The sequence below is a fragment of the Sphaerodactylus townsendi genome, linkage group LG06 (assembly GCF_021028975.2).
Source record: "Sphaerodactylus townsendi isolate TG3544 linkage group LG06, MPM_Stown_v2.3, whole genome shotgun sequence".
NCBI lineage: Eukaryota > Metazoa > Chordata > Lepidosauria > Squamata > Sphaerodactylidae > Sphaerodactylus > Sphaerodactylus townsendi.
Window position 1 is genome coordinate 16927725 of NC_059430.1, and position 138136 is coordinate 17065860.

A 138136-nucleotide genomic window follows, 5' to 3' on the forward strand; every position below is an offset into this window, starting at 1 on the left:
ATGGTACCCCAGGGTACCACGGAACCCTGGTTGAGAATCACTGCTATGAGCCATAGTGAGGACATCTCTACACTGCAACGGTCATATTAGTGACATAACATGGTTTTGCTTTCTGAGAACAGTTGTGTTGATTTGCGCTAGAATAACTAGATATGGATCCTTTAAAAGAGTAAAAAAAAATCATCCACTTTGCCAGCACCAGGTTATTATTGGCCCATGGGATGACATCACATTATGTTTATTAGGCAGATTTTGTTTGTGGGTTGGTTTGCCGTTGCCTTCCACAGTCATCTGTGCTTTACCCCCCAGCAAACGGGGTACTCATTTTACCGATCTTGGAAAGATGCGAGGCTGAGTCAATTTTGAGGCCTGAGACCCGAAACCAACTTCCAAAATTTTAAAAGAAAATTTTATTGGATTTATATCCCACCCTACCCCAGCCATTTTCTACCCCATGCATAATTTTATAGACCAATCATATCCCCCCTCAGCCGTCTCCTCTCCAAACTAAAGAGTTCCAAACGCTGCAGCCTCTCCTCATAAGGAAGGTGCTCCAGTCCCTTAATCATCTTCATTGCCCTTCTCTGCACTTTTTCTATCTCTTCAATATCCTTTTTGAGATGTGGCGACCAGAACTGAACACAGTACTCCAAGTGCGGTCGCACCACTGCTTTATATAAGGGCATGACAATCTTTGCAGTTTTATTATCAATGACATATATGATCAATATATAATACTATAAATAACACATAAATGACACATAATAACACTATAAGTAACACATAGTACAATAAGAAACATAATTTAAATCAGAAATCAGTAAATAGTTAACATTTGCAAAATATAAAAATGTAGGCACCTTTCCATTTTCCATTTCAGTCTCCAACAACAGCATAAATTTACTATAAATTACAACACTAAATCCTCCATCCCCCTCCCCTCAGTGCCAGGACCCCCTTCAGAACCTCCCCTCCCCCATCTGATCCATTCCAGCCGTCATCTCCACGAATCCACAGTGATGTTGATTTGGGTCTGCATTCACCCATCTCTATGATGTTCAAAAGAGCTTTTGGCCTCTCCGATGTTTAGAATCTCTGGCCAACCTCTATGACAGTGATGGCGAACCTTTTTGAGACCGAGTGCCCAAATTGCAACCCAAACCCCACTTATTTATCGCAAAGTGCCAACCCGGCAATTTAACCCGAATGCTGAGGTTTTAGTTTAGAAAAAACTGGTTGGCTCCCTCTTCCTCCGCCCCACCCGCTCGAGCAGGGGCCAGCCTGCTCTAGCCTCCAGCAAGTCCTGTGCGCACCGCTCTGTGCCACTCAAGCATCTCTGCCTCCTCTGCACCACCCGCCCCCCTCGGGCAACAACCACCCGGAGCACAGGCACCAGGCCTGCCAGCCAAGTCCTCCCTGCTCACCGCAGTGCGTGCACGTTGTGCTCAGTGCCCCAGGCCAGCCTATATGTGTATGTGTGTGTGTGGGGTGTGATTTTCCACCCCCACATAACGAATTCTGTGTGTGCGTGCCCACAGAGAGGGCTCCGAGTGCCATCTCTGGCACCCGTGCCATAGGTTCGCCATCACTGCTCTATGATGATTTAAAGAGTCTCTGGTCTCTATAATGGCAAGAGTCTTTGGTTTCTCAACCCACGCAAGGCCTATTTCCCTCCAAGTCACTTTGACTCGCTCTTGGGTCTCTTGTGCAAACTCAGGAAACCAAGAAGATGTTGGGAGTGTAAGCTTTCAGCAACCAAAGCTCTAACTCTGTATCTCACGAAGGGAGCTTCATACCCCTCAAAATCGTGTTGGTCTCTTAAGGGGCTCCAGCCCATGGAAGTGATAGTTCTGCATATCTTTCCACTGCCCCTCTTTACCAGAGACCATCTTTTTAATATGGATTCAGGGTGCAGGAAAAGAGATTCCACCCAAACATTAGGAAGAACTTTCTGACTGTCAGGGCTGTTCAACAGCAGAATTCACTGCCTCAGAGAGTGGTGGAGTTTTTAAACAGAGGCTGGATGAACATATGTCAGGAGTGCTTTGATTGTATATTCCTGCATGGCAGGACTTGATGGCCCTTGTGGTCTCTTCCAACTCCATGATTCTATGATTCTATATAATTACCTGTCCTGTCTAATGACTATTCCCATTTTCCCATTTGTTTTTGTGCCTTTGGGAGGTGCTTAGTTCAGTTCTGGTTGGCCTTCTGAAATTTGTTATTCTTCAGGGTTCGCTGTCTTCACGTGGTCCTTAAAAGCTCAGTCTCTAAGCAGCAAAGAGGTGCATCTTGTATATCTAGTGTGCATGCAAATCAACACCTGTGTGTGAACTCCAAAACACAGTCCAGCCTCTCACCTGCCCTTTCACATATGACAAGGGCAGGGGTAGATTTTGAACTCTTGTCCTACCTGTTGTCAGAAAAATTTTGTTTCCCTAGCATGTGATTACACTAAAGAGCAAGGAGCCCTCTGGCCTTCAAATGTGGAAGACGGGCTTTAGAAGAGTACATTAATACAGTCTGAGAAGGAGGCAAGGCGTTGCCTACAGCAATTTGCTGGGATCAGCTCAAGCAACAATGTGTGAATTGGGGGTGTTATAAACATGTCCTTATTTGTGTTTGTGAACTGCTAGAAGGTACGGGTTCTAGTAATCCAGAGCCTCCTCAACAGTTTCCCAGGGATCCGCCCTCGTCGAGCTGTCCGTTTCTAACAGCAGCCAATTAGAAGTTCCCCAGAAGATGATCAAGGGCCTGGAGACCAAACCATACAAGGAAAGGCTCAGAGAGTTGAGACTGCTCAGTCAGGAGAAGAGGAGGGGTCATATCACAAACATATACGTGGGCATGTATATGTTAATGCTACCCTGCTGATGCCTTTCATGTGCCCCAGTGTCAACTTCCCATTTTATGTGCGCTCCATACAAGGTCATAACAGTGGTGGGATCCAAAATTTTTAGTAACAGGTTCCCATGGTGGTGGGATTCAAGCTGTGGCGTAGCGTCAGTGAGGCTGGGCGGGGCACAACGGGGGCATGGCCAGGCATTCCGGGGCAGGGCATTCCTGGACAGGGCTGTGGCAAGGACGCAGCCGCTGCACCGGTCCTTGGGCGGGAAACGAATACACGCAGGCGCAGGCTGCCACGCACACCGGTGCACCTCCTGCTAGATTGCTTCAAGTTCTGCGCGCTACTGCTGAGATGAGGGGCGTAACGAAGGCAAAAATCACATGGCAAAATCACCAATTAGTAACCCCCTCTCGGCACACACAAATAATTAGTAACCTACTCTCGGGAACCTGTGAGAACCTGCTGGATCCCACCTCTGGTCATACACAATAAGCTTTTGAGTAAGAAGAAGAGTTGGGTTTTCTCTACCTTTAAAGAGTCTCAAAGTGGCTTAGAACTGCTTTTCTTTCTGCTCCATATGTAAGACACCATGTGAGGTAGGTGGGCTGAGAGACTGAACTGCGACTGATCCAAGGTCACCTGGTAGGCTTCATATGGAAGAGCAGGGAATCAAACCTGGTTCGCCAGATTAGAGAGCGCAGCTCATGTGGAGGAGCAGGGAATCAAACCTGCTTCTCCAGATCAGAGTCCCCCTCTCTTAACCACAACATCACACTGGCTCTCAGTCTGCTTTCATCTGTGCTCATCTCCACTGACACAAGATTTGAAGTGATTGTGGGTAGAAAACCCACACTGGAAGTTAAGAAGCCAAGAGCAGTCTGAAGAACGTAATCTCTTCTTGCAGCCTGATGCCCCATCAGTAGGAGAGGACATGTCAGCCAACAAAGAGACGCTTGATGTTCAAGTAGTTATTGTCCTTGGTTGATATTTGAGCAGGTGATGTCTTTTGGAACCTGTGGTATCCACTTGCTTATCAGGTGTTCCCTTACAAATACATCTGTGACTCTCACTCAGATCTTTGGATTGCCTACAACCTGGACTTGGGTGAGTTTCACTGACAGCTTGTTGATCTTTCCTTCGTTTGGGAAACGAGGAAGAAGGAATTTAATTAAAGCAGCAAGAAGAGCAGCGTGGCATTTGATTCCCATTCTAATTGATTGCACTGCCACTGAAGTTGGTTATGAACCCCTTAAGGAGACTCTTACTTTGTGAAGGCAGACTTTTGCAAGTCGCTTGCCTCTGGTGCTCAGGCAGCGATGGGATTTTTGCCTAATCCCGGTCCTGAATTTCAGCCATGGGAGTCGACGTTACTGGTATTTCTGTGTGTAGCTAAGAGGCAGCAACGTGCAGAGATGGAAGCTATGTCATCTGTAGGCCAAGGTGGTACCTTGCTACTAGGTGGTTGAATCATTACTCTATTTGATTGTATATCTTCTGTTGTGGGGGGGGGGGGAATGTAATAAATCACCCCATTTCTGTACGAGATCATTATTTCTCGGTGCTTTTCTACGCAGGCAGCGAGGGTGGCAGAGTTTATTTTCAGTTTGTTGGATCTCTCCCACCCAACCAAGTACACACAGGGAGCACCGAAGAAATGAGTTAATAAATCTAAATCAATTAAGTCCTGTTGAAAAGTTTTCAATAAAGTTTGCACCCTGGCAAGCCAAAGATGCCCGAGGTAGGGCGAAGTCATTCTCTGTCTTTTAATGAAAATGCTAATGATTTCTTCTTTTCTGGAATATATTTTGGCTTCTAGTTTGAACAAGATGCACTTCTACCGCAATCAATTCCACACACCTTTTTTTTGTTGGTGGTTTTGTGCTTATCCCTCAAGGGGGGAGCATAATGAATGATCGTTTCTACCCAACAGTTGGCACAAACAAGAATAAAGAAGCACTCTTCTCTACCACGCTGTTAACACAGGCCATCGGAACGAGGTGTCATGAATTTGGTGGGAGTTATGTTTAATTTTGAGGAGCCTCACTGTTTCAACGATGCGTTTGACTTTTGCATCTCTTAGGAAATTTTGGGTGATTTCAGCATGGTGCAGTAACTAAGAGAAGCGGACTCTAATCTGGAGGACCGGGTTTGATTCCCCACTCCCCCATATGAGTGGCGGACTATTGTCTGGCAAATTGGGTTGTTCCCCCACTCCAACACATGAAACCTGCTGAATGACGTAAACCAGTCACAGTTCTCTCTGAAATCTCCCAGTCCCACCTACCTCACAAAGTATCTGTTGTGGGGAGAGGAAGGGGAGGAGTCTGTAAGCCATTTTGAGATTTTTTTGAAGAAGAAGAAGAGGAGGAGGAGGAGGGGGAGGAGGAGGAGGAGTTTGGATTTATATCCCCCTTTCTCTCCTGCAGGAGACTCAAAGGGGCTGACAATCTCCTTGTCCTTCCCCCCTCACAACAAACACCCTGTGAGGTAGGTGGGGCTGAGAGAGCTCCGAGAAGCTGTGACTAGCCCAAGGTCACCCAGCTGGCATGTGTGGGAGTGTACAGGCTAATCTGAATTCCCCAGATAAGCCTCCACAGCTCAGGCGGCAGAGCGGGGAATCAAACCCGGTTCCTCCAGATTAGATACACGAGCTCTTAATTTCCTACGCAGGGTACAAATTCAAATTCTTCTCTTCTCCTTCACTGCCCAGTAGAAGGTCCAACTTGGTACAATTATTGGTCCACTGGCTGAATTTTTACTCAGAGGTTTCACGTTTTTTGGGTTTCACGTTGGCTTTTTGTTTTGTTTTGTTTGTCTGTTCCCAATGAAATTGCATGAAGGAAAGAGAGGTAGTGTGGGGAGGGGAGGCAAACAGTTCTAGAACAGAACAACCAGTTTATCCTGTCTTCCCCCCCCCCCCCAAGTTAATGGCTGTCATTTTAATATCTGGCACTTCCTCTTTCTCCCTTGACAGTCTGTGCTGGTGTTTTGCCCATAACAATAAGTCAATTCAACAGGACGCCGACAGATTTGCATGCCGTGGCTCCCCTCTGCCCAAATCCTTTTATTATATTTGTATAAGTCTAAGCCTGTAACAACAGCCAAGCATTTTCTCTTTTCTGTCCACTGCATCTGTTTAAGAAACTTCCGAGCAGGTTTTGAACACAGACAACCAATTGAACGTAGACAACGGGTGCAGAATTCTTAGACAGTTGGCTGAAGAAGATGAGCACATGGAACATGATACAGGAGACGAGTGAGAGCCCTTTGGGGGTGGGCGGTCTCTTAAATTTAATAAATAATAATATCTAGGTCTGAGAGGTGAGAGTCCTTCAGAAAGGTGGTCTCCATCAGATGTGTTGCTTTAAAAAAGGCCTATGGTTTTTTTGTGTTTGGTTCCTCAGTCATGTGAACTGGCTTAGCAGCGCCAGCGCCGGAGTGAGGGGGAACTGCGCCAGGAGCACATGTGCACCCTACACCCCCACCACACTCCCACCTGCCCCCCCCCCCACACCCCAGAACAGCCACACCATGCCCCAGAATGCCCCCGCACTGGCATGTGTAACCCCCATGGTCAGAATGGGTTGACCCAGAAAGGGGTGGAGACTCAAAGCAGCAGAAGGCTGCAGAGCTCATGTAGTTTGGAGGAGACAAGGCTACCAGACTCGGACCTTGATTTATATAAGCCCTTAACACCTTGTTAAGAGTTTTTTATGTTTGTAATGGGTGAGAGTTCTCCTGGAAACCTTCATCGTGTTGAATCCTGTTCATCCAGCCCTTGGAGTCTTCAGGAGCCAACCCACTTGCAAAGAAGAATTGGACTTGGCAGTATCAGTAGACTGTAACTAGAAGGATTTGAAAATGCAACCTGAACAGGACCTTGAAGTGTGATGTTAAATGTTGATGTTATATGTTAGGAAAGTAAACCATTTTGTTTTTAAAATTTGTTGTTGCAAACTCATTCCAAGTTCTGCCCCACAGAACCTACAGTTAGAGGATACATTGCGCACCTTCCTATCCCCTTGGCGCTACTCCACTGGCCAGCGCTACCAGCTTTGTGTTAAAACATTCCTGGAGATTTTGTGGGTGGAGCCCGGAGACATTGGGGTTTTGGGAGAGAAGTGACCTCAGGGGTGGGGGGATGAATTTACAGGCAGCAAACCTCTGTCACCACCAGCGATGCATTGACACCACTTTCAGAGCATACGGACAATGACATCGTCACACTGCTGGCGACACGGGGTCGCTCTGATATTTGGCCAAAGACTCTATGCCAGGAGCTGTTTTTACCATAGAGATTTTGCCCAAATACCAGAGTGTCTCCAACTTCAACTGACAATGTCACTTCCCAAAAGTGCTAGAACTGGCATCAATGCATCCCTAGCAAGAGAGGCCTAGGCCTCAGTTTACTGCGGGTCAGACCCCTGCTGTCTGGCTGAACTGTATCGGGGGCAAAACCCCAAAGAGGGATCCTCTCGCCTAGCAAGGGTTTGGCAAAATAGCAGTTTTTCTTTGGGGATCTGGTCTCTGTCATTCGGAGATCAGCTGTAATTATGGGAGATCTCCAGGCCACACCTGAAGGCTGGCAACACTAAAGAAGCGGAGCAAACTCACCTGGGCCGCCATTGCCGCATTGCCTTCCTTCCCCTTTTCCGGCGGGCTGCGGCGTCGCTGTGCTGCTCTGCGCAGGCGCCCGATGGCACAGCCCATTGGCGGTGGGGGGTTGGCCTTGGCACGTGGTGATGACGCCGAGCCCCGTCGCCTCCCACCGCCTTTAAAAGCCAGGGTGGGTCTTGAGTAGGCCCTCTTCGCCTGGCTGCCGTCCGATCGACGGGGCGTAATTAGCACCCTGTTGTTTCTCTTACAAGCAATGAGGCCTGTTCCCAACAACTCAGTTATTCTTTCAAATGAATCTGAGCTATTGTCCTCCATGGCTGGAGAACTCCAGGCTTTGAAGACCTTTATTCCCTGTTCTGTCTCCCTTGCTGTTTTCATTTTCCTATCAGCTTCCTCTTTCTAATGTCCTTTTCCACACCTTATTCCTGTGGACCTTCCCCTCTTCCAACTCTCATTTCCTTCCCCCTCCTGCTTGGGCTTGCCTGTTTTCCCTAACCCTCCATCTTTTCTAGGCCCATATGTTATCTGCCCTGTCCAATTAAAAGCCTGTTTAGAATTCCACCAAATATGCATGAAGCTACTACTGTCTTAAGGCTGGGGTTCCCTATATAAAGATGACTATCAAAGCCTACTCAAAGGGCATTACCATAAACATTAGTCTTAAATGCTGCATGTGTTACCTGTGTGGCGTTACATCATTAGCTTTTATGGAGTTCTTTTCATTCGTACATTAGTATAATATTGCTGTCTCCTGTTTTAGACCAAAATGTCAGAAGACAGAAAGGGCCATCAAGTTACAGCCAACTTGATGGAGACCCCAGTAGGGGCCGAATCCCCACCGGGATAGGCAATCTAGATCAAACCAAATTTGAAAATAAACTGCACCTTTCCATCAAGGTTTCAACCTCCCCACCGCAGCATGTTTCCAATGAAGACATCTAGGCCTATCTCGGACTCAAGAAATGTAACAATCCCCACTACCACACCATTGGCTTGGCGGGTCTCTCCTGATTGGCTGTTGTGCCATGTTGGGGCGGGACCTTTCTTTTTTCTCCCTCAAAAAAACGTGCTCGCGTTATGACGTCAGCACGTCTCCCACGCCCAAGTTTCTGGTTGCTTATCGTTCGCTCGTGCTCTTGCAAGAACAGCACCGGGCGCACTGATTGGTTGTAAGGCATTTGCGTCATGCTCCACAGTGGGAAATTTGAACCAGGATTAGACCCCCGATCCTCCCTTCCAAACTGGATCGAAGATGTGTTTTTTGAAAAAGTAGTACTTTCAAGCAGGTTCGGCAAAGAAGCGGGATAAGGGGGAGAATGAGCGCCAGAACCAGGATAAATTCGTCATTCAGGCAGTGGGGAATTCTTCCTGAATCCTTGATATTTCGCGAGAGTATCATGCGATTATCTGACGGTGGGGAATCGGCCAGGTTTTTCAAGGAACGAGCCAGAGGCAGTTTGCCATTGCCTGCACTGTTTAATGCCTCTGGACTTCTTTGGTAGTGTCCCACCCAAGTACTAACCACAGTTGACCCTGCTTAGCTTCCAGGATCTGATGAGATCGAGCTAGCCTGGGCCATCCAGGTCACGGTTTGAACTGTCAAGCACAGCCAAAGTTGCATACATTTTCATTGATTGGGATACCAAATGAAAACCACTTTGATTCCTTTGGGTCAATATTCACCAGTAGACACATGCGGAACTGCTGATCTTCCTGATCTTCTTCACTGCTAGTTGGCCACAGGACAAAACAGGATACTGGCCCAGATGAACTACTGGTCCGATTTGGCATGGCTGCTCTTTGTATGTTCTAATCTAAAATGTAGGCACTGGTACAACCAATCCACTAAACATTAACATCCCACTCCAAACATGAAACATGCTCTCAGAGACCAATCATCTATGTCTTCTTCACTAGGATACAACTACCTCTATCTCCAAGCTCAATGCGTGTCCCCAGGCACCCGTCACATGGCACTCACAAGGTCTGAAGCCTTGAAATTTGGAGTCACTGTTGATTCATTCCAGCCTTTAATGAAGTCACATTCCCATGAACTTCAAAGAGAAGTGTGGACAAGGACAAAAGGCCTACCCATTCTCTCATCTTGACTCACCTTTACCCCCACGAGCAACCCCACTAGGTTAGGCAACACCTTCCCTTAACTCAGACAAAACAAAATGAAGGTTGTTCATTCTCACCTTCTGCAAGAGCAAGAATATCAGAAACCCCAGTCTTGTTTGATGAATAGACTAGCTAGAGACTGGTCAATTTCATGGAAATGGAGAAAGAAGAGCTTCAGACATTCTACCATTCTTTTGTTTATCCACCTCCACATTTCCCATCATTGTTTCTCATTAAACTGATGTCACTGGCCCAGCAATATTTTCTGACTCATAGGCCGTTTCCGCACGGCCATGATGGGGGTTGAGTCGGCATACATGATGCTGACCCAACCCCCCGGGATCGTTCGCACGAACGGTCCCAGTTGCGGTAGGGAAGACGGTGCCGTGGAACGCCATCGCCCGGTCGACCTACTGTCTCTGCTGCCGTCCGGCATGTCGCCGAGGCCAGGGGACATGCCCCCCTGCCCTGCGCGACCGTTCCGGCGTCGCAGGGCAGGAGGGCATGTCCCCAGGCCTCAGCGACACACCGGACGTCTGCAGAGACAGTAGGTCAACCGGTCACAGGGGAGAGGGATGGCGCCTTCCAGCTGCTGCCGTTTGCACAGCAGCAGCTGGAAGCCGCTGTTTTCCATAAACCTCGCTCGGGAAGCGAGGTCAGAAAACGGCGGCTTCACGCCACTCGGGAGGTGCGAGGGCGGAGCAGCTGCACAGCAGCTGCGCTCCCTGTGTGAACAGCTCCCTGGGGACGGCCGTCCCCAGGGCGCTGTTTATGGCCCGTGCGGAAAGGGCCATAGAGAGCCCAGTTTCAGGAGGATAGCCATGTCGGTTTGCTGCAGAGATAGAATTTAGTCCAGTAGCACCTTAGAGACCAACAAGATTTTCAAGGTATAAGTTGTTGAGAGTCAAAGGCCCCTTCCACGCAGGCCAATAAATGTGGGTTAACAACAGTAAAAAAAACTGTTTTCGGGGGAACCTTTGCATGGTTCCTGCCCCTAACGTGAGTCTGCCCCATGTTTTCCCCCCTAAAACGGGTTTTACAAGAATCACGCTATCCACGATTCTTTCGTTTTAACACGGGTTGCAGCTACTCGAGAGCAAACAGCTGCCTGGGAAGTGCTTTACTCAGCCACTCTTCCCTTTATTAAAAAGTCCCTGCCTCGCAGCTGCGTAACCACGCAGGGTCACAGGGACGTCTCGTGGCTTTACAAGATGTCAGCATGGCTGTGGGGGTCCATGCCAGCCCACCCATGTAGCTACACAGCAAAGGGAGGTAAGGTGTTTTTTAAAGACGCACCTCCATACAAAGGTGTGACAGCAACCTGCATTGTTGACTAATAAAAGGAAACACTTCTTCACGCAACGTGTGATTGGTGTTTGGAATATGCTGCCACAGGAGGTGGTGATGGCCACTGACCTGGATAGCTTTAAAAGGGGCTTGGACAGATCTATGGAGGAGAAGTTGATTTATGGCTACCAATCTTGATCCTCCTTGATCTCAGATTGCAAATGCCTTAACAGACCAGGTGATTGGGAGCAACAACCGCAGAAGGCCATTGCTTTCACCTCCTGCATGTGAGCTCCCAAAGGCACCTGGTGGGCCACTGCGAGTAGCAGAGAGCTGGACTAGATGGACTCTGGTCTGATCCAGCTGGCTTGTTCTTATGTTCTTATTGTTTCTGCAGGCTCCTGTTGCTGCCTGCATGGAGGCATGCGAATGCATAAACAGGAACATGGGTTACTTTCTCCCAATTGCAATTCACTCTACCGGCGGAAGAGGCCAAAGCTCTGACCAAGGGAAAGTGCCATCCAGTCACAGCTGACTTATGGTGGCCCTGTAGGGTTTTTAGGGCAAGTGACTTTCGGAGATGGTTTGCCATTGCCTAGAGAACGGAGAGAGAACTGTGACAGGCCCAAAGTCACCCGGCACGCTTCATGCGGAGGAGTGGGGAATCGAACCTCATTTTCCAGATTAGCGTCTGCTGCTCTTAACTACCACACCACGGTGGCTCCCTTCCAAAGGTTATACCCCCCCCCCAATCCTTGCTGTTCTCTAAGATGCGACCACAATTGATTCTAACTCTTCAAGAGAACCCAGTGGAAGCTACTGAAAGCCCAGCCAATGGTTATCTGCACAGCCCTGTTCTGAATTTTGTTTCTGTTAGATTTAGTTTAGAGTCATGGATCAGCCCAGTAGTGTGTGTGAGTGCAGTTTATAGAAACTTCCCAAGAGATAAATGTAAAAGGTAAAACTTACATTTATTTATTTATTTATTTATTTATTTATTTATTTATTTATTTATTTATTTATTTATTTATTCGATTTGAGAAACCGCCCTACCCCCGAAGGGTTCAGGGCGGTGTACAACAACAAATAACAAGACAATAAAACAAATCGAATAGCCCCAATTAAAACAATACAAAACCTTAAAACTATTAAAACTATAGCAGCAGTAACCTACAAAAAATGAATGATAATAAAAGGTGTCTGGGATCCAACCCCCAGGCATCTGGGATCCAACCCCCATTTATTCAAGCATCTCCAGTTCACAGCTTTGTTCCAGGAAAAAGGTAGATAGAAAGAAACCCTAGTCTAAAGAGATTACTTTCCCTACTACAAGTGGGCACAACTAACGCGCCAGCACGTGTGTGCAGGTGAGAGGATGCTACAGTGGGAAAGGCCCCACTGTGGCAGGCTGCCATTGACCATGCGCTCAGGTCAAAGGCTAGAACAGAAGTGAAACCAGCACGGGGAAGAAAGGAAGTTAGTGAGCGGTCTCCTGGCCCAGACAAGGAGGGCAAACAAGAGAGGCAACAACACAGTTAGAGTGAGACACCCAGCACCCCCCAGTGTCCCGGCATGCAGAAGTCGCTTATTCCAACAGTTTCTTCATCACGCTATTTCTTTTATTAGATTTTTAAACCGCCTCTTCCCTGTTGGGGTCATGTGAACAAAGGTTAGTCAAGACAGGCAAGCTATTGGCAATTAGTGTGGATCTACATCAATGGGGTAAAATATATTAGGTGCTCCACAGAACAAGGGAGACCATGCCAGAGGCTTCTAATCCTAAAATACAATTCCAGAGGATTAGCCATGTTAACTTGTTGTGGCAAAGATAAGCAGGTGTCTTCTGGCGCCTTAAATAATAAGATTTTTCCCCAGCATAACCTTTTTGTATGCTACAGCCACATCTGACTAAGTTTTATCTAACACAGCGATCTTTAGTCTCGTTTCTGCTGAAATACAATCTTGTCAGTCCTTGGAACCTTGCTAGCTCTTAGAATCTTGTTAGTCCTCAAGGTGCCAGAAAACTCCTGTTTCTATGGCCCTTTCCCCACTCACTGTTTGCTGCGCACTACTCTCGCCGAGTAGCACGGGGTCCAACTGCACTCCCCACTACAGGGGCGGCTACAACGCAGCCGCCCTGACTCTGCTGCTCTTGCGCCCCCTCTGCACGGGTCATTCTGGTGCTGCTCAAAACGGCGCCTTTTGATGACCCCGCGCAGGGCGGGGAGCAGTGGGGAAGCCTGGGGAACACGGCCCTCGGGCTATAAAGGTCCTGGACCAGACGAAACGGACGTCATTTTAAAAGTGGGGAAACGGCCTCTGAGACATTTCAGTATTTTAAAGCCCAGAGTTAAAACATGCAGAAGAAAAAACATTGGATGTGCGGAGTCAAGTCAATTGACAAGTCTGCATTATAAGGCCAAACCATATACTGAAGGAGAGGTGTGCCTAATACAGTTTTTAAAAAATGTTACTTCATTTATATCCCACCTTTAAAAGGGGCTTGGAAAGATTTATGGAGAAGTCGATTTATGGCTACCAATCTTGATCCTCTTTGATCTGAGATTGCAAATGCCTTAACAGACCAGGTGCTCGGGAGCAACAGCCACAGAAGTCCATTGCTTTCACATCCTGCATGTGAGCTCCCAAAGGCACCTGGTGGGCCACTGCGAGTAGCAGAGAGCTGGACTAGATGGACTCTGGTCTGATCCAACTGGCTTGTTCATTTGTTCTTATGTTCTTATGTTCTTTCTTTCTACAGGGGCCCAAAACAACTTGCATCATTCAGCTCTCCTCCATTTTACCCTCACTGTGAGGTGAGATAGGCTGAGAGTATGGGACCAGCCCAAAGTTACCCAGCAAAACCTTCCACGGCACAGCAGGAATTCAAATCGGCTCTCCAATATTCTAGTCTGATACTCTAACCCCTACACTGGATCTCCTGTCCACGGAGTATACAAACTTGCACAGTATGTTGTCACAACAGTCTTGTGAAATCCACCCCTCAATCGTACAGTTTGTGAACTATGCAAATGTGTTTGCCAGCATAAGACCGGACTTTCATCTGCAAAGCCGTACCAATTAAATAAGGATTTCAATAAACAATAGCTGTACATCCATCTGTCGTACTGATGGGGAGAGATGATAAAACTAAATGGACAGACTTGACTACACACCCATTTCCACAATCTTTGGAATATTCACAAACATTCTAACTTCTGAAGAAGAATGAACCTATTAATTAACACTTTCCATTTTTAATCCATCCTTCAACCAAGAACCCCAAGGGGACAAACATCCAGTTAGAAGCTAGTGTTGCAGTGGAACCTTTAGAACCATGCTAAGGTTCCTAGCACTGTGTAGGCAAATGCTGGGAGATTTGGGGAAAGCAGTGCCTGGAGATTTTGGAGGAGGGTATGATGCCATTTTGGAGTGATGCTTTGAATACTTGAATACTGGGCTGGCCAGTGTAATCAAGGTTCAACTGGTGATGCCCCACTGAGCCCAGGCAATTGGGGAGCCCACTGAGAACCTAGAAAGCAAAATCTGGGTTGGCCAAGCGTATTCAAGGCATAACTGGCGATGTCCCACGGAGCCCAGGCAATTGGGGAGCCCACTGAGAACCTAGAAAGCAAAATCTGGGTTGGCCAAGCCGTGATCTCAAGGCATGGACCTCGCCATGTCCCACGGAGCTCCAGTGCAATTGGGGAGCCCACTGGAGAAACCTATGCCAAAAGCAAAATCTGGGTTGGCCGCCGTATTCAAGGCATAATCTCGAATGCGATGTCCCACCGGAGCCCAGGCAATTCGGGGAGCCCATCAGAGAACCTAGAGCAAAAATCTGGCTTACAAGCTGTGATCTGCAAGGGTAACAACCATGGGATGATGTCCCACGATTGCCCAGGCAATTGGGGAGCCCACTGAGAACCTAGAAAGCAAAATCTGGGTTGGCCAAGCGTATTCAAGGCATAACTGGCGATGTCCCACGGAGCCCAGGCAATTGGGGAGCCCACTGAGAACCTAGAAAGCAAAATCTGGGTTGGCCAAGCGTTATTCGCTACAGGCATAACCGATGCATGTCCCACGGAGCTCCAGGCAATTGTCTGGGAGCTCCACTGATGAAATCCCAGAAAGCAAAATCTGGGTTGGCCAAGCGTATTCAAGGCATAACTGGCGATGTCCCACGGAGCCCAGGCAATTGGGGAGCCCACTGAGAACCTAGAAAGCAAAATCTGGGTTGGCCAAGCGTATTCAAGGCATAACTGGCGATGTCCCACGGAGCCCAGGCAATTGGGGAGCCCACTGAGAACCTAGAAAGCAAAATCTGGGTTGGCCAAGCGTATTCAAGGCATAACTGGCGATGTCCCACGGAGCCCAGGTGGGTAAATTGGGGAGCTAACACTCGAGAACCCTTGTAGAAAGCAAAATCTACAGCCAAGCATATTCAAGGCATAACTGGCGATGTCCCACGGAGCCCAGGCAATTGGGGAGCCCACTGAGAACCTAGAAAGCAAAATCTGGGTTGGCCAAGCGTATTCAAGGCACAACTGGCGATGTCCCACGGAGCCCAGGCAATTGGGGAGCCCACTGAGAACCTAGAAAGCAAAATCTGGGTTAGCCAAGTATAATCAAGGCTCAATTGTCATTAGAAGTTGCTCTTCACTCATCGATCTACCATTTCATTTCATCTTTCATTTTCAGTGTTGCGCAGAAAGAGAATTTGGGATCTGGTGATGTTCTGTGAAGTTTCTAAGATACAGAATTCCCATTTTCAACCAACAGCACCAGAAGGAAAGTCAAGAATGAGTGGGAATGCTTCCAAAATGAGTAACAGTGGAAGAGCCGGTCTTTGTGCAAGAATGCCCAGGGTTTGTTTGTCTTGTTTCTTTTTTTTCCCAAGAGACTCTTCTCATGCTCTTTCCAAGGTACAAACCTCATCCTGCTATTATTCTTCTGGCCACCCTTAGCTGTATTCATCTAATTGAGACTCCTTGGGGCAGGGGCCCCGACATTTAATTTGCCCATAAAAGCTTGGCACACCTTGCCAAGTAGTGTTAATAATGTTAATGGCCTTGCCTCTCAGCAACTGTGACCTACCGTGGGAGAAGCACTGTGCAGACAGCAAGTGTGTGAACACGGAGAACATCCCTGCTAAGAAGCACAAGGCCTCGGAACTCTTTGCGTTCCTTGGGCGAGATTGTTAAAGAGATTGCCTATCTCGGGGCTCACGTACCTGGGGGCTATTTGACGAGCCACTCGGAGGAAGCTACCCAAGCTAATTTGCCTCTCGACGGGCTTAGCAGATTATACGTTCAACGTGAATCCATTTTCATCTTTTCAGACGGGGATTTCTGACACTTTTGTCCAGAGACAATAGAAAAAAATTAAGTAATCTCTTTAAACACAAGTTGCCTGAGGTGCTTTTCTTTAAAAAGAGAGCGAGAGAAGTAAAACAATGGAGGGAATAAATCATTTAAATAAATAAAAGGGGGAGAGAAGGTTAAAAAAAATGCAGAGAGAGTTCCCAGCACAGTGTTGGCAAATGCCAGGAGATGTTGCATATGGTGCCTAGTGGGTATGTGAGGTCCTTTCCATGTGATGCTTTGGAATGTTCCCCAATCCCTATGGTGAAGATTTCATGCCCTACGAGGAGCAACATAGGGAGCTGGGAATGTTTAGTCTGGAGAAGAGGAGGTTAAGGGGTGACATGATCGTCATGTTTACATATTTGAAGAGATGTCGTGTTGAACATGGAGCAAGCTTGTTTTCTGCCGCCTCAGAGACTAAGACAAGGAGTAATGGATTCAAAGTACAGGAAAAGAGATGCCACCTAAACATTAGGAAGAATGTTTAGGGCTGTTTGACAGTGGAATAGGCTGCCTCGGAGGGTGGTGGAGTCTCCTTCTTTGGAGGTTTTTCAACAGAGGCTGGATGGCCACCAACTGACAGGAATGCTTTGACTGCGTATTTCTGCATTGCAGAGGGTTGGACTTGATGGCCCTTGTGGTCTCTTCCAACTCTATGATTCTATGTTTCTATTCTATGAATTTCCTAGACAGTCATTAGGGAAGACATTTGCGTATCATCTACTTTCTTTCTTTTTTTCATTGCCCCACAGAACTGATCTGGAAGAAAAGAACATAAGTTGATTTTGGTGATCTGCATTTATTTATATTTTATCTGTATTAATCTTTTAGGATTGTGAAACTTCAAAATATGAATGTTCTGTGCTAAAGGACCCCCTTGACTCTCTTTCCAGTGTCAGTGTTATATTGTCAAAGGCTTTCATATTCCATTGTCGAAGGCCGGAATCAATTGGCTGTTGCGGGTTTTCTGAGCTGTCTAACTATGGTGTGGTGGTTTTTGCTCCTAATGTTCTGTCCACATCTATGGCTGACATCTTCAAAGGCAAGTCATGGTGAGTTGTGTTCTTCTCCATGACTCTGTCTCCACACTCCATGGAAAGAAACACATTTTACTGTGATGTGCCTCTGAAGATGCCAGTCATAGATGCAGGTGAAATGTTAGAAGCAAAAAATGACCATACCACTGCCACACAGCTCAGAAAACCCACAACAGCCAATATCTATATTCTTTACCAAAGGTCTCCTTTGCTTCTACCTAAAGAGGTACCACCACCACCCAAAATAATTGTGGGTCCATGCCAACTGACCCACTGGGTCCCCCTCTGTTCTAGCCTACCTGCATCAGCAGAAGTATTAGGGCTGCCTCCTCTGAGTTGGAAAATCCCTGTAGATTTGAAGGGTGGAGCCATGCAAAACTGGAGTTTGGGGATAAGGGAGAACTCACCAGGATATGATGTCCACCCTCCAAAGTAGTCACTTCCTCCAGGCCAACTGATCTCTGTAGTGTGAAGATCAGTCGTACTTCTGGAAGAAGAAGAAGAGCTTGGATTTATACGCACCTTTTCTCAACTGTAAGGAGACTCAAATAAGCTCACCATCACCTTCCTTTCTCCTCCCCAAAACAGCCACCTTGTGAGGTAGTGGGGGCTGAGAGAGTTCTGAGATAACTGTGACTGGCCAAGGTTACCCAGCAGGCTTCATGTGGAGGACCACATAGAGCAGAGGTGGGATCCAGCAGGTTCTCACAGGTTCCCGAGAGTAGGTTACTAATTATTTGTGTGTGCCGAGAGGGGGTTACTAATGGGTGATTTTTGCCTTAGTTACGCCCCTCCTCTCAGCAGTAGCGCGCAGAACTTGAAGTAGTCTCTAGCAGGAGGTGCGCCGGCATGCGTGGCAGCCTGCACCTGCGTGCATTCGTTTCCCGCCCAAGGACTGGCGCAGCGGCTGCATCCTTGCCACAGCCCCGCCCAGCAATGCCCTACCCCTGGAATGCCCTGCCACACCCCCGTCGTGCCCTGCCCAGCCCCATTGGCGCTACGCCACAGTTTGAATCCCACCACCATGGGAACCTGTTACTAAAATTTTTGGATCCCACCACTGACATAGAGGGGCAATTGCGACCGATCTTCTGGATACAGGACAGAGAAATCACTTCACCTAGAGCAGGGGTAGGGAACCTGCGGCTCTCCAGATGTTCAGGAACTACAATTCCCATCAGCCCCTACCAGCATGGCCAATTGGCCATGCTGACAGAGGCTGATGGGAATTGTAGTTCCTGAACATCTGGAGAGCCGCAGGTTCCCTACCCCTGACCTAGAGAAAAGACGGCTTTGGAAAGTGAACTCTGTTTCATTATGCCCCACCGAAGTCCCTCTGCTCCCCAAATTCGATTTTTCTCAGGCTGCACCTCCAAAATCTCCAGGTGTTTCTCAGCTCAGACTTGGCAAACCCTAATTTGACACACAAAGCGTCCTATCATTAGCAGACTCGCTCGGGTTGAATCTGACTTAAGTGCAACTTGGTCAAGCCACAAATCAATTAATTAAGTCAGGATTAATATTGATATGATATTAATATTCAGTAGTACAAAGAGTTGGTATTCGAGTTCGGATTTAATGAAGATATGAATTAATACTGGTGCTACTGAATATTCATCCTGATTTAATTAATTGATTCATGGCCTGACCAAGTTACACTTATGTCAGATCCGGACTTTACGATAAATAAGCTTGACACCCGGCCCTAAATGGTCGAGGCCAAGATAATGAAAGCAGCCCATACGCCCTTTGGAAGCCATTCTCCCGTCAAAACCTTCCTCAGAGTTTTTTTCTTTATTAGCCTCCACATCTTTGAACTTAATACTTCCCATTCCCCTAGATCCGTGGTGGCGAACCTTTGGCACTCCAGATGTTATGGACTACAATTCCCATCAGCCCCTGCCAACATGGTCAATTGGCCATGCTGGCGAGGGCTGATGGGAATTGTAGTCCATAACATCTGGAGTGCCAAAGGTTCGCCACCACTGCCCTAGATGAGTTCAGGGTAGGGTTGCCAGCACTACGTTGGAAAATACCTGGAGGTCCTGGAGGGTGGGATTTGGGGAAGGGATGAACCTTAATGGGGTTTAATGTTTTAGAGTTTATTTTCCAAAAAACAGCCATATTTTTCAAGGGGAACTGGCACCATCATGTCAGTCCCCCGCTCAGACAATAAAACACTTGCAGGGTATCAAGGATTTCATTGAAGACATATGAGACACCGAAGAAGACAGTTCTGGCAAAAAGGCGGCAAGCACTTGATAATATGGAGAGCATAGTCCCCACCCCCAGATGGGAACAGAGATGGGCAGAAGTGTCCAACCTGGAGGCCCTCCCCAGCTGAGGAACTCCAAGGCCAGAACCAGTAGATAGCAATGCACCTGCAAAAGCGGAAGCAATCCCAGATAATTCCCCCCTCCCAACAGGAGCATCCTGACACTCTGTTGCCTGCAGATCAGCTGTAATATTGGGAACCCACCCGCCACCACCTGAAGACTGACCACTCTGTTGCAGGGAATGACAAGAAGGGCCAGATTTTTGCTATTTAGAAGCTAGTGCAGATTCACTAGCCAGCTCCAGGTTGGCAATTCCTGGAGATTTGGAGGTAGCGCCTTGGAATGGCTGGTGAGGGGAATTACCTCACAATGCCATAGAATCCACCCTCCGAAGCAGCTGTTTCTCCAAGGGATCTGAGCTCTTTGGTCTGGAGATCAGTTGTAATTCCAGCAGGCCCCACCTGGAGGTTGGCAACCCTACATGTCAACTCTTAGGCCCTCACAAGTACCTAAGAGGCCTAAGAAGCCTGCTGTAAGTCCCAATGAACTCCAGGTCCTGCATGGAGATTGGCAGACTTATTGCCATGTTCTTGTCAGCCCTGCATTATTTCATCTAAGGAACCCTCAATGGTCCCACTCATAGTTATCGGTTTGCTGCCATCATTTATACTTCATTATCTTTAGTGAGTAGAGGAGGAGCAAAGGGGAGAGCACCAATGGGTGAAGGTGTGACAACATTTTTGAGGAAACCCAAAGGCGATATATCATTCTTCTCTAGGAACCACCAGAAACTCTATGGTTTTGCTTCCTGTTTTACCATAGAGTTTGTGGAGATTTCTAGAGCTACCATTTTACCATAGAGTTTCTGGCCATTCCTAGATTGGGTTGACGTCACATCTGGGAGGTTTTTCCCCACGTCTGGTAGGAACCTTGGAACCCTGCAGCCCAAAAATGTTCTGTTTCCCTTTGAACACTGTGAAGTTGTAGAAGAGAATCCAGCATTAGCTCCTATTCCTTGCTTGGCCTCTTATCACATTTGCAGTAGCCAGCAGTCTTCTACCCCCCTAAAGGCAGAAAGCAGTGGACAGCTGCATCATCTGTGTCAACAGTGCAACATTTAAGATGCAACATACTTGAACTGCAAGCTGGCAACACAATTGTTTATCCAGCCCAGGCCTTCCGGACTGGGTTGGCTCTTTATTCTAATCAATAAATAATTTACAACCCACCATTTCATTTCCATGCTTAACTTCATTTTTATAAGACTGGTTAAAAAGGGGTCGGACGAGGAAAAGAACCATTTTCTTGGCTGTAAAATAGGTCAGGTGGTGGAATCCAATTTCACACAACCTCCCCCCCCCCTTTTTTTTTAAACATAAGATAAAGATAAAGGGATCTCCACCAAAGTAAACAACCTAATCGTACGTTTCTTTTGAAAATATCCACCACTACCCAGAAAAAAAGGGGGCAAGCTCGGGGAAACAGAAAACAAGACGGCAGAATAATAGGGAGAAAAAGCGACGAAGATATAGCTGCGAATAAAGACTCCAGTCTTCTTTTAGGAAACAAAATTAAAATATTCAGCGGGCTCGGATAGCAAAGTTGCCCTGGGCACGTGCAAAAAGATGGTAACTAGGCCCAATCTGATAAAAAGCAAAGCGCAAGAGGATGGTTACCAAGCAACCAGGAAAAAGAACAAAATCAGCAGAAAAAGAAATAGAAAGAAATGACAGAAACAGAGGGCAACCAGAACAGGAAAAGGGGGATAATGTGTTTCAGTGCACAACAGGAACTAAAAACCAAGCCACCAAATTCATTAATCAAATAAATATAAATTATTTTTTCCCAGCATGCCCACAAATGAAACTGAGAAGGAGCCTGATAGAACTTGGATTCCATCTAGCCGGGCTGGTTAAACAGGCCTTGCGCTTCACCCTGTCTGTTATTCCGGGGGAAGAGGCTCATTATCATATCTTCTCCGGGTGTTCTTCCACCCTTCCTTATTTGTCGAATGGGGCGTTTGTCATTAAATTCGCAGCTTCGTCTGTCAACGAGATTCGTGTGGGCGGATCTTCGCCCCTCTGGGGATGCCAGGCGGCGGTTGGCAGAATGACTTATTTGAAGGCGGGTTCGCGTTTCTACGAGAAGTTGCTCAACGTCCCCTGCTTGCTGCTCTTGGAGCTGGGCTTGGCAGGGCTTGGGTAACTTCTGGGCATGCCAAACAAACAGCAAAAGGTGAAAAACCTTGTTATTCCTCTCCTCCAGAGACAGCAGGATGGAGAGGGCAGGGAGTGAAAATGTGGTATGTGTACAACAAGCAAAAGGGCAGAAATTGTGGGGAGGAGGGGGTTTTAGATGTTCCTCAGGCAGTGGAAGGACTGATTTGAGGAATTAGCCCTTGGAGCCGGGGAAGTGCTTTCAGGAAGAATATATGGGATCTCAGAAGCTAAGCAGGCTCAGTCCTGCCTAGTTAGTACTTGGATGGGAGACCACCAAGGAAGTCCAGGGTGGCTATGCAGATGAAGGCAATGGCAAACCACCTCTGTATGCCTTTTGCCCCAACCCAGATGGTCTAGGATATCATCAGATCTCAGAAGCTAAGCAGGCTCAGTCCTGCCTAGTTAGTACTTGGATGGGAGACCACCAAGGGTTGCTTGACAGATGAAGCCAATGGCAAACCACCTCTGTATGCCTTTTGCCCCAACCCAGATGGTCTAGGACAGTGGTGGCGAACCTATGGCACGGGTGCCAGAGGTGGCACTCAGAGCCTTCTCTGTGGGCACGCGCAGAGTCCCCCCCACACACACACACACACATCTAGGCTGGCCTGGGCCGCTGGGCTCGATTATTAGCATTAAACCTAAGACCTAATTTGGGGGAAGCAGTTTAGGTAACCTTGTTAAGCGCTGTTAAACCCCACTGATTTTCATGCGAAGAACTAAAGCATGATCCTTTACCTGGGAGTAAGCTTGGTTGCTGGCAATGGGGCTTGCTTCTGAGTAAACCCTCCTAGGGTCGTGATTCACCTGTTGCACGGTTGCTTCAAAGCAAAGCCACCTACTACCACCAAGCTTACTCCCGAGTAACGCATGCCTTGGAGCCAACCGTTTCTTCTAAACTAAAACCTCAGTATTCCGGTTAAATTGCCGGGTTGGCACTTTGCAATAAATAAGTGGGTTTTGGGTTGCAATTTGGGCACTCGGTCTCAAAAGGGTTCGCCATCACTGGTCTAGGATATCATCAGATCTCAGAAGCTAAGCAGGCTCAGTCCTGCCTAGTTAGTACTTGGATGGGAGACCACCAAGGGTTGCTATGCAGATGAAGCCAATGGCAAACCACCTCTGTATGTCTTTTGCCCCAACCCAGATGGCCTAGGATATCATCATAGAAGCTAAGCAGGCTCAGTCCTGCCTAGTTAGTACTTGGATGGGAGACCACCAAGGAAGTCCAGGGTTGCTATGCAGATGAATGGCAAACCACCTCTGTATGTCTTTTGCCCCAACCCAGATGGCCTAGGATATCATCAGATCTCAGAAGCTAAGCAGGCTCAGTCCTGCCTAGTTAGTACTTGGATGAGAGACCACCAAGGAAGCCCAAGGTTGCTATTCAGATGAAGGCAATGGCAAACCACCTCTGTATGCCTTTTGCCCCAACCCAGATGGCCTAGGATATCATCAGATCTCAGAAGCTAAGCAGGCTCAGTCCTGCCTAGTTAGTACTTGGATGGGAGATTACCAAGGAAGTCCAGGGCTGCTATGCAGATGAAGGCAATGGCAAACCACCTCTGTTTGTCTCTTGCCTTGAAAACCCTACAGGATCGCCATAAGTCGGCTGCGACTTGACGGCCCTTTAGATATATGGGAGAAGATACTTGCTCAGGTATACAGGATGCAGGCCGTTTAGGACATTGGTACCTTGGGCAGGGCCTGGGAAATCTGCTAATCAGATTCAAATGAAGGGACATCCTACAGCTGATGTGAAAGTCACCCTTTGCCAACCAAGGAACTTCCAAGACAGACGCCAGCCACGAATTGCTGAAGTAGAATTTATCAATAGGCTGAATTGTATTAACCTGGCCTTCAACAGAGTCCACACCTTTCTTTACAACCACACTTTAAATTGTTTAACATATCCAAGAAAACTATATCATCACCAGTTCACCTGTGAGGAAAACGTCACCGCATTGGTGTTCAAGACCAAGAAGGGTCCTTATGGATTTTACGGTGCTACTGGTGCTGAATCTCACTCGTCTACTGGAAACGCCTGAACCTGGTTGCTCTTGTATCTTTCGGAAGTTCATTCCATTTTAAATGTATTTATCTTTTGTTTATGTGTGACCCGACATCGTTTTCAAGGAAAGAGATAGACAGAAGGCATTTGCCATTGCCTGCCATGAGTCTAAACAATCTTGTGAAGACACAGCAATAGAAAGAAGACGGTTGTACCAGTGAAGAGATTATCTTCCCTCTCCTTACCAGGCCCAAGGGTTAAACCTGCCCATTCACAGATATTCATTTTATTTTATTTTAAATTTTATTTATTACTTCATCTGCACCAGGCCTTTCTCCCCAAAGTGGCTTATCACATTGTCCTCCCCTCCATTTTATCTTCACAACAACCTCATGAAGTAGATTCGGTTGAGACCGGGTGACAGGTTCAAGGGTCACCCAGTGAACTTACATGGCAGAGCAGAGATTTGAACCGGGCTTTCTCAAAGTGTCATAATTAGCATTCAAGTAGAAGAAGGGTTGGTTTTTACATCCTGCTTTGCTCTGCCTTTACGGAGTCTCCAAGCAGCTTACAATCACCTTCCCTTCCCCTCCGCACAACAGACACCTTGTGAGGTAGGTATGGCTGAGAGAGTTCTGAGAGAACTGTGACAGGCCTAAAGTCACCCAGTAGGTTTCATGCGGAGAAGTGAGGAATCAAACCCGGTTCTCCAGATTAGTCCACCACTCTTAAACACTATACCAAATGGAAACTTTTCTAGTCACTTCTGGGCCTTTCCCCACTTACCTTAAGCCCCACACTACTCTCCTCAAGTAGCGCGGGGTCCCGGGGCACTCCACACGACAGGGGCGGCGATAGCGCAGCCACCCCGACGCTGCCGCTGTTGCGCCCCCTCAGTGCGCGGCATCCCTGGCGCTCTTGTAAACGGCGCCTTTTGATGACCAGGGCGCACGCCAGGGATGCCGCGCGCTGAGAGCAGCACGCGGCATAGGGGGGATTGGGGTGAGTGGGGAAACTCCCTCTGCTTTTGGTTGAACTGCACTCAGTGATTTTTTCCCCCTCCTCTTTAAAACATAACTTTTTTTCCAGTGTGATATTTTCTCACTTTGCACTGCTAAAACTGAGCGAAAAAAATCACCAGTGGTGCTTAGCAGTTAGCAGTGTGTGAACGAACTGCATCGGGAAGAAAGGGGCATCTTCTATTTCGCCAATTGCTAAAATAAAAGAGCAACCCTCTTGACTGCAGCCCCACAACCGTGTAAATTCAGGGACAGGGTCCTAAGTCACTTGCAAGAGCATCCTTCACTCTGCAGGCCAGCTAGTTGGTTTGCCATCTCCGGGTTGGGGAAATCCTAGAGATTTGGAGGTGTGGCCAGGGGAGAGGAGAGATCTCAGACAGGTATCGTGTCAAAGAGTCCACCCTCCAAAGCAGCCATCTTATCCGAGGGATCTTCGTAATCCAGAGATCGATTGCAATTGCAGGAGATCTCCAGGCCCCGCCTGGAAGCTGGCAACCCCATGACCGTCTCCAAGAAGGAACACCATAATCATGTTCGTTTCAAGCCCGTCTCCAGTAGCAAATGGATGCGAGGCATCTCAGCCTTTCCCAGTGCATAATATATATCTTTCAAGTGGGTGGCATCTAAGAGTTATGCAGGGTGTGATAAAGCAAGGCCCTTTGGGCTCCGAGGCAATTTATCAGAGTGGCAATTTCACATTCTGAACCGAATCGAGACAAGGTACAACCTCTAGACATCTACCCGGCGCTAATTACGCCTTTTCTGGGCAACCTGCTCTTCCCTCCAGCCCCCTAATTGCTTTGTTACAAACACCCATCCTTCGACAAGCCCGCACAAGCGCCTATAGTTTTTCACGATAATTTAAGAGGAAAATCCACACTCCTCGTTTCATGTCGAAAGACGAAGGGGGGTTGGGAGGGTAAGGGAAGAGCCCTCCTTCTTGCCAGTGGGATAATCCTTTGCCTACAAATCAGGCTTCTGTTTTGTGGAATTAGACCTCACACGTTTCAAATAGTTGATCGAGGCAAAGTAACCCACACCTAGCAAGGGCCATATAAGTCTCCCGTTGTCTGGCAGAGACTCCCAACCCCATGTTGCTTCGGTAATAGATGAGAGGCCACAGGCTGGCTATGGCAGCTGTGGCTGTAGAGCAGTGATGGCGAACCTTTTTGAGACCGAGTGCCCAAATGGCAACCCAAAACCCATTTATTTACCACAAAGTGCTGGCAATTTAACCTGAATACTGAGGTTTAAGTTTAGAAAAAACAGTTGGCTCCAAGACGTGCGTTTCTCGGGAGTAAGCTTGGTGGTAGTCGGTGGTTTTGCTTTGAAGCAACCGTGCAATTCTTCCAACGGGTGAATCATGACCCTAGGAGGGTTTACTCAGAAGCAAGCCCCGTTGCCAGCAACCAAGCTTACTCCCAGGTAAAGGATCACGCTTTAGTTCTTCGCATGAAAATCAGTGGGGTTTGACAGTGCTAAACAGGGTTACCTACACTGCTTCCCCAAAACTAGGTCTTAGGTTTAATGCTAATAATCGAGTCCAGCAGCTCAGGCCAACCTAGATGTGTGTGGGGGGGGGCGACTCTGTTTGCACGTGCCCACAGAGAGGGCTCTGAGTGCCACCTCTGGCACACGTGCCATAGGTTCGCCACCACTGCTGTAGAGTTACTGTCCACTTAAGTTTAGGCTGAACTAGGGGCTGTGAATGTCTACTTCGAAAAAGCCCTCCGAAAAAATGTTCATTTCCCTCCCGAGTTGAGCTGAATGTTCCCATCCAGCATTTGTCAGCCTTTGCTCTGGGCAAAATAAAGCTACCACAAGTTCGTCACGCAGTGGCGTGGCTCCTGTTTTGCATGCATGAGTTCCTGATTCAAGACCTTTGAGGAACATTTCAAGCAGCCCGTGGAACGCCGCTACCGGTCTGAGAGAGAAAAATCCAGCTTGATGGTCTGAGATGGTATAAGGCCGGCTGAGATGAATTCATCAGTGTTCATAATTGAGTCTATCGCGGGGGGGGGGGGGGGGGGGGGGGAATGCTCTACACCAATCAAATCTGAATTTTGCCACCTACATAAATTATACAAAGTTGCTTACAATATTATAATTTATTCTGCTTCTCTGATTCCGAGAAAAGGCACAGCTTTGAAGCCTTACTTCCTCAGCCACAGAAATGTTTGTTGAATTTGCTACCCCCACTCTTCCCAGCCAGACAGCCGGGCTCAGAGCGACTTACACACATATTTAAATATAAGTAGTGCAATATAAAATTCAAGGATGACAAAAAAACCAAAATATCAAATATTAAAATCATATCCAGTGATGGTGTCTTGACATATATAAAGTCCCAGTGGGCTCCAACAAAGGGCCATCATAAAATCTTAGAATCATAGAGTTGGAAGAGACCAGAAGGGTCATCAAGTCCAACTCCCTGCCATGCAAGAATACACAATCAAAGCACTCTGGACAGATGGCCACGCAACTTAGGTTTAAAAGCCTCCGAAGAAGGAGACTCTGCCACACTCTTGAGGCTGCGTATTCCACTGTTGAACAGCCTTTACCGCCAGGAATGTCTTTCTGATGTTTAGGTGGAATCTCTTTTCTCCTAGTTTGAATTCATTATTTCATGTCCTAGTCCCGTGGTGGCGAACCTTTGGCACTCCAGATGTTATGGACTACAATTCCCATCAGCCCCTGCCAGCATGGCCAATTGGCCGATTGGCCATGCTGGCAGGGGCTGATGGGAATTGTAGTCCATAACATCTGGAGTGCCAAAGGTTCACCACCACTGTCTAGTCTCTACAGCACCAGAAAACAAGCTTGCTCCATGTTCAAGGTGACAACCCTTCATATATGTAAACAGGACTATAAAGTCACCCCTTAACTTTCTCTTCTCCAGACTAAACACGCCCCGCTCCCTAAGTCTCTCCTCAGGGGACATGGATTCTAGATCTCTTTTCCATTTTGGTCACCCGTCTCTGGACACGCTCCACCTCATCAACATTCTTCTTAAATGGTGGTACCCTGAACTGAACACAGTATTCCAGGTGGAAGTATTCTTGCAATATATTTACATTCTGCCTGTACATGTGTGCAAGAAAAGGGATGCACGTTTTGTAAGGAAAAGGGATGCACATTTTTGGGGATCAGTACTTGAATAAATGTACAGGTTCAATCCTTTCTTCACCTATACATGTGTTGACTATAACAGGAGAATTACTCCATGTATGTATAAAGAAAAATCAAGTCAATACTGTGCAGGAATTCCACATGTGCTAACTGTAACGTGTGGACAGGGGCAAAGAACCGGATTGTCACAATGTGTTGTGAAGTCTCAAAGACCAGCTATGGGGGAAGACTTAATATGGATTAGGGCCACGATTGATTCTTCCCATTCCCCTGATGTACCCCTGCCTCCAGTCAGAACAGGCTAGAGGGTTTTTTTTTGGGGGGGGGGGGGGCTAGGAACTAGAGACTAGGAAGAGAGAATTGAAAGAATCTTGATCAACCTAGGAACCCATGGAGCTGGTGAATTATGTGACTTTTTGTTTTCATATGATGATGGGTTGGGTTGGGTTGGCTCTCAGTGGTGGAAAGGTAGAAGGAATCTTGGATCGAGCCTCGCTGTGGCTCTCTGCAGCTCTCCCCTCAAACTGTTGTCAACCGTAGTAGGGGGCAAATCTATATTGCACCTGTACTGTGTCATCACAGATTTCCATGTTGGCCTGTGTGATCCTTACAGCTCTATGATTCTATGGCTCATTCTGCATGTGCAGAATAATGCACTTTCAAACTGCTTTCAGTGTTCTTTGAAGCTGTGCGGAATAGCAACATCCACTTGCAAACCGTTGTGAAAGTGATTTGAAAACGCATTATTTTGCATGTGCGGAAGGGGCCTATGATTCTTTGGAATTGAGTCGTAGAAAAACAGTCAGTGATTACTTCTTTCTCATTTCTCAAGATTCTCATAGGATGCTGTGGTGAACTTAGCAAAGATTAGGGTTGCCAAGTCCCTCCTGGTTACTGGCAAGGGGGTAGGGAGGGCTTACCAGGATCAAGAGGGAGACCTAGGCCTCGTTGATGGCAAAGTAGCAATGTCACATTCAGTGTACCGGAAGCGACATCATCACACTGCCATCGTTGAGGCAATGGTCTGGAATTTTGGCCAAAACTCTATGGGGGAAATGGCTTAAAAGGTTCCCAGCCTTAGTTTTAGCAGTAAATCTAGCATTACACCTGGCAATGCTCAATGATGCACAAAACCTTAGACCAGAGTTTTGGGGGGCAGGGGGCAAGACCTTCCCAGCAGCCAATGACCACCGGCTTCACCTCCCCACATCATTTTATGTACGCTTGGAAGCAGCGACCAATTCTTTTGTTCTAAGTGCCATAACTCCAAGCCCAAGATTATGCACCTCTCCAATCGTCAACGCACTATTTACTTATTCATTCATTCTAATGTATTTATGTATCCTGACAGCATGCATGCCTCTTCCCTTCCCTCCCCTCCCCCCCCCCAATGCCTTGGGAGTCTTTTTGCCTCTAGACTCTTGAGCTGGAAAGTGAGTAGGTGTACAATCCTGGATCCTTGCCACAGCTGAGTCTGTTTGACCTCAGGTTGTGTCTGGGCTTGACAGCACAACCCGCTTCTTACCTGTGTCGGACATCCATTCCATGGAGGGGCAATTGAACAAACCATGTTAGAAAAAAACCTGATAAGGGCCCAATTGACCTCAGTGTCTGCTTTACCAGGCCTCCTGGATTGTGGCCTTCGGTTCTCCCTTTCTCCCGGATTCTGATTTTTGTGGCGCCAACGTTCTGCAACGCCCTGATATTCTTTTTCAGCCAGCAGGCTCCGTGTGTGTTCCAGTTTCTGCAGCTGTGTACTGATATGGGAAGGGAAGAGACGATATTCTCAATTTTACAGTAGCAATCCACCCCCTCCCCCCACCCAAAAACAACAACCCCAAACTACATTTCTGACTTAAGGCAAGAAAAAGAATGGAATAGTGTTGATAAGCACCACGCCTTCTGTTATTGGCACGTGAGGAGCATATACTTTGGCCACCGCAATTTTAATTTATAGTATAAATTGAATCTATGAAACTGAGTGTGGGACTCAGCAACTCTGGAAGCCACCCCCCCTCTGCATACATTCGGAGCTCTCGAGGATGAAAACAGGGAGGACTCTATTTTCTTGTCAGCGTCCAGTTCCGCAGGACTAGATAAAGTAATTGATAGTGTTATGTAGTCTATATTCATATTCATATTGTCGTAAGTTAGAATGCTCTGAAACGTCAGAATTTCTAGTAGAAAACCAGGCACAGCAAATATTATACCACAGTACAAAGATTCGCTCAAACTCAATTTGGAGGAAAGCAAAGACATATTTTACTTGTTCTATATTTTTTCGTTTTCTGTTAATTCTGTTCTATTCACATACTTGTTTGCAGACTTTTTGATTGCTTTTGACTGTTGTGTTCTTTTCCGTTTTGAAATTGTATTAGAAAATTAATTTTAAAAACTATTTTTTGTAAGTTAGGGTAATTGTTACACCCCTTTGGGAAACTGAAAGAGATTTCAACACAGAACTTTGGGAAGATAAAGTTAGGGAATATATACTACAGAGGCTACATTAAATCTTGCAAACAGATGGTCAAAAGAAGAATTTAATGGGAAATGGAAACTGTATTTTTTATTTGAGGCTAAATTGATTATGTAAGAATAGTAACAATATAAATTTGTTATTGATTAAAAGTAACTGGCAATTAGATACTTACTGCTCTTTTGGAATTAAAGGTTAGAAGGTAACGAATTTTAGTTCTCTCTGAATGACATTAGTGTTGTAATTTTAAGATCCAGTGTGTTAGAGCTAAGATATGTATTGTTTATGGGTACCTGTATTTTCTTTTTTATCTTTCTGTATTTTCTGGTCTTGAATTATATTTGAGAAAACTAATAAAAATACTACTTTTAAAAAGTTCTTTTTTTCAAAAAAAAATGACATAGCAATTGTTTGCAGAGGGTTGAACTTCTAGTATGGTTAAAGATAGCAGGTTTGGTAGGAGTTTTTCAAAGTAGCGTGAAAACATTCTCATCACTTGAAGTAACATCGCAAGCGGAAGCTTTATTTATTCAGGTCATTTATAGCCCACCTTGCTTGGAGATTCAAGGTGAATTATCGAGTGTAAATTGAGTATCATCTACCAAATGGGACATCAAATGCTCAGTGCAATAGTTCTTGGACTATAGACATCAAAAACTGAGCTGAAACAAACCTGAAACAAAGCATAAACATTGAAACATGATATGTTATTAAACGGTGTAGAAACGACCGAGTCTACACCATACTGATAGGCAGCAATACAGTAGTCTGGGCCACAGTACCTAATCATTTAGCAAAGCAACTTTCTGAACCCTTCCTTGCAAAACAGTCCTATTTACATGTGTAAAAAAGCCCTCCAGAACAGATTGCCAGCTCTGGGTTGGGAAATAATTAAAGATTGGGGGAGAGAGCCTGAAGAGGGCAGGTTTTGAGACATGGAGAGCAGCAGTGGCATAGTGGTTAAGAGCAAGTGCATTCTAATCTGGAGGAACGGGGTTTGATTCCCAACTCTGCCGCCTGAGCTGTGGAGGCTTATCTGGGGAATTCAGATTAGCCTGTGCACTCCCACACATGCCAGCTGGGTGACCTTGGGCTAGTCACAGCTTTTCGGAGCTCTCTCAGCCCCACCTACCTTACAGGGTGTTTGTTGTGAGGGGAGAAGGGCAAGGAGATTGTAAACCCCTTTGAGTCTCCTGCAGGAGAGAAATGGGGGATATAAATCCAAACTCCTCCTCCTCCTCCTCCTCCTCTTCTTCTTCTTCTTCTTCAGTGGGGTAGTGCCGTATCCTCTAGATCTCCCAAATAAAGTAGACTCAATTATGAATGAAATCTCTTTTATCGATGGAGAATCTATAGAGATGTACACTTGAAAAGGATTGTTGTCCAGTCGGTGGCATAGCACCTGGGGGGGGGGGGCGTCTTGCACAGGGTGCGCGCCGGTGCGGGGACATAGCAGGGCAGATGGAGCATGGCAGGGGCGCAGGGTACAACGTACCCAGGCGCAGTTTCCCCTCGCTATGGCTCTGTGTCCAGTCTGAATTCAGGGGGGAAGATCACAACATAAATTACAGCAGCCCTTCTCTCCCCAGGCCCAGTTAGCCAGCAACAGTTCACTCACAAGCAGGTACAGGTGTGCAACAGTGTGTAACAGACTTCCCTCTGTGAGACACCTCTGAAGATGGCAGCCAGATGCAGGCGAAACGTTAGGAACAAGATCCACCAGACCACGGCCACACAGCCCGGAAAACCCACCACAACCAGTTGAATCCGGCCATGAAAGCCTTCGACAATACGCTTTCACAATTGTTTGAAAGTGGATTTTGCTATTCTGCACAGTTAAATCCAGTAAAACTGAAAGTGCATTATTCTGCATGTGCGGAAGGGGCCCCGGAGTTTCAAGTCAAGACATGTTCAGAAATAGTTCACCAATAGCTTCTGCATAGCAACCCTAAACTTCCGTGGTAAACTCCCAACCAAGGACTAACTCACCAGGGCTGAGCCTGCCTAGCTTTTGAGTTTGGACCAGCCTGGGCCACCAAGGTCAGAGCAAACTGCACAGAGCTGTGGGTAAACTCTCCCTCAATTATAGTTTAGCCATCCTTTTTTTTTCTTCTGAAAAATTTTCAGTCCTGCATTTACAGTGACGTCACTTTCCTTCACTGTTTATTGTCCTCACTTGAAGAAGAAGAAGAGTTTGGATTTATATCCCCCCTTTCTCTCCTGCAGGAGACTCAAAGGGGCTGACAATCTCCTTGCCCTTCCCGCTCACAACAAACACCCTGTGAGGTAGGTGGGGCTGAGAGAGCTCTGAGAAGCTGTGACTAGCCCAAGGTCACCCAGCTGGCATGTGTGGGAGTGTACAGGCTAATCTGAATTCCCCAGATAAGCCTCCACAGCTCAGGCGGCAGAGCGGAAAATCAAACCCGGTTCCTCCAGATTAGATACACGAGCTCTTAACCTCCTACGCCACTGCACTTGCTGTCAGTGATGACCCCGCAGAGCTGAGTTCTAACAGCAGCGTAGCATTGGGGCTTCATCCCCTTCACTGTGCGATCTAGGATTTTGTAAGATTTCTGACTAATTCGAGAAGGCAGGGAAAACATCTGTGGCCTAGGGAAACAGCACCCGAAACAGTTGGGTTCAACAATTACCGAACAAGACTGGGGGAAAGGGAATAATTGCTTGCCGGGGTGCGGCATTTCTACCCTACCCAAATTGCTAATTTCTATCTGAACATCTCGAAAAAGACAGAACATTCCCTGCAGCTCGAATACCGGGGGTCACTCCTCAAACGCTCTTGTGCGGCAAGGTGACTTTGGAGAGAAAGATAAATTATGTAGCGGGTGCAAGGTGTGTTTCTGTCAACACATTTCAATTCGGGATTTTCGGTCTGGCCGAAGACTCTCCCATGAAAGGGCTTTTCTAATACCCTGAACAGTGCGAATGCAGCTAGCTCGCGGTTACTCGCCCAGATCAAAGGGCCTCTCCAGTTTAACCTTTCTTGTAATTTGTTTAAACTTGTAGGTCTCTCGGAGGGCAGGCGTCTTTCATTTGAGGCAACCTTAGCTTGCTTTGGTGCCACATTCAATCCTGGCATAAGTGCCTTCTCGCAAATCCTGTGCCATACACTGACCTTGTTTTCTTCCTGTCACAAAGACCCCTTTATGTGACGGTTGAGCCGGGAGAGAAATTTTTGTAAAAGTTCAGCTTACTGGTTCAATAATATGTCATTTTTCTCTATGTTCCCATCACCTATAAGCCTACATTTGCGCAAATTAGGTAGGATTTGAAGGGGGTGTGATCAGAGGTGGGATCCAGCAGGTTCTCACCAGTTCCTGAGAGTGGGTTACTAATTATTTGTGCGTGCCGAGAGGGGGTTACTAATTGGGTCTGCTTTTCCGTTAGAAATTCCATTAGGTCCAAAAATCATAAAGTCCTGTTGTTTCCTATGTGGCTGTTTAATGAAGGTAGAAAACGGGATAATTCTCCCTGTTGGGCTGTTTTAAAAACATGTTTTAGAAATATGGTAAAGTTCCTTGTTTAAGGAAAGTATCCTTCTTTTGATTTCTAGAAACAAAACTAAGTATTTGGAAGTATTAAGTATTTGACAGGCAGTCAATTAGAGGAGAAGTAGTTGTTTCTGTTGGCAGTAGATGATCGGACTTGCTATAATGAGTTTAAATTATGGACAGAAAAATACCAGCTGGAAATTAGGAACTTTTTTCTTACAGTAAGAGTTTTTTACAGTAACAGAGAAATTATTAATGCCCCGCCCCTGGAATGCCCGCCCAGCCCCATTGGCGCTACGCCACTGTTTGAATCCCACCACCATGGGAACCTGTTACTAAAATTTTTGGATCCCACCACTGGGTGTGATCCCTTACACTGGGTACATCCTTAAACTCTGTTTATTGATCTGGAATAACTGTGACTCCTTGGTTACACACATAGCCACATGGTTTTAAAAGCCCTCTGCAAATCTATTTGGGGCCTAAAAATCAGCAGTGGTGTAGTGGTTAAGAGCAGTCATCTGGAGAACAAAGTTTGCTTCTCCACTCCTCCACATGACGCCTTCTTAGTGACCTCAGGCCAGACACAGTTCTCTCCGAACTGTCTCTGCCCCACCTGCCTCACAAGGTGTCTTTTGTGGGGAGGGGAACACAACTGTAAGCCACAATATCAGGTTCCTTGGAGGTGGAGTATAAAAAGTGGAGTGTAAGAAATCTCATCTGTTTGTCTATCTTTCTGTCTATCAAGTGCCAGCCTGGCGTGTAGTGGTTGAGAGCAGCAGAAGCAGCAACAGAGCAGTTTCGATTTATATTCCACCTTTCTGTCTTCTAAGGAGACTCAAAGCAGCTTACAAATTCCTTTCCCTTCCTCTCCCCACAACTGACACCTTTCGAGGTAGGTGGGGCTGAGAGAGTTTGGAGAGAATTGTGAAGAGCCCAAGGTCACCCAGCAGTTTACCAGATAAGAGTCCGCCACTCACGTGGAAGAGTGAGGAGGCTGGAAATAAAATGGAAAAAAAACCCAGAGGAAACAGAGACATTTTATTTCCTCTCTCAAAACGTTTTAAAAGGTTTGTCTGGAAAAGGTCAAACGGCAGCAAGAGGCACAAAAAGGTCAGGCAAGGACCCTCCTCAGTTTTAGGCCCCGGATAAAACTGCTTCTTTTCACCCGAGATTTCGACTAAGGGGGTTGATCTTTCCGAACGTCTTTTTTCCAGTCAGCTTGCCATCCTAGCTGGTGGACTGTGGTATGAAGAAGAAGAAGAAGAAGAAGAAGAAGAAGAAGAAGAAGAAGAAGAAGAAGAAGAAGAAGAAGAAGAAGAAGAAGAAGAAGAAGAAGAAGAAGAAGAAGAGGAGGAGGAGGAGGAGGAGGAGGAGGAGGAGGAGGAGGAGTTTGGATTTATATCCCCCCTTTCTCTCCTGCAGGAGACTCAAAGGGGCTTACAAACCCGGTTCCTCCAGATTAGATACACGAGCTCTTAACCTCCTACGCCACTGCTGCTCCAGATTGCAAAAGTCAGTTCCTCTGGATGAATTAGCTGCTTCCAAGTGACCGTCGCCATGGCTTCCAAGTGACCGTCGCCATGGTGCCACATCTCTCCAGAGCTCCCACCCTCCCCCAAACTCCACCCCCCCAGCACTGCCCCCAAATGACCAGGAATTTCCAAAGTCAATGTTGGCAACCCTAATGGGGGGTGTTACCTTCTCAGGTCAAACTCCCACCCATTGTATCCCCCCCTTTTTTCTTTTTACAAAAAATGTTATCCCCACTCTGGGTCACGAAGTTCCTGGAGATTTGGGGGCCTAGAGAATGGAGCAGGTTGGCTCAGGGAGGGACCTCAGCAGCGCATAAGGTCATACACTCCATCCCCCAAAGCCATTTTCTCTTGGGGGACTGATCTCTATGGTTTGGAGATCAATTCCAATTTCAAGAGATCTCTTGGCCCCGCCTGGAGGTTGGTAACCATACCCTGCTCCCAAATAGGGTTGCCCAACACAGTTAGTGACTGGAGTCCTCCAATCATTACAACTCATCCCCAGGCAACAGAGATCAGTTCGCCTGGACAAAATGGCGGCTTTGGAAGGTTGACTTTACTGCGTTATGCCCAATCGAAGTCCCTCGCCTCCTCAGCCTCCACAACCAAAAATCTCCGGGTACTTCTTACTCCCAAATATTTTTTATAATATTTTTTATTAATTTTCTCAATATATTTAATAAACAGAAAAAAATATGGAACAGAAAAACAAAAAAGTCAAACACAAAACAGAAAAATATTACAGCTACCCAAAAGCTGTATGAATATTACCTCTAACGCATTTGGATCATGAAATTACAAAACGAAAATTATCAGAGAGAACATTACACAGTCTAAAAATCCACGACCTTCTGTCTGCTGGCTGTACGGCCTCATTGCTAAACAATTTCTTGTATCTTGATCGTTTACAAATTACAATTCTTCCTGTTATTATTATTATTTTTACATTGTCAATTCAGCCTCAAATAACAAAAAATAAAGCATATATCATCAAATTCATGATTTGACTGTCCTGACTCAAAAATATATGTTTTGTCTTTCTTTTTTTTACAAAACTTTATTAAATTTATGTTAATACAAAGAAGGTTAAAAAAGAAAAAAGGTAGGAAGAAAAAAGAAGAGAAATAGGGTTAAGAAAAAAGAATCAAAGAATATAGAAAGAAAGTAGGAAAGAAGGAAGCGAAAGGAAAAATAAGAAGAAATAATGCTTTACATCAATCTGTACATTGTCAGTTCAATTAATAAAAAAAAAAAACCTTACTTCCAAACTAATAGTCTATTAACTGTCATATTGTCTTCTACATTTCTCCAACGCATAATGTAAATGATTAATAAACATTCATGTCGAATAAGTCCAATCCATCGTCAGATTTCCTCCATCAGATATTGTTGAAGGCCAGCCTTCTCACGCAGGTAAGTCTTCAATATTTATCCACTTTTTAAATGTTTACATTTTCTTTTAGTCTGCAAGTCAGTGAGTCCATATTCTTATATTGCAGGGCTCCAAAATATTGAACGTGTTGTTGATTCTTTGCAGAAGGCAAAACCACATCCCTGCTTCTTACTGGCCTCTAATTCTGCAAAAAGTGAAGCAAGGTATTGTTTGTTAAAAGGTGGTTTGGGGGCGGGGGGGGGGGGATGGAGATAAACAGCTATCAAACTGGGTTTCCCTTCCCCCTTAATGCAGAACTTTCAGATTTCCAGTAAAAGGAGCTGGGAGGGAGCATTCAAGGCTTGCAAAGACCAGAACGTAGCGGGGAAAAGAGAAAAAAAATTGTCTTAAGGACTCCAGCAAAGTTACTTTGCAAACTGACGTCTTCGACTTTTCGCAGCACCCTCAGGAAAACCACAAGGGGAATTTTTTCTGACGGTGTCTTTGACGCCCCAGAGAACAGCCAGACTACGCACTGAAAAAATGAAAACGAGGGAGTTTCTACACAAGATTAAATTTGACCCAGTTTCGGAGGGTATTTTTGTTATCAGTTGGCGAGATTCAAGCTGAGAAGATGGGCCGTGAATCTAATGCAGGTGTGATGGTTCTGCTTTGCAGAGGGGAACAATTTGGGAACAAGTCAATTTTATGTTTAGTAATAGGAGCGAATTTTGTCTCCAGATGATTGGGATTACCACTTCATCAGCCCCTGCTAGCATGGCCAATTGGCCATGCTGGCAGGGGCGGATGGGAATTGTGGTCCATAACATCTGGAGTGCCAAAGGTTCGCCACCACAGGCCTAGGCTGTTTCCCCCACACATTGAAGAAAACCTTCAGCTCAGGGCAGTGGTGGGATCCAAAAATTTTAGTAACAGGTTCCCATGGTGGTGGGATTCAAACTGTGGCGTAGCGCCAATGGGGCTGGGCGGGGCACGATGGGGGTGTGGCCGGGCATTCCGGGGGCGGGGCATTCCTGGGTGGGCTGTGGCAAGGACGCAGCCGCTGCGCCGATCCGTGGGCAGGAAACGAATGCACGCAGGCACAGGCTGCCACGCACGCCGGTGCACCTCCTGCTAGACTGCTTCAAGTTCTGCGCGCTACTGCTGAGAGGAGGGGCGTAACTAAGGCAAAAATCACGTGGCAAAATCACCAATTAGTAACCCCCTCTCGGCACACACAAATAATTAGTAACCTACTCTCGGGAACCTGTGAGAACCTGCTGGATCCCACCTCTGGCTCAGGGGTAGAATGCACGCTTTCCACATGCAAAGTCCTTAGGTTCAAGCCTTGTCCTTAACAATGAAAGAACACAACCAGAGAAGTTGCAAGTTCAAAAGGGTGGACGAGATTGTGGCCTGCGAAGTCAGTAACATGCTTTGCAGATGAAGGTCCCAGACTCAATCCCAAGTGAGAGGCCAAATTCATAGTGGGGGTGGGGCGTCACCCGTCAGTCCTTTTTGCCCCTGTGGCTTTGAAGAAGAGGTGACAGAATTTTTAAAAAGAAAAAAAACAAGGTTTTATCTGCTTACTGGAAATGCCTCCCTTAAAGTTCCAGGCAATTCCCAGAAGGACTTGGAAGTGAGGGGTAGATTTAGCGATCACCAACGACACTATGGAAGGAACAGCCAATTTTACCCGAGTTACCGACAGTTCTGAGAGTTACCTGTTTCACTTCCAGGTAGTTCTAAGAATCATCAAGAACTCAACGGCGAGTACAGTTGCCAGGTCCCCTCTTTCCACCAGCGGGAGATGGGAAGATAGGATTGCAGGATCCAGGTTAGGAAATTCTGGGAAATTTGAGGTGGAACCTGGAGTGACTTAATACCATAGAGCAGTGATTGCGAATCTATGGCATGAGTGCCAGAGGTGGCACTCAGAGCCCTCTCTGTGGGCACGCACAAACTGAGTGCCCGCCCCAACACATCTAAGTTGGCCTGGGCCGCTGGGCTCGATTATTAGCATTAAACCTAAGACCCAGTTTTGGGGAAGCAGTGTAGGTCACCCTGTTAAGCGCTGTTAAACCCCTCGGATTTTCATGCAAAGAACTAAAGCATGATCCTTTACCTGGAAGCAAGCTCGGTTGCTGGCAACGGGGCTTGCTTCTGAGTAAACCCTCCTAGAGTCATGATTCTCCCGTTGGAAGAGTGGCACGGTTGCTTCAAAGCAAAGCCACCGACTACCACCAAGCTTACTCCCGAGTAACGCACGCCTCGGAGCCAACCGTTTTTTCTAAACAAAAACTTCAGTATTCAGGTTAAATGACCGTGTTGGCACTTTGCGATAAATAAGTGGGTTTTGGTTTGCAATTTGGGCACTCGGTCTCGAAAAGGTTCGCCATCGCTGCCATAGAGTCCACCCACCAAAGCATACATTTTCCCCAGGGGAACCGGTCTCTGTAGTCTGGAGATGAGCTGTAATTCCAGGGGATCCCCAGATCCCACCTGGAGGCTGTCATGGATATTAGACTGGGAGCCTACCTTGCAGAATTGTTGTGCGAATAACATGAAGGAGAGGAGTCACCAGGTATGCTGCCTTGATATTCATGGGGGGAAATCAGGAGAAAAATACAGAATAAGAGACCGAAAAAAAAACAATCCCTTTAAAGCAGATTAGAATGCACTGATAAACAGAAATCAACAGGACCATACTTCATTAAAGATTCTGTGATTTGAGGGCTGGAGTTGGTCTCCAGAAACCCAGGTTCCAAATTCCATTTGCCATGAGAAGTAACTAGATTCCCTTGAGGTAGTCCATGAACATCTGGAGAGCCGGAGTGGAAGCCCTTGATCTACACCTCTTGGAGAATGGGAGACATGCTACAAGACTGGAGGAAAGCAAATGTTATCTCAGTTTTCCAAAAAAAAGGGAGGAGAGATGATGCAGGAAACTACAGGCCAGTCAGCTTGACCTCTGTCCAGGGAAGATACTAGAGAAGATTTTAAAGGGATCAATTTGTGAGCATCTGAAGGACAACTCGGGCCCTTTCCCCACTTACCTTTGTCCGAGGGTTGCTGCGCGCAATTCCCAGCGCGCGCAATTCCTGGTGCACGCCCCAGCTTCCCCATGACCCCGCGCTCTGCGCCATTTCAAAAGGCGCCAGTAATTACGCGCCAGTAATTACGCGCACTGAGGGGGGGCGAGAGAGGCAGCGTCGGGGCGGCTGCGTTCTCGCCGCCCCTGAAGTGGGGAGTGCAGCTGGACCCCGCGCTACTTGATGAGAGTAGCGCAGGGCTGAAGGTAAGTGGGGAAAGGGCCTCAGTGATCCAGGGAAATTAACTCAGATTTGTCCCCAAAATGTCCTGCCAGACCAACCTCATTTCCTTCTTCACTAGAGCGATGTGCTTATTGGATTGGGGGAACGCCGTGGATTTCAGTAAGGGTCCAAAGTCCAGCTTTAACCTATGCACGCAGTTCAATGCTGGACCCAACCAAGCCGAGCACACAGGGGGATTTTTCAGGTTCAGGTTTAACAACCCGAATTTTTTCCAAAAAAATCCCCCCACACACGAAAAGCCAATATATATCCGTTTTTTTCCAGTTTTTTGAAAACTTCTGGATCTATTAAACCCTAATGTTCGGTCTGGAGAAGTGGAGATCGGGGGGGGGGGGGCAGGATTTGAAGGGCTGTCACTTAGAGAAAAGGAGGGAGTCGGCAGCAGAGGTGAGAACTCACGATAGTGGTTTTAAATTACAGGTGGAAAGGCACCGACTGAATATTAGAAAAAGTTTTTACAGGAAAAGTTGTTCAATAGTGGAATCAGCTGTCTCGGGATGTGGTGAGCTCCCCTTCACTGGCCGTCTTTAAGCAGCAGCTGGACAAACACTTGTTAGGGTTGCTCTAGGCCCGTGGTGGTGAACCTATGGCATTCCAGATGTTCAAGGACTACAATTCCCATCAGCCCCTGCCAGCATGGCCAATTGGCCATGCTAGTGTAACCCCTATGTTCAGAATGGGTTGACCCAGAAAGGGGTGGAGACTCAAAGCAGCAGAAGGCTGCAAAAACTGGTGAAGTTGGAGGAAGCAAGGCTACCCGGCTGGGACCTTGAATTAATTCTTTATAAGCTCTTAACACCTTGTTTAAGGTAACTGCAAAGTTGTTGGGAACTAGTGGGGAGTTGTTTATTTTTGCTCTTTTTGTAAATGTTAGAATTTATTGTTTCAGGGCTTGCTTTGTATGTAGTTGATGGGAGTTCTTTTGGGGACCTTCATCATCTTGGATCCCATTCACCAAGCCTCTGAAGTCTTCATAAGCCAACCACCAGCAGGAAGAATTGGACTTGGCATTTATCAGTAGATTGTCAAGATAAGGACTTGAAATGCAACCTAGAAGGACTGTAAATTGTTAAAAGTTAAATGTTAATGTTAAAAGTGTTATTTGTTAAGGAAGTAAACCATTTTGTTTTAAAATTTAGTTCTTTGCAACTCCTTCCAAGCTCTGCCCCACAGAACCCACAGTTAGAGGTTACACTAGCAGGGGCTGAAGGGAATTGTAGTCCATGAACATCTGGAGTGCCATAGGCTCGCCACCACTGCTCTAGGCTGACCCTGCATTGAACAGAGTGACGGACTAGATGGCCCATATGGCCCCTTTCAACTCTATGATTCTGTGGTTCTACCTTAAAAAGCCACAAACATATCTTTATGTGACTGCTTCAGAAGAACGACTCCTTTCTGATTAATCAACTAATGCTTTAGTTGATTAAGTTACCAATTAACCTGATGCCAACTCGCAGCCAGCCAATGACTTTCAAATGTGTGTAAGAGAATCCAAAGGAGAGAGAGGAAACTGGAAGTCCTCCAAGATCATTTTCCCATTTGATATGGATGAAATTTTTTCTCCCTCTCCTCCAAGACACACGAGTCCAAAAGAGGGGGGGAGGGAATTAAAATGCGCTCTCTTTGTGTCTCCGTAATTCTCCTGTCAGCCAAATGGAAATGTGATGACAACAGAGGGTAAGCTTTACATCCATAAAGCATTTTTTCCATCTGGAGGCCTAAAGCCGTACAGAGCTTCAAGTTCGGCACATGACAGGCCAAGACATCCCCGAATACCAGAGATCTGATCCATGATCAACGTGGTCTGGGAGCTGAAGGAAGAACCGCACTGGACAAAATCCTTTGTGCAAAGAAAAGGAGACCTACTGCCCCACCAACCCAAGACCAGTTCCAGAGGTGGGATCCAGCAGGTTCTCACAGGTTCCCAAGAGTAGGTTACTAATTATTTGTGTGTGCCAAGAGGGGGTTACTAATTGGTGATTTTGCCACGTGATTTTTGCCTTAGTTACGCCCCTCCTCTCAGCAGTAGCGCGCAGAACTTGAAGCAGTCTAGCAGGAGGTGCACCAGCGTGCGTGGCAGCCTGCGCCTGCGTGCATTCGTTTCCCGCCCAAGGACCGGCGCAGCGGCTGCGTCCTTGCCACAGCCCCGCCCCGCAATGCCCTACCCCCAGAATGCCCGGCCACGCCCCCGTCGTACCCCGCCTAGTCCCATTAGTGCTACACCACTGTTTGAATCCCACCACCATGGGAACCTGTTACTAAAATGTTTGGATCCCACCACTGACCAGTTCCCTACCCAGACTTTTTCTTCAGACGTAGCCACACACTAGGGCTATGCTAGTTGGCAAGTTGGTTTTCATGTCAGCTGGTGTCGTGGTTAAAAGCGGCGAACGCTAATCTGGAGAAGGAAGGTTGGTTTTTAATACCTTGCTTTTCTCCTTCTTTTAAGGAGGTTCAAAACAGTTTACAATCACTTCCCCTGCCAGCAGCAGACACCTGGTGAGGTAGATGGGGCCAAGAGAGTTCTGAGAGAACTGTGACTGGCCCAAGGTCACCCAGGAGGCTTCATGTGGAGGAGCAGGGAAACAAACCCGGTTCACCAGATCAGAGTCCGCTGCTCACGTGGAGGTGTGGAGAATCAAACCTGGTTCTCCAGATTAAGTCCCTCGCTCTTACGCACTACACCACCTTCAGCCAGTCATCATTCTCTCAGAACTCTCTCAGCTGACATGGCGGCAGTTAGTGGTAAACCACCTCCATATGTTTCTTACCTTGGAAGTTCTACAGGGCCACCATAAGTCAGCTTTGACTTGACAGCACTTTCCGCCACTACATACCATAGCAGCACCCACTCTCTTCTTTGCTTCAAAATCACTTGGGGGGAAGGGAGTCTTAGGTATGCCCCTCTCTTTCCACCTCAGTCTTCTATCTGTGAACTGGGAATAATTGTACTGGTCTACTGCGACAAACAGATCAAAGTCTTGCCCTTCCTGAAAGTGGTCTGTCCCTCTTTAAAGCTGGTTGGCACGTTCACTGAGGTGGGAACAGCCAATCACTGCCCTTGGAATCTCAGGAACAAATAGGAAAGGTGAGTTAGAGAATAAAGGAGTGAGCGGCCATTTTGTCATCAGATAGGGTTTAACCACCAGTAATGCCGGTTAGGGAAGCCTTGGTCTCAAGATCAAGGGTTTATGGCTGTCTTTAAGGAAAGCAATCTGTAGGATGCGTGGTCCAACAGAGGCAGCTGGCGGGGGTTAACTGCAGAGGAAACTGAAATCATACCTTGAGAGTGCCGTGATCTGCAGAGTGTTTTCGAGGAGATTTGAGTGTGATATTCTCCCTCTCCATTGTAAGTCGGACTGTGAGATTGAATTGGGGGCTTTCCCCACTGACAGAGTTGAACTGGTTTCTACCTAGGTTCGCCTCCGTGAATCCCCACTGCCACCGAGCTCAACATTGTTTTGTCTCAGTTCCCCCCCACCCCTCAGAACTGCGACATCCTTGTCGCAGTTATGAACTACACTTTTCTGCCGGAACAAGGTCGATACCACTTCGAAGTGGGGAAGCATCGAAACGACACCTCATCCGTTCAACCAATCACAAGCCGCTTTTGTGGCATGCGCAGAACGGGAGAGTCATGGCGGGCAGAAAGCGCATGTAACTGTAAACTGTAAACTGTAAAAACTGTTTTAAAAAAGAACGCTCCCGTTTCCCGCCGTAACACAAGCGCCAATCACGATCGAGGAGTGAAACAGGCACCAAGATGATCCCACTCACTTAGCTCAGTTCCAGGGGGCCAACTCAGTTGCTGTGGGGACAGCCTGGAATCACCCTCCACTGAAAGGAACCGAGTCAACCTTAGCTCCCTCCTGTAGTGGGGAAAGCCCCTTAGTGGGGGCAGCCAAGTTCCCCAAGGGGAAGTTATATACCACAAGCCCAAGAGAGCTGGAAGCATTGTGGGAGATCACAGATATAAGTTTGAAGAAGGGGCTCGTACAACCAGCCTCATCTCCTCTGGTGGCTCTCATATTGTTCCAGAAGAAGAAAGACAGCACCCGGTGTTTATGTATGGATTGCTGGGGCTTAAATGTCATTTCTCTGACCAACCACTTCCCATAGCCACTCATTAAGGACTTGTTAGCCTGTTTGTCCAAAGGGAAAGCTTTCACGAAGCTGGACCTGAGAAACGCCTATTACAGGGTCCAGATTCATGAAGGTGATAAGTGGAAAACCATTTTCAATTCCCAGTTAGACCAGTTTGAATTTTGTGTTATGTTCTTCAGGCTGAGTGTAACTCTGGGAGTATTCATGAACCTGATCAATGAGATGCTGTATGAGCATCTCTATAAGGGCGTTGTGATTTGGTTGGATGATGTTTTGATTTGTATGGAGACCCTGGAGTAGCATGTACAGTCAGTACAGTCTGTACTGACCAAGCTGCATGACTATCCCCTAAACTTGAAGCTCTCCGAGTTCCACAAAGACAAACTGGATTTCCTGGGTTACCGGATTTTGGCAGCTGGAATTGAGATGGACCAGGGGTCAAGGTACGAGCTGTGGTGGGTTAGACAGCTCCTCGAACAAGGAAGCAGCTCCAGTCTTTCTTCAGTTTTTGTGATTTCCGTCACAAATTTGTTCCTCAGTTTGCCCAGAGAGCAGCAGTGGCGTAGGAGGTTAAGAGCTCGTGTACCTAATCTGGAGGAACCGGGTTTGATTCCCAGCTCTGCCGCCTGAGCTGTGGAGGCTTATCTGGGGGATTCAAATTAGCCTGTGCACTCCCACACACGCCAGCTGGGTGACCTTGGGGTAGTCACAGCTTCTCGGAGCTCTCTCAGTCCCACCCCCCTCACAGGGTGTTTGTTGTGAGGGGGGAAGGGCAAGGAGATTGTGAGCCCCATTGAGTCTCCTGCAGGAGAGAAAGGGGGGATATAAATCCAAACTCTTCTTCTTCCCCCTCATGGAGCTTCCCCTTAAAAGCTAAGGGGAAGGGGCCAAAAGCCAAGGCACCTGGGGGCTGCTCGGATTGGTCACCAGAGTGTCAAAGTGCTTTTGAGGCATTAAAGAAGCTGTTTACCTCACAGTCCATATTGCAGCATGCTGCCCTTTCCAAACCTTTGGTTATGCAGATAGATGTCAGTAATGTGGTCATGGGGGGTGCTCTCTTCCAGTGAGGGGAGGATGAATGGTTGTATCCATGTGTTACCTGTCCTGCAAGTTCTCTGGATGGATTTGGGCTGGGTGGGAGCAGGAGGCTGGAGCTATTAATTTGGCACTGACTGCATGGCACCATTGGCTGGAGGGAGGTTCTTGCACCTTCGAAGTGTGGACTGATTATTAGAACTTGGAGGCTTTGCGCACCCCTCAAAGGTTACTAATAAAAGGAAACACTTCTTCACGCAACGTGTGATTGGTGTTTGGAATATGCTGCCACAGGAGATGGTTATGGCCATTAACCTGGATAGCTTTAAAAAGGGCTTGGACAGATTTATGGAGGAGAAGTTGATCTATGGCTCCCAATCTTGATCCTCTTTGATCTGAGATTGCAAATGCCTTAACAGTCCAGGTGCTCGGGAGCAGCAGCCGCAGAAGGCCCTTGCTTTCACCTCCTGCATGTAAGCTCCCAAAGGCACCTGGTGGGCCACTGCGAGTAGCAGAGAGCTGGACTAGATGGACTCTGGTCTGATCCAGCTGGCTTGTTCTTATGTTCTTATGTTGACTGTGAAACAATTGCAATGGGCTGAGTTCTTTCCTAGTTTTAATTTCACTCTGAAATACCTTTTGGGGGAAAGTAACTTTCTAGGACTAGGTGATGCCGTGTCCTGCCTTCCTCAACACCCCAGCAAGCAAGGAGAGGTGGTCGATACGGTATTCACTCCAAAGCAACTAGGGTTGGGGTAGAGATCCATGGTCAATCACATGCCCACAAAGCAACTACCCAATCCCAAAGACCTGGGAGTGGGTTGATGCTTCTGACGTTCGGGCTCCCCATTTGGTGCCTAAGTTCCATCATAAATATCCTCACCATCCGGGGACCCCTATGTTATCGTTGGGGGGCAGTATGCCATGATCAGCCCATTTCTGGTTTGATCCTACTATCTCTCCTGGCTGGAACGTGGAATCATCTCTCTCTTCTCTTCCCCACTCCATTACTGTGGTTATACTGTGGGGGGAGAATTAGGACTAATAAAAGGAAACACTTCTTCACGCCACGTGTGATTGGTGTTTGGAATATGCTGCCACAGGAGGTGGTGATGGCCACTAACCTGGATAGCTTTAAAAGGGACTTGGACAGATTTATGGAGGAGAAGTCGATTTATGGCTACCAATCTTGATCCTCCTCGATCTGAGATTGCAAATGCCTTAGCAGACCAGGTGCTCGGGAGCAGCAGCAGCAGCAGGCCATTGCTTTCACATCCTGCACGTGAGCTCCCAAAGGCACCTGGTGGGCCACTGCGAGTCACAGAGTGCTGGACTAGATGGACTCTGGTCTAATCCAGCAGGCTAGTTCTTATGTTCTTATACTCTCTCACTTTCAGAACTTTTGCTTCCTAGCAATGCCTTATCAGCTCATTAGACACCTGTTGTTGTAGTTCTTGCAGTAATGTGAGGTGTTAGTTGTTTTGACCCCGGGGGAGGCTGCATTGTCTCTGGACCATGGAACTAGTGGGGTGTCATTCCCCTTTGGAAACTGGCAGTCAGGGATGGTGTTGTGTGACGTGGGGGCATGATGTGGGGTATAATGGAGAGGCATGACACAAGGTGTCTGCTGGGCAGAGAGGAAGAAGAAGAGAAGAGGAATTTGGATTTATACCCTGTCTTTCTCTCCTGTAACGAGTATCAAAGTGGCTTGGAAACTCCTTCCCTTTCTCTCACCACAACAGGCACTTTGTGACGTAGGTGGGGCTGAGAGAGTTCTGAGAGAACAGTGGCTAGCCCAAGGTCACCCAGAAGGCTTCATGGAGAGGAGTGGAGAACCAAGCCTGAATTCCCGGATTAGGGAAGGAATTTGTAAGCCACTTTGATGCTGTATGGTTGAGAAAAGTGGGGTATAAATCCAGACTCTTCTTCTTCTCAAGCTGATGTGACAACCAGCAGATACTCCATCTTTTCAGCCAATGGGCCCAAATCCAGCAACAAGCTATTTCCTAGTCCCATGAAAAAGAGGACTTTTCCATCCTAAGTCCAAACGGTTTGGCTTTGTGTCTAGATCAGGGGTAGAAAACCTGCGGCTCTCCAGATGTTCAGGAACTACAATTCCCATCAGCCTCTGTCAGCATGGCCAATTGGCCATGCTGGTAGGGGCTGATGGGAATTGTAGTTCCTGAACATCTGGAGAGCCGCAGGTTCCCTACCCCTGGTCTAGATTGAGGGATGTAACAGCATCACTCTATTCGGCATTAATCAGACCTCACCTTGAATACTGTGTCCAGTTCTGGGCATCACAGTTCAAGAATGATATTGACAAACTGAAGGATGTCCAAAGAAGTGTGATCAAAATAATAACAAATCTGGAATCCATGCCCTATGAAAAGAAACTTAGGGAGCTGGGCATGTTTATGGGCACCTCAACCATGCCGAGCTCCTTCCCCTCCCCAGACTCCACTACCAATATCACTAGGAGCTTCCCAACCCAAAGTTCACAACCTTACAATTGGGCTTTTTCCACACAATTGGTTTGAAATGCTTTGAGGCAGGAAATAAAACATTTCCTCCGTGGAGTTCCGCATTGCTTTTATCCCAAAATGCTTCCTTTCCAGCCTGAATCTCCTTTTAATACACTTCTCTGGTTAAAACGTCCTGTCAGTGGATTCACTTTGCCCTTTGTCCTATTCAGAAGCCTATAGGAAATTAAAAGGTCAACTATTGGATAGAGAGTTCTCTACCCTAATCATCGCAGCCAAGAAAACGTGCTCCCCCCTGTATTTTTCTCTCCCATTTGAACGGGGCCACTTGGCACACTACCTGTATTGCTTAATAAACCCTGTTCAAAGGAGAGCCATAATGCTCGCCAGGTTTAATGTTATGCCTTCTGCCTTGTTACATGGCAGATTTAATAAGCAAGAAAAGGCTAAAAGATTGTACCCATGTAACGATGGCTCAGCTGAATCTCTGGCCCACCAATTACTTCACTGTCTCAGATTCAAGGAAATCAGATCCAAGTATGTGAATCTCACTCCTTTACATTTACCCCATCTCCCCGATTTAATTAGATTACACTACTTGTTGGACAACCCTGATCCTTCTCTCTGTATGATAGTGGCAGACTTTCTCCTGGAAATTACTAAATGCCAGTAGATTTCCTTCGTCCTAACATGTATATCCTGTATTGTATATGCTTTTTAATCTGTTTTTATTATTGTTGTACTGCTGTCTATGCCAATAAAGGCTTGCTTCTTGGTTAAAATGTTTGAAAATGACTTCAGTTACCGTGCGATCTATTGACTACGTTTCCCACGCTTTTCTGCTTCCCTGAACTTCCTTCACGGTGCCATTTCCTGAGCTCACTCTGTCCCCCTTTGCCTGTTTATCTGCAGCATTTCTCTGTTTGATTTGTTATTGGGGGGGGAGGAGTCTTTAAAGCATCGAGTATACGAGGATTATAGAACGAAGCACTGAAGCATCGATTCAATACCAAACCTCCAAAAAGGGGGGGGACCACTTAACGGTGGCCAGAAATAGTTTCAAGGGGGGTGTTCAAAAGGGGAGATGAAACGTTTTAGGACATTTGTGCGTAAAGGGCCGTTGCAATAGGACCCAGACTTTGACCAGGTGCACAACCCAATTTCCCACCACACTGAAAGCAGCAGGCTGGTATCAGATCAACAGAATTTAATCTAGTTTATTCTCCAAAAAAAAGAGAAAGCGAGAGAGAGAGAGAGGAGAAAAAAAATATGAAAACGAAACCAAAAAGCGCAATTTTTAACACTAGCAGTAAGTAAAATTTGTACAACCATTCAATCTGTACCATAGGATGAAATAAATCTACATCTCGTCTTATTTTGGTGCTTTGAATTATACATACAAACAACAATTACAGGAACTTGTTCACAATGCGTGTAGGCCTGGAACACTCGCCGCGGCAACAAGCTGGATCTATTCACACCATCCTCCTTCCCCGGTGGTTCAGAGGCCCGTCAGCCTAGAATGGATGATTTGGTTACACCTTGGATTAATTTATTTTTAATGCATCAACTTGAGCCAGTGAGTGAGGAAACAGAGGGGCTTTCCGCACTACAGAAGGGAGCTAAGGTCGACTCGGTTCCCTTCAGTGGGGGGCGATTCCAGGCTGTCCACACAGCAACTTACTTGGCCCCCTGGAACCGAGCTAAGTGGGCGGGATCATCTTGGTGCCTGTTTCGCTCCTCGATTGTGATTGGAGCTTGCGTTACCACGGGAAATGGGAGCGTTCTTTTTTCCCCTGTTTTTACAGTTTACAGTTTACGACTCTCCCGTTCTGCGCATGCCACAAAAGCGGCTCCTGATTGGTTGAACGGATGAGGTGTCGTTTCGATGCGTCCGCACTTCGAAGCTTCGAAGTGGTATCGACCTTGTTCCGGCAGAAAGGTGCAGTTCATAACTGCGACAGGGATGTTGCAGTTCTGGGGGGGGGGGGGAACTGAGACAAAACAACGTTGAGCTCAGTTGCAGTGCGGATACACTGAGGTGAACCTAGATAGAAACCAGTACAACTCTGTCAGTGCGGAAAGCCCCATAGAGAGAGAGAGAGAGAGAGAAAGAACAAAAAAAAAAGCCCCATAGCTGGCAGTCAGTCCATTTGTCTGTTTTGACCTCGTTCTGCTCGATCGGTACCATTCGACGACCCTCCTGGTTCTTTATTGTGTGCCTCGGGCATTAACTCCAAGCGATTTCTTTACAGCTAACCGGACGCAAAAGTCTTCTTCCAAAAAAAAAATGTACAGCATTTTCTTACAATATAAGTTATACAGTATTCAGCATCGATCCGCTCGTCTGGGACAGAAGGAGATAAGGACGGGAGAGAAAGTCATCGTAGGCATGTCTTCTTCTTCACAGCACTAGAAACCCAGTTCAAGAGCGAGCGTGTGTCAAAATGGTTTATTCACAAATGGGATCAGGATGGCGGTGGTGGAAATAACACACATTATCTTTAAAAAGCAACCAACAACCGTCCCATTTCCACCCCCCACAGTGATGTAAGGTTCTGTAACTTCAACCAGGGCTGTTTCTTTTTTTTTTTCCTAATCTTCTTTTCTTTTCCATGTGCAGTTCGGGGCTTGGGATGGAGAAGCTCTCGCCTGCGACAATGCAAGGATATCAACGTCCCTCTCATTTTGAGAACTGAAAAGCATTCGGCAGGGAAGTCTTTCTCGCGCACGCACAAGCTTCCCACGGCACTCTATCCCATGGCGGTGACCATACTGGATGGGTGGTGAGGCCCGAAAGACAGGCTGGAAGTCGGGTGCATCGGAGTCGGCGTGGAGAGCATGTGCCCGGAGTGGCTGAATGGCGAAATGTGGCTGATGGACGACATGTGTCTCGAGAGGGCGGCAGGGTTGAAGGAGCTGCTCTTGGGGAAGTCGTCTAAGCTGTCGTGGATTTTTTTGCACTTCTTCGACTTGCTAGACATCTTCCGGTTTCGGGTCTGGATGCCTTCCTTCTTCATAGTCAGGGGTCTGTTAATCTAAACAAACATCAATTAACCTTTTGTGGTGCTGTTTCGTCTCCATTCCCGTCTCGCCTGTGTCATAGCCCCACCCCCTGGATCCGATGATAGAACTGGTTCAAACTGTCTACGAACACCTGAAGCTGTCTTATACCATCGGCCCACCAAACCCTATATGGTCGACAGTGGTGATTCACAGCTCTGCTATTGCAGGAGCCTAGCATGTCGTCAATTCTTTCAGAGGCAGTTGCAAAATTCTCAAAAAAATAGTTTTAAATGCAACTGGCTGTTGTGGGTTTTCCAGGCTGCGTGGCTGTGGTCTGGTAGTTTTAGCTCCTAACGTTACACCTGCTGTATGACTGGCTTCTTCAGAATCATGTCACAGTAAGAAGTGTTCCTCTCAATTTTAGGCAGTTGGATATGTTTTGTCCACCTCTGAAGATGCCAGCCATAGATGCAGGCAAAACACTGGGAGCTAAAACTACCAGACCACAGCCATATAGTCCAGAAAATCCACAACAGCCAATTGATTCCAGCCATGAAAGCCTTTAACAATTTTAAAAGCGCTCCATGGAGTTCTGCATTGTTTTTAACCCCCCAAATGTTTTATTTCCAGCCTCAAAACATATCAAATGAATCCCCTTTTAAAATAATCATTGGGGCTGCAATGCTTTCAAAATGTTGTCACTTGCTGTATGTATCTCTTTAAAACGTTCTGCGATTATCTCTACCGTCCCGGAACTCCCTCCTCCGCGCCATTTTGTGAGCTCACTCTCCATTCCCCCTTGCCTGTTTATTAGAACACTCCTTTAATTTTTTTTTATATTTGGGGGGTGATTTTCAACGCATCGAGATTATACAAGGCACAGAGACTCGCAGCAGGAAACTGTGAAGCAGCGAAGCATCAATTCATCAACAAACTCAGACGGGAAAAAGGGGGAAACCATGTAATGGCAACCCTAAATTGTTTCCAGAGTGCGGACAAAAGCGGGAGATTGAAAACGTTTTACATCGAAAAACGTTTTGCATTGAAAGGAGCAGCAGTGGCGTAGTGGCTAAGAGCAGGTGCGTTCTAATCTGGAGGAACCGGGTTTGATTCCCCGCTCTGCCGCTTGAGCTGTGGAGGCTTATCTGGGGAATTCAGATTAGCTTGTGCATTCCCACACACACCAGCTGGGTGACCTTGGGCTAGTCCCAGCTTTTCGGAGCTCTCTCAGCCCCACCCACCTCACAGGGTGTTTGTTGTGAGGGAAGAAGGGCAAGGAGATCGTAAGCTCCTTTGAGTCTCCTGCAGGGGAGAAAGGGGGGATATAAATCCAAACAAACGTTTTAGAAGAATTGTGCGGAAAGAGCCATTGTGAGTCAAGACCATCAACAAGATGGGACATTCAATAAACAATGAAATGGTTGGGTTGTAAGACGAACCCAAAGTCCAAAAAACAGAACCAAAGCTAAGCATCAAGATCAGGGGTCCCCAAACTTTTTAAACAGGGGGCCAGTTCACTGTCCCTCAGACTGTTGGAGGGCCGGACTAAAAAAAACTATGAACAAATTCCTAGGCACAAATGATTGTAAAATGTTTGATTTCACCTTTCAACCTTTCTGTCATGGTCTATTTTTAGAACAGAGACCAAAGTATGTCAAGTACAGGGTGGGCTCCAAATATTGTTGGGGAGGCTGTGGAATACCTTCCCCTGTAAAAAAACCAGCAGAACTTTCCCAATGAAGCATTCCATCTAACCCAGGATCAGGTATCTTCCTGGGTTCTTTCCTCCCTAGCAGCCAGTGAGTGATTCGCCAGCCTGGCTGATGCCAATGGGAGTGAGGCGGAACAGAAAGCCTGAGAGCAACACATGGAGTAGCTGAGAGGGAAGGGCGGAGCAGGCATTGCCACATGTAAGGTTTCCAACTCTGGGTCAGAAAATTCATGGAGATTTGGGGGTGTCATCATGTAACTGCAATCAACAGCCATTGGGGCCAGTTCCTCCTCTTCCTCGAGCCCCCACTGCACATGAATGGAGCCATCGCTGCCATGCCTGGCGGGCCGGATAAATGCCTTCAGGGGGCCACATTTGGCCCCCGGGCCGTAGTTTGGGGACCCCTGATCAAGATTAATACGACACAGTAAATTTTGCAAAAATAACAGCAGGATCCTAGCTTTAGCAAGCCATACGCAGTTACCGAGGCTGGAAAGAGTTCCCAACCAGGTGGGGTCTGGAGTTCTCCCACTTTTATAACTGGTCTCTTTTTATAACTGCTACCTGTCTTTTCTGAAATTCCTCTAAAAGCGTTCCTTCAGTCCAGTGTTGTTATGCTAAATGGGGACATGGGAAACAGGTTTGTCGAGGAAATGAGCAGTGCCCTCGCGCACGCTAACCAAAGACTGTGTGATCTGCAGGTGGTGGTGGCTGGTTTCTTTATTCACAGCGAAAAACACAAGACTGTGGTTTACAAAACACCTTCCTTTCTCAACGCGGACTAGACAAGACTGTTAAACTGCTGAAAGTTCACATCAGTTGCAAACAGCAATTGACTAGTTGTGGGTCTCAAGACTGACCATGCCAGCCTTTTCTTGTTTAAAATTCTTTTAGAAAGAGAAAAGGAGGAAACATATAAAACTGTCGTGAGCCAGGTGGTGGACACTGAGAACTCTGATACACAGCCTGAGACACTGTGGAGCCAGAGCTGGCTCCTCGCGAGGAAATGCAGACAGCAGAGCCAGCTCCAAGCCCTTCTCTGCAAGCTAAGGCAGAGCCTGACGCCGTGCAGCTGGGAGAGCCATCAGGCATCTCAGAAGAGCCAAGAAACATCCCAGCTGCACAAAGGAAACAAAGGCTACAGTTGCAGAGTAAAAGGAGAAGTGCTCACATCGCAGAAGGCTCTGCAAAATGGAGGCACCTGCAGCTGAGAAGGACTGAGTCCTTGCATCAACCATCAACCAAAATCTCTTATATAAACACTTGGGTCTGGCTCTGCTTGGGTGCGATGAGTGTACTTCCTGATAAGCTCCATGTGCCTAGTCTTCTTCTGACCTCCATCTCTCAGCCTGCCTGATCTCCTGCCTGTGTCTTGACTCTGGACTGCCTTGACCACGTCTTTGCTTACTGCTTGCCCCAACTCCAGACTATCTTGACTTCGCCTCACTTGCTGCCTGCCTGGACTCTGGTCTGTCTGGCCATGCCCTAGCTCGCACCTGCCGGCAGCACAAAAATAGGAAGAAAGAAGGATGAAGAAGAAATAGCTCCTGGATTCAACAGGGTACAAAGATGAGGCCTTGGCTGAGCAATAGAGCATCCACTTTGTGCGGAGAAGCTTCCAAACGTGATTTAATTGGAATCTGCAATTAAAGGGATTTCAAGTACTTGGTGGTGAAGTGTATATGCTACTCCTACCAAAGCATAAGCACAGGAAATTACTAGAGATTTGGGGGGTGGAGCCAGGCAGGTGGAGTTTGGAGAAGGAAGGGCGCTCTGAATGTTATACTGTAGAGTCGCCCCTCCAAAGCAGCCATTTCCTTGTTCTCTGTAGTTAGGACTTCACCTGCGATTCCGGGAGAATCCCAGGCCTTCCCTGGAGGTGAGCAACGACGTTCCCAAGTGAGAGAGCACTGGCACAGATCCAAAGGGTTGAACTTTATAAAGAGTGCTTTTGTTTCTATCCCGGTTCTGTGAAACTTTTCATACCCCAAATAATTTTTAAAAAGGACAAATCACGGGAGATCTTTTTCGTCCAATCAGAAGAACAGGGCCAGGGCCAGGGAAACCATCTTTTCAGCTCCAGGCTTAGGCTTTTGGGACTCACAAAAGCCTTTATATGATTCACATCTGAGTTGGCAGGGGCGAGGGGGAGGAGAGTTTATCAGGAGGGGAAGGTCATTGAACCCCAACCAGTTTTGGATGGACACTTGAGTGGGAGTTGCAGAGGGCAGCTCGCTTATTCGGACACATGGCACGAAAAACAAGCAACCACCAAGAAAAGAATTGTGCAAAAGACATGTAGCAAAGTGACAAAGGACATGTAGCAAAGTGACCCACACACCTCAATCCCCGCATTCACTTACATTGTGGAGCTTGTAATACAGCCCGCAGGCATTGCACACTGGATCCCCGTTGGCGTTCCTCCTCCACAGGGTGGTGGTGGTGGTCTGGCAGTTTGCGCATGATGTCCCTGCTCTCCTTGCAGCAGACTAGAGAGGAAGAAAAAGAGAGAGAAAATGGAACCACATCACAAAGACCACATAGTATTGTCTACTCAGGCTGGCAGAGACTCTCCGATATCTCAGGCTCTCCAAGATCTCAGTGTTTCATATCGCCTACTGCCCAATCCTTTAACTGGAGATGCCAGGGGCTGAACCAACCAATGTCAAGCAGATACTTCACTACAGCCCCTCCCAGTGCTCCCTTCCACACGTCTTATAAAAAGTCCTCATTAAGCAGGAACACCCTGATAAAACTACAGATAACAGAGAATCCAAGAATACATAACACATACTCTCCAGGTTGGATCCAGAGAATCCAAGAATACATAACTCATACTCTCTAGGTTGGATCCAGAGAATCCAAGAATACATAACTCATACTCTCTAGGTTGGATCCAGAGAATCCAAGAATACATAACTCATACTCCCTAGGTTGGATCCAGAGAATCCAAGAATACATAACTCATACTCTCTAGGTTGGATCCAGAGAATCCAAGAATACATAACACATACTCTCTAGGTTGGATCCAGAGAATCCAAGAATACATAACTCATACTCTCTAGGTTGGATCCAGAGAATCCAAGAATACATAACTCATACTCTCTAGGTTGGATCCAGAGAATCCAAGAATACATAACTCATACTTTCTAGGTTGGATCCAGAGAATCCAAGAATACATAACTCATACTCTCTAGGTTGGATCCAGAGAATCCAAGAATACATAACTCATACTCTCTAGGTTGGATCCAGAGAATCCAAGAATACATAACTCATACTCTCTAGGTTGGATCCAGAGAATCCAAGAATACATAACTCATACTCTCTAGGTTAGATCCAGAGAATCCAAGAATACATAACTCATACTCTCTAGGTTGGATCCAGAGAATCCAAGAATATATAACTCATACTCTCTAGGTTGGATCCAGAGAATCCAATAATACATAACTCATACTCTCTAGGTTGGATTCAGAGAATCCAAGAATGCATAATGCATACTCTCTGGGTTGGATCCAGACTAGATTCTCCATCATTGGAATGGATCTTTCCTGCCCTTCTGTTCTTATTGCTGCCAGTGCCTACTGATCTTCAGTCCAGGGGACTAGGAAACCCTGGGAAATCACATGAAGGGGATCTACAACCACAGCAGCAGCAGCAGCAACAGGGAGGGATAGTCTGGATCACACCCTCTGACTTGAGTCAAGAGTTTCTTTTGAGCCAAGCTGACCTGTAAAGACTATTCTCAGGGCCAAGGCCTATCCACTGCATGAGGCAACAAAGAAGGATGCTTCTGAACATGAGCAGACTTATCACTTGCTGATAAATAATTTTGCTAAAACTCCAACATCTCTGGGCCAAGGGGCAGCCTATTCAGGTTAAAGGATGCAGCTTCGAAGCAGGCCTAAACTCTTGCAAATCTTTCGTCAGAGAGAGAACTCCTGATAGCCTAGCCCTATATGCCCAACATTGCATTGACAAACAGGAGCCCCACTGGATGAGACCAGAAACCATCCAGGTGCTTCTAGGAAGCCAACAAACAAGGCACAGAGTTCAAAGATCCCCTTCTGTACACTGGGAAGAAAGTGGAATATAAAGCGCATTAATAAACCAAACAAGCATGGAGACTCTGTTTTGTGATGATGGACATATTCCCCATAGATTTGTCTGACGCAGCTCATCTACCCATCTAAGACAACATCCATCAAAAAACAACTTGTTAAGAATTCCATCGGCTAATTATGGGTCTTGCAAAGAAGGCCCTCCTTTTATGTCTCCCCCCCACTCCCATAATTCAACTGGATAGCTTGAGGTTCTAGCACCGTGGGAATAGTAATTGCGTTCTTTTTCCAAATTGGCCCCAGCCAAGAACATTCCATATTTTCACTGCATTTTCATTAATCTGGGAAAACTTACACAGTAACCCTTAAAAGAAGGGTGGTCAATATGGTGCTGTACCCATATTGGAAGGCTGAACCTATTCAGAGACAGTCAACATCTGACTACTGGGAGGTAACATCAGGGCAGGAATGCCAGCCTCCAGGTGGGATCTGGAGATCCCCCAGAATTACAGGTCATTTCCAGACTATAGAGATCCATTGCCCAGGAGAACATGGATGCTTTGGAAGGTGGGGTCTATGCTGTTGTACCCCACTGAGGTTCCTGTCTTCCCAATACCCCATCCCCAAATCCACAGGAGTTTCCCAACCTGGATCAGGCAGTTCTACCCTACATCCCATGCTGCTGGTGGTCAGGGTAAACCTGACAACCCTACATCAGGGGGAGATATTGGTCTCAGGCCAGAGGTGGGATTCAGCAGGTTCTCACCAGTTCCCGAGAGTGGGTTCCTAATTATTTGTGTGTGCCGAGAGGGGGTTACTAATTGGGTCTGCTTTTCCGTTAGAAATTCCATTAGGTCCAAAAATCATAAAGTCCTGTTGTTTCCTATGTGGCTGGTTAGCAAAGGTAGAAAACGGGATGATTCTTCCCCTTGGGCTGTTTTAAAAACATGTTTTAGAAATATGGTAAAGTTCCTTGTTTAAGGAAAGTATCCTTCTTTTTGATTTCTAGAAACAAAATTAAGTATTTGAAAGTATTAAGTATTTGACAGGCAGTCAATTAGAGGAGAAGTAGTTGTTTCTGTTGGCCGTAGACGATAGGACTTGCTATAATTGGCTCCCGGTTGAATTCCGAATCATCTTCAAGGTGTGGGTTTTGACCTTTAAGGCTTTGCGCGGCCTGGGACCCTCGTACCTTCGGGACCGCATCACCCCATATGGCCCAACTCGGCCTCTGCGCTCTGCAGAGGCCAACTTACTGGTGGCCCCCGGCCCCTCTATGATGCGGCTGGCCTCCACGCGGGCCAGGACCTTTACGGCACTGGCCCTGGCCTGGTGGAACACCCTTCCTCCAGCTGTCCGGGCCCTGCGGGACCTGGGTGAGTTCCGCAGGGCCTGTAAGACTGTGTTGTTCCACCGGGCCTTTGGAGTGTCCAGCTGCTGACATGGTGCCCCCTTACTGCCCTGCCCCTAGGGCAGTTACATCAGGGTCCCCTCATATTGAGGGGTCCTGCCATCCCCCCCCCCATGGGGGTAGGTTTTTAATTGGGGTCGGACGCCTTTTATTATGTATTATGGTTTTTTGCTGTTTTATGAGTTTTAAGCTATTTTATGGGATGGAGCCTATGTGTTCTTTTGCAAACAGGAGGATATTTGGTCGTGTGAGTTCTGACCTGCAATCGAAGCTACACAGAGACGAGGATGTTTTCTCCTTCATTAAAAAAAAATCAATTCTCCTGGTCTCTCCAGCACAATCAACACCCTCAGACAATCAGAAATGAACATCTCAGAAAGCCCCACCACACATCCATCACTTTCAGCACCCAGAATAGCCCAGACTTGCCTGAGCGTGTCAGAGTGGAAGCCATTCTTGGATGAAGACCACCAAGGAAGGCCAAAGTTACTATGCAGTGGAAGGCAGTGACAAATCACCTCTGAACTTCTCTTGCCTTGAAAACCCCTTGAGGGGTCACCATTAGTTGCTATAAGCAACTTGACAGCACTTTCTTCTTCTTCTTCTTCTTCTTCTTCTGAGGAGTAGTAGTAATTGTAGTATGTTTGTGTGTTTTAACTTATACTATGTACTGTTCTCATTGAAAAAGGGGTAAAAGAGGAAGGCACAATTTCAGCTCCTCTTTTTTGAAAGAGCAGCACAGATGTTTGAATCATCAATTCACTGTAACCAGTGGTGGGATCCAAAAATTTTAATAACAGGTTCCGATGGTGGTGGGATTCAAACAGTGGCGCCACCGCACACCCGCACCTCCTGTCCCTATTGGGCAGGGAGGTTGCTTTAGTAACCTCTTCTCGGCACTCAGAAAAAATTAGTAACCACTTCTAGAGAAGTGGTGAGAACTGGTTGGATCCCACCTCTGACTGTAACCAGCATAGTGGTGTAGTCTTCTAGGCAAAGAAGGCTCACTGGAAAAGAAGAAACTCTGGGATATCTTTGTAAAAGCAGCTAAAGCACAAGCCACAGTGCTTTCACTTGTGTTGATTGTTCCAAGTAAAAGGACATCAAAAACCTTGGGAATACTACACTGGTGTTCTTTACGATAAGGATACTGGTTTTTAGCTGCCACATGGAAACTTCAGTGAGGCGGCTGCTTAAAGCGGCGGCCATTTTGTGACATCTAGTTTGCCCTATGGATGCTAGCCTCCAGGTGGTGGTTGGAGATCTCCCGCTATTACAACTGATCTCAACACGGCAGATATCAGTTCCTCTGAAGAAAAGGGCTGTTTTGAAAGGTGGACTGGCAACCCTACTTGCCCTACTTGTTTTCACTGTCTCTCTAGGTCAGTGGTGGCGAACCTATGGCACGGGTGCCAGAGGTGGCACTCAGAGCCCTCTCTATGGGCACTCGCGCACAGAGTTCATCATGTGGGAGGGGGTGGAAAATCACCCCATACACACATCTAGGCTGGACTGGGCATGATCCTTTACCTGGGAGTAAGCTCAGTTGCTGGCAACGGGGCTTGCTTCTGAGTAAACCCTCATAGGATCGCAATTCACCCATTTGAAGCATTGCACTGTTGCTTCACTAAGCTTACTCCCGAGTAACGCGTGCCTCAGAGCCAACCGTTTTTTCTAAACTAAAACCTCAGTATTCAGGTTAAATTGCCGTGTTGGCACTTTGCGATAAACAAGTGGGTTTTGGGTTGCAGTTTGGGCACTCAGTCTCGAAAAGGTTCACCATCACTGCTCTAGGTCATCATAGAAGGTGCCGGAGAACAGCTGTGTACGTGTGCTATCCAACGGAGACAGGCAAGGAGGTCTTGTCTGTCTAAATTCTGAAAACATTTCCCTCTGCCTGGCAATTTATAAAGCCGATACATGGAAAAATCATTTTAATCTGTTTCTCAGAATACGGGGGAAACAGAAAGAAAGCATATTCCATAACATAAGGTAACAAACAATTAAACTGTTGTGCTGGAATTGTTTTCAAAAGTTAGCAATCTTGGGTAACCTAGAAGCTCCTAGTGGGTTTTTTCCTCCAAGAGCCAAAAAATGGAAAACAACCACCACCACCACCACCACCACCACCACCCCCCCAAAAAAAGAGGGGATCTTTTTATATTCCCAGACTGTTTTTTCATATCAAATGGAATACGATATGCACTTCTGGCAAAACCATGAATCGTACAGGCATCCTTTCCCCCCCTTCCCCTCTCATAAAAACACGCCATCCTTTCTGTGTACGACTGCTTGAATTTGTATCAACTATTCCAAGGAAAAGGACATCAGAAATCTTGGAAATACTGCACTGAAGTTCTTCATGCTGAGGATATCAGTTTTATATTTTAGGGTAGCCTGCTCCGGATTGGGAAATACCTAGAGATCTGGGGGTTAGAGTAAGGTGACCAGATGGTCACCTTTGTGAACCAGGATGGGGCTAGGCAGCCGCGTGCGTGCGCGCAGCCGCAGGAGCGCACTGCCTTCTGGGGCGCTGCCGTTCCCCACCCTGTGACAGGGCGGGAAACGGCAGCGCCCCAGAAGGCAGTGCTCCTGCAGCCGCATGCGCAGGAGGCTGCCGCACTGCCTTGCGCCCCAGAAGGCAGTGCAGCAGCCTCCCAAAAATCGGGACAATAGAAATAACCTGCGGGACACGGGACAAATTGTTTGAAGGCAGGACTGTCTCGCCAAAAGCGGGACATCTGGTCAGCCTAGGTTAGAGCCTGGGGAAGGTGGGGTTTTGGAGATGGGAGGGACTTCCACAGGATATACTGCCATAGAGTCCATCCTTGATAGCAGCCATTTTCTCCAGTGGCATTTGTCTTGGAGAACAATTGTGAAAGTGAGATCTCCAGGTGACACCCAAAGGTTGGCAACCTGGTTTCAGTTCCATTCCTAAACCTAGCCAAATACACCTTGTGGTGTGTATGTTCATTGCCTGCATTATTTGGGACACCCCAAGCAAACACAACACGAAGACTGTATGATCCAACATGACTTCAGTGATGGTCGGGTAATCAGTTTTACTGCTTTTAATATTTGTACTGCTATTTTAATGGTTTAATTCGATATACCCTGTTTCCCCTAATATAAGACACCCCCGAAAAATAAGACATAGTAGAGGTTTTGCTGAAGTGCAAAATATAAGGCATCCCCCGAAAGTAAGACATAGCAAAGTTTTTGTTTGGAAGCATGCCCGACGAACAGAACACAGGAAAAATAAGACATCCCCTAAAAATAAGACATAGCACATCTTTGGGAGCAAAAATTAATATAAGACACTGTCTTATATTCGGGGAAACACGGTATTTTTGTATTGTGACCTGCCCTGAGCCCTACGGGGATGGGATAAGATATAAATTTAATAAATAAAAAAACCTAACAAATTAATAAACAATCCTCCAACTTGGCTGAAGTTTGCAGAGAAAAGGTCATTGTCAAACACTACACATGCCTCTGGGGGCTTTAGGGAACACCCCATGCCTTCATTTTCTGGTGAGTTTATATACAAACTGGCAGCAAAGAAATGTTTAGAAGTGCCGCAGAGCATCATCAAAAAACATAAGCCCCATGCCGGTTCTACCCACAAAAATGTTTATACCGTTTTTACTTCCATCTTTCTTCCTCACAATGACACTAGGGCTCATTCCGCACATGCAGAATAATGCACTTTCAAACTGCTTTCAGTGCTCTTTGAAGCTGGGCAGAATAGCAAAATCCACTTGCAAACAGTTGTGAAAGTGGTTTGAAAACGCATTATTTTGCGTGTGCGGAAGGGGCCTATGAGTTGACTGCCCAAGATCACCTTTCAGCTTCATATCAGTGGAGATTTTGACCCCAAACTCTCCATCATAAGCCAACCCTAAGACCACTATACAACACTGTCCGTATTGTTCCCCAAAATTGGACCAAAATCCATTCTGCAATGCCTTTTCACCTAGTTTGCAGAGGACTTCCCTGGTCCTCTTTCTTAAGATCTTTTATTCTTGTATACCAGCAATCCTGGGGAACTGAGTGTGGAACTTCTTGCGTGTTAACTCCAGGCTCCGTGACTGAGGTTCAGCCTACGAACACGTAGCCTCCATTCAGGAGTCATGATAAAATCTGATACGGGGAACTTTGACTCTCCGGAGCTTATACCCTAGAAATATTATTGCTCTTTACGGTGAAACTGGACTCGAATCTTGCACCTCTACTGCAGACCAATGTAACCACCCACCTGAGACCATGGTAAAAATCCACATTTGCTGCACACAAACCCTGGTTAATCTACCAACGGTACAGAACAAGCGACAGTTTGTTCATAAACTGTGGCTAACCTGCAGAATCCCCAGATGTTACCTTGAGAACTTTTGTATCATACGGCTGCTGGGAAATCCCCTCAAAATGTCAATACCATAAAAATATACATACTAATTTATTTATTTTTTGGCCACTGCTGAATAGATTTCCAGGTCGCACAGAACAATTTTTTTATTTCCCTGCTGCTTAAAGATACCAATCCTGATATACCATACAGCTGTGGTGGCGAACCTTTGGCACTCCAGATGTTATGAACTACAGTTCCCATCAGCCCCTGCCAGCATGGTCAATTGGCCATGCTGGCAGGGGCTGATGGGAATTGTAGTCCAGAACATCTGGAGTGCCAAAGGTTCGCCACCACTGCCATACAGTGTTGCCAGGTTTCATACAGAAACACTTGAAGTATGTCGCAGGATGGTCCTTGCTATAAAACTTAATGAATACTAAGGTCATTTTGCTAGAGTGGACTGTGATCTAATAGCTACAGTTTTTTTTATCTGCCAACTTTATTTTTCACTTATGCCTTGTTTTCTTTTAATATTTACACTCTTATCCCATCCCCTTTATGTTCCCATACCTGTTTTGTGTTCCCAATCTTCTGCCAGTAGATTCTTCTAGATGTGTATTTATAGTTTTAATGTATTTCATCCTTTTCATTGTATCTTATCTAGCATACACTGGTTTAAGACTGTAATAAAGGTTGACTGATTGAAGAAGAGAAGAAGAAGAAGAGTTTGGATTTATATCCCCCCCTTTCTCTCCGGCAGGAGACTCAAAGGGGCTGACAATCTCCTTGCCCCTCCCCCCTCACAACAAACACCCTATGAGGTAGGTGGGGCTGAGAGAGCTCCGAGAAGCTGTGACTAGCCCAAGGTCACCCAGCTGGCATGTGTGGGAGTGTACAGGCTAATCTGAATTCCCCAGATAAGCCTCCACAACTCAAGCGGCAGAGCTAGGAATCAAACCCGGTTCCTCCAGATCAGAGTACACCTGCTCTTAGCCACTACGTCCACTACTTGCCTGCTACCAGTTGATTGGTTGACTTTAGCACACGTTTCATGGGACATCACTAGGGCATTTCTGCTAGGACTGCTTGTTGTCCATTGGCCACAATACATGGGTTAAAAAATAACGCTGCATTGACCTTTTCAGACCTCTTTTGGCTATCAGCCACCTTTCTGCTGAGCCACACCACTGAATTCCCCAAACTTTTTTTGCAATGGAAAATCATCCCAGCTTTGGGCCTCCGTGCCGGTCTAACTGTCAGATATAATTGTCTCCCAGTGGCTTCTGGGACTGGTCCCTCAACCACTTGACAAAAGATCAGAAGACACGTTGCCAGCATGACATCATCACCTGTGCCTCATTCATGAAAAACATCCTATGCTAAGTCGTCAGAGAGTTGCGTTAAATTACTCAGCAAGGAAAACTAAATTCTGCCACCTGACTACATGATGCCAGTTTGCAAATTATTATTTTTTAATTTACTCTGTCTCTGCTCTGTGGAAGGAAGAACAAATTTTTTTCCTTGACCACTAGAAATTCTTCCTGGTTTTCCCTGCATTTTGGTTTTTTGAGATTTCATGAGGTATTGCACACCCTTTAAATTCATCTTAAGGTCTAGAATCTTGCTCGTTGTTGAAACAAGATCGCGGGGTCTCAGGACATTGAATTCTGCACCAGTAGGACAAACATAGCTTCAGTACTCTCACAACTGGACAGAAACAGGGGCCGATTACGCACTGGTTTTGATTGAAGACATGCTCACGCTTACGGTGCCAAGGCTCGCAGAAGCCCCGTGGTTCCCGAAAGCGGGCAAAGCCCAATGTTTTCCCTGGGGTTTCTGTTCCTTCTGGCCTCCCCCAATCACTCCTCACAAGCATTTCCAGGGAACGATGGCAAGCTTTTCCAAGAAACCCCAGAAATTAATAATAATGAGCCATCGCAATATCAACATGAATAATATCAATAGGAAAAATTAAAGGGACTTTTTTAAAGAAGTCAGCAATCATGCAACCAATTAGGAGTGACCCGGAAGTGTGGGCAGGCCAGCTGCACAGCAGTCAGTGGCAATCTTTATCACATGTAAACAGAACGGTGCAAGGAGATCCCACTGTGGCGTGAAGAGGCTTGAGGGAAGAATCCGTGCATAATGCTTCTGACCCACATCAATAGATGTGGAAGTCTAACTGCCACAGATTTTAATCGGAGAGGGCTAAGCACCTGCCTAACATGAAAATCAATGGGACTCGATTTACCAACCAGTATTGCCAATATGTGCAGACCTGGGGCTACTTTTCAGGATTGAGCTACATATCTGTTGCAGTGTACCAAGTTAACGTGAGATGTCCTTGCCATCTCATTGTAATACATCTTGGGACGGTTTGAGCACACTTGATGCCCACACTTACAATTCAGCACCAGTAGGTTTTGACTTTTTGTCGACTTTCTAGATGGTAGCGAGCCTAGAGCTGGTGAGGTATAGCAGTTAGCATGTCAGAGTAGGATCTAGGACACCCATGTTTGAATCCCCGTTCTACCATGAAAGCTCACAGAATAACCTTGGGCTCATCATTCACTCACTCTCTCAACCTAACATACCTCCCAATATGGACACAACAATGTTGTAATTTGGAGATCTCCTGCTATTACAACTGATCTCTAGCAACGGAGCAGCAGTGGCGTAGGAGGCTAAGAGCAGGTGCACTCTGATCTGGAGGAACCGGGTTTGATTCCCCGCTCTGCCGCTTGAGCTGTGGAGGCTTATCTGGGGAATTCAGATTAGCCTGTACACTCCCACACACGCCAGCTGGGTGACCTTGGGTTAGTCACAGCTTCTCGGAGCTCTCTCAGCCCCACCTACCTCACAGGGTGTTTGTTGTGAGGGGGGAAGGGCAAGGAGATTGGAAGCCCCTTTGAGTCTCCTACAGGGGAGAAAGGGGGGATATAAATCCAAACTCTTCTTCTTCTTCTTCATTTGGAGAAATGGCTGCTTTGGAAGGTGGACTCTTATGGCTTTATATCACAATGAATGTTTCTCCTCTCCCTAAACCATGCCCTCCTCAATCTCCGCCCCCAAATCTTCAGATATTTCCCAACCTAGAGCTGGCAATCCTAACTCTGGATCTACCTTGGGTGCTGCTACTAGAGTTATCAGAACCCCTGCACTTCAGACTTTGAGACTTAAGGGAGTCCATCAAGGGACGGAGTCTGTTGGGTGGTGCCTCGTCGAGCAGGGGGTGGAGCTTTGTTGGCCGAGGGGTGGAGCCTAAGGAAGCTAAGAGTACAGCTAACCGGCAGCTCCTGCCACAAAGGAAGGAGTTTAGTCCTTCCACAGAGAAGCTGAGGAGGAAATGAGAATACTGAGAGGTCCCATCCAACCCTGCTACCTGAACCCCCTACCTTTGTTGTCTGGTCTTCTTCTTCCTAAATTACAGGTAAAAGAAATACCAAGACGCAAGAGCTTTTGTATGTAGCGTACGAACATTCAGATTCACGCTGTTGCCCTTTTCTGTAAGTCAGGACCATCCCACTGAGTAGAATGTTGCCTGCTTATGTTAACTTGTTAACTTGCCTCCTCTTATCTCTCCATGTATTTAAAAAGCCCATAAATGATCTCCCAACAGCCTTAAGCATCCCTGGCAACTGGATGGGCAGCATATGGAGTTCGCTGCCACCAGACTACAGCCACTGGCAGAGAAGGCTTTAAAAGAAGATTAGGCATATTTAGTGTCCATTAGCTGTAGCTAAGGAACCACGTGGCATAGTGGTTAAGTGCTTGCACTGCCACTCACACGGTCAGGTGTTCGAGCCCCCTGTGGGTCAGATATCCTGGCAGCTGGCTCATGGTCAACTCAGCCGTCCATCCATTCCTTGGTCGGTAAATGAGTACCTAGCTCATAGCTAAGGGATAAAGAATAGCTGGGGAAAGCAATGGCAAACTACTCCACAAAAACTGCTTGCCCATGAAATCACTGCTTGCAGGGGTACCCCAGGGTCAAACTGAAGGACTGAAGGGGAAACTTTACCTTTTTTTTAAGCTGCAGTTGTGTGCACATAAAGGGCAGTGACGTCACAGTCGATGTATGGGACCATATAGGGGTTTTAAGGCAAGAGACAAGCAGAGGTGGTTGGCCATTGCTTGCCTCTGCATAATGACCCTGGGCTTGGTTGGTGGACTTCCAATGAAGTGTTAACCACAATCAACCCTGCTTAGCTACCAAAATCTAATGAGATTGGGCTAGTCTGGGCAATCCAGGTCAGTTAAACTTAAGTAAATAAATGGAAAACTCCCAACTTAGCAAGTGTTATAGGGCAAATGTTGGAGAGAGGGCACCTGGGTCAAATGTCGTCATCCCCCCAAGATACACCATTGCTAATAGTTTGCCATAAGTTGGCTGCGACTTGATGATACTCTATCCTCCACATAAACCCAGCTGTCTCACACTGATTCAGACCTAGGACCAAACTAAATTATCTACAATTAGATTGCCTGTCAGTTTACAGGGTTGGGGGTGGGGGGAGAGAAAATAAGATCAGGATCATGCCACTGGGAAAGGGAGGGAGAAGAAGAGTTTGGATTTATACCATGTCTTTCTGTCCTTCAAAGAAAGGCAGCTAACAAACCCCTTTCCCTTTCTCAACATACAACAGACACCTTGTGAAGTAGATAAAACTGAGAGAGTTGTGAAGAACTGTGACTAGCCTAAGGTCACCAAGATGGCTTCATGTGTAGGAGTGTGGAAACAAATCCTGTTCACCAGACAAGAGTCTGCCGCTCATGTGGAGGAGTGGGGAATGAAACCTGGTTCTCCAAATTAGAATCCACCGCTCTTAACCACTGTAGTAGTAGTAGTAGTAGTAGTAGTAGTAGTAGTAGTAGTAGTAGTAGTAGTAGTAGTACTGGTGGTGGTGGTGGTGGAGGAGGAGGAGGAGGAGGAGGAGGAGGAGGAGGAAGAGGAGGAAGAGGAGGAGGAGGAGTTTGGATTTATATCCCCCTTTCTCTCCTGTAGGAGACTCAAAGGGGTTTACAATCTCCTTGCCCTTCCCCCCCCCCTCACAACAAACACCCTGTGAAGTAGGTGGGGCTGAGAGAGCTCAGAAGAACTGTGACTAGCCCAAGGTCACCCAGCTGGCGTGTGTGGGAGTGCACAGGTTAATCTGAATTCCCCAGATAAGCCTCCACAGCTCAAGCGGCAGAGCTGGGAATCAAACCCGGTTCCTCCAGATCAGAATGCTCCTGCTCTCAGCCACTGCTCTTAGCCACTACGCCAGTGCTGCTCCTTGAGACATTAACCATGAGACACTAACTTTTCCCCAATTTCTCCCAAGATGGGTCATTCCCATGAAGAAATTTACTCCAGGGGACAAAAAACCCTTCTCCCTACTGGAACAAAAAGCACCTAAGGCAGAGGCGTAGATTTAAGGGGACCTGGGGGTGCGCAACGCACCTGGCACACACCTCTGTGAGGTGTGGTGAGGGCATTCCGGGGGCATGGTGGGGCATTCCGGGGCAGGGCAGGGCAGAGGACGCACCAGTGCACTGAGCGCTTTTCCCCCTTCTACACCTCTAACCTAAGGGAACCAATTCTGACCAAAAAGAAGAGTCAACCTAACCACCTTATTGTCCTGATTAATATTGGGGATCTTGGTAACTGCTACTTTCAGGAGAAAGGAGATCTAACCCCAGATCTCCAAAGTTGCATCTAGTTTTGCTTTTGTTAATGCCAACTGGCACCAGATTTTTCCACAGCTATTCTGGCCACTGGAAATTTGAAGGGCTGACTCCAGGATTTCCTGCATGCAAAATGTAACTGCAACACAGCTCACTTCGAAGCACAAAAGGACACATCCCAAACAAATATATTTTCCAGTACTTTGGGGGGGGGGGAGAAAAGGGTTCAGATGCATCAAGACAATCATCGCACAAAGTAACCCTGCATTTTTCTTCCTACGTTTTAGAGCTCAGCAAAGACAAAACACAAAGCAAACAAGAACTGTGAATGACATTCCAAAGGTTCCACATCATGACCCCAGAAACCCATCAGATGGAAAGAGAGGCTCCGTTTAGTCCCACGACAGTTTCAAATTTTGTTTGGTTTAAAAAAATGAGTTTCAAGACACCCTTCTTCAGTGTTCAAGACAAAATATATTTTTCATGCCTGCCACATGCTCCGCCCAGCTCCCATACCACCCTTCAAAACCCTCTCAAATAAAGTCATCATTCTTTACTTGATTTTTTTAAAAAAAAGAAATTATTATTACATATAATAGAGACATAGAAATGGTACATAACTTGGCAGGCATAGTGAAAAAGGGGGGAGAAGCTCTCTCAAAAAACCTCTTCTGTACAGATAGGCAAGACTTTTGGCAGGAGGGCCCAGTCCCACTCCCTCCAGAAAGTTTTCCATCTTGGGCTGAGGAAATTCAAAAACACAACATGACAGGGAGGGAGAAAGAAAAAGAAAATAAAGAAGTTAGTGCAGTTTTGAGATTCAAGCCACTTACCAGCCTTCTCTTGGGCTTTATCAGAGGCCGGTTCTGCCCGTTCATTTTATGATACAGTCCACAGGCGTTACAGAGATAATGCCCCGTGCCATCTCTCCTCCATAGTGGGGTTGAGGTAGCGCCACAGTTTACACACTCCCTGCCTTCTGGAAACAAGAGGGGACACAGTTCATTGAGGGACAGCAAGGGGAGGAAAAGGGGAGTCGGAGGAGGTCTCAACATTCCCTCCATCTAGCTCAACATTCCCTCTATATAGCTCAACATTCCCACCATCTAGCTCAACATTCCCTCCATCTAGCTCAACATTCCCACCATCTAGCTCAACATTCCCTCCATCTAGCTCAACATTCCCACCATCTAGCTCAACATCCCCTCCCCATGCCCAAATGCCAGCTGTGTTATGGAGTGAGATAAAGAGGGAGGCAATTCGATGTCACCGTTAACTTTAAAAAGCAGACATTGCCTCTGTTTTCTTTTTGGCAGGCCAAACCACCACTGGTCTGGCAGGGCAGTAGGACTTTATTTATTCATACTTATTTATAAGTTCACCCTGGCAAGTCAACAATACAGATGATATAAATAGAATAAAAGCAGCCAATTTGAAACAATCATAGCAGAATTATAGATTACAAAGTACATTCTGTCTTTCTCAGAAGGAAGGAAAAATTATACCGATTAAATCCATACCAGAAAATGTACACCCCTTTCTCCTAATGTACTTTCATAGTGACATTTTAATTGTAATGAAACTCTTCCTTGGGGTAGAGATAGAATACAATTCTCTGAAGGAACCAAAGAGATTAAAGTGTTTTCATTCCGAGCATTGAGGAAATCTTGAAAAGGGGATTGTTGCTGGGGTCCAATCATTATTCTTTTGAATCTGGTAAACAGGTTGGGACAACATGGCAATTGTTTCAGGGTCTATTTGTTCACAGATTACTAAACTAAAAAAGTCCATGCATACTAGGGACATTGATATATGTAGTGTTTTGTTCCTTTTTATTTTTTGTATAAATGTTCTTTTGTGCCACTTATTTTGGGGGGCAAATTTTCCACTTTCATTTGTTTCCCTTACACCATTTAATGCAACTGATGTTACAGCAGACAATCAAATGTCAATAATACAGTCTGGGAAAAGGAGAACAGTTTCATTCCAAGTACAGAGAAGCTATTGAAAAAACCTGAATTTTCCAACCAAACCAATAAACCGGTAAATTCAGTTATCACCCCTAGAGTATCCCAGGAGGTGAAATGTATCTCAAATGGTTTTCAAATCGTTTCTGAATCCACCTGCCAATCGCCTTAAAGCTGGACTTCCACAAACATATTCCAGAGGTAAGTTTCCCCATATAAATCCGGGAATTCTGACACATAAAGAAAGAGAATTGAGATCCTGAGAATCATTCTGGAATAGCCATTTTGTGGAAATTTTCAAGTGATCTTATTGGGATTCCAAAAGTTATGCAACTCCCTTTTGGTAATACCTTCCCTACTGCTGTGGCTGTTCTTAGCCAATTCTAAGGATGGCATCTTTAAGCAAAGAATAAGAACAGAGAACAAACTTAATTAATTACTATTTTAAATATGAAAGAAAGCCCATAGACTGGCTTTTGTGGTTTTTCTGGGCTGTGAGGCCTTGGTCTCGCAGTTCTTGTTCATAACGTTCGGCTCGCATCGACAGCTAGCATCTTCAGATGTATGTCACAGTTTATCTTGTTAACAGCAAAAACTACCATGGTCACACAGCCTAGAAAACCCACAACAGCCAGTTGATTCCAGCCATAAAATCTTTAGGCCCCTTCCACACATGGAGAAGAAGAAGAGTTTGGATTTATATCCCCCCTTTCTCTCCTATAAGGAGACTCAAAGCTTACAGTCTCCATTCCCTTCCCCCCTCACAACAAACACCCCGTGAGGTAGGTGGGGCTGAGAGAACTCCGAAGAACTGTGACTAGCCCAAGGTCACCCAGCTGGCATGTGTTGGGAGTGCACAAGCTAATCTGGTTCACCAGATAAACCTCCACAGCTCAAGTGGCAGAGTGGGGAATCAACCCCAGTTCCCCAGATTAGAGTGCACCTGCACTTAACCACTACACCATGCTGTAGAATAATACCCTTTCAATCCACTTTCACAACTGTTTGCAAGTAGATTTTGCTGCTTCACACAGTAAAATCCAGCTGCAAAATGCACTGAAAGTGGATTGAAAGTACATGATTCTGCACGTGCGGAAGGGGCCTTAGAGCCCATAGAGTTATACGGAAGATATTCTGTAAAGCCATGAGTGAATCAACTGTTTTCCAGCCACTATTATTATTTTCTACAGAAAATTCCCAAAAAGGTGAAATCTGTCAAGTTCTACACTTCTTCTGCCAACACAAAAGTTGCAATAATAATACCTAGACAGGTTCTCTATATGCATATTACAAGGCTACTTTGTACATTTCTTGCCATTGTTTCTAACAAATAATATGAAAAGTACAATTTCCATTAGATCTTTTGTTGATCGGATGTTTTTAAAGGGCATTAAGCTATGCCCATTGTCCAATAGGTAGCCTGATTATAGAGAAAAAGCATAAATCTTTGCCTACCATGGAGGCTTACGGTGGGTAGCAATATAAGTGAATTTGAAGCATAGAGGGGGTGGTGTTGTTTTTCAAAAAAATCACCTCTGTATTGGGCTTAACTCCAGTCTTCCAAGACTTGTCCTGACAGTTATGCTTCAGTTTTCTCAAGTATGCTCAAGCTAGAGCTTTGGCTATCCTTCTGGAAAGAATGTCACATGACCACAAGCAAGTTAACTCTAAAGAATCTCTACTCACCCTGAACACAGATGGGGCTATTTTCCTAGCTGGTCACGGACAGGATTGGCAAAGGAACCCAATTATGTAGCCTAGCCTGTCCTGTCCTAGAGCAGGATAGCTCGTTAACTAAAGCCTTGTCGAGATGGTGCACACGATAGTGTTTGCAAATTGCTGTGAACGCTCCGTCATACAGACTCACACATGTACAAAGGACTGGTAAGGATGCTATTAGCCGTAATTGTATTTTCACATATTCAGCCTGGCTGCTCCCTTCCTCTGCTGCGTTTCTCACTGCCGAAAATCTAGATCATAATCTTGGAGCAGGGATTGGACTTTTTTTGTTTGTTTGTTTGCTTGATTTAGGTCACCTTGTGATTCACCACATTGATGAAAAATACTAAAATAATTTGATCCTCATTAACGTCATTAGGGCACCTCTGACAAATGGCCCCTGCGTACTTCTGAGTTTCTCATACTGCGGATATCCAGGAAGTGTGGAACTGCTCTTAAAAATGGGCTGTCCCATTTTGGGTTGCCAACTTCCAGGTAGGGCCTTGAGAAATTAAAACTGATCTCCAGACAACAGAAATCTGTTCCTATGGATGATAGCCTCCAGGTAGGACCTGGGGATTCCCTGGAACTAAAGCTTATCTCCAGACTACAGAAGTCAGCTCCCCTGGAGAAAATAGAACCTTTGGAGAGTGGAATCTATAGCATTTCCCCCTCACTGAGGTCTCTGTCCTCCCCAGGTCCCATCCCCAGGTGTCCTGGAATTTTCCAACCTGGATCTGGGACCACTAGCCCCCATCCCTCACCGGTGCCAAAGGGAGATTTGGCAACCCCTTGGAGAAAATGGCAACTTTGGACAATAGACTCCATGGCATTATACCCTTTGGATGACCCTCCCCAAATCCTGCCCTCCTCAGACTCCAATCTCGAAATCTGTAGGAATGTTCCAACTTGGAACCCTACCAAACACTTCTCTTTAACCTACCTTTTAAAGAAACTTAAGACCATGGATTCACAGTCTACATTTGGGTTAGGTCTCTTTTTCCAACATGGGCATTTTCCCCGCATGGACAGCAGGAAGTTCTCCCCTACAGAGAACAGGGGAGTGTACAGTTGTCATCAGGATGATGATGTCATCAGGACCCTAGTCATCTGGATCCCAACAAGAATAGAAATCTTATTTCCTCCAGCTGAAAAGAGGAATGGCTGGGTGGTTGCAGCTGAAAGCTCCCCCAAAACCACTGTGAGCTAAGCTCAAAATAGCATATGACAGGTTGCCCTCTTCCCATGCCCCTCTCTTTAAAGGGCTTTCTTCCTATTCTCTGGCAAGCCATCCTGCAGTGATCTAGAACAGATTGGAAAGGAAGGGGACTGGTTCTGGTCCACAGGATCCCTACCAGATGGGGTTGCCAGCTGTGAGCTGGGAAATACCAGGAGATTTTGAAGGTGGAGTCTAGGGAGGATGGGGTCAGGTAGAGGAAGGGCTCCAATGGGGTATGATTTCATAGAGTCCAAGACACAGGAGAAGGAGGCCAACAGAATGATTTCTAAGTACATTTCAGGCCCCACACATTACTGTTGTTGTGTTTAATCTAACACTGGATAACATCTACCAGTTTTGGATTGCCAACAGTCGATCATTCCTGTTTCTGAGGACTCGCAACAAAATTTCGTGTGAGCGCACAAGCCCTTCAGGCCGCACAAGATGATGGTCATTTTAACTGCTGCCACAGGTCTAAAAGCACTGTCCAAGTTGACCCCAAAGAGTAAAAAGTCAACCTCCTTCCAGAACCAGTCACTGAGAAAAGGTGACACCTCAGCTGGCTCTACCCCGGACAGCCCTTTGTGTTTCCATAAAATCCTTTCTTTCCTTTATCATCTACTTTTCCGCCATTTAGAACAGGGAAGGTACTCAGGAAGAACCTCTGCTTTGCTTGCACAAAGTCCCCTGTTCAATTCCCAGTATCTCCAGCTAAAAGAGCCAGGTAGTAGATTATGTGAAAGATCTCAGATGGAGACCTGGAGAGCAGCTGCCAGTCTGAGTATACAATACAGGCCTTGATGGACCAAGTATAAGGCAGCTTCATATGTTTGTTCAACTCAAAACAGCACTGGAGATCCTTCAAGACAGCTACTCACCAGACCTAAACGAGCTTTGCATTACCATCCACTCAGGTTGACAGCAGCTCTTCAGAGTCTAAGGTGGAGATCTACAACATTTCTTACATCACATGTTCCCAGACCCATGCCCCAAACCCAAATTTGGTAGGGTGGGAAAATACCCCATCCCTCAAAGATTTGCTTCTAACTAATTCCTCCTCCATCATATGAGGCATGCTCCCAATGAACATGAGTAGAAGGTAAACTAAGGGTTTCCTTAATTAGGACAGTACAGAATCATAGAGTTGGAAGAGGCCACAAGGGCCATCCAATCCAACCTCCTGCCATGCAGGAACAAATAATCTAAGCACTCCTGACAGATGGCCATCCAGCCTCTGTCTAAAAGCCAGAGGCGTCGCTAGACCAGAGTGTGCCTGGTGCACACTCTGGCTTTTGCACACACACCCACGGCACCCCCCCTGCGCACCCCCCCCCCACACCCCACTTACTTTTAGGAAAGGAGCAGGCCAGAAAAGAAGGCTGGAAGCCTGCCTGCGTTGCCTGGACCTGGTGGGAACTACATTTCCCAGGAGCCCCTGGGAAATGTAGTTCCCACCAGGCCAGGCAACGCAGGCAGGCTTCCGGCCTGCTCCATTCCTAAAAGTAAGTGGGGTGGTGCACCGCGGGGGGCCGCCACGGGGGGCGCAGGGGAGGGGGATTTTTCCGCCCCCCTCGTGACGAGAAATGGTGCGCCCGGTGCGTCGCGCACCCCCCGTCCTCTGGTGGCTTTGCCACTGCTAAAAGCCTTCAAAGGAGACTCTACCATACTTCGAGGCAGCCTTCACTGCTGAACAGTGCAGACCATCAGGCAATTCTTTGTATTGTTTAGGTGGAATATCTTTTCCTATATTTTGAATCCATTACTCCTTGTCCTAGTATTTGGAGTATCAGAAAACAAGATTGCTCCATCTTCAGACTGACATCCCTTCAAATTAATCAACGGGAGCCAATTTTATTATTATTATTATTATTATTATTATTATTATTATTATTATTATTATTATTATTATTATTATTATTATTATTATTATTATTATTATTATTATTATTATTACTATTATTAGCCACCAAGTCACAATTGACTTATGGTGACTCATGGGGTTTTTCAAGGCAAGAGAGGTTCAGAGGCAGTTTGTCATCAGCTGCTTCTGAGAAGCAACCCTAGATTCCTGGATGGTCTCGCATCCAACTTCTTGCCAGGGCTGATCCTCCTTTGCTTCCAAACCCCTGATGATGCTAGCCTAAGGTTACCAGATGGTCACCTTTGTGAACCGGGACGGGGGGGGGGTAGGCAGCTGTGCGCAGCCGCAGGAGCACACTGCCTTCTGGGGCTTGCCGTTTCCCGCCCCAGAAGGCAGTGCGGCAGCCTCCAAAAATCAGGACAATTTGAAGAACCCGCGGGACAAATTGTTTAAAGGCTGGACTGTCCCGCCAAAAGCGGGACGTCTGGTCAGCCTATGCTAGCCTGGACCATCAAAGTCATGGTGGGCAGTAAATACCCTGAACTTATGGAAGGTACAGCTATCATTCCCAACTGGTGGTAAAAAGTTCTGTCAAGTCATAGCTGACTTATGGTGACCCCTCTGGTTTTCAAGGCAAGAGGCATTCAGAGGTGAACAGCTGTTGCCGCCCCCCTCTGTGTAGCAACCCTGGCCTTCCTGGGTGGTCTCGCATCCATATAGTAACCAAGAATGCCAACATAATTCTGGGCTGCCTCAACAGGACCATAGTGTTGAGGGCCTCTCTATTCTGCATTGGTCAGACCTCACCTGGAATGCTGTGTCCAGTTCTGGGCACTGGGCAATTCAAGAAGGATTTTGACAAGCTCACATGGGTCCAAAGGAAGGCGAACAAAATGGGCAAAAATCTGGAATCCATACCCTACAAGGAGATACTTAGGGAGCTGGATATGTTCTGTCTGGAGAAGAGAAGGTTAAGGGGGTGATCGATTCGGAAGCCTTTATTGGCATACAGGGTAAGGGGGTGATATGACAACCATTTGAAGGAACGTCATGTTGAAGATGGAACAAGCTGGTTTTCTGCTGCTCCAGAGATTAAGACAAAGGAGCGATGGATTCAAGGTGCAGGAAAAGAGATTCCACCTAAACATTCGAAAGAACTTCCTGACAGTCAGGGCTGTTTGACAGTAGAATATACTGCCTTGGAGTGTGGTGGAGTCTCCTTCTTTGGAGGGCTTCAAGAGAGGCTGGATGGCCAACTCTCAGGAGTGCTTTGACTGTGTATTGCTACATGGTGGGGGATTGGACTTGATGGCCCTTGGGGTCTCTTCCAACTCTAGGCTTCTAGGGCCAATCCTACTTAGCAGCAAAGATCTGATGATTTAATTTGATTTAATATGGTCATAGACCAATAGTAAGATCTGATGAGACTGGGCTAGGCTAAGCTGTCCAGATAAAGGCGATTTTAATTTTAATCAGTGAGGGGAGGTCACTTTAAACTAATGAGAATATTTTTTTCATTTTTGATGCAACACCCTTGTTGGAAACAAAAATGGCAGCATTCAAGGGTGTATTGTAAGCCATAGCATTTGAAGAAGAGCTGGATTGATAGCCTGCTTTTCTCTACCGTAACAAGTCTCAAGGCAGCATACAAACTCATTCCCTTCCTCGCCGCACAACAGAAACCTTGTGAGGTACGTGGGGCTGAGAGAGTTCTGAGTGAGCTGTGACTGGCCCAAGGTCACCCAGCAGGCTGCATGTGGAGGAGTAGGGAAACAAACTCAGTTCTGCAGATTAGAGTCTTCCGCTCTTAATCACTACGCTCGCTGGCTCTAAGAGCAAGAATTATTGGGTTCGAATCCCTCACTTGATCATGCAAGTCCACCAGGGGATCTTAGACCTGACACAATCTCTCAGCCTTCATAGAAGAGAAGAAGAGTTTGGATTTATATCCCCCCTTTGTCTCCTGCAGGAGACTCAAAGGGGCTTACAATCTCCTTGCCCTTCTCCCCTCACAACAAACACCCTGTGAGGTGGGTGAGGCTGAGAGAGCTCAGAAAAACTGTGACTAGCCCAAGGTCACCCAGCTGGCGTGTGTGGGAGTGCACAGGCTAATCTGAATTCCCCAGATAAGCCTCCACAGCTCAAGCAGCAGAGCTGGGAACCAAACCCAATTCCTCCAGATTAGATACACGAGCTCTTAACCTCCTACGCCACTGCTGCCCCTCATAAGTAGTTGTTGTGAGGATTAAAGTGGGGAGGGGAAAAATATTAAAAACTGCTTAGAGTCCCCAATTGAGGACAAAAGCAGGATATAAATTAAAAATGGCATAGACCAATAAACTGTTGCCTGAAGAAACACAGTCCTCTGGGCTCCTGCTTCTTCCCATAAAATAACATTCGAGGCTCAACACCCTGCCCCATCCACACACCATCTGAGGCGTGCTGTATACAAGCCAACCACCGTGCGCACTACCATACATATGTGGCACAAGAGGAGATCCGTGCCCACTCCAACACCACACAGACAAAACTGGCAGCCAGTGATAACAAACTCTGCCACAAGGTTGTGTTTGTGATCCTGATAGCCAGACTGGAGTGCCCACACTGACTCTTTAGAAACACACATGACCCTCCATCCAAAAGTACGGGTCACCTCCTCCCACCTAGACACACTTCCCCAGCCTTTGAACATCTCCTTGAACACCCAAGGAGGTTGCCGTGAAGTCACCTGTGACCTCGTAGCAAGCCAAAACAAAACAAAATCCAACCAAAAAGCTGACCCATACAGAACAGCGGGCCCCAGGGTTGCCAAATTTATCTTTTTTTTTCTCTCTTGAAAGAACAGCCAACATTTTAGAAGAACACGATTTGTTCCAGAGAAAGGTAACTCTCAGACATAGTCCTGGTTCCCCTCAGATATTTCAGTCACTCTCTACAAGTTTGTTGAACAAATTATTGGGGCAAGTCGTGCTTCAACATATTATGCCTCTGAATAATATTTCCACCGGTTTTGTTCCCAAAAGGCTGACTTTTCTCCCTCCGCAAAATTGAGGACATCAAAATGGGACATGGGAAATACGGGCCTCCCTTGGCAAATGCGGCCTGGAGAGGTCCCAGAATTATAACTGATCTCCACATGACCGAGGTCAGTTTCTGTGGAGAAAATGGCTGCTTCGAAGGGTGGCTTCTACCACATTTTACTCTGCTGAGCTCTCTCCTCGCTTCTGTACATGTCTTCACCCCACAATTTCCGACAATTTCCCAAACCTAAGATATAAGGGCCCAACTGACTATCACACCTTCTATGCGCCTGAGGTAAAATCCAGTGGTGGGATCCAAAAATTTTAGTAACAGGTCCCCATGGTGGTGGGATTCAAACTGTGGCGTAGCACCAATGGGGCTGGGCGGGGCACGACGGGGACGTGGCCGGGCATTCCATGGGCGGGGCATTCCAGGGGCGGGGCTGTGGCAGGGACGCAGCCGCTGCGCCGGTCCTTGGGCGGGAAACAAATGCACGCAGGCGCAGGCTGACACGCTCGCCGGTGCACCTCCTGCTAGACTGCTTCAAGTTCTGCGCGCGACTGCTGAGAGGAGGGGCGTAACTAAGGCCAAAATCACGTGGCAAAATCACCAATTAGTAACCCCCTCTCGGCCCACACAAATAATTAGTAACCTACTCTCGGGAACCTGTGAGAACCTTCTGGATCCCACCTCTGGTAAAATCCACTTTTTGGGATTTGTGACTACAGTGATACCCACCAGCAGGAATGACTTTTCATAGATAATTGACCAAACCCTGGTGGTTAGGTTTCGAGGTCTCCCCTGGCCATCAGCAGGAGTTGGGGAATCGTGCTGCCAGATCCAGGTTAGGTAACTCCTGGAGATGTGTGAATGGAGCCTGAAGAGGACAGAGACCTAGTGGGGTACAATGACACCTCCAAAGTGGCCATTTTCTCCAGGGGAACTGATCTTTGTAGTCTGGGAATGAGCTGTAGTTCCAGGGGATCCCCAGATCCCACCTGGAGATTGGTAGCATTACCAGGAGGATGGATCTACCCATGGATATTTTCCAGGATATTTAAATGAAACCTCTGTATCCATAGGCAGTAGTGTGCACTAGATGTAGAGGAAAATTATGTTCATTCCTCACTTATACATTTCCCAAAAGCATCATGCTGACCAGAACTGGAATCAATATATCAGATCAGATGGACCTTTGGTGTTGTCTAGCGTTGTCTAGGAGCGATCCCCTTCTTACGGCAAAACACAAAGGACCAACAGTGGGAAATAATTTTAGCTGCCCATCAAAGAGCATTATGTCCAACTGAGGTCCCTCCCCCTTCACAAGCCCCACCCTCCCCAGCTCCACCCCCAAATATCCAGGAATTCCCCAATCCAGAGTTGTCAACCCTAGATCCAACAGCCCTTCAAGCTAACTTGATTACTTCCATGACAGAAACATCATCAGGCTGCGTTAAATTGGCCATCAAGGGAAGATTCCTTCATGAAATGTCATCACTGCGCCTAACGGCAAAATGGTAGAACCCCCTGCGGATGACGGAAGCCACATTATTGGGCCACCCACAGACAAGGAAGGAGTTTGTGCCTGAGAGATTTCTCAAATATGTAGAAAAATATACCTTTTTAAATTACCCAGATGAGAAAACTCTTCCCCCGCCTCAAACAGTCTGAGGAGGACTTTGGAAAGTGCTCTAGAAGTAAGTTTGCCAACTCCGGGTTGGGACACAACTGAAGATTTCAGTGGTGGAGGGCGGGGACTTCAGCAGGGTATAATGTAGGGTTGCCGAATACCTGGAAATTTTGGGGGTGGAGCCTGAGGTGGGTGGGGTTTGGAAGGAGAAGGACTTCAGTGAGGTATAATGCTGTGGAGTCCACCTTCCAAAGCAGCCATTTTCCCCAGGTGACCCGAAGATCAGATATAATCCCAGGAGATCTCCAGCCACCACCTGGAGGTTGGTAACACTACCCAGAAGAAACAGACTGTTAAGAGTAGAAGGCACTAGTTAAAAATTGAGAGCGGGGTTGAAAAACTGTCCTGCTCAGAACCTGGCATCCCTCTTTGAAGATAAACACGTGACTGAGGATCATATTCAATTGCTTCATTGATCTCCTATTTGACCTAAATAAACAGCAGCTCAGCCTGCTCCGATCGGCCTCCTACTTAATCAAGCCTCTCCCTTTTCTCGATTAGACGGGCTCGCAAATATTAGTACGTGATTCAGTTTCCTCTTGGGCCATGCTTGCCCCAGACTGCCTTAACATGAACACACCATTAATGAGTGCTTCTAATTTGGGAACCCAACATTTTCTCGCTGACTAATCTGCCTGTTCTTTAAAGGTTCGGCTTTTAGGGGGCAAATTAGGACTGCCCCAATCTGGGTGGCCTTGGCTAGCCCGATCCCATCAGATCTCAAGAGCTTTTGAGGTTCAGCTGTTATGGATGGGAAACCACCAAGGAAGTCAAAAGTTGCTATGTTGAGGAAGACAATGGCAAATCGCTCTTGACGTTTCTGATCATAAATTGGCTGCGACTTGAGAGCACTTTACGCACACAAAACATATATCTAGGCTTTAGAGAACCTTTTTGACAGCCAGAAGAAACTCTAAGGAACAGAGCTTCAGGGATTTTTTGTTCCATGTTTAAATAAGTATTCATCCACAAGCTTGAGTCCTGGATCCATCCGTTTCCACTTATTGCCAGTTTTTTAAAAAAGAAAACTTGTAATTTTTTTTAAGCTTGTAAATATTGCTTTTTAAAAGTATATAAATATTGCTTGAATTCTGCAAAGTAAGGTGCCGTATCTCAAAAATGTCTGGAAACACCACCCCACGATACAGAAGATCAACATTCAGATGAAACCAGTTTGGGGGAATATAAGGTATGAAGAAGAAAGTTGACAACGTTTATTTAGATCATTTAAATTTAGTAAGGGAGAAAAGCATAAAATTGTGCGGTCTGCCAGCTAGCAGTGGATGTCCGTCAGCCGACTTCCAAACTAAATATTGTTTCGTACAATTGTAATTTTTGCAGTGATACTGGAATGGATTGTGTATGGTGTTCTAAAAGGAAAAAGATACCCTTAATCTTTATTGTGTGATAACTGTTTATATTTTCTCAGTCCAAATCTGGAGAATGTTCAATTGTGGTAGAAAGGGAATAAGAACAGATCCCGCAGATTTCAGTAAGAGTAATATGCTACTAACTTTCTCAACTCTATGCTGCCTTCATTGATTTGAAGGCAGCTTTTGACACAGTTCCCAGAGGACTTCTCTGGGCCAAGCTTGCTGCTCTTGGTATTGAGGACAGACTGCTCTTCCTCATAAGGCAAATCTATTCGGGCACCAGCTGTCGTATCAAATGCTCTCAGGAAGGCCTTCTTACTGACCCCATAGAGGCAAACAAAGGAGTTAAACAGGGATGCGTGTTGGCCCCCACACTTTTTAATCTTTATTTGAGTGACCTCCCCTCACTTCTGACAGGTCCCAACTTCCACGCTCCCAAGCTCTCCTCACATTTTTTATCAATCCTGCTTTACGGAGATGACTCTGTTCTGCTATCACGTTCCAGGGTGGGTCTAAGGCGGCTCATGAAACAATTCTCTGAGTACTACTAACTTTCTCTAGGATGGGGCCAAGATGTTCTGATATTGTGGGTTCCAACTGTTCCCAGGAACCCTGACATTTTGCACTGATTCGGTACTTCCACGAAAGCCAACAAGCCTTCATGCTGAGATAGGCATCACTCTCATCCATCTCTGCTTTCCAAAGATATTTCTAGAGATAATAAGGGAATCAACCTTTCTTTCCAAATACGTCGGACTTGTCCTTTCCCCTGAACCAAAACCTCAAGTGAATTTGGAGCATCATACTCATGCCAAAAAAAAATCTCTGTAGGAATTTTAAAGGAAGGTCAACAGCATCCACAAATTCCACTTCTGGCGTTGCCTCCAAATTCAACTGAATGGGAAGCTTAAGGGACTTTTAAAATTTTAATTGTATTTATTTATGATATTTAGACCTCGCCTCATACTAGTGTCTCTGGACGGCTTGCAAAGGTGAAAATAAACAAATAAAAGCCACAGGAAATCATGAGTAAATTTAGCAATTAAAACAGCAATAAAAATCACACTAAACCCCAGCCCTCACTCCTACCCCTTAGAAATGGGAATTGGAAATGAAAAACTTGGAAATCCTGATGGGATTTCAGGAAAATTTAAAGAATTTCAGTTAACCTTTCTCAGAATGTTTCCACACATTTTGCAATCAACCAAAATAAATACATTGTGGGATTATCATGGGGTTGTAGACCTTGTTCGCAAGTCCGAGCCTATTGGTTGATCCAGCAGCCGTACAAATCATCACTGAAAATTGTCGCCTTTGACGTGATCTTTAATTGTTTTTAAAAGGGATTTCACGTATTTTAATCGGTCGGTCACCTTCAGTGACCCTCGTGAGCAAGCCAAAACAAGATGTCAATTTGGTTGAAAAATAAAATAAGCATGAAATAAAATGCGAGACGACTTTAGGACAGTTTAGAGTCGTCACATGAACATTAAGAAGCGGACTGATGGATCGAGTAAAATGTCCCCCTCATCTAAGATTTTGTTTCCCTTCGGGGGCTAACCAGGTCACCTGGGATGTCTTCAAGGAGAAGGACACTAGCTAAAGCTTTTTTTTATTGTGCTCCAGAAAATGGTACAACCCAGATAACCTGGTTAGCCCCCTGGTTAGCTACTGATTTTAATGGATTTTTAATGCACCTGTTATATTGTCTATATTATGCTTTTGTCACTGTTTGTTGTTGGTTTTATTGTACTCCGCCCTAAGGCCTTAGGGGGTAGGGCGGTCTACTAAATCTAATAAATAATAATAATAACACAAAGAGGTATGAATGATAAAGCTGCCTTCTACCAAGTCAGCCTATTTATAAATGTTGATAGTGTCTATTCTAACTTTCAGTGGTTCCCCGGGGTTTTTCTGCATCAGCTATTACTTGGGACTTTTGTTAGCAGAAGATGCCAGGAATTGAACCTACAATCTTCTGCCCAGGATAGAGATGTCTAACCACTAAGCCACAGCCACTCCCAATATAATGCCTCCGAACACGAGGTCACCTTCAGACACCATAATGCATAGCCATTGGTGGTCCTGTGCTCTATGTCTCTAATTCCCTTTTTTCAGACTTTAACCAGTTGAGGACTATTTATGTATTTTATTTTTATTTGTTATATTTGAGATCCCATCCTTCCCGGCCAGAACCAGGCTCAGGGTGGCTTCCACCCATTATTAAAACAACCATCTTGAACCAGTTCCATATAAATCTAACTAACAGCTAGGGACCAGATTACGCCGGTCCTATACCAACTGCACTGGCTGCCAATCGAGTACCGGGTCATGCTTAAAGTTTTGGTATTGACCTTCAAAGCCATTCGTGGCCTTGGCCCTGCTTATCTGAGGGACCGTCTCTCCCTATACCGCCCTTCTAGGCCCCTCCGCTCATCGGAGGCGGACCTACTGGTGATCCCTGGCCCCAAGGCGATCCGGCTGCCCTCTACAAGGGCCAGGGCTTTTACGGCTCTGGCCCCTACCTGGTGGAACAGGCTTCCAGGTGAGATCAGGGCCCTGCGGGACTTACAAAGTTTCTGCAGGGCCTGCAAAACGGACCTGTTCCGCCAGGCGTTTGGCCAGCCGGGATGATGTCAAATCCGCCATAAGAACACCTGGCCTCCCGTGGGTACATAAAGGGGGAAGGAGGGGTTGAAGCCATCTGTAGTTTTAGTATTCTATGTATTATTTTATTGTAAATTATGTATTATGATGTTTTAAATTGTTTTATTGTTGATGGACACCGCCCTGAGCCTTTGGGGAGGGCGGTATATAAATAAATAAATAAATAAATAAATAAATATGCCATAGAAAGGTGGTAAGGAAAAACATATGACCAATCGGACTCTGCGAGCCTAAAAACAGCAGTCCTGTCCAATTTGTTAATTACTTATTAACTAATTATTTGGGATGGGGGGAGGAGGTAGAATATGGAGGTCAGCAAGACAGGCTATGGCAAAGACTCCAATGCTATCAATTGTGGCAAAAACTCCACATGTTCACCAGGGAATGCGCAAAGAAGTTCTTACTTTTGTGATAAACACAGAGAGGGGCAATCGCTCTGAAAGGCCTTAACTAGGTTAAGGCATTTCCCAGCCGAACCATTTAACCAAGGCAGAGATTGCTTTCAGTCATACGCAAGGTGGACATGTATCCCAAGTAGGGATTGGTCCATCTAGCTCAGTACTGTGTCTTCTGGCTGGCAGAGATAGCTTTCTGGGATGGCAGGCAGAGAAGGGTCTTCCCCATCATTTGTTACCAGTATCTCTGCCCGGGATTGAATCAGAGATCTTGCCATGTCAAGACAGTGCCCTGCCAATGAGCCACAAACCATCGAAAATTTTAGTGATGACGTCTCTCAAGACATCACATCCGAGGGTTGAACGAATGTTGAGTCTCTGGGTTCTTTATTCCCAGGCATGGAGGCAACATCTCTTGCTTTAAAGATTTGTCCCGAATGGCAGACTATAGAGCTGCCTTCCCAACCCTCACACCGCACCCCACCAACCCTCACCACCACAAACACAGCAAATGCTCCTTTTTTCAGAGCACAGAATGCTATGGAATGGATGCCTACCAATCCACACTTAAAATGGTACTCAGAAAACCATCCATCCCTGTCCGGTTGACCCTGTTTTATCCTGTCCTGGCTCTTCTCCCTGTAATGGTAGCCAAATGCACCAAAGTTTTTTTCTTGCCACTCCACAGCCTGGGAATTGTTGCGTTTCTTTCTAGCCAGGCTGCCATGAAAGGACTTAGGAGTGGCAGAAAATGGTAGGACATCCCTAAAAGTAGCTGACCACCTTCTGGCTGGCTCACCCCCACATTGTGTAAGGATCCCAGAAGGCAGTAAGCCTCAGTCTCTCTGCTTGCCTGTAGCAGCCACGGCATCGACACAAACATTCTTAGCCTTATGATATCGTAATCTCCCTTAGTTCCTCGGCCATAAGAGGACATTAATCCTGTGTATTACAAGTGTTGTAGGAATGATAAGTCGGGGTGCCAGTTTGCAATCCTGCAGAACCATCCTGTTTATTTCGTCAAGAACCTTAAGTACATAAGAACGAGCCTGCTGGATCAGATCAGAGTCCATCTAGTCCGGCACTCTGCAACTCGCAGTGGCCCACCAGGTGCCTTTGGGAGCTCACATGCAGGATGTGAAAGCAATGGCCTTCTGCTGCTTCCGAGGACCTGGTCTGCTAAGGCATTTGCAATCTCAGATCAAGGAGGATCAAGATTGGTTGACAGGAGGATCAACCTTGCAGACTCCAAAGAGACTGTAAGCACAGCTTCTATCATTCCACTGATAACAGAAAGCTCCTTCGAGATCCAGCCAAAAGTCTATCTATTCAAGATCCAACAGAAGCCATGCCCGTAGCTTGTACAAGGCCTATAAGCAGGGCATGAAGGTAACAGGTCCATCTTGCCGTTTGCTTCCATCAACTGGTATTGAAAGGTATACTGCTTCTGAAACTGGAAGCTCTGTTCAGCCAACATGTCCCAGTAACGTCAAGCATGAACATTCGCTAAGAATAACCCTGTTTGAATCTGACCCTAGCTGTGAACAACCTGAGCCAAAGGCAGCTTGAAAGAATGGTTAATGTTTAGGGTGGGAATATCCACCGCATCATCATTGACGATAAACAGTTTGGACATATTTCAGCAATTTCAATAACAAATGCGATGTACATTGCTGCAGGGGAAGCTGCCTCTTTAAACTTCTTGCATCTGGATTCAGAATAATTCTTAGTTTAGTCTTTAGTTTAGTTTAGACTAGTCAGTTTATTATTAGATTTTTAGCCCACTCTTCCCTGCTCATGGCTCTTTCACCGTCTTTGGCCAGTGGTCTTAAAGCTACTGCTAGGTCCCCCAGGCCTGCAACAGTTTGATGATTGCAGAAGCCTACTTTTCAGGGCCGTTGTCCAGACGGCTGACATAACCCACAACGAAGCGCAACGAATCCTCCAAGAGCTCTACGTCAATCATGAGATCATCCAGACTCTTCTCAGATGGCCTTCTAGCAAACGAGAGAGGAGGGCGGGCAAACCAACCCCACCTTTGAAGGCCGTTCGAGAGACTCGGCAGCTCGATAGATCTCACTGAAAGCCGCCTGGCCTATCTAGGTCTGTCTCAGCCACAACCCCAAAAGGTGTCTGTTTCTCGCCCACCATTTCCTCTTTGGCTGCTCGGCAGGATAAAAAAAGGCCCGCAAAGAGCGGCGCGAGCGACCGAGAAAGCTCTCCTGATCCCTGAAACCAGCCGTCTGGTTTGGGCTTCAACACTCATTTCCCACCTCGGTCCTTTACCTTCCCAGCCCCCTTTGCCTCACTTCACTTAAGCATGTCTGTATCTGGCGATCAGTTTCTTCGACACCCGTGTAGCTGCCTTATGCTGAAAGGGACCATCGGTCCATCAAGATCCGTACTGTCTGCTCAGACTGGCAAGCCGCTCTCTAAGATCTCAGGTTGAGGATCTTTCATAGGTTGAGGACCAGCAGCGGCATAGTGGTTAAGAGCAGGTGCGTCCTAATCTGCAGGAACCGGGTTCGATTCCCCGCTCTGCCGCCTGAGCTGTGGAGGCTGATCTGGGGAATTCAGATTAGCCTGGGCACTCCCACACACGCCAGCTGGTGACCTTGGGCTAGTCACAGCTTCTCAGAGCTCTCTCAGCCCCACCCACCTCACAGGGTGTTTGTTGTGAGGGGGGAAGGGCAAGGAGATTGTAAGCCCCTTTGAGTCTCCTACAGGAGAGAAAGGGGGATATAAATCCAAACTCCTCTTCTTCATCATCCCTTACTACCTAATCCTTAATTGGAGATACTAGGAATTGAACCTGGGAACTTCTGAATGCCACTCAGATGCTCTACCGCCCCTTTGCAACCTTTGAAACAAAGATGAGGAAGATTCAGACCAATTAAGATCTTTCCCCCCAAACTGCTACAACCGTGGGCAATTTCACTGTCGGAGCTGGGCCTGCGTAATGTCTTAAGCTGCCAGTCATTTTTGTGGGCCTTCCACAGTTACCCGGACAATACAGGAAACAAACAGCAGCTTCTCCAATGACTTCCCTTCTGTGCCGGAAAAAGGTGAACCTGCCAGATCTCGGACTGCGTGTAATATGTACATGACAAGCACAAGAGCCCCAGTGTGGAAAAGATTCCATCACGATGGGTAGCAGTTAGTCTTATGATGGAACACATCGTGGAAGCTTTCAAGGCACCATCGGGCTCCTGCAGAGGTCTATCAAGGGAAAATGTAGCTTGGTGCAAAATCTGAGTTTCCCACCCCACCCCGATATGAGTGGCCGCCCTCCCCCACCATGACCAAACAACTTTTTTTTGCACCAGGTCTTGAAGTCAGTGTATGGACCCGGGGGGGGGGGGTCAATTTTCTGCCCCTCCCCCACGTAACTAAATGGCTGCAGTCCGGGGACATTTGACCCCAAATGTTCCCCTGGGCAGTACACCCCTGGGCTCCTGTTTCTAGGAGGGGAAGCTGGCAATCTTCAGAGAGACCCATGTTCAATGTTTGGAATATGCTGCCACAGGAGGTGGGGATGGCCATTAACCTTGATAGCTTTAAAAGGGGCTTGGACAGATTTATGGAGGAGAAGTCGGTTTATGGCTACCAATCTTGATCCTCCTTGATCTGAGATTGCAAATGCCAGATGATTGGGAGCAACAGCCGCAGAAGGCCATTGCTTTCGCACCCTGCATGTGAGCTCCCAAAGGCACCTGGTGGGCCACTGCGAGTAGCAGAGAGCTGGACTAGATGGACTCTGGTCTGAACCAGCTGGCTTGTTCTTATGTTCTTAATCCAGATCATTTGCAATTTCAGGACTTGTTGCAGATGTGGGGGACCTAATGGTAGCTTTAAGGCCATTGGCTACAGACAGGGGAAGAGCCCTGAGCTGGGAAAGGATGGGATAAAAATCTAATAATAAACTGACTAGCCTAAACTAAACAAACTAAGACTAAACTAAGAATCATTCTAAAGAGAGATGAAAGACTCCAGCTTGAATTTATGGAGATTTGCCATCAGTAGGAATGGACCAGCGGCTCTCAAACAGTGCAGCGGGACCCCAAAGTTGGCCACGGAGCTGTCACAGGTGACAAACAAATCCAGAAGGAAGAAGGGAGAGGAGAAACAGCTACAACTCTGGCTTGTCCTTTGCAAGCTGTGTAAACCGGCTGTGCAATGCGGCTTGTTGCTATATGTAAACAGCAAAAAAAATTTAAAGTAGGTGTGCTCAGCGTGAACGGATGTGAAGTCCCGTGTTTTATACCAGGGAAGATGAAAATCGCATGTAGTTACGACGTATTTGAAACTGAGAAGCGGGTCCCGCTTCAATATTTTGTGTATATTATACCATTTATAGGCCACTTTGTTTATATCATATATTTGTTTATATTATAAGATTTATATCCCACTTTTCTGCCTTGTCAAAGACCACCAAGATGGCTGCTAAAGACCCATCACCCCTTCTAATTTAATTATACGGTGTAAGCTATCCAGGACTAGATGGATAAAAAATCAAATTTAAGGGGAAAGCGCCTTTCCTTTCATACCCCCCATCACCCCTTCTATTTTAATTATACGTTTTCTCTTTGCAGTGAGAGCCACTGATTGCAACAGAACTCAGCGGCGTCCCAGGAAAAGCGTTTGCGACTATCAACCTTTGGAAACCCTAATTTGTGCAAATTTGGGGGCAAAAGACTAGCAGCTCTTCTCCAGCCAGAAGTCATTCCCTTTTGAGACACATAGATAATACACCCAGGAAGAAATGTTGATGAAGAACGAGGAGGAGAAGAAGAATTTGGATTTATACCCCACCTTTCTCTCCTGTAAGGAGACTCAAGGTGGCTTAAAAACTCCTTTCCCTTCCTCTCCCCACAACAGACACCTTGAGAGGTAGGTGGGACTGAGAGAGTTCTGAAGAACTGTGACTAGCCCAAGGTCACCCAGCAGGAATGCAAGAGTGCAGAAACACATCTGATTCACCAGATAAGCCTCTGCCACTCAGGTGGAGGAGTGGGGAATCAAACCCTGTTCTCCAGATTAGAATCCACCTGCTCCTCCTAACCAGTGCACCATGCTGGCTCTCATGATTTTGCATCCACTATTCTTCAAGTCAGCTACACTGGCCACCCGGGTTACAGGCCACAGCTTAGTTCTGCAAGTCTATCAAAGGACCCGTTTGCCCTGGCAGGGGCCTGCCAAGGGCTTACAATAACCACAGTCTCCAAAGTTTATTATCAAAAGATGGGGACGAGTACAGGAAAACTAAACTGACAACCACAAAAACGTGCTGTTTTCAGAACATTCACAATCTTTTAATTAAACCCATATAACTATTTTTTTTTCTCTTTCTTCCTTGATAAACCACACAACTGCAACACGGTCCTTTCCCTCCGAATTCTCCCAGCCCCACCTACTTCACAAGGTGTCTGTTGTGGGGAGAGTCTTTGATGTATGACAGTTTTTAATGTTGTCCACTGTGTTTCAGATGACCATGTGAAAGGAGTATCTTCCTGGTTCACCACGTTCTCAAATTTGTTTATATTGAAATAGTATTAGGTTTGTAGCTGTGTCAGGGTGATGCAGCGGTTAAGGATGGTGGGTTCTAATCTGCAGAACCCAGTTTGATTCCCCGTTTCTGCACATGAAGCCTGCCGGATGAACTTGGGTGAGTCACAGTTCTCTCAGAACTCCCTCAGCTCCACCTATCTCACAGAGTGTCTGTTGTGGGGAGAGGAAGGGACGGAGTTTGTAAGCTGCTTTGAGGAGATAAAAGCAGGGGATAAATCCCCCTCCTTCTGCATGATAACCGCAATTGTGTGAGAATGCTTATTATCAAGAAAGAGGAAAATTATTCTCATATTTTTGTGTTGGAAATAAAATATAGGGAATATGTACAGATGGTTCAAACAGTTCCAGTTTGTTGTTGGAAATAGAGGCTCCAAAGCAGCAAGACTATTGCTCCTTTCCTCTTTCACACGGCAGCCCTAAAAGACTCAGGTGCTTTCGCCCGCCAGAAAGCGGCAGCTAGAACTAAACTCAGAGTTGGCGTTTGATTCCACTTCTGTTTCCTCTGTCTCTCCCTCGTTTCTCTTTCTCTCGGTCTGCTTGCATGTACAGAAACAGGCCGTTCTGGGCTTACACTCTCTCTCTTTGTCACTGTTAACCGCATCCGGACTCTATTAAAGTTCCTGGCGCTGGATAAACAATGTAACTGTCGCGTGCAGCAGTCTGAAAATAATTGGATTAGCTAAAACATATCAGCTAAATAGAGACAGTCCCTGCTCAGACAGTCAGAATAAATGTCACCCTGGAAAAACCCTGACAACTGATCCCTTCGCGGGGCTGGACTACGCTACTTTGCCGGCAGATCCCTCAAAGGGGTAGAGGAGAGAGGAGCCGGGAAGGGAAGGGGAAGAATTTGGACTGCGCCTGGTCTCTGCTTTATATGCAAACAGTCTGATCCAAGGGGCATTGATTCGGAAGTCAGTCAGGTTCCGGATAAGCACAGGAGAGTGGGCATTTGAACAAGTCCAGTTGGGATCAGGGTGGAAAATTATGCAGCCAATAAGAACATAAGAACAAGCCTGCTGGATCAGACCAGAGTCCACCTAGTCCAGCTCTCTGCTACTCGCAGTGGCCCACCAGGTGCCTTTGGGAGCTCACATGCAGGAGGTGAAAGCAAGGGCCTTCTGCAGCTGCTGCTCCCGAGCACCTGGACTGTTAAGGCATTTGCAATCTCAGATCAAAGAGGATCAAGATTGGTAGCCATAAAATCCGTTCAGGTTGCCAACTGGTCAGGGGGGAAAACTTCCCAGGCCTGCTATTGTACCTTAGTCACTTCCCAGCCTAGATTGCCCCCCTGGCCCACAGTGGAAGACGGAGATCTAGGACTGCCAACTCTGGACTGGAAAATTTCTGGAGATTTGGGGTACCTTATATACTCGCGTAGAAGTCTACTTTTTCAGCACATTTTTGTGCTGAAAAAAGCCCCCTTCCACTCATACACGAGTGAACAGGCGGTAAAGTCATCGTTGACACCGTACTGTTTCAAAAAACATTTTTATTGGTATCTATTTTTATTTTTGAAATTTACCAGCAGCTGCTGCATTTCCCACCCTAGTCTTATACTCGAGTCAATAAGTCTTCCCAGTTTTTTTTGTGGTAAAATTAGGTGCCTCGGCTTATATTCGCGTCGACTTATAGGCGAGTATATACGGTAATGCCTGAGAAAGGTGGAACCTGTGGAGGGCAGGGACTTCAGCAGAATATAATGCCATCAGGGGCACCCTCCTAAGCATCCCATTTCTCCAGGGGGGCTGATCTCTGTAACCTGAAGATGACCTGTAATTCCAGGGGATCCCAAGGTCCCACCTGGAGGCTGGCATCCATATTCAAACTACCAGGCACATGGTTGAGACAGCTACAGTTTATTGTCGAAGGCTTTCACGTCTGAGTTGGGAGGGAAAAGTCATAGTGATGCCTGCCAGAGGGCTGGCATCTTCAGATCCTCTGAAGATGCCAGCCACAGATGCAGGCGAAACGTCAGGAGAGAATGCTGCCAGAACTACGGCCATACAGCCCGGAAACCACACAGCACCACAGCTACAGTTGTTTCCTTCATTTTAGCATTTCCTTCCTTCATTGTTTCCGCCTCTTCTATTTTCCCATTCATCCCACCCAATCTTTCCACCTGATGAAATATAAAACTACTGAAACTGGGTTGCCATCATTTTGGGGTTTAAATTTTGGTTCGTATTTATAGTCTGGTTTTGACTGTACTGTATAAATTATGGAAGCTGCCCCGAGCCCATAAGGGGAAGGGTGGCATGGAAGTCCAATAATTAACAAATAAATGAAATGAAACGAAATGAAACACAGCTCTTGGCTTTTTGACTAGAGACTGCAAACACGCTCCGGAACAATTCCCACTGATTTCAGTGAGGCTTGCTTCGGACCACATTTCTGCACACTTTTGTTCCGTATGGGATCGTGACCCTTTCCTGAGGAGTCCCATCGAAGCAATGCAATTGTGATTCAGATCACTGCCTTTGCAATGCTGATCGTGAGATGCTTAGAAAACAAGCCCTGGTTGGGTAGCCTCAATAAAACCCGCATTTCCCCAAATGGTTTGCTTTCTAATTCTCCTCTCCAATATTTCAAACAAACTGGCTCTCGGGCTCTGAGAAGGGGGTGGAGAAACTTTTGAGTAGCAGCAGCAGATAGTTCTATCCATGTGCGTTTTCTTCAAATGGGGAAGTCACTGGACCAATAAATATTTCCGGAACACATTCGGGTTTTGTGGTGTGTGTGTCTGTGTCCCTTCTTCCACCACACCACAGGGCCCTTTAGACAACTCTCCAGAACTGTTCAAGTTAGCAGCAAATTCCGGCAAACAAGGCCAAGTTTCTGATATCCAAGACATGGGTTGAGAAGGAGGCTGATGTAGCTACAAATAACTGTGAGCTGGTTTCATTACTCGGCTTAAAAGGAAGGGTACCCCAGGCACCTAAGCCCAGAAAAAAACACACCAATGGAGTTTTGAAGAGGCACTGTTAAAATCCCTGTTCTTGCCATGTATGTTAATTTCAGCTAGGGCTCCCAAAGGCCCATTCGGCTCATGCAGAATAATGCACTTTCAATCCACTTTCAATGCACTTTGCAGCTGGATTTTACTGTGCGGAATAGCAAAATCCACTTGCAAACTGTGAAAGCGGGTTGAAAGCGCATTATTCTGCATGTGCGGAAGGGGCCAAAGGGTTGTTCTGTTTGCTTACGTCATTTTGACCCTGCCTTTCTCTCCAACAGGGACCCAAAGTGGCTAGCATCATTCTCCTCTCCTCTGTTCTATGCTCACAACAACCCTGAGAGGTAAGCTGAGAGAGTGGGACTGGCCCAAGGTCACACAGTAGGGTTCCATGACATAGGTAGGGATTCGAACCTTGTTCTCCCAGTTTCTAGCCCGACCAACCCACATTGAATTATTATTATTTTTTGCAATCTCGGAAGGGCTGTAAAATTACAACTGCTTGACCAAACACGCACATACTCTACAAAATGACCTACCCACCCACGCAAGACTGTGAATGAATATTGCCAACTGACCCAAAGCAAGTCGCCCTGACTCACTCCTGTGCTTTAAGGGAATAAATCACCAGGCAAAGCTTTTCCAAGCATTCCAACAAAGTCACCTGACAGTGGCTTTGTGCCAAACTGCTCTTAAAGGCACAGAACCACACTGGAAAGGTCTTCTATGAAAGCTCTACAGGATGACGGGCGCACTCATTTTGCACTGAACACACACAAGCCTGGAGAAGCCACTACCGGTATTAACCAGAACTTCCTGCCATGGCCAATTGTCTATGTATCATACGTGACGTGTACCAGCGAGGAATATGCCATACATTAACTGGCCCTGAAGTACATCCCGAGATGTGGCACTATTATGCTACTTGGGGACCTATATGGATTTTACTTTATCCCTTCCCACAAAGTTTGAAGAGGCCTAGCTCGTTGGACTTGGAGGGGCCGAGTTGGCCCAGAATTTGATTTGATTTAAATCAAATTCAGGTCACATTTCCCATTTAACTCAATTAAAAAGGAAACTGAAAATGTATTTAATGAGTACCGCTTTAGAGAAAACTTTCAAAAGCTGGGCTGTGGTAGGTGAGAAAAAACTGAGATTTGTGAGTGTGTGTAAAAAAATATACAATATGGATCAAACCCACTGATTGGCTGTTGTGGCTGTGGTCTGGTAGTTTTTGCTCCTAATGTTTCACCCACATCTATGGCTGGTCTCCTCAGAGGCATGTCACGGTAAGATGGGTTTCTCTCCATGGCACCGTATGGCCACTGACTAGAACCGTGGTGGCGAACCTTTGGCACTCCAGATGCTATGGACTACGATTCCCATCAGCCCCTGCCAGCATGGCCAATTGGCTGATGGGAATTGTAGTCCATAAAATCTGGAGTGCCAAAGGTTCGCCACCACTGGACTAGAACATAAATCTTATTAACTTCATGTATAGGATGGCCAGCTCTCTGTTAGGAAATACCTGGAAATTTTGGAGGTAGAGACTAATGCGGGCGGGATTCAGAGAGGAGAGGACCTGTCGGGTATGTCATTGAGTCCGCCTTCCAAACTGGCCAGTCCCCAGGTGAACTGACCTCTGCTTCCCGAAGATCTCCAGCCACTACCTGGAGTTTGGCAACCCCTAGTCATGTACCTCCATGCATGGCTACCTGGGACCATAACCGTTATCCAGGGGTAACTTCCTTCCCCTTCCCTATTACCCTGGGAAGGTGATTGCTGTAGGAAACCATTTCCTCCAGAGAACTACCAATCAGGGGCACAGAGTTTCTCTGGAGTAACAAAATGGCCGCCCACATTCCATTGCCGTGAATATCCTGGGAGCACATGGCAGCATAGCATTGCTAAAGATAAGCCACAGTCTGGGGAGACCTCAGGAAGCTCTGGTGCCATCTCAGTGGCTCGAACTTTGCTGAAAGACTATACAGTCAATACTTTGGCATGTGGTCTGACAGTATTTGGGGGTGCCTTTTGTCTATTTGAGGAAAGCTGGAATGGTCTAGGCCAATCGCATCAGATCTCGGAAGCTAAGCTACCCCACATTTCTCAGCCATAAAGAGTCTTAAAAGCGGCTTACAAACTCCTTCCCTTCCTCTCCCCGCAACAGGCACCTTGTGAGGTAGGTGGGGCTGAGAGAGTTCGGGGAGAACTGGGACTGGCCCAAGGTCATCCGGCAGGCTACGTGTGGAGGAGTGGGGAATCAAACCTAGTTCTCTAGATTGGAGTCCACTGCTCTTAACCATTACACCACACTTGCTAGTGACCCTTTACCTCTTTATGTGGATCATTGTCCTTTCCCATTTGCTGGCAATCTCCTTTCCTTTAATTTTTGCACTGGAATGTACGCATATTTTTGAACTGGAATGTATGCATATTTGGAGTGTTTCCCCCTCCCCCCAAAAATGCGATCATTTCCAGTTTGTTTCTTTTCCTGCCCGAGACGAACACGTTAAGGATCCATTGAAGGCCTTACCTGTGCTTGAACGTGCTTTCGGTCGGGATTTGCAACCGAACCCGGTCGGCGATCCCCCTAGTAAGCTGCTAGGGGGGAAGAGTCCAGAGCCATATTCGGGGACATAGGAAGGGTAAGTGGAGATCGGGTGGTGAGCCGAGGAGGAGGCCGCTCCTAAGGAGGACATGCCGGTCCGGGAATGAGAGGACTCCAGCTTCATGGTGTCAGCCAAAGACACCTGGTACTTAATACACTCCTTCTCCTCTTGCCGGCTGGAGCCCGTGGAGCCTGGGGTCGAGATGGAGGGATCCGGGGAGACATCTTTGGGAGGAGTTGGTGGGAAGGTGAACAGGTGCGGGCTGGAGTGGCCCGTGGATAAAGTGGAGGAGGATGCCGGAGGGTACACAGACAGGGGTCCGGGGGAGCTGTGGTGGATGGGAGTCTTGGAGAAGGGACTCAAGTTCCAGGGGGAGGCGCTGTGGTGGCTTCCCAGAGCTTTGCTCCCATCCAGCCACGGGAGAGACCCGTGCAGCAGAGGCGGACGACACACCTGGCCACCTGCTAGGACAGAAGACAAGAAGAGGCCAGTTAGTTGCTTTCTCCTAGAAAAAGCACACGAGAAATCAGCAAGAACTCCTTCTCCCAAAACTCAAGTTCTCTGGCAACCCCAAATCCAGTTCCAGCCAGCGTGGTGAAGTGGTTAAGAGCAGGTGCACTCTAATCTGGGTTTGATTCCCCGCTGTACCATTTGAGGCTTATCCGGTAAACCAGATTATTTTGTGCACTCCAACACATGCCAGCTGGGTGACCTTGGGCTAGTCACAGTTCTTTGGAGCTCTCTCAGCCGCACCTACCTCACAGGGTGTTTGTTGGGGGTGGGGAAGGGAAAGGAGATTGTAAGCCCCTTTGAGTCTCCTTACAGGAGAGAAAGGGGGGATATAAATCCAAACTCCTCTTCTTCTTAAACAATTTGGGATCCAGGCTGGCCAGAGTGGGGTTTTGTTTATTAGCGAGGGGGATGCTTCCTCCATTGAATTAAAATCAAGCATCCTGAGGACACAATTCAACTCAAGGAAGGCATTTTTAGGTACAGCAGATAAGACCTATCTCTATGTTTTAACCAAAATCCGTGGGGCTGAAATGTTCTTTAATTTTGGCTGGATCACAACTCTTGCAGGACAGGACATTAAAATGGTCAAGATCCAGTTAGGGCGCTTGAATCTCCACAGCTGATTCCCCCCTTCTCTCCACAGCTGTTTTGTGGGAAGCCAAGAGGGACTCCAAAGGGGTTCGACACTTTGAATGCAGGGAGGCGAGGACCTATGGTATTCCAGATAGTTCATGAGGATCTGAGACTTCCCATCAGCCCCTGCCAGGGCTGCCCTGTTGGGGCTGATGGGAATTGTAGTCCATGAACACCTGGAGCACCATAGGTTCGCCACCACTGCCCTAGAACATTATGTAGCAAGTAACCCAAAAGCTGGTAAGGTACCCTGTGTGGTCGTTTCTCACGGTAGCTCATGCTTGAACCCTCCTCTAGATCTTCACTAAATGGAGGCCAAACCCTCTGGAATTCAGCAGCTCTGAGGAGCAGTGTACTTTGAGGTTGGCCTACTCACAGTAGAACTTGGACTGCGCAACTGCGCAAGCCCATGAATAAGCCTTCTGCTGAGTCAAGCTGCCGGTCTAGCAAGGTCAGTATTGCCTACTTTGACTGGCAGAGGCTCTCCAGAATCTCAGGTTGACCTCTTTCGCATCATCTAGGACCTGATTCTTTTTCATGGAAGAACCAGAGACAGGACGGGGAACCTTCAAAATGCAAGAGCCACGGCCTCTACTGCAGAGCCACAGCCTGATACTGTAATCCTCTACAGAATCACACCGTTCAACATCCGTTGAAGCCAATGAGCTTAGGAGGGTGAAACTCTGCACAGGACTGCACCTAGAAAGAGAACATTCACAATCCTACCACACCCTGGGCCAGTCTCTCTAATAGGATTCCTCAGAAGTCACAATCTCCTTCTCGCGTCTACAAATACTCTGGGCTCGAAAGAATCCTCCTTGGTCTTTCATTTCAGTGAGGCAAACTTTTTAACCTACTGCAGTCAAAATAAACTGAAGTCCTTTGGCCCCTTAAAGACTACAATGTTTTACTCCAGCATAAATGTCCATGGACCAGAGACATAGTGACTGCAAGGGGTTCACTCACGGCAACTGACAAAGCAGTCTCAAGCCTGCAAAAGTATATGCTGGAATGAAACCTGACCAGCCCTCGCTGCAAGAATCCTGCTGACACTGTCTATAGCTTCCCCACCAATATCCCCATCCTAAACGCCCCGGCTCTCAAGCAAAGAGAAGACCAGAGAATGGAGAAAAACAGAATTTCAAATGGCTACCCTCGGACATTGCCTTAATACACCCAATATCGCCCTGAAAGGCTGGATAGTTTCACCCATTGTTGGCAAGCACCAGTGAGCAATTTGGTGCTTCAGTCCCTGTGTAAGAGGAGAATATGAGGGCGAAGCTTTTGCCTTGCTTTGAGGTCTTTAACCCCAGTTCTCAGCCAACTTGTTTGGAAATGAGTCTGCATCCGACAGGCAGAACAGAATGCAATGCAATCAATATCATTCAAGATCAAGGCATTTCCTCTCGGTTTCCTGCATTTGCACCCTACTATTTTCCCCCCACCAGGGATCCAGAGCAGCTTCTGACATTTTCCCCCTTTCCCGTTCACCTTCACAACAACCCTGTGAGGTAGATTAGGCTGAAAATGTGTGACGGACCCCAAGGTCACCCAGCAAGCTGCCAGGACAGAGCGGAATTTGGGTCTACCAGATCCCAGACCAGAACTTCACCCCCTACATCGCAAAGGCTGGCCTCTTAAACTCCTCCACCTAAAACCAGGTAGACTTATTCTCAGGGACAATATATATGTTCCATTCAAATTCAAATAAATGCCATTCACAAGCCAACGGGTTTTAAATCACAGCCAGTCTTGAGAAGGCAAAGACGGGAACACTCAGATGATCCTACATCCACCAGAACCGTAGATTGTGTTCAAATAACTAGAACTAACTTCCATGTTTAGTTTTGGGCTACGTGCAAGTCCCGCACCAAACCCCAGTTAAAATCACCAAAGCTCAGCTTTGCATCAAATAAACACTAAATACGGCCCATTTTATTCAGCAGGGCTGCCAGCCTACACATGTAGTGTTTGACGTCAAGATTTGTTGTAAACAACACATTCTGAAAAGGCCTTACATTCGGGGTATGTGCAAGTCCAGCTCCGAACCCCCGTTAAAAACACTAAACAAAACCCATTTTATTCAATAGGGCCAGCAAAAATATGCCCAGAATCAAACCTGATTTTTTTTAGTAAAAGCACTTGCTAAACACCAAATCCTAAACAACTCAGCAACTCATCCTTCAAGTTCAAACTGAACAAGTATGACTTAGAATTGCATTGTCAACAGAGAATAAACTCCATTCAATAGCTTTTTATCACATCTTCTCATGTGCAGGCGAATAAACTCTAGCTGATTTTAATGGGGGGGTCCTTTGTGTCCTACTAATTGCTACAACTCTGTACACTATTAATGCACCCATAGTACAGGTACATGGATCACACAGGCTGCTGAGTTTTGAGTTGTGCCCTTCAGGAGACATCAGCAAGTGACAAAGTTTGGTTTCGTACCTACATCCTCCTTATAACAAGTGGGACTTACACCCCAGTTAGAGAAGGGAAAGTGTTGGTATGAAGGGGGGGGGAGAAACTGAACCAGAGAGGGGTGACAGGTAGACATAGCCCAAAGTTGTGGCCAGTTGGAGTTTTTCATTGATGTAGGCTGACCTTTTTCAGTCCCTTGCCAATAGGGGCTTTTCTCTCTTTGCCTTCCCACCCCCACCCCCCCCCCACAGTCCCCTTTCTCTGGGCCAGCCCCAATCTGCCCTGCAGGACCATCTGAAGCTGCCAGTGTGAAATTGAGCCAAAACAAAAAACCGGCATTGACCCTGCTGCCTTTCACATTTTTTTCTGCCCTCCGCTGCAAACATTGCAAGCTCGCCTCCTTTGCGGGTGAGGGGGGAAGGCAGGGTCCCTCACCCGTTTAGGCCACTGTCTTCAAGCTGAAGCCAGCTCTTAAGCCTTGGCGTGAGTCACCTTTCAGCTGAGCGAAGCCCAATTATGCCAACAGAGATCTTGCAACCTAAATAGGTCTACTAAGAAGCAGTGCCCCCTAAAGTCATCAGACTTTACTCCCAAGTTCAAGAAGCTGGTTTGAGGGCCAGTGAGTTTCTCTCACCTACCTCTGAGTAAACGTGCTTACTCAGAAGGAGTTATGCTTCAAATGAAGAGGGTTTTAAATTCCAGAGTGCCTTGGATTTTAAACAAGCCAAACCCTAACAGACCCAGAAGTGCTTCGTGTGTATCCTCAAATCTACTGGGGGGGGGGGGTTCTGTCTCTCTCTCTCTTGCCCCCTTTTTAAAAAATCCTGATGAAAAATTCTGGAGAGTTGAAAACTTTTGACTTCTTCCTAATAAAAAGCATTGGCGGAGTCTGTTACAGACTTCTGCAGGGCTCACTCTCAAGGGTAGGTAGGGCTGCGTGGGGCCTACTCGAAAGTAAGTGAAAACTTTTCCAACCCCATCCCAGTTAAATGCCAGGGGTCGTATTTTAAGTAAACTAGTGCAGAGCGAGCTAAAACCAGTCAATTAAAAGAGATCAGTCATGCTAAAGAGATAAGTGAGTTTAGGCTGCAGGTAATGTTCCTTTAAAAAAAAAATAGTGCAACTCTAGGGAGAGTTACTCCTTTCTAAATACATGGAAATCAATGTCCTCAGAGTGCCATAACTTTGCATAGGATTGCACTGTGAATACCCGGGCACCTAGAAGAAAGTATTTTTCACACCTCGACAAAATTCCCTTCCTCCAAACACAAAACACACACACACAAGCCTGATTTGTAGCTATTTCACAAAACATTTTTCAGAACTGGGGCTGCATAGCTTGCTTGGAAGTCAGTCCCGGGTGAACGCAATGGGGTTTACTTCCAAGCAAGTCTGCTCAGAGGCTCAGGAGAAAAAGTCCGGGTTTTTAATTCCCACTTCTAGGCAAAGTTTCCATTTATTTGTGTGACCCTTCAATTTTTTCAGATTAGGATTCAGGGGCTAACAGTAGGGAGTCCAGTCCTCCATTATGTACTCTTCTAAAGATCTAAAGGGCAACTAAAACATCTCTCTTCTCCCCACCCCACTTCAAATACCTACATCCAGGATTAGGGCCTGAGAGAGCAACCTAAACAGGTCTATTCTGAATCCTACTTGTATTTATCCAATGGGGTTCACAGTGTTCGAAGGATTACAATGTAAACCAGGCTGAATTAGATCTTCCCGGGCTCCTAATTCGGGCTGCTATTTTTCGGGACAGCTTTGGGATATTTTGTAGGAACTGATGTGGCCAGGCCTCTCGACTTGCAGTGCAGAACGAGAAAGGGGGAAAAGATGTTTTAAAACACTGTCAGACCTGGGGGACTAAATTCCGGGTAAGTGGGGCTGGCCGGTGGATTGAAATCCTGGCCTGGGTTGTGGGTTTGAATGGCTAAAGCCTCTGCAGGTCTACTCAGAAGTCGGTCCCGCTAGGGTCAATGGAGCTCTGGTCCCCCCAAAAACGTACAGAGTCTTTCCTCCTCGGCCCTATGCTGTGAAAATGTGGGTCAAGCTTTGCAACTGGGGGGTGGGGGGAGAAACAGGATGAACCGTATTTTGCAACCTGTTGGAAGGATTCCTAGCGAGGATGGCTAATTAGTTTTGCTTGCTCAACCCTGTGGGGTGACTCCAACCAATCTATTCCAGTTGGGAGGGGGGAACACCCCTTCCCCCAAAAATATCTCCCAGACACTGGAATAGTGCCTTCCTTCCAAAATCTGGAGACATTTCGATGTCACCACAAGATTTCTTCGGGTCTTTTTTGCCAGTATATCAATGTGTCCCCCTCCCTCCCAAAAAATCTATTATTAATTTTCTGCATTAGGGCCTTCTAGCATATTTCCCCACATGTTGTCTTGTATAAGAGCACACGTGTGTGTCGGTAATTTTGGGAAAGGAAGGCTTTTGTAGCCAAACAGAACTCTTCTACCAGGGTGGAATAGTGTGGTGTTTTTTTTTAAGGGGCATGGCCCAGTCAAAGTGGAACCACGATTTGAAAGCTAATCTTTCAGGCTTTGTGCTAACTCAGAAGTAAAATTGACTCCCTACTTGGGGGAAGGAGTATAATTAATCTTAAACCTGGTGAGATGCCGTCAACCTTCCATCCAAAGATGCTAAGATGCTCCCCACAAAAACAAAAAGATTTCAGTTGGAAGCCTCCAGCATCCCCACCCTCAGATCGTTCCAGAGGAAGAGTTCTGTGCCGCTCAAAAACAGGCACTCAAGAAGCTCACTTTCACTAGGCCCAAATCCAGCTCCTCTAGCACTGGGCTGAATATTCGCCAGCACAAATTCATACACGCTGGTGGAAAAGTCCCTATGAGACAATCGCTTCTCTCCCCCCACCTTGCCAGGCTTAATTCGCGCATCTCAGCCCGGAGGCAAACTCATTATGCCTATTTTTTGAATGCTAGTTCTGAACAGGCTGCATATTTTCCTCCTGTGTCTCCCAATTGCCCAACCTGGCTTTTTCTTTCTTCAGAACAGTTAATTGTGCGGTTTCAACAACCCTGCCAAAAGAAGGCTGTTGTGTTTTCCCCCCGCAATTGGTGTTATTATTATTATTATTAAAAGCAGAAATGACAGCCAGAGAGAAGAGAAAAGGGGGGGGGGGGTGAAATGGCTGGTTTCTACAAGTTTTGGAAATGTTCCGTTGAGGCCTGTACTGGGAAGCGCGATCCAGCGAGTTCACGGGAATTACTTCTGTGTAAATATGTGCACCCCTAATGCTGGGGGAGGTAAAGTAGACCACCTTGTCCTTCTCCATCGTGGCTTGCAAACTTGGGGGATTAGACAGGGGTGCGATCTGGCTCAAGCTGTGAGCAGTTTTAACTAGGGGGGGGGGGTCTCGCTCTTCCTTTCCCCAATAACTGTTCGCATCAGGGACACTTTTACGCAGGAGTTTCTTCACCCTGCTGAAATTGGTCAGAATAGCTCAAGAAAAGTGCTTCCCTTCCTCTGGATTAAGTCCCCCTGCTCGCCTAGGCCTGAACCATCCACCACTAGCGCAAAACTGGAATATTTCAGGCTTTTGGCCCACAGGAAAGCCCCTCTTCTATGCAATTCATTCCTAAGCAAACACCTTTAAGAATCGCCTTCCATGATATTTATTCCCAAACAAACACCTTTAAGAATCGCCTTCCATGCAGTTGATTCCCAAGCAAACACCTTTTAAGAATCGCCTTCCATGGTGTTTATTCCCAAAAGCAAATACTTTTAAGAATCGCCTTCCATGCGGTTTATTCCCAAGCAAACACCTTTAAGGATCCCCAGCCCTGGATCGACTGAATTCTTCCTCTCAAGGTTTTCGGTCCGAGCTACCTAATTCTGGCCCATCTCTCCACTAAAAGTTGCTCCTCTCCCTCCCGCCCATATTTGGACCGAAGACACTGCATCCTATTGGAGACCAAACTATCTCTGCGGGGCTTTCTTGGGCCCAGGTGTCGGAGCCTAAGAAGAGGACTTATTTCCTGAGCACACCTTCAATGGGGTACCTGGTCGGGCTGCTTCTGTTTCCGTCGGAGCCGGCCGAGCGAGAGGAAAGGGGGCATCTAATACAACATGCCGGCCGTGTCAATTTCACAGGCCGCCTTCCCTGGGCCGGTCGATTTCAAACGGCCCGCTCGGCTTGCGTTAGATCCGCACTTTAGAAGAGTTCCAGTGCGGAATCGCGGCGGGCCAGAGAGACACATAAGCAGCGGTTCTGTTTCCGCACATGCAGAATAATGCACTTTCAATCCACGTTCACAATTGCTTGAAAGTGGATGTTGCTATTCCGCCCTGCTGCAAAAACAATTCATTGAAAGTGGATTGAAAGCGCATCCTTCTGCATGTGCGGAAGGGGCCGGGCTGACCAGATCTACCTAGCCTAGCAGGGGTGGATAAGAGAGATCTCCGGGCCGGGATCCCTGTAGCGACTCACCGTGATGGGCCGGCGGGTACCGCTGCACCGTGGCTCTCACCGAGTTGCTGTAATAGGACGGGACGTGGTTGCCTTGGCCGTCGATATTAAAAAGTACATCCACTTCCTCGGCCAGAGGGTACTGGGTGGGGTCCATGTAGGAATGGGCCAGTCCGGGGTGGTGAGAGTCGGGGTGCTGTCCGTTGAGAACGGCCGGGTGGTGGTGGCTGACCCACCGGGGCTGATCGGTGGTCACTTCCATGCTTGCTGGGCTGGAGAGAGTCGAGCTGGCTTGGTGGAAGGCGGTGGGTTTTTTCAAAAGTCCTCGTCCCCGCGTGCCAAAGCGACCAAACAAAAAAAGTTTTCAAAAGTGATAACAACAATAAAAGGAAACCGAAAAGAGCGCCGATAAAGAGCTGAAAGTTCGTCAAACAGTCCGAGGGTTCGAGTCTATGTACTTCGGGGGGGGGGGGAGTTCTTAGAAAGTTTTCTCCCCCTCCCTTAAAAAAAAGGAGACCGTGGAGAATTCTTCCCCCGGCGAGCGCTTTCTGTTCCTCGCCTTCCTTCTGCGATCACCTGCAATGAAGAGAAAGGAGGGGGGGATAGGGAGGAGGGGAAAGAAACTTTGTTAAAAGTATTTTTTGCAACACCTGGAGTTTTCTTTTTCAGGCGTCGGAGACTCCGGTTCTTCCAAGCGCTGCCCGGCAGCTCCTTTCCCCCTAAAAGTCTCGGATCTCACCTAGCCGAAAAGGTTCTCTTTCTCTCCCCCGGAGATCCGGGCAGTGAAACCGACCGGGGATCTAGCGCCGAACAGCCGCTCGGCTCGCCAATTTCCCCCTCGCGGCCGGCTCCCGGCGAGTCAATTTCACATGGAGCGGCGTCGGGGAAAAAAAAGTTCTATTAAAAATCGCGGAGCGTTGCAAATGTCCCGGCCTTATTGAATGCTATTTCTAAGGGGCTGGCAACATTTTGAATGCAACTTTAAAAAAAAACCCATAGAACCAAGGCAGCTTCAGAGGCGGAGAAGTCGTTGGGGAGGGACAGAGAGAGAGAAAGCGAGAGAGAGAGAGAGAGGCGCTCTTAAAGGCAAAAAATCGGCTGCCTCGGAAAAAGTTCCAGGGGAGGACCCGAGGGAGAACCTGGTCGGCTCAAATGGTGCTCCCCAGCTCTTCCCCCACCCTCCCCTCTCTCTCACTCTCCCCCTCCCCCTTTACTTCTCTCTCTCTCTCTCTCTCTTTTTAAAGGGAAGGCATTCTTTCTGAAAGAACCAGGATGGCGCCAGCCGACTCAATGCTCACAGACAGCTGCGGCGAGACACAACTTAAGGAGGGTTGAGTGTCATCAGGAGGGAGGGGCGGGGCTGTCATTAGGCAAGGACGGGCCCAGAGCGGAGGAAAAAGGAAGAGGACTGTGGCGGGTCAGCCTCCCCTCCCCTCCCTCACAGATCTCTCTCTCTCTCTCTCTCTCTCTCTCTCTCTGTGTGTGTGTGTATACAGAGAGATCTAGCTCTTTATTTGTATGTGTGTGTACATATACACACATATATGCATGTATATATTCACACACACACCTGCATATATCTATCTAGATATATATACATGCACTCACTTTCTAAAATATAGATCTCTCTCTCTATACATATATCTATATCTAACACACATATACCTATATATTCACATACACACACATATCTACATATATCTAGATATACATACATGCACCCCAATCTAAGAGATATAGATCTCTCTATGTTTACATATATCTATCTCTAACTCTTTATATATGTGTGTGCACGTGTACACGCATATCTACATATGTATACATACATACATGGACACACGTATGTTCGCACACATACACATATTTCTGTGTACATCTATATATACATACATGCACTCCCTGTAAAAGATAGATAGATCTTATTGTAAGATAGATAGATCTTAATGAAGATCTTATAGAAAGATATACATATCTATCTCTTTTATACGTGTGTGTGATATATGTGTGTGTACACGCATATGCATACACATATATATACACACAGAGATATATCTGTATTTATCTAGATCTGTCTATCTAGATATACATACATATATACACACATATCTGTGTATATCTATATCTATCTAGGTATATATGTCTATCTATCTGCATACATATATAAATATATAAAGCACCCCTTTCCTTCCAAGCCCCAGCGAGCCGGAAAAAATCGAACTCAAACTTCTGTAGGAGTTATGGAGACATAGCCAAGTGCATATGTGGGGAATGGGGGCTAAAGGAAGCACCGCACACGCATTTCCTGCTGTTGTTTTAGAAAGTACCCCCCAAAATAATTTTTTGGCTTTTGTTTTGCAGGAGGGAAGAAGTCCACATTTTCAAGATGCAGTTTTGTGGAATTGGAACCGCTTAGGTACAGGTCGGGGTGGGGGGAAATCTGAGCAAAGCCAAGTGCTATTGAAATATGGCCCCTTAACATTTGCATGAAAGTAAACCATGGGGAAGAAACTGGGGATGTTTAAAATATTGGCTGGCAGCTCTTAAAATAATGGCGAGCGTGGGGGGGGGGGCGGGGAGGGGAGCTGCGCGATCCAATGCAGAGTTGCTCCGGTCCAAGTAGGATTGAAATGAATAGGCCTAGAACCGATTAGCTCTGCAGAGGATGGCCGTGTAGGATTTAGATATATTACAAACTCCTTTTCTGTTCAATGCGAAACTGGGAGAAGCGAGTTAAGGATCGTTGCATGCCAATAAAGGCTTGCTGTTGTTGTTGAGTTGAGGATCGCCCTGGGTCTTCTGAGAAAGCGAAATCCAATGGAACCCTCTCCCGACCCGGGACTCGCTTTTCGGGGATCGGAAGAATCCGACTGATCCACGTGGGTCCGAAGAGGCAAACGAAACGCGAGCCGGTCTCTCCGAGCTCTGGGGCCATTGGGGTTCAGAGAACCGAAAGGAAACGAAAGGCCAGCCTGTCGACCAATCAGGAGGTCGCCAGAGCCGGCGCCTGGCCTCGGCCGCCCGCGATTGGCTGCGGCGCGCGGCGTTGGAACGTTGGCTTTCCTCGGCGTTCTGTCCTTTGAGCCAGGGCATCCCCTAGCGGTGCGTTCAGACTCGAGAATGGCCAGCGCGCAACATGGTGGAGCGTCTTCTTCCCCCCCCCCACCCCCACCCCACCCCCGCTGGTCCGTCGCCCCCTTTCCGGCCGCTGGACCGTTCAGAAAAATGATTGACTCAAAGGAGCCAAACTAAGGAAAGGGGAGACTCAGTTAGGCCAGAGAAGACCAATTAGAGTCGATCTAGTACAACTTGAAAGAGGACACACTGGGTGGGTGCGCTGGTGGGTGGGTTCGGGGGCACCTGTAATGTGTTAAAAGCAAGATTTAATTCCCGGCTGTGTTGGGTGTAAAGGGGGAGCAGCGTGAAGACAGGAAGGATTTTTTCTTAGGGGGGGGAGAAATGGACCCCAAACGAAAATACTTTCATTTCTGAACCGTTTTCACGTTGGCATCCTGCGCAGATCGGAAAAACGACCCGGCTTCTCGAGGGATACACCCCCCCAAGTAGAGGCGTGTTTATTCCACCCTTTTACACCATTTTTACACTGTTTTCACACTGCTGTTTTTGGCCCCAGCGGAATCAGCCTCAGTTTCCAGTCGAAATCCATTAATTCAGTGGAAATTTGCTACCGAGAAAACGGGCACGTGCATACCACCCAAAACGCTTCAATTTTGTTAGTGGGAGGTTTATGACGCCTTCTATTATCCAGTTCCTATCCCTATTCTGTTTTATTGCGAGTATTTGAGTGGGGGGAATAGCCCCTAACTTTACACCTCCTCTCTACAAATCAGCAGAAAAATGCCTGCAAACGTTGACAGATCTCGCGCCTCTCAATAGTTCTCCGGTGCCAATTGCAAAGTCCAGCTCCAAAGGTCCATTCTTTCTGCAGCCAGCCCTGCTCAGAACTCCCAGTACAAGAGTTAGTCCAGCCTAAGCCCTTTTATTTCAATAAGCTTAGATTGGAGAAGCTCTGCCTAGCCCATTCATTCCAGTGGGCTCAGACTCTGCGTAGCCCATTCATGTCAATGGGTTTAGGCTGGGATTATTCTGGATGGATTTGGCTGCCAATCCCATTAAACCAAATGGGATTTACTTCTGAGCAAGAACCTGAGCCCATGCCTTATAGATCCAGGCCGAATGCCAGTCTGGTCTGACAACTCTGACTTTCTTTTTAAAACTTTCCCAAAGTCCATGAAGTATCCTTGAAGGCCCTGAAATATTAATTGGAACCACTTTTTAAAAAATAAAATTAGAAAAGTCTTCTTAAACGAAACCCCACCTTCTGAAGCCGTAGATGGGGGGGGGGGGGATCCTAACTCTTCCTAGGACTGTCCTCTAGTTATCTTTGGCTCATTCCGCACATGCAGAATAATGCACTTTCAAACTGCTTTCAGTGCTCTTTGAAGCTGTGTGGAATAGCAAAATCCACTTGCAAACAGTTGTGAAAGTGGTTTGAAAATGCATTATTTTGCGTGTGCGGAAGGGGCCTTTGAGAGCCCATGGACTCAGAAGCAAGTCCCGTTGAGGATCTCTCAGCCCTTGATTCTTGCAAACCTCCCCAGCGATCTGGCAGATGTGGATAGAAAAAACAACACCCAGCCACGTATTAATTGTTTTCCAGGGCAGGAATTAGATTAAGCAAACAGACTCAACAATTCTTTCCCCCATTGCTAAATATCTATCACAGCTTCTTGTTTTGTCTGTTCCGGACGCCCTCTGGCTCAGTTCCATTTCTGGGCGTTCTGGGGGGGGGGGGGGGGGACGGGTTTGACCCTTTCCGTCCCCTTTTTCTTAACAACCAATACTTAATAGTCATACAAAGTACGGGGGGGGGGGGAGAGAACGCACGGGTTTTCTTGCAGCCTACACACCAGTCTTGCGAGGTAGGCCAGTAGGATTCCTGACCTGGAGGCTGGGGTCTCTTTAAGCTGTCCAGGATGCTGGAGCCCAGTGGAGGAAGGGGATGGGGTTTTTCCTTGCTTCGTTGCTGGATGGTCAGGTTGTCATCCAAAGCAACTTTGAAGCAGCCTGTCGGGCAGACGCCACCGGCCGCCACCATTTCTGGGCGAGGGGGGGAAACTGGGGACTTCTCCCCAGACAGCTTCTCCCCCTCCCAGAGAAATGGACTTGAAGGGGCTCTCGGATCCTACAGACTGGGGGTTTTGTTTTAAAGGTGCGGGGACTGAAGCCTTCCTGGGATCCTTGTGCCATTACTCGGAAGTAAAGCCCACGGCGCGACACTGGATCTGCTGGCTACGGTGCGACATTCTTCCCCAAACCCCGTCGATTTCCGTAGGGCTAGGCCTGGGGCGAGCAGGCGCTCTGCACAGGCTCAGACAGAGCCAGGTAAGCGAGTTCGAGACCAAAGCTGGCAAGATCGCCGTTTGCAAGCAGGGGCCTGCTTTTGCAAAACGGAGCCGGCTGCAAAGGTGCGTTTCCTTACCGGCGCCTGGCGATACAAGACCATTGAAGCCATGCGAGTAAATACGCCGGTTTAATGAAGCCCATCCGGACGCCAACTCGCTCAATCGATACACACACAAACACCCGCCTCTGGGATCCCCGGGAGAAGCCTAGTTCCGCACCTGCTTGACTTAAACCGAATAGGACTACTCTAAAACGACTCCCTAGCACACCATGCCTTGAACAGCCTGTCTCTTCGAAAGGAAATCCCCGGGAGATTGCTGCAATCCTAATAGTACTCTGCGGAGTGGGGGGAATTGGAATTACTCCTGAGTAGACCGACTTCGGCTCGCTGCCACTTACTTCCAAGGGTGTGCGCCAGATGTGAGCAAGCGCGAACCTTGAAACGGGTTAATTCTGGCCAGTTCTCCGGTCTTTCGCAACGCGTTTCGAGTTCCAGCCTGTTTTTTTTTAGGGGAAACGCGTGGACGGAATTAAATGCCTATAGAGAGGTTTCGATGTCGTCCAGTTTAGGTTTGGGGATCTATTTATTTTTAGTACAAGAACCTGTAGAACTCCTCTGAAGATGCCAGCCACAGATGCTGGCGAAACAGTCAGGAGAAAAGGCTACTGGAACAGGGCCATATAACCCGGAAAACCCACAACAACCTGTAGAACTGTTTCAAGTTCGACCTTTCAGCTTTTCCCAAGCGCTATGCTGCCTCTATTTATGATGTTATTTTATTTTATTTATTTATATTTCGATGTTATAGCCCGCACTTCCCCGCAGGGCTGAGGGCGGTGAACAACAACAATATTAAAACAATACAAAACAGAATAAGCATAAAAGCGTAAAAGTTTTAAAACAATAACATAGATGGCGCCATCCCATACCCTTAATACATTCCTGGGAGGCCACAAACAACGTGGCTCTACCCCACTAGTAAAATAGGATTGGGATCCAAACTGGTGCCCGTTTACTCGTAAGCAAGTGCCCTTTGCAGGAGCATAACCTTAAAGCTATTTCTCTCACCTTCAAGGACTCTGGTAATCTCTCAGTACTAGTAAGGAAACTCCCTTTCCCTTGAGGAGGAGGGTTTTTAAAAAAAAAATACCCAAAGATGGACTCTCACTTGGTTAAAGAATGACACCCATTCTGTCCTGGTGGGTTAAGGTCGGGGACTTTTGACAAGGCCCTGGTCACTCTAAACCACACGGGGCCTCCCTCCCTAGTGGGAAAATTCAAACAGGCTGATCTACTGGATGAGTGAGGTTTAATGACAGATCTGCAGCAAATCCATGGGTGCATCTCAAATCCATTCCTAGTGGAGGTGAGTTCCAACGACCTGCCTTGAAAATATTCCCTCAACACACACACACACACACACATGTTCTAGACTCCACGGCTGGAAGTAAAGCCAAAAAAATATACTGTGCACCTTAAGCTAGGGGGCGGAAGAGGGAGTCCAACTGAATTCCCTGGTTTCTACTTCCGAGTAAGCAGGACGCCCGAGTTGTTCTGTTTAGCGACCTCGGCAAGCCTCCGACTCGACTCGCGTAGCTGATGGTGAATTCAACGTCTTGCTGGAGAATCCAGCTCGGAAATTCATCTCTGCCTCCCTGGCTGGGCCAGCCCTGCAACCGGGCCAAAGCGTTTCCTCGCAGCTTACTTAAGATCTAGAGATTTTCAAAAGCCAAATCACCTTCCCCCACCCAAAAAAAATCCCCCCCTCCTCCCGGTTAGAGACCCATTCCGGGCAGCTGAGCTCTCTTGGCTGACTTCTGCCTCTCTCTCTCTCAACTGGAAAGGATCTACAAAGCGCGGGCCGGGATCGCAGACCCGCACGCCCTCGCCTCCGAAATCGAATTGAGCGCCCTCCCTCCTCCTCCTCCTCCTCCTCCCTCCCCCCCCCCCCAGCAGGGCTCTCAGCCTGCCCCCTCCCCACCCCTCTTGTCTGGCTAATTGCTCCCAACAATGCGCTCCATTGGGGCCACGCTGTCAATTAAAGCCCCTGCCGGCGAAGGGGATGAAAAACGAGAGGTCGCCTTCCCAGCTGGCGGGGAATCAAGGGAGGAGAGAACCGAGCCCGGCGGCGCGATCCTCAGCCGAGTTAGGCCGGGCCAAACCCGCCGCGCTAGCAGCAGGCGGCGCCCACCCGAATTAGAATCCCCGATCCGGAGTAAGCGCTCCTGCCGAGATTCCACCCCCTGTCCCGTTTCCTCGAGAGTAAGCCCCGACGACGGCCTTCGAGAGAGCTTTAACTCGGCGAGCCGGGGGGGGGGGGGAACCCCCTTCGAGTCCAAAACTCTCCGGCAGAATTGATTTGGGATGGAGGCAACGCGTTTAGGGACCGCGTTGAGGACTGGTGGCGGGAAGTGTGTGGACCGCTTCCTCTGGAAAGAAAGAGAACTACTCGGGACCGACGTAGGGTCTTGATCCGAACCGAAAAATCCACGTACATTTTTTGGGGGCGGTCCTAAAGATCAATTACTGGGGGGGGGGGGGGGGGCGCCAGGGATTCCTGTGCGAATCACTTCCGCGTGGAAAGAAAACAGCCCGGCTCTTCGCACGGAAAGAAAGCTTCATTTTAATTCGAAGTCGCTCAGCTTGGAAAGTTTTGCCTTACATGAGTTCAAGGGGGGGAAAGGTGACCTCTGCACAGCTTCCTTTCCCACCCAGCCAAGTTCGGATGCTGCCCCCAATAAATGCAGGAGGGGGGGCCTCTACAAGATCAGTCACCCTCTCTTTTTTACCCACAAACCTCCGGTCAGCAGAAGCCTCTGATATCAGCGCGCCCGGCTCTGTTTCAGCCTCCGGTTAGCACAGGGGTCTGCAACCTGCGGCTCTCCAGATGTTCATGGACTACAATTCCCATCAGCCCCTGCCACCATGGCCAATTAATTGGCAGACCTGATGGAATTCGTAGTCTCGCGAGGTGGGGAAGAGAGAAAGCCCCCCCCCCCCCTACATATTGCAAAGCGACTCTGACCACCGAGACGAGCGGGGCTTTGAAACCAGACTTCCAAAGGACCTGCGTTTATCGAAACACACAGCTGGAAGGGACCTCAAGGGTCATCTAGTCCAACCCCCAGTAGGATGCAGGAAATTCACAACTGCCTCCCCCTGTGACCCGTGCTCTAGGCCCAGAGGAAGGCAAAAAAAAAACCCTACAAGATCCCAAGGCCCATCTTGCCTTGGAAGGAAATTATTTCCTGCCCCCCCTCCCGGCATGCCCTTTGCTTTTGAAAATGTTGCTGCGGCTTTTGGTGAAGGGCTACTGGAAGAAGGGGGGAGGGTTCAGCCACCCTACTAATCTGGAAGGCTGATATATATATCAGTATATATTTTAAACCACCTACAGGAAAGATCACAGCCGGATTTGTCCTCTGCACAGGTCCTCTTTACCATCCGAGGGACCCAAAAGGATTGGTCATCCTTCACCATTCCTTAGCTCGAGCCAAAAGCATCGATTTGCAGCCCAGCCTCCCTTCCTGAATGCCAGTTCGTGTTCAGACTGGGAAGCCTTAATTCGCATTAATGGATGCCGATGGCGATTACCTCGCATTAATTGGTCCGGGATCGGAACTGCTTTTCCTATTTACAACACTGGAGTAGGATTCTAATTTCTGACCTATAGTTCCATGGGAGGAGAAATGGGGGGGGGGGGGCACGTTGTAATTTATTCAAAATTTAGCCTTTCTACCCAAGCAGGGCCCTCGAGGCGGGTCCCCCCCCCCAATTCCCCTTTGATGAGGAGTACACCTTATATGCCAAATTTGACGGGACAAACCCCATTGAGCAAAGGCCGAGCTCTGAGTAAAACCCACGCAGACTTGCGCTGAAGAAGACCAGGAGGCGGTGGGGAGCCAGCAGATGGGGCGCAGTGGGGTTTGCTCGGAAGTAACGCACCCTCTAAATCTCTCTAAGCCGGTGCTCTGGTTGTCCAATGAGATTCCTCCTCCTCCCCCCCCCCCCCCCCCACTTTCTAAGGGAAATGCTTCAGCTGGAGACGGCGGGAATTGAACCCGGGGCCTTTCGCAAGCACGGGATGTGTCCCAGCAGGGTGTTTTGACCCCTTCCTCCGGGCGGATCTTCCGCTCAAGCAAACTGTGCTTAAGACAGCAGCTTCATCCGCCCGCCCCCCCCCCCCTCCTAACTCCACTCATACAGAGAGAGCATCTGGTCCCTTATACACTATATGCCCACCAGGATTACCGGCACCTGGTCTGAATTTCTCTGTCCTGGTGTGGGGGGGGGGGCGGAGAGAGAGAATCCAGCTCTCCCCCCCACACACACACACACATCCCTCCAGCTTCCTCTAACCCCCCTCCCCACTTTTTAGGCGACACACAATTGAGTGGATGGGATTATGTTACGTTTACCGGGCTGGGATTTTACAGGGAAAGAACGTAGCACAGGTAAAGCTGTGTAAACAGCCCGCGGCTCTAGATGGGAGGGTTACGGAGGGGACACGGGTCAGGGCAGAGATCTAAAGATTCTCTCCCCCCCCCCCCCGCCGTAAAACAACTTCTGTGCTTGGATGGGAATGTAGGTGGGCGGATTGAAGCCGAATTTTAATACAGGCGGGAGGGGGAGGAGCTGGTTTCAAGGGCCGAGAAAGAGGACCTGACCCCCGATTCCCTCAATCACAGGTATAAGACAAAAGGAACCCAAATGCTGAATTAGCCCCCCCCCTCTCAAACTCTGAAGTCGCCCCTCCCTTCTGGAGCGGCAGCCTGCCATCCCCAGCCCCCTTAAGCTGGGGGAGGGAGGTTGAGATGGTTCCCACCGAACCCAAACTTTTGGGTCCAATTGCGTGGGGTTGACCCCGGTCCCTGCTTCGCCTCACTGAAACTGCGTTAAGTTGGTTTGGTGTGTTGATGGGATTGGGGGGGCGGGGGAGAAAAACAGAGAACGGGTCACGATCCTGCTAACGTTTTCCTTTTTTTTCCCCAAAGGGGAAATAATCAGGCACGTGGCGAGGGTGGCTGCGGGGGTGCTTACCTTTGGCTGGATCGTGCCCACTGGGGTCTACTTTAACCCCCTCCCCACGACGATTGGATTCCTCCACCCCCTTCCTTCCACCCTTCGCTGCCTTTCCTGGAATACTTCCTGCCAGCCACACATGGCAGCCGCAGTTTTTACAAACGGGGGACCAGACCCTCCCACGCCACCCCCACCCCCACTTTGTCTTTTCCACTCATCTTGGAAATTCGCGCGCACCAGCGGAAGAGCGAAATGCCTCAACCCTTGATGGTATCGATTCTGCTTATCTCTCCGGCTTCCCCGCCCCCATCCAGCGTCTTCTGGCGAAATGAGGGGTGGGGGGGAGAGAGAGAAGCAGATTCCTGCGAGCAAGCAGACGTAGGTGGGCGGAAAGCGGAGGGGAGGGGAGCCCCACTTTTCGAGGAAGAACCATTTGAGCAAGGCAAAGGTCGAGTGGGACAGAAGACATGCGTTTTTGAATGGCGAATCCCCCTCCTTTTTCTGCGGGGGGGGGAAAGGGGGAATCAAAGGACTCCACTGCCCCAGGACAACTTTAAAGGGGAAAAAAAGCAGGCGCAGCAGAACCAAACCGGCTCCACCAGTCTGAGAGGCGACCCTTCCCCCAGAGACATTCCCAGCCGGGAGAGAAAGTGCGCGCCGCAGACGCCGAGGAAAGAAAGAAGCGGCGAGGAGGAACCGCGAAGGGGCGGGGGGGGGGGGTTCCTCTAGAAGGCCGAGCTCCTCCTCACCCGTCTCCGGGATCGCCAGGGATCGAGCCTCTCCCAAACTCACCCCTTCCAAGGAGCCGGCAGAGCCCGGTCTCTTCAGCCCGAGTCCAATTGCAAGCATTCATGTGGTCAGTTTCAAGCCGCGCGCTGGTCAGTTTCCAGCGCCGATCTGGTAAGTTTCACTTTCTCGCGTCTCCGGGCGTCTGCTCCGAGCCGGAGCGACTGGCCAGGAAGGTTTCCAGAGGGGGAGGGACGGGATAAAAACAAATGCTCCCCCCCCCTCTCCTTCTCTCCATACACCCCCCTCCCCATCGCAAAGGATATATATAGCTCGGGTCAAAGAGCAATCTCAGGCCCCTTCCGCCCATGCGGAATAATGCATCTTTGATGCACTTTGCCGCGGGATTTTACTGTGCCGGGTGGCAAAGTACACTTGCAAACAATTGTGAAAGTGGATTGAAAGTGTGTTATTCTGCACGTGCGGAAAGGGCCTCAGAGTTGGCCCTCGGACGCACCTCGCCAGCTCACCTCGCCTTTCGAGCAATTCTGCGCGGACAACGAACCGGGCAACCGTACGGCTCCCACCAGACCCAAACGCTTTCTTCACTATGGGGTTTTAGGCAGAAGTTCAACCGGAAGGAATGGGCCTCGTTTCAGGCTGCAACCTGATCCTCACGTTTACTCGCCTGTAAAGTCCACTGACATACGGGCTGCTTTTCAGTCCAGGTAGCCAGGATGAAATCCGGATTCCGACTGACCATCTATTTACATCATCATCATTCGCTGTAGCACTGTTAGTATTACTGGTCACAACAATAATGTTGGCAATAAGATTCTGATCTGACGCTTAAATTCTTTCTGGTGGTTCCAGACTCCTGAATCCTAATGCACTAATGATTGATTTTCTCTGTTTTGTCAGCGTTGAATACCCGCATTTCGTTGACTGTAATCTCACTGTGTGTAATCCGCCTTACCTCCCTGTGAGAAAGGCGAAGTATAAATAAATCCAATTAAATTATTATTATTAGTACTTAATTTTGTTTAATGTCACAGCTGACAGTTCTTTAGCTGGTTGTTGGCCTTTCATTACATATTATTCTCATTACTTAAATTTATTTAATATCACAGCTGACGGTTCTCTAACTGGTTGTTGGCCTTTCATTACATATTATTCTTATTACTTAAGTTTATTTAATATCGCAGCTGACGGTTCTCTAGCTGGTTGTTGGAGTTTCATTACGTAGTATTATTCTTATTACTTAATTTTGTTTAATATCACAGCTGCCAGTTCTTTAGCTGGCTGTTAGCCTTTCATTACAATTCGAGCCTCACCCAGAGGCCTAGGACATTGTAATTGTAATGTGTCCCTGTAGTGTATTGTCGAAAACCCAGAAACCACACAGCACCCCACTGTCCCTGTAGTATTTGTGTGGATTTTAACAGGATTATCTTCTGATTGATGATGATGATGTCAACAACCAGCTAAAGAACTGGCAGCTGTGAAATCAACCAATAATAATATTTATTGCCTTCGAACTGCGACCTAATAGAGAGGAATTGAGTGGTAACTTAGCAGTATTAAGTCAATAAAAAGAACGCCTTCTTCAAACCGTGGTGTGATTTGTGGAATTATCATAGTTTTTTTTTCAGCTGTGCATTTTTTTTGGGGGGGGGGAAGAATCCCCCTTCCCCGCACCCACCGGTTTCTCTACCACCATTCCCTTGCAAACTAACCTCATTAAAATGCAAATCTTTAAAAATCTTTTGGAATGAATCCTAGCGGAGGCCTTACCTGTCATATGGGTGGGGGGGCTGCAGCCATTAAAGCCGGGCTCGGCGCTCTTCTCCTAGCTCTTTCCCAGACACCGAATGGTTTCAGGGTGTCGATCACGTGACACCTTTCAAGAGGATTTTCCCGTCTAGGGTTTCAAATGAGAAATTACATAATTGGAACAAAGGAATTGGCCCGGTTTTCGGACTGCGAAGGGCCTACTCCAGGTCCTAGGGGCATGTTTCGAAACCTGGCAACTCGTAAAATCCTCGCCTCTAAGCTTGTACGGGAGATAAATTATGGGATTCCCCACCCCCCACCTCCATCAGAGGCGTCTTGTCAGAAGAAGATCCAAACGACTGCAGCGAGCTACAGCAGACAGCAGCGTAGATGGAAACAAAGTACTCCCCACACCCGAACGGGGCTGGGGGCCGGAGCCGTATCTGCCTCTGAATGGCCGCTCATTCCTCCGGCTGACTGCGCCGCTTAACGAGCTCTATCCCCAGCCGACGATGCCTGCCCATTTGGTCGAGTTGATTTCAGCCGCAGTTCTGAGTTGGTTTTGGGAAAAAAATCCATTTGATCAACCAGTTTCGTCTTAATATGCGTTAGGTTTTAGGTTTCAACTCAGCCAGTATGCCTTGAATCTCGATGTGGAACTCGGAAAGGAACGAAGGAAAAGGATGGATAGATAGATAGATAGATAGATAGATAGATAGATAGATAGATAGATAGATAGATAGATAGATAGATAGATAGATAGATAGATAGATAGATAGATAGATAGATAGATAGATAGATAGATAGATAGATAGATAGATAGATAGATAGATAGATAGATAGATAGATAGATAGATAGATAGATAGATTTTCAATGTGATGACGTTATGACTGTCAGAGCTACAGGGAAATTCAATGCGTGAGTTTGCCATAAATCCACTAGGTGGCCTTAACAAACTATTGTTTGTACATTTGTTTCCTTCCTCCGTTTCCACAATACAGGGTAATACTGACCTACCTTTCAGGGTAATTTTAAGGGTCGCTGAGATAAGCCAGGAACCTAAGTGTGAGGTGATCTTTGAACCCTCAGGACTATTTAAATGCACACACCAGCCCCGGCTAACTGGAGTTTGCTGGATGAATTCTATTAACTCAGGTTGAACTGCCCCCCCCCCCCACTGTATTCGAATGCTACCCGATTTAATGGCAGGGATTGGGTGGTCTCTGGGGGAGGGAATAGTGCTGGGCTTGGGACCCTCAGCCCATTGGCTCTCCACATGTCACAATAATTTCATGTTAGTTCATTTATATCTCTGGCCTTTGTCGCTTTCCTTTCCTCCCTTGTATCCTACCAACAACCCTGTAATACAGATTAAAGGCTGGATATATGTGACTGGTCCAAACCAGACCAAGCTTCCCCAGTGGGGATTCGAACCCAGATATTTCAAATCTGAGTCCGACCCCTAACCACGACACCACCAGGATTCTCCTAAGAAGAAACAGAGCAGGTGTCCCCTAATGTTGAAGGGGAGAGTCGTGGGATGGTTGCCCCTAAATTCTAAGGAGATCCACCCAATGATGCCGGAGATCTCTTGAAGGGTCACTTGTCTCTCTGATCTGCTCTGTCACTTTCTCTTTCCCAGTGGGTCTTCGTCCCTCCTGCCGGGCCTGCCTTTGAAACCCCAATAACTCTGGTTCCGTGATGGGTATTGCGGGGTAAATGGCCTGTGGGAAAGCCGTGCCATATTCTCCAGCGGGCGACAGCTGAAGTCCCCTGGACTCTTTTGGCCCGCAAAACTCATGCAGGGGGAAAATAATAATAATAATGTCATCCCTCCCATTCCCACAAACCTCCACGGACATTTGTTTTTATTAGGCCCCTTCCGCACACGCAAAATAATGCGTTTTCAAACCACTTTCACAACTGTTTGCAAGTGGATTTTGCCATTCCGCACAGCTTCAAAGAGCACTGAAAGCAGTTTGAAAGTGCATTATTCTGCTTGTGCGGAATGAGCCTTAGAGAATGTCAGTTTTGGGGTTGGTTTTGCACAACGCCTTTCGAGAATGGTCCGATTGGTCCGATTGGTCCAAACGCAGGAAAAACCGAAGGATGGCTGAGTCCAAAGATCTTCCGCGGATCAGGCTGGTTGCCCGATCCACCAGCCATTTCAGCAAACCAATAGGTACGGCTATGTTCTGTTTTCAAAACCTTGTTGGGCTACGAAGCTTCGGTGAAAGCAAATGACGTAGATTCCGCGCTTTAGGGACAACGAGTTCATTTATCACGATTGCAACTCGTTATAAGTACACTGTGCGGAATGAGCCTCTGAGTTTCAGGATCCCGGCTTAACTTGTCTGAGAAGTAGCGTTTTCACACCCGTCCATAAGCCTACAACTGCAGCCTTTCTCCCTCGGCCATTAAAAAATGAAGGGGAAAAATCACATTCAGCCTCGCAGTAGTTCTGAACTAACATTGGTTTGGGGTAGACAGTTTCTTTCCCAAGTCAATACCCCCGGTCGCAAGACGGATCTTCCAGAAAGGTTGCGTGTCTAAATCAGCCAGACACCCCGTGTCGGGCGTAATTGGTGGAGGGATCACAGCTAATTCGACGGCACCCGACCGAATGGATCGAGGCCAGCGAAGGACGCCGCTAGCCCTGAAGTTTAAAAAAAAGCCATACTGGCAAAGGCCCAAGTCAAATGGAATCAGTGTAAAGCTTGGGTGCGAAAATCCATACACGTTTAACCAGAATCGTGGGATTGCTACATTTAGGGGTTGGAAATACACGTCAGAGCACACACGGGACTAGAACACCCACCCATCCCCCAAATAGAGAGGCATACAGAAACCCGAGCGCCCCAGGGAGCGTTTCTCCCATTCGTTTCCATCGGGTTTGCGCTGGAGGAGGCCACGCAGGAATGCGTCCCCAAGCAACACGGTCGCCTGCCCAGAAGCGGAGCGAATGGAAAGCCGTCCGCCGGTGCCAAGTCCCCAAACATCCAGACAAAATAAAGCGACAGGCGAGTCGGGGCAACAGAGGAAAGGGGGGAGGGATAGAAAAGGGAGTTGCGGATGGACCCGGTTTGGGAACGCGACAGCGAAGCACGTTTACGCACGGGTCATCTGGAAAAGGCTGCGCTTTCCGCCCGGGTCCGTTCAACCGGCTAGTTCGGAACAGCACCAGACGGAGTCCCACCTACCGAGAAGAAATCCATGTCCCTGGGAATAATTCGAGACCAGCCTGTCTGTTGTGCGGGAGCCAATTCCGTGGAAAGCAACGCGTTCCCTTCCATCTAAGCTCGCTCCGGATCGAGATCACGCTCAGCATCCGCTAAGGGTCTGGCCGATGCACCCCTGAAGGACATTCCGATCCGAGCGTGACCGGCGCCCCCCCCCCCCCCCAACGTTAACAAATAGGCACGGCATCTCAAGGCCCTGGAACGAAGTCCTTACGCACGGCACACAAATACACAGCAGGGAAATGTTCAAACCGAGGGACCGACTCGGCCTGTTTTAGCCATTTCTTCCCGACCGGCCTCAAGGATTTCACGGAGGAGTCGGTGAGTCCCCGAAGGATCAAGCGGTTTCCGGATCGCAGCGTTCTCCCTTTAAGCTTAATCCAACATTGTACACACAAGCATATACACCAACACAGTGCCGAAGGAGGGATTCTAGAAATTCCTGCAAACCATTGTTTTTTTTTCGCCCTAAAGCTAACACAGGCCCAAGATCAGAGGCTCGCTCTTTCCCAACGCAAATAACGTTTTTCCAAAAAAAAGAAAAAACACCTTCACTTTTAATTTGTTAGCGAAGGAGTTCTTTCTAGCCGCTTGTCTGCCGCTTATTTCAGTGGCATTTGTCAAGCGGGGGTCTTCTCGAGCCTAACAAAAGACCCTCGCAGCTAAATCACTGATCTCCATTAAGCACTTAACCATTCACTTAACCGATTTCGTTTTGACATTTCGGCGGGTCACTGCAAACCAAGCAGAGCCCTTCAGATTTTCACACTGCCCCGTCACCCAAAGAAAAGTGTTTCCGAATTTTCTTTCTTTCTTTCTTTCTTTCTTTCTTTCTTTCTTTCTTTCTTTCTTTCTTTCTTTCTTTCTTTCTTTCCCGCCCTCCTTATCTCACACAACAGAATTTTGAAACACCACCTGGCTAATTTGGGGGCAGCCATTGATCCCTGGATGGAGAGAAGTGCCGAAGAAACAAACCTTTCCACACCCAAACCAAGAGGAATCGTGGGTTTCAAATGGTAGCTGTGGGGTCTGATTTATCCCCGGGTTAATTTGCCTCTCTCTCTGTCCCCCCCAGCGTTTCTACACGTTTATCTTCCTGATCTGGAGCCGAATATAATTTTAACGCTTTTTTCTTCCAGTCCACAGACACGGGATCCGTGGTAAATGCCGAGGGGCATTCCCTGCGATTGAGGCATTTTAGAACTGGAAATAGGGCCGTTATTTTAGGGCTGGTGGGATCGCAGAAGGAAGGCGCGGAGATCCTGAGATCCCTATTTTGGAGGGCACTTCTGGCTATACAGGTGGAAGAAAGTCAATCAGAAAAAAAAACCAATTGGGAGTCGGGAGAGAGAGAAGAGAGTGAAATTGACCAGGGTGGACAAAGGCGGCCCTTGAAGGAGGAAATTGACGAGATAGATTCGGAGGCAAGACCAAAAATTACACAAACGTTTATCTGCCCTTCGCCGCCGCTTCGAAGTTCCCCAGAATAGTCGAAAAGTCACACACATGCCGTAAATGCAGACGGGAGATGCTTCTTTCTAGCCTGACGCTTCCTAAGGCCTCGAGATGGGTACAATCATGTTTCAAACCGCGCACTGCGCCACGCTCGAAGCCAGAGCCTGCAACTTGTTTCCAACGCCTGGCGCGCAAAATCCCCCCCCCCCTCTTGCGCTCCCAGGCCCTCGCCGTCTTTAAAGGGAACAGATCGGCCCCGGAGCGACCAGAAATTCTCCCCTCCCCTCTCCCTAAAACCCAGCCTTGTGCCGGAGCTTTGAAACCGACCTCCCGTCTTTCCACCGCCCCAAATTCGGCCAATTGCCCCGTCGCGTCCACCCGTCTCCTTCTCGCCGCGATCCACAAGACTTCTTCTCCCCCGAGGCCAGTATTTTGATCCCCGAGGGGCAAGTCCGTGGCTCCCAAGTTGACCAGCCCCTCCGGTCTCTTTCAAGGTCACCGGCCCAGACAGGGTAAGCCGGGGGAGCGAACGGCCAAGGCGATCCCGAGGAACCCTCCCCGGCGCAGGCGGAGGAGAGGGAAGGCCCGGGTGGGTTTCTTTTGGGGGGCCCCACGTGGAGCCACAGAAAATGAAGCCACGGGGGACCTCGCGGGAGGGGTTTCCCACCAAACTGGGGCCGGTGCTGGACTCACCTGCAGCGCCTCGGGGGTGGCGGGAGGTTTATGGGATGGCTTCAATGGCTCTCCTGCGGGTGGCCTTCTGGGCGCTCAGAACTGGAGAGGCGAGTGTGGGTTGCCCGGGCGGCGCGCATGGCTGCAGCTGCTGGCGGGCGCCGGGAGCGGAATGGGGGTGACCCGCATCTTCCACGCAGCCAGCCGCGATCTCTCTCCCACCTGCCTCCTCCTCTTCCTCGCTGTGCAAGAGAGAACTCTTCCGGGTTGGGCTGGAGCGCAGGACGAGTGGAGTGGGTGGGAGGAAAGATGACGGGCAGGTGGTTTTGACGCACCCCCTCCTGCGGCTGGCGTGTGGGGCTGTCGGGAAGGAGGGGGGAGGAAGGGGGAGGGGACCGACGGAGGCCTCTCCCGGGCCGGGGACTCGAGGCGAGAGCCGTGATGTCACGGCAGGCAACCCGGGCCGGGCACTCCCCTGGCAGGGCGCTCGGCCCCCGGTGGAGACAGAAGAGGCATCTGCGCGAATCAATGGGCTGACAGCAAAAGCTTTCGAGGAAATATAAATGGCGTTTGTCAAACGGCTTCAATGCGGAGCGACCTTAGTCAGTCTCACCGCCCCTTTTTTGTGAATCAGGGATCTGGCATTGAAAGCCCGCACGAGACTCGCCGCCTTTCTTTCTTTCTTTCTTTCTTTCTTTCTTTCTTTCTTTCTTTCTTTCTTTCTTTCCTTTTCTCTCTGTTGTTCCTTTCTTTTCTCTTTCTTCCATCTTTCTTTCTTTGCTTGTATCACTGTTTTTCTTTCTTCTTTCTTTCCTTTTCTCTGCTGTTTCTACGTTTTCCTCTATCCTTCCTTCCTTCCGTTTTTCCTTTCCTTGAATCGCTATTATTCCTTCCTTCTTTATTTTCTCACTGCTCCCATCTTTTGTTCTTTCTCTTTCTCTGTGCTGCTCCTTCTTTTTTCCTCTTCCTTCAATCTTTCTTTCTTTCTTTTCTTTCTCCATTGTTCTCTCCATCTTTCTTTCCTTTCTTTTATTCTCTGTTGTTCCTTCCTTCCATCTTTCTTTCTTTTTCTCTCTGTTGTTTCTACTTCATTTTCTCTTTCTTTCTTCCTTCCTTCCCTGTATCTCTGTTCTTTCCTTTCTTTTCTAACTCACCTTTCATTCTTTCATCTCTCATTCTTGCATTCTTTTCTCTTTGTTCTTTCTTTCTTTCTTTCTTTCTTTCTTTCTTTCTTTCTTTCTTTCTTTCTTTCTTTCTTACCCTTCCAACAAGCCAGAGAAGTTCGAAACAGGAAAGGAGGCCTTTCTGCCACTTGCAGGCACCCCAGATCTTGAGACCCAGCCATAACAAGGAAAGGGCCACAGAGAACACAGCCCCCTCGGCGAGGCTGGATGGAAATCGGTTAGGCCTAGATTTACTTGCAAGCAAATGAGTCGATTTGCTTTTCTTTCAACCACCCGCCCTTCCCCGCTGAGAGGGTTGGATCTGGTTTAAAATGCCTAAGTGGATTGTGGATCGTCAGCTGCGACAGACAGTCGTGAAAGTGGGGAAAGGACGTCCCAAACGCGCACGCAGATCTTCTGATGTCTCTCCCGCACAAGCACACAATACACAACAAGCAGCTGCCAACACAGCCTTTTTCAGGTCTCCCTCGGAGTGGGGCGAACGGGAACCCCGCCAAGCTATATTTGGGGAAGGGGGCTCGCAGCACCAACACGTCACGATCCTGCTCCAGATTCCCCATCCTTTGCTCCCACCCCACAGTCGTGACCCGAACTACGTTTAACGCCCGAGTCCCTCTGAAACGTTTGCAGAACCTTTTCAGAACCAAAGACGACGAAACCGCCCCGAATTTCCTCCCTCACTTCAAGGGCCGAATGTATCGAAGGAGGACGGGTTCTTAACGCTTCCTTCCCGCTGGACTTCACCTTTGAAGCCGGGGATCCCCGCCCTCCAGGGTCAAACCAATCCTTTCCAAACGCTTGCAAACATCGGGTTTCCATTCTGATTTTCCCTCTGAGAAAGATTGGAAGGGGAGGGGGTGGCGGGCCCTCTGTCTCTCTCCCCCCTCCCCGAGAAGCGACGCCAACGGTAGCTGACGGGAGAAATCTCGGGCGACACACACACACACACACACCCCGAACTTCAGTTTAATCATCGAGTCGGTGGATTCGTTTGAATCAAACAGGGCGTGGAAAAGCATCAAGAGGATTCTTTGTCAATTTCTCGAGTCAGTTTCCTGAACGGTGTTCGCTTGGGAGATCGCCGGCGTTTTCTCTCAGTGGAACCGTGCGTGTGCGTGTGCGTGTGCGTGTGCGTGTGTGAGAGAAAGGAAGAAAGAGGGAGAGGGAGGGAGGGAGGGAGGGAGAGAGAGAGAGAGAGAGAGAGAGAGCATCACCACAGTGACAGGCAGACAAAAGCCGGGCTTCCCTGGGAAATGCAGACGCGTGTGTGTGTGTGTGTGTCTGAACGGCTTGTATGCGAGAATTTCGGGGTCCTTCCTATCCGGGCCAGCGGTGATCACTCCTAGATGTCCTGGGGACTGAAAAAGAATTCAGCATCCTTCTTTCTCTACAAGCCTTCTTGTTTTCCCATTCATACCCCCCCCCCACCCTCACACACAGCTCCTTATTGTTTCAAGTTGACCCGCAAGGCGCCCCAGTTTGGGGACACCCCAAAACCGATTCCCTAATTGAGAAGGGGGGGTTCTGGGTGGGATCCTGGCCTCTTCTGGCACCAGCTCAGGACCTTTGGCGAGCGGGAGAAGGGAGCCCCCCCCCCCCCTGGGCGAATCCCCCACCAGCGCCCCAGAAGGAGGCGAGTCTGGCTCTGAAGCATCCGGGTGAATATTGTTTAGTTCGCCCGGTTGGGACGCTGTTGAGAAGTCGTCGGATTCCGAATCAGGACGGAGCCCTTATTGATGGGCTTCGTTTAAAAGGGGGGTGACCCCTGGATTCTATGGGGAGGCCAGAATTCAATGCTTGGGTTGGGGGGGGGGTGGATTTAAAAGGCTGGTTTTAAATATATGTGTATATCCCACCCCCCTCACTGAATTATCAAACCCAGGCATTAAAATAGCCCCCTGATAGGAACATGTCTCCACTCTTCCAGCCCGGGTGGGACGGCTGACTCTCCCTCCCTCCCTCCCTCCTCCCCCTTTTTCTGTTGACGCGGGGGAGTTTGCTATCTCCTCTTCTAAAATGACTCTCCCTTTCTAAGGTGAAAGGCAACACGATCCGACGCCCATTTCTATCTTTAGCAAACAAATTCAATTAAGGTAATAAATTAAAGATCGGTTTGGACGGGAAAGGGTGGGGGGGGAGAGAGAACAGATGAAAACGGAAGGTGGGAAGACGCCATTCACCAGCGTGACGTTTTTTAAAATAATGAAAATAATAATAATAATTATCAGGTGAGGAGGAGCTGTTATCCTAAACGGGACCTCCGTCGCCTTCGTACTGGGGAGGGGACCGACTAGAGCGCGGCGCAATTGAGTGTTTGGGGAAAGAAAATTAATCTGTCGCCTAAATGGCACAGCGTTGGAAGGAGAGGAGAATTAAATGGAAATGTGAGCTAAAAGCAAACGTGATGTTCGTGGTTATAAATCAGATAGAGAGAAAGAGAGGCAGACAGAAAGACTGACAGACGTTAGTAAGAAATATGATAGATAGATAGATAGATAGATAGATAGATAGATAGATAGATAGATAGATAGATAGATAGATAGATAGATAGATAGATAGATAGATAGATAGATAGATAAAACACATGTATAGAGAGAGTTCAGATACATGATAAACAGAACATAAACATAGACAGGCAGGCAGGCGGGCATCATATCTATCATATGATATATATGATAGAATACATGGATAGAGACAGACAGACAGACAGACAGACAGACGATAAAACACATGGATAGAGAAAGTTCAGATGAATGATAAACAGAACATAAATATAGACAGACAGACAGGCGGGCGGGCATCATATGAGATATATGATAGAATACATGGAGACAGACAGACAGACGTTTTCCACTCATTTCCACTGGCCCTTGCTATAAAGCTGAACGCATACATTCCCACAGTCTAACATCTTTGGGGAGTTTCATGGCAGGGGAGGCAGAAGGCTGGGATGGGGTGGGGGGAGTGGGTCCCTTTTCCTCTGTTTTTGATCCCAAGAATATCTCCAGGTTCTTCCTGGGTGTTGGGCGCCCGCCTCCTCCATGATGAGCCGAGCAGCCGGGCATGCCGTCCTCCTTCGACACTCTGGCAAGGGGGGGGGCAGGCAAGGAGAAGGTCGCAGAGACCCCGGAGTGGCGTGGAGGGGTCGACCTCTGCCCCATCCGCTCTCCAGTCTGTCCCCCAAAAACCCGGAAAGAGGCAGAGCTCCAGATTTGTATCTTCTGCTCATCAGAACCCACTCGGTGGTTTAGAAGCCATGATCCACGAACCAGATCGAAACCCAGGGATTTAGGGGTGAGACTAGGCTCTGCGTGCGTTTACTCGGGAGCAAGCTCTGTGGACTTCAGCGGCGCTTCCTCCCGAGAAAGCCCGCTTCAACGTGAGGCCAGGCGACCCTAGAGAAATCAGTGCTTCTGTACTGCCAAGTTAGGAGGCTGAACTTTGGATGTGAGGCCCCAACTGCGTTTCAGCTGGATCACTTCTCGCCCTCTCTCCAAACTGTCCTGTTTAGGGGTGGGAGGAGGGGGTGGGAAAGCTGTCCCCAAATCTTTCTGAAGCTAAACCCTTTGTGGAGATCCCGAGTTCTGATCCTCTATCAAAACAGCCCCGAGGAAAACGTTGGGGCCCATCTCTGGTTCCCTCAACCGCCCTGCTCGTAACGATTGCGCAAAAGTGTGGGTGGGCTAACTCGCGTGTAATCCAGCCCCGCTTGTCTCCCACCGTACAAACACGTCGTATACGCGTGTCCAGACGCTCGACCAAAGCTGTAACCAAACAAGCCCGTCAAATCTAAGAAGAGACACATTTTTGCGACGATGCTTGGCCTCGTTTTGAATCTTCTCCATCTTTCCTGCATTGACTCTCCCGAATAACCCGAGTAACCGGCGAGCCCACCTCCATTCAGGAACAATGACATACACACACCCTCCACTCACACTCACACTCGCACACGCACACAAACATGGACAATTCTTTTTGGAAGTTCTCCTGTGTGAACCTCATTGGACACGAATGAATCCCATTCGTTTTCACGCTCAACTCTGCCTTGAATCTCCCCCACCCCACCTTCGACCTGGCCAGTTGGTTCTCCCCCGATTTCTTCTTCAACTTCGATCCTGCTTGGGTGACTATTCCCCCCCGCGCGCGCGCGCGCGCACGCGCGCCACCGCCTGCATTTGAGAGAAGGACAGACCTAAAAGGCTGTGCGCCTTGAATCAATCGGATGGGAAGGGGGAAAAAACGCTAGAGAAGCCTCCTCTCTTTAAAGAAACCACAGCCTATAAAATATGACATCCAACGCTTTGGAGGTGTTTTTTCTTAAATAAGTCATAAATTCTACAAAACACGCCACATGTCAATGGCGCATCATGGAAAAATCAGAGGCTCCAAACACCTTCAAGGTGGTTTTTTTTTAATTTAAAAAAATCAATTCTCCAAAACACGTGAAAGGTTATGCACTTGTGAACGGCGCACGGTGGAAAATCAGAGGCGCCAAGCACCTTTCAGGTGGGTTTTTTAAAAAATCAATTCTCCATAACACGTGAAAGGTTATGCACTTGTGAATGGCGCACCGTGGAAAACGAGGCTCGCCTGTTCCTTTGTCGCTTACCGTCTCTCTCCAATAACACGCAAGTGATTCCCATTTCCAAGTTTGCCATCCCCTCCTCTCTCTTTTTTTGCGTTGGGTCTCTCTCGCGCGCGCTCCTTCCCCCCTTTCCAGGCGCGCGCCCGAGCCCGGATTTGATGACGTCCCCGCCCGCCTCTGCCTTTATTTTAAAATATTAGGCGAGGTGAAGAATTATAAATGATTCGCTCCTTATCTTGGCCGCTCACATATCCAGGATCAGAGGAGCTGATTAAGGAGGGAGTCAGAAGCAACGCCGGATTCATAATGATTCAGAATAATGAATTCTTATCTCTGCTTTCCAGATTATCAACCTTTCAGCTCCCGATGTTTTGTTACTGGGGATAATTTATTGCATCTAATACATCACAATGAATCTGATGGCAGGAAGCGATGGGAGAGGGGGGGGGGAAGGCGCTCTCTACCCCCCCCCCGTTTTTTTTCTCCATTTTGGGGAAAAGGGGAAGAAAACGCCGCCGTTTGAGATGCCTGTTTTTAATTGGGGAAAATAGAAAGTAGATCTGATTTTTTTAAAAAAATAAAATAAAATAAAAGTTAGAAAGAAAAGAGATATTCGCGCCACTTTAATTATTGTGTCAATTTCAGGACGGCGTTTCACCGAAATGGACTTGGAAAACGTTCCGGGGGAAGGGAAAAAATTAATTTCGTCTTATTTACTTCGGGGGGAAGGAGGGCAGAGGCGATCATTGATCATATATATCTATTTATAGAGGGGAGCCGAGTGCCAAGTCAAGATAAGGAGTCATTTGCATCTTGTTTGGTTTTGGGGTGTTTTTTTTTTGTTTCAAAACGGGGGGTTATAGATTTGGGCGCACAGACACCCCCGGGAAGAAAAGAGACGCCCCGAATCGATTATTCCTTTGGGTGGGAAAATATATTTTAAAATACTCTAATTTTTTTTTTTAAGAAAACACTAATTAAAAAAAAAATCGCCCAAAAGCGTCTTTTGACTGTTTTGTGTGCAGATAAACCCGAAGATGTTTTGTTTATTTTTTACCAGAATTAGTGCTCCCTTGGAAATTATATGGGGCCGTTTGAAAACGGGGGATGGGGTATCAAATCTGTTAACACCTCTAATAAGAAACGGGTTTTCTCCTCTCCCTCCTTTTTGCAGCCTGATCCTCAATAGGCCTCCTCAGAAGTAAAACCTCCCCCACCCCGCAGTGGGACTTGGTAGCAAGTCACTGCGCTTTAGAACAGCTCCCTAGCAGCCGAAGCATCTGCAGGTTGACTCAGGAGTAAATGCCGCTGAACGCAATGTCATTTACTCCTGAAGTCAAGGAGGGGGGGGGGTGTACAGCCCCATCTTTGCTCCGAATTGGGTCTGGCTCACTCCAATAGGATTGCCTCTGAAATAAATGCGCCCAGCCAGAAGCGAAGCTCAGATCTAGTAAAGAAATGGCCAGCCGGCCAGATCTCCTTCCCCCTTGGACGCCCCCCCCCATCTACCTCGCTGATCTTTCTCTCCCCCCCCCCCCCCGTCAGGCGATGCCCAGCTCTGCTTCTCCTTGCAATAGCAAAACGCACGCCTGCAAAAATCGATTGATCGGCCTGGGAGAAAGTCGGCTTTGTTCTAAAGGGCGGGGGGGGGGGGGCGGGGAGGAGGGGAACCAGCCAGCGGCCAAACCGGTGCCAAAAGACCTGGAAGGTGCGGGCGGGGCCCCTTTCCCCAAATGATGTTTCCTGCTCCGTTGGCCCTGATCCAGGCCGGTTCCGAATGGGCTGGGTTGACCGCGTGGAGAACGCGCAGGGCGGGCCCCTTTGAAAGGGACCCGAGTGCATGTCAGTTTCACAGGCGGGGTTTTGTTTAAGGGGATGGGGTTTTTATTTTGGGGGGGGGGGCTTCCGACTGTCTGAACAGAAGACGTCGTCAGGCTTTCTGGTTCTGCTTGATGCGGGTGCCAGCCCCTCTCCAAAACACAGCCTCCGGGCGCTGATTGGCTGATGGGGTTTCCCCTCCCCCTCTTTCCTCCCCCTCCCCGCCAGCTCGTGCACGCGACACATTCCCCGCCCCCCCCCCCCCGCGCACCAGGGCGAGCTTCAAGGAGACCGTTTGGGAAGGGGGGGGGGCAAAGGAGAAGATTGGGGCTACAGCCAGATCCCAGGCGATAATCGCCCGCTGCTGGCTTCCCTCCCCAAGCCAGTAGAGGTGAACCCATCCCGGTGGGAGATCCTGGCGTTTCCATCTCTCTTTATCTCCCCCCCGCCCTCCTTCGACATGTATTGTGCCATTCACCGCGCTCTGCCCTTCGCAGAGGCGCTCCCGTCTAAACCCACGGGTTTCAGTGGCCTCAAACCGGAGTCAACCTGCCTGGCGCGGCGCGGTCGGTTTCTTCCAATCTACTGCTCCGGAGAGGGTTCATCCAGTGACCACTTTTTAAGTCCACTAGAGTCAGGATATGAACTTTGGCGCTGGACGACACCAGTGAACCGGTATATACTGTACACAGGTATAGGGGTGCAGAAACATAGAATAATTCTGGGACGCTTCTGAAGCGAACCATCTTGCCCTAGGACAGACTTTTATAGGCTCCAGCCCTGGATGAGATGCCGGAAGTGGATATAGCCAAATACTTGTGCCTATGTTGTTGTTTTGGATTTTTATGTTGGTTTTTGGCCCCTTCCGCACATGCAGAATAATACACTCTCAATCCACTTTCACAATTGTTTGCAAGCGGGCTTTGCTCTTCTGCACAGTAAAATCCAACTGCAAAGTGCATTGAAAGTGGATTGAAAGTGCATTATTTTTCATGTGCGGAAGGGGCCTTTGCTGTGGAATTGTCACGCTTATGGGCAGTTCCCAGAGAGCAAAATCTCCTGGATGGATAGATGGATGGATAGACATACATTAATAAGCTACATGATATATAGAAGATAGGAAAAAACACAGAGAGATAAACGATAGATAGATAGATAGATAGATAGATAGATAGATAGATAGATAGATAGATAGATAGATAGATAGATAGATAGATAGATAGATAGATAGATAGATAGATAGATAGATAGATAGATAGATAGATAGATATTATTGTTGTTGATTCTACATTATATTGCATTTCATTGTTAGTATTTACTCCGAGCCTGCTCCAGCAGGGAGAGAGAGATATAAATCTACATACATACATAAACAGAGTACTGAGAAACGTTTTAGTGCCCTGCCCATTCCATCACCCAAACATCTAAGGAAGCTAGCATAAGCAGGTCTACTCAGTGAAAAGTCCCTTTTTATTTAAGAGGACTTCCTCTTCGAAGAAAATGCTCCTAGGACTGCCCTGTTAAAATACTTAGGACCCGCTCCCTTACTTAAACTTGCTGTTTGCAGGTAGGGGTTGTGAACCGACTTAAATCCAGATGCTGGGGAGTGAGTGAGACTCCGAAAGGACGTTTCATGGACTTTCTGACGTGTTTTCCTAAAGAGATTGATTCGCTTTTCAGAAGCACCATATAGATTCTGGTATAGATGTTTATGTATTTCCACTCTCCGGCTATCGATTCATCTCTCCTTCCTGAATTACTCTGAGTCAGCAGACCCGAGCAGTTTGTTGGAAAGTGAGTTCCTTTGAATGCCATGGGATGTATCTGCGAGCAAACTTGTTTGGAATAAAGATTGTTAGCAATGATCTGAAATCGATTACTAGTGATTGGAGTGGGGGAGGGGAAGAATCATACTGGCTGGACAATGTACACAGTTCTCTCTTCATGCTTCTAATATAAGCACAGGGCTGGTAAATCACCATTGTTTGTGCACATGCTCCATTCAATGAAACCCTCCTTTGAAGAAAACTGGGTCAAACCCAAACTCATTGTGGCTATAATATTTTGTGGGTGGGTTTTTTCCCCCAGGAATAAGCCCTTCTAGAATGAGAAGGGCCCTGCTGGATCAGACCAGTGGTCCAACTAGTGCAGCATCCTGAGAACATCAGAAGAGCCCTGATGGATCAGGCCAGTGGTCCATCTAGTCCAGCATCCTGAGAACATCAGAAGAGCCCTGATGGATCAGACCAGTGGTCCAGCATCCTGAGAACATCAGAAGAGCCCTGCTGGATCAGGCCAGTGGTCCATCTAGTCCAGCATCCTGAGAACATCAGAAGAGCCCTGCTGGATCAGACCAGTGGTCCATCTAGTCCAGCATCCTGAGAACCTCAGAAGAGCCCTGCTGGATCAAGGCGGTAGGTCCCATCTAGTCCAGCATCCTGAGAACATCAGAAGAACCCTGCTGGATCAGACCAGTGGTCCATCTAGTCCAGCATCCTGAGAACCTCAGAAGAGCCCTGATGGATCAGACCAGTGGTCCATCTAGTCCAGCATCCTGAGAACATCAGAAGAGCCCTGCTGGATCAGGCCAGTGGTCCATCTAGTCCAGCATCCTGAGAACATCAGAAGAGCCCTGCTGGATCAGACCAGTGGTCCATCAGCATCCTGAGAACATCAGAAGAGCCCTGCTGGATCAGGCCAGTGGTCCATCTAGTCCAGCATCCTGAGAACATCAGAAGAGCCCTGCTGGATCAGGCCAGTGGTCCATCTAGTCCAGCATCCTGAGAACATCAGAAGAGCCCTGCTGGATCAGACCAGTGGTCCATCTAGTCCAGCATCCTGAGAACATCCGAAGAGCCCTGCTGGATCAGGCCAGTGGTCCATCTAGTCCAGCATCCTGAGAACATCAGAAGAGCCCTGCTGGATCAGGCCAGTGATCCATCTAGTCCAGCATCCTGAGAACATCAGAAGAGCCATGCTGGATCAGGCCAGTGGTCCATCTAGTCCAGCATCCTGTCTCACTTAGTGGCCAACCAGTTATTTTGGAGGGCCAACACCAGGACATAGATGCCCGGGTTTTCCCCTGATGTTGCTTCCTGGCAAGGGAAGTCAGGTTGACTGCCTATGAACATGGAGGTTCCCGTAAGTTATTACCTTTGCTCAGCATGGCTAGTAGTTACTGATAGGCCTGTCTTCCATGAATTTACCAGTTCCCTCATAAGGCTGTCTATGCCTGGGATCCACTGCTACTCTCAATGCTTGGGGTCCACTCTGCCCCCCCCCCCAAAAGCTCCTATATTTTAATCACTCAGTGTAAAGAAGTATTTCCTCCGGTCCACCTTAAATCTACTGCCCATCAACTGGATCAGACGCCCTCCAGTTCTGGTATTCTGAGTGAGCCATTGAAAGAAAAATCTTTTACCAGAATGACTGGGGCGGAACAGCACATAACTCTGGCTGGGCTCTGTCCCGATGCCAGTTGCCTTGTTTGTGTGTTTACAAGGCTGTACTCACACGTGTCTGTATATACAGACCTGGTACCAGTTAGGAATCTCTGTATTGCGATGGCCTTTTATATCCAATGCCTGGGTCTGATAGCTCAGGCCGCCTTTGGATGCGTCCAGCCTGGATGGACGCCTTCCCATGCCAAGATGGATGTTCAATTTTCTCGCATTATCTCCGCTCTTAAACTCGGCCTTCGCGGTGGCACTGCCAAGCGTCATTTGCATAATAGCTGCGCTTGTAATTAGCTGATGAGCATCTCCCAGCCTTTCTGTTTTGCCTGCAGTTCCGTCTTTGGCGCCTGACAGGTTTTGATCTTCAATATTGCAACTGTCCCCGGCAGGAGAGGAAGTATTTCACATCTGCCGTTTGTAAAAAGCCCTACCTCAAATTTCAGAAAAGAGGAGGAGGTAATAAAGAGAAAGGGGGGGAGTAAATAGCATCTGCATTCATCTTTCTCTCCCTCCTTCCCTCTTTCGCTCTCTCTTACTCCCTCTTTATGGGGGGGGGATCCCCCAGCTCTCTCTCCTCTCTCTCCCTCTTCCCCCTCTCTCCTTCTCTCTCACTTCCCCACTGTCTATCTTGCTGCTCCACCTCTTTCCTCCTCTCTTTCTCTTTTTTCCTCTCCCCTTTCCTCTCTCCCTCCCTCCCTCCCTCTCTCTCCTCCTCTTCCCACTCTCCCTTTCATTTTCTCTCCCTCTCCCTCTCCCTCCCCCTCTCTTTCTCTTCTCCCTCTCCTTCTCTCTCCCTCTCCTTCTCCCTTCCTCTCCCCACACTGCCCTCTCTCTCTGTCATTGCTATGCTACTAAATCTTAAAATAAATGGGACAGAGAACCCTGCTTCTGAACATGACCCCCCAGGACAGAAGTGCTATTAAAATAGATGGGCTTTATTCCCCAAACACTTAGGGGGGGGGGGGAGAATTTCCATCAGTGGAAATAGGAACCATTCTGCTGTGTCTGCCCAATTGGTTCCCCACAGTCAATTAATCACGTGATACTCACGCAAAATATCCAGGTTTCAGCAAGAACTCCCCACTGCATGAGTGACGAACAGAGATTCATCCTGTTTCTGGCACTCATTCTCCCCCTTATCCCACGTCTCGGCAGAACCTGCTTGCAAGTACAACTTTTCCCCTTAACACGCTTTTGATCCAGTTTCATGGGGAGCAATGGGGTCCAATCTGTGTTTGAAATTCCTGAAATTCGTGGAGCGTGACTCAAGTCTAGCAACCAATCAGCTCTCGGCGGGCTGAGCGATGCGCACACAGCCTCTTCCGGGTTTTGATTTTGCTGTTGGTCTCGGTGTTAGCATAACGAAAAACCGCTTCAACGATTAACCATTCACCCTTCCAAACGAGCGAAAACCTGCTTAGCGCCTAAACGCTTAAACGTTCATCCTTGCAAACAAGCAAACCTCAGGTTAGCAAGTCTCAGGGGAAAAATTCCTGCGCCTACACAGCACGTGAGCCAATCAAGAGAGACCCGCAAAGGAGGTCGCGTGGTAGTGGGGATTGCTACATTTCTGGGGTCCAAGATAGGCCTACATGTCTTCACTGGATACATGCTGCGGTGGGGAGGTTGAAACCCTGATGAAAAAGTGCGGTTTCTTTACAAATTTGGTTTGATCTAGATAGAATTTCCCCGTGGGGAATCAACTGATAGTCCTTTCCAATCCAGCTGCTTGAGATGCCGGGTCTTGAACCTGGAACCTTCTGTGTACTAAGTTCTGTCCCTTCACATGACTGGAGATGATTTTCCTCCTAGGCTATTTTACACTCTTGTTGGGAAAACCAGCACGTGTCAATCACGGGCACCTCAACCCTTAAACACCTTTATATGAAAACTAGTGGGTTCAGCAGTGGCGTAGGAGGTTAAGAGCTCGTGTATTTAATCTGGAGGAACCAGGTTTGATTCCCAGCTCTGCCGCCTGAGCTGTGGAGGCTTATCTGGGGAATTCAGACTAGCCTGCACACTCCCACACACGCCAGCTGGGTGACCTTGGGCTAGTCACAGCTTCTCGGAGCTCTCTCAGCCCCACCTACCTCACAGGGTGTTTGTTGTGAGGGGGGAAGGGCAAGGAGATTGTAAACCCCTTTGAGTCTCCTGCAGGAGAGAAAGGGGGGATAGAAATCCAAACTCCTCCTCCTCCTCCTCCTCCTCCTCCTCCTCCTCCTCCTCCTCTTCTTCTTCTTCTTCTTCTTCTTCTTCTTCTTCTTCTTCTACTACTACTACTACTACTATTGGGCCTTGCACAAGAGAAGATTGCAGTGGATGAAGTCCTTGATGCACTAGAAGAAAAAGAAGAGTTTGGATTTATACCCCACCTTTCTTTCCTTAAGGCACCTTGCAAACTGCTTTCCCTTCCTCTCCCCACAACAGACACCTTGTGAGGTAGGTGAGGCTGAGACAGTTCTGAGAGAGCTGTGACCGACCCAAGGTCACCCAATAGGCTTCAGGTGGAGGAGCAGGGAAACACATCCAGTTCACCAGATAAGAGTCCACTGCTCATCTGGAGGAGTGGGGAATCAAAACCCGGTTTCCCAGATGAGAGTCCACCACTCTTAACTACTCCACCACACTGGTTCTATAACCACATCAGGACAAACCACTTCAGGCAGGTATCTAAACAATGCCAGTTTCATTGGGATGAAGTCAAGGGGTCGAATTTGTCTGCCCACGATCTGTACTCTTTTATTCCAGATGAATGAAATTGGGTTCTTGGCTAAGCCCCACTGGATTCAACTCCAGGTAGTTAATCAAGGATAGAAGTCATTTTTGGTGCTTCTCCTCTTCAATGGTTGCATGAAGACAAGAAGTTGGCTTCTATTGAATCAAATCCTAGGTCCATCAAAATTATTGTCAACTCAGGCTGGCAGCAGGACTCCAGGGGAAAAAGTGGGGCAAGTTATCTGATGGATCGCCTAATCCCATAGTAACCGGCCCCATTAGTAAGATTACCAGCTGAGGGACCATTCTTTCTTCATCCCTTCAGTGAATCTGAGAAGGTCCCCGGGAAACAGCCTTCTTGGTGGTGGTGCCTGGACTTTGGAACACTCTTCCTACGGAAGCCCGCAGTGCTCCTTCCTTGCTCTCCTTCAGTCATAAGGTGAAGATGTTTTATATCTCAAACAGCTTTTAACATTAGAAGGAGCAATTTAGGTTTTATTGGTGTACTTTATTGTAGGCTTGATTCTTGTTATTGCATGGCATGAGTTTGTTGAATTTTTTATACTGGGTTTAAGTGTTTTATTGTTATTGCATCATGTTATTGTATTTCATTGTATTTTGTCAGCTGTCTTGAACGCAACTGTAAAAAGATGGGAGAATGAATGAATGAATGAATATGTAAATAAACACATGTTATGAGAGCAGCAGTGGCGTAGTAGTTAAGAGCAGGTGCGCACTCTAATCTGAAGAATCGGGTTTGATTCCCCACTCTGCGACTTGAGCTGTGGAGTCTTTTATCTGGTGAGCCACATTAGCTTGTGCACTCCAACATATGCCACCTGGGTGACTTTGGGCTAGTCACAGGTCTATGGAGCTCTCTCAGCCCCACCCTCACAGGGTGCTTGTTGTGGGGAGGGGGGGAAGGGAAAGGAGATCGTAAGCCCCTTTGAGTCTCCTATAAATCCAAACTCTTCTTCTTCTACTATTGATTAATGGTCCATCAAGGTCAGTATTGTCTACGGCAGGGGTCTGCAACCTATGGCTCTCCAGATGTTCATGAACTACAATTCCCAATTGGCCATGCTAGCAGGAGCTGATGAGAATTGTAGTCCATGAACATCTGGAAAGCCGCAGGTTGCAGACCCCTGGCAGCTGTTCTCCGGGGTCTCCAGGTGGAAGTCTCCTGCACCTGATTCTTTTACCTGGAGATGCTGGGGACTTAACCTGGGATCAGAGGCTCTTCCAGTGAGCCACAGCATTTCCTTCAACACACAGTGCTGCCTTATGTTGAATCAGGCCCTAGGTCCATCAATTATCTACTCAGGTGGCTCTCCAGAGACCCAGGGGGAGATTTCAGCAGCTCTTTAGGGTCTTAAGTGGAGGTCTTCCACCTGCCACCTGACTCTTCCAATTGGGGGTGCTGGGGAGTGGGTATTGAACTTGGGGCCTTCTGATTGCCAAGCAGATGTTCTTCCACTGAGCTACCATCCCTCCAGGACGTGTGCTGGAACCCAAGCCCCTACTGGGGATTGAAGTTCTCTCCTGCAGTTCCCCTCAAGGCCAAAGGGGACACCGTTTAACACCCCCCCTCCATTTTAGATTCACAACAGGCCTGTGAGGTAGGTTGGAAAGATGGAATGAGGGGGAGGAAGGGAGGAAGGACAGAGAAGGAAGGAAAAGCAAAAGAAATATGGAAGGAGAGGAGAGGAGAGGAAAGAAAGAAAACAAGAAAGAAAACAAGAAAACAAGAAAAAAGGAAGGAAGGAAGGAGAGCAGAGGAGAGGAGAGGAGAGGAGAGAAGCAAAGAGAAAGAAAGAAAGAAAGAAAGAAAGAAAGAAAGAAAGAAAGAAAGAAAGAAAGAAAGAAAGAAAGAAAGAAAGAAAGAAGGAAGGAAGAAGGAAGGAAGGAAGGAAGAAAAAGCAAAAGAAAGAAAGAAACATGGAAGGAGAGGAGAGAAGCAAAGAGAAAGAAAGAAAGAAAGAAAGAAAGAAAGAAAGAAAGAAAGAAAGGAAGAAAGAAAGAAAGAAAGGAAGAAAGAAAGAAGGAAGGAAGGAAGGAAGGAAGGAAGGAAAAGCAAAAGAAAGAAAGAAACATGGAAGGAGAGGAGAGAAGCAAAGAGAAAGAAAGAAAGAAAGAAAGAAAGAAGGAAGGAAGGAAGGAAGGAAGGAAGGAAGGAAGGAAGGAAGGAAAAGCAAAAGAAAGAAAGAAACATGGAAGGAGAGGAGAGAAGCAAAGAGAAAGAAAGAAAGAAAGAAAGAAAGAAAGAAAGAAAGAAAGAAAGAAAGAAAGAAAGAAAGAAAGAAAGAAAGAAAGAAAGAAAGAAAGAAAGAATTTCCCCACTCCCCTGCTTTGCCCGGGGGAAGGGGGTCTGGGGGGGGGGGGCGCCTCATGAATGGGGGCTTGTGCGCTTCTTGGGGGCGCGAGGGCCGCGCGCGCCGCCTTCCGCGCAGTCTCCGGGCGCCCCGTGGCGACTGGCTGGCGCTGGCCAGGCTGCCGATGCGGGCTGGAGGCGTCCGGGCCGCCCGGGGAGCGCGCTCGAGTTTCCCGCTATCAGCGGCTGCCGATCTGGCCCCCTCGGCCGCGGGCTTCGGTTTCAGGCTATCCGGCGCGGCGCGAGGTGTCCAGGGGGCCCGGATCGGATGGCTCCCCGGGCGACGTGGGTCGCCGGCTGGCTGGCTGGCCGGCTGGCTGCGCTCCCTGCAAGGACCGCTTCGGCCCACCTCCGGTTGCCAAATCCGGGTTGGGAAATTCCGGGAGATTTGGGGTGTGTGGTCTAGGGAGCGCCGGTTTGGGGGAGGGGAGAGACTTCAGCAAATCCCAAAGCAGCAGAGTCCAGCCCCTCAGCCCCTCCCCCTCAAAGCGGCCATTTTCTCTAAAGGTACACACCTGGTAATTGCAGACCTCCAGGTCTCACCAGGAGGTTGGCAAACTGTGCTCGATCCAGAAATCTGCTGCTTTATCCCCTCCAGGTGGTCTCTTTTTCTGAATCTTGTGCTTCTTCAATATGCTTCTTTCGTATCTGCGTAA

At 47.6% G+C, this 138136-nt stretch overlaps 1 protein-coding gene across 9 annotated transcripts; it reads right to left on the reverse strand.

The window, feature by feature from the left end:
• Positions 1–49796: 49796 nt before the first annotated feature.
• Positions 49797–121693, reverse strand: GATA3 (GATA binding protein 3). 9 transcript variants are annotated; one of them, XM_048500950.1, is made up of 6 exons: positions 121374–121693; positions 103061–103615; positions 94956–95495; positions 68817–68962; positions 54863–54988; positions 49797–50820 (listed from the first exon to the last, which is right to left on the reverse strand). In XM_048500950.1, exons 2-6 carry the CDS (start codon positions 103299–103301, stop codon positions 50536–50538), a joined length of 1338 nt encoding a protein of 445 aa, XP_048356907.1. In that variant the 5' UTR covers positions 103302–103615; positions 121374–121693; the 3' UTR covers positions 49797–50535. The 9 variants fall into 9 exon arrangements, with proteins under 9 accessions (XP_048356907.1, XP_048356909.1, XP_048356908.1 ...); XM_048500952.1 differs by lacking the exon at positions 121374–121693 and adding an exon at positions 116007–116030; XM_048500951.1 differs by lacking the exon at positions 121374–121693 and adding an exon at positions 109939–110173.
• Positions 121694–138136: the final 16443 nt, after the last annotated feature.

What these genes read in the sequence shown, in the direction of transcription:
- GATA3 (XM_048500950.1), bottom strand. Translation starts at nt 103,301, where the DNA reads ATGGAAGTGACCACCGATCAGCCCCGGTGGGTCAGCCACCACCACCCG. An exon ending in TAAAGCCCAAGAGAAGGCTG is followed by an intron (nt 54,989 to 68,816) that starts GTAAGTGGCTTG and finishes CTTCCTCTCTAG; the next exon opens with TCTGCTGCAAGGAGAGCAGG. An exon ending in TGTATTACAAGCTCCACAAT is followed by an intron (nt 50,821 to 54,862) that starts GTAAGTGAATGC and finishes ATGTTTGTTTAG; the next exon opens with ATTAACAGACCCCTGACTAT.